Below are 137460 nucleotides of genomic sequence, written 5' to 3'. Positions count from 1 at the left end.
AAAAGTAACAGGTGACACATGACAACAACATTTACTTCAGAAGAGGACAATAATTTACACATTGATAAATACACTAAGGACATTTAATAGTTGTTAAAATGAAAATAAAAACATAGTATAAAGTTAAAGTATTTTCTGTGTGGTAAAATTGCCCAAATAATAATCTGGACATTTCCGATTTTTTGAGAGTTGATAGGGACATTAAAATGCATTGTGGAGGAAGCCTAGACTCTTAGGTAAAAAAAAAAAAAAAAACTGAAATGTTTTTGTTGGTGAGATATAGCAACTACACTGAAAACTACACTTTTTTTTACACTTTTTTTAATTAATGATTTAACAATGTTATTTCTATTTATAGTCAAAACATGTTACTTTTTTTTAATGAACAGTCAAAACATATTATTTCATTTTATAGTTGAAACTTGTTTTCATCAAATTACAGTTTAAACATGTAATTTCAATTTACAGTGTTCACACACACTATTTGAAATTACAGTTTAAACATGTTATTTCAGTTAATAGTTGAAACACCTTTTTCATTTTGCAGTCGAAACACGTTAATTCTCTTCACGGTCTAAAACTGATATTTTAGTTTATGGTAAACGTTTGGTAAACAAATTGCCATGCATTTACCTTTACACTGCATCTTATTCTGCTAATAAAGTCCTGTAGGCCTATCACCTTTGTAACAGCTGTAATAAGCCATTTGAAAGTGAACATTAACACAAAGTTAGGCCTAAATAAAAAAACTTACGGAAAATTGTACTTTGGGGGCAGTGCTGCGAAACTCATGAATATTAATTATGTTTTGCACTGTAAAAGATTCTTTTAAATTACCTGTTTTGATAAACAGCCATTCTTAATGACAGATTCAAGAACTCAAATAAATATTTCACATAATATAATAATTTCTTCTCTACATCTGCCACTATCAGTCTTGGGATTTTGTTAGTTAGTAGATGAATACATAGATCAGCACTTTAATTAAGAACATGACTGATTGGTCTAGTGGTAACTTTTTTGCCTCTAGTTTTTAGAGGTTCCGGGTTCTAACTTTTTATTTCAATAAACCAAGATTGCATCTGTACGTCAGTGGATGGGTGTTACAATTTACAAATAAAATGCAATAAAATATGCAGGGAGATGAGAGTAGTGGAAACACAGACACATTTATTGACAGTTCTGTATATTAAAAAACAGTGAATTCCGAAGTTCAGACAGCAACAACCACAAACTCTCCGCTCCCGCAGAGGGAACCCCGAAAAAGTCATCATGCGCATGAGCACCGTGAACGAGATGGCACAACTCACGAACACCCGTCTTCCATCGCACAACCCACCCATGGAACAGTTTATATGGGAAGGAAACATAGATAGAGAGAAAAAGATAGAGAGAAAAATTACAACACACGGCCGAGAAGGCCATCACAATGGGGGACATATTTTGCTTTGTTTATTCCACCGGAAAAGAGCGTGAGCTGCGGAAAAAACGCTGCAGCTAAACGACACTGATAACAGTCGCAACAAACACTATAACATTCAAAATAACATATTCCAGTTCCGGATCACCAGTCAAAACTCACACAGATGAAATAAAAACTCCTACTCATGAACTGGAGATGTTTCATCTGGATTATACACATACGTACCTGATGAAAGCTATTTCAAAATGTGGTGAGGACATGTCTCACTTGTCTCACTCTCAATCCATAACTGATGGCGATGTATCGAAAAATCATTCAGTGAAGATTTGAAAACAACTGACAAATTCATCTTTTACCTATTTTTTTCCATGTATTTGTCCATGTTGTCATTGTTGCTGTGGTTGTTGAGCAAAGTGCCCAAACACTGCAGTACATGCACTGCAGTAGCAAGTACGCAATTGGCTGCTGCTGTAATTAATCACACGATTGGCTGCTTATATAATCAGTCACATGATTGGCCGCTGCTGTAATCGATCACGCGATTGGCCGCTGCTGTAATCAATCACGTGATCGGTCTGTGTAGTCATTAGTGCGTTCGGTGAGAGTTGAGACAGACTGGCATGAATAAACCCCTACACAATGTCAAAAACTATAACATACTTTATATTTTATACATTTAGATACTTATGCTGGGGTCACAGATGCACTGTAAAAAAACGACGTAACGTAACGGTAAATGCATGGCAGCAAAGGCATAAACTGAAATAACAGTTTTAGACCATGAAGTGAATAAAAATGTTTCGACTACAAAATGAAACATATGTTTCAACCATAAACTCAAATAACATGTTGAAATAGTAATTTCAAATACTGTGTTAACACTCTATGTTGAAATGACATGTTTAAAATGTAATTTAAAAAAACATGTTTCAGCAATAAAATGAAATTATTTGTTTTGACTGTTCATTTAGAAAAATAAACATTCGTAGATCATTAATTAAAAAAATGTTTTGACTTTAAATAAAAATAACATTGTTCGACCATTCTTTAAAAAACGACAACAACATGTTTTCACTGTAATTATTGTGCCTCGCCAACAAACTCATTTCAGTTGTTTAACCCTAAGGGGCCATTTACGCCACAACGTTTTCAACTAAAAACGGAAAACGGCATTTTGGGGCCTGAAAACGCAAACTTTTGAAAATGTGTTTCAAAGTGCAAGTTTTTGAAAACGATGCTGTTATTGTCTCCATGTAAACATACAAAAATCGTGAAAATGATGATTGCAGAGTTTTTAGTCGTTTTCGCGGATCCATGTGAACGGGGATCGTTTTAACAACGTTGTCTTCTGTACGCGAAACTTTTTAAAAACACAAAGGAAAAACTTTTCCGTTTTTAGTACATCATTGTTGTGCAAACGTACCCAAGAAGTAGCTTTACTCCACCATGCATTTAAACTCATTTAGACTTATTATTTTAAGACGTAGAAACTTTTCATTTCAGGACCTTTTAAGCTCAAGCTTGACTCTTCACCACAGTGGTATCCCCCAAAACTCAAACATTACAGAAACTCTTCTAAATCTCAGCATAACATTAAATATTTACAAATCTCCCCCTTATTCATCTTGCACAAAAACACATAAAATTGTTCTTAATTTGAACATTTACTCTCTCCATCAAGTCTCATGCAAAGCAAGCTGGGGAAATCCATGGTAAAATACCGTAAATTTACAGTTCACTACCATTTATATTATTAAATGTTAAAAACATTCAAATATGAGCATTCTGGAACTACAAAAATCTGCTTTTTATTCATTTATTTTTAGTCTGTAATGTTAAACACTGTAACTATAAAAGCCACATGATAACTTAAAGTTCATCATGAGTGACCTTTCCAGGAACAATAATTAAATGAATACACATGTATAGACAGGGCACAGAGTTACTCACACAAACACAAAACACCATCCCGGTAACACATTTGACAATAAAATGATGTAATAAACATTAACTAAACTACATAAAATATAGCATAGAACACCCCATTGTACATAACTGATATAAAAAATAAGAAGAAACATCTATTTCCATAAAATTTAATAAAATGTGTTGGCACACACAGGGAATTCTGGGAATGCCCAATTATTGTTTATCACCATGATTTTAACAAAAGTTTACCGTAAAAGTTCATGTAATCTCTTGTTAGACATAATATACATTTTTACCATTAATTATATGGTAATTTTACATCTAAATCCTTTTTTATTTTTATTTTTTACAATATTTTACTGTAAAATTACATATATTGTCTTATTAAAAATATTATAATTTTTTACTGTATATGTTAAGGTTACTACCTGTTAACCAATTAACGTTTTTTTACAGTAGCATTTTTGCATTCTTTTTCTGTTAAATTACAGACATTTTTTACAGTTATAGAAATCCCAACATAAATGGATTAAGTAAACTTACATAACAAATTTCTACAGTAAGTGTTTTTCACTAAGTGAAATTTTGTTTGCTTTCATTTTAATGAAGTAAACTGAACGAGCAGCAAAAAATAATTTTACTTTGGAGTTTACTAAACTCCAGATTAATTCTGACACTTAAAATATTATGAGTACAGCATAAACAGCATAATATCTTGTCACAAATTATTTTTTTTTCAATGAGCAATATTTTCTGAAAATGTAAATTTGGTGTGAATAAATTTATTTTTATGTAAATGTAACACTTTTATTAAAAAAATTAAATTAATGTTCAGTTAAACTGTATTTTCTCTGTAAAAAATATATATATATATATATATATATATATATATATATATATATATATATATATATATATATATTTTTTACATTGGAAGAAAAAAACTGTATTTGAATTTCATACTGTGTACAAGAGAAAAAATAGAGCATGTCACCAAATGTCTCTAGCAACCAGATGAATGTTTGTATACATTTACAGTATATTGTCCTCTTCGAGATCCCAGGAAGGTGACATTTGAATATAAGATTATCACATTTATTTATTTATTTATTTGCCATTTGGCTTTATTTAATCAAAGCAGCTTTCTTGGTATTGTATTTGGAACAGAGTTTGGTTAAGGTAGTGGGCATAACCTCCTATCTCACCTTCAAAGTGACTGGTTTGAGCTTTTCAAATTATATCCAATGGTATCAAATATAGACATTCAATATAGACATAACCTTCCATGTTCTTTCCTATTATTTTTATGATATGATCCATTTCCACTTTCAGTATTATAAATAAATTATAAACTTATGTGCACCAAACATATTGAAGAGCATTGCATAATGTGTTTGTTTATCATGCAGATCATCTTCAACAGTGGATGGTGCTATTGAGCTACACAAAAGCATTTCAGTGGCTTGAAGTTAATGATTATTGACTAAAAGAAAGTGTTTTCTTTTCTTTTCTTTTTTTTTTTTTTTAATTCAATAAATTATTTTTTTAATTATTTATAATATTTTCAAAAGAATCTACTCCACATATCAGATGGCTAATACAGACATCAGGTACTTGTGGTAGAAAAGGATCTATTTTTCAATCATTTAGTAGTATCAACTGTAAGTAACCTTTTACTGTGGACTCGTTATTGCAAGTATTTGTCACATCATGTATGAAAAACGTATTGGCGTGTATCAGTTGAAGGTTCGGGCATGGAAAGGAGTCGTCGGGAAGCAATGACAGTTCAGGCGAGGCTTTATTTTCTGCCTTCAGCACATTTTATATACTCTTCTTTGTGCTTTTCTCAGCTCAATCAATAAACGCAGACTTCTCAATAACAAAATAATCAATAAACGTAAACTTCTAAATAACAAAACACTCGAAGTCGCTCTCTCTCTCCCTTCTGGCGTGTTTGGGTTAGTTTTTGAGGTCTCCCTCCGCCATCACTGTAACAAGAAACAGCTGTTAGAAATGACGCCAACCAGTTTGATGAACCACACCACTCCCTCTCTCCCGCAAACAGACACATGACCACGCCCCCATCCCCCATTGGCATTTACTGTAACTCCACCTCAGGAAATGACATCGGCAGTGTGTAACTGAACAGTTTATACAAATGGCACTCTTGCAAATATATAAAGAGGAACAGAGTACTACAATTTTTTTTATTTTTTTATTAAGCATACTCTCTAACATAACCAAATGAAAGATGCATATAAACATGTTTGCTGTTGTCATCTTAATGATCCATGGTAAGTACACATCGAATGCTGAGTAATTATACAATAATGTGACTACTTTAATGATTGATGTTCAGTTTATTGAATCACAGGTGTTGAAGGTTTGACATTAAACCAACCTCAGAAGGTCTTGGTGAAGCAAACTGGAAAAACAGTGTCCTTCAAATGTGAGGTAAATGGCTTAGGCAATGATAATTATGTCCACTGGTACCAAAAGAAGGATGGTGAAACATTTAAAAGACTACTCTACATCAGTGCATCTGGCAAAGTCAGTGGTGAAGCAAAAGACTTTGTCGGTGAGAAAAATGGAAATTCATATGACATTAAACTTAAAGGAATAAAAGACGAACATGCTGGCGTGTATTACTGTGCATGCTGGGATGGCAGCCACAGTGAGAGAAAGATTTTACATCTGATACATAAACTCGAGAGAGGCTCTTATTCCACCACAGGAAACTACAAAGTCAAAACCAAAATTAAGCTGTTACAAACTACATTTATTGACTCATCTCACAGCTATTCTCTGATGAGAGCAAGCACCAAATAGTGCAGTTTGGTGCAGTAAATAGGACTGCAGATAGCAAAAGAATAAATGAGCAAGTTTAATGTAGCAACTCACCCAAAACATTTAATTCATGTTTCAAAACCAAGTTATTGTGTCCGTAAATTGGCCAGTGCCACCAAAATGAAAAGATTTTTGTCATCGTGTGAGCCGTACTGGTCAAAATGTTTAGATGTTTTTTCACCATGGCAGTCAACCCTGGATATGTTTGTTATATACAAATTTCATTTTTGTTCTTATTTTTGTTGACACTGACTGCTTACTGTACAATACAAGAATGTCAGTTTTGTGTAGCTGAATGCTATTGTGTATCACACTGAGCTTTTCAGATAACGATTTCAACAGTAGGTAAAAGTTTACTGGGACAAGTCAATACTGTACAATACTGTAGTACACAGAAAAATGATATGCACATTTGTTTGTATACAGTAAATTTATTTTTGTAGCAATGTGTTACATGTAAACAGAAAATTCACATTTGTATGTCCATTTTTACACATTTCTTACATGTAAAGTTATATACAGTGAACAGAACATTTAAAAAAAAAAAAAACTGCAACAATGAAAAAACTTGCAGTAGTTCTGTAAATAAATAAATAAATAAACTGTACCTCCTCACAGTACGTAACACTACAAGTTCCCATCTTCTTGGTGGACATCCTGTCGCTCTTGTTGGTCTGGCCAGAGTTTTAGCAGACATCACAAACATTCCATGTCATAGATATTTATGGACTATACATGCAAGTCTGACAGATTTTGATAATTGAATGGATCATTTTGCATGTGATGGCTCACATAATGAAAGAATGTTTAGTAGTTTCGAAAAGTATGACAGTTTCACTGAGAATCAACTCATCAGTTTTGATCAGAAAGCCATGTGCATTTAGTTATTGCGCGAACAAGAAACTAATTGTTCAGAGATTTGAACAGTGGCGGCTGGTCAATAGGGGGCGCTGGGGTGCCACCCCCTTCAAGTTCTCCAGAGAAGAAGGCTACCTAAACATGTTAAACATAAGTTAATTATATACTGCAAAATAATTATGAAATAAAATTATGTAGTCGTACTATGCGCCTGGTAGTCATGTTAGCATTTATTAAAAAATGTTATAAAAAACTGTATTTGGTTCATTTCTGTGCGAGTACATATGCTATACTTCCTGTGTGCAGGGCACCAGCCAAATGAGTGTGTTTGTTGGTCCTTAAACTTTTGGCAAGCAGGTGACCTGTGACTGCTTCAGATTTTCCACTTGACGCAGCTCTCTGTGCCCCAGACACTCCCACTTTTGTTGGTAGCGTACCCTTTCACAAGGCGTTCACCTGAAGAAAAAAGCTTGGACTGGATCGACCCGATTTACAAATTCAGAAGCAGTCAAGTGATCGAGGACGAGCTTACACCCCGGGTTTCTCCAGCTCTTGTTATGGCAAACTGAGTTGGCTAGCTGGATGCGGTGTAAATAATGCCTTTTATTGTTATCCCTGTTTGCTATTTCAAAGTCCTAGCACCAAAGCGTTGTGGACAACAACAGGGTACGAGACTTAAAACATCTATCTGAAAAATGCTATAGATGTTATAACAGGCCATTAAAATGTCTTAATAGACATTAAATTGATTTAGCAAAAATTAAAGATTTTACATTAAAAAGTCTTAAATTTGATGCACTGCACTGGCATTAAGTATTTTCCTTTGAGTTTTCAAAATATACATTCCAACTGATAATTTGATTGATTTACATTTAATTCAGTTCTTTAAATGTAATTATTTTCCTAAGGTTTCATATATTGTTGGTGCTTTTAAATGGGTTAAATATTGCTTTGAGTGTGTTTGGTGGTGTTCACACTTTATTACTGATAAACCCACATTAAACGCAAATTCACCGATTAGTGGTACCTTATTACATGCTTTAACAGTTGAATTTAATTTTTTTTAGCTAAGCAGTGATGATACATGGTTATATCACCTGTCAAATGGCTATTTAACAAATACATTCAGTCCTGCAATGCTGACGGTATGATTTTCAGTTTGTTTCTTTGCGTCCCCCCCAAAAAAAATGTTTTTAGCACCAGCCACCACTGGATTTCAACTTATGTTTTTGAAAAAAAATTATTCTCCTTTGAGAATTGAGCCAAAGTGATTGAGAAAAACTGTAATAAGAGGATGTGTTTCAGCCTTCTTCCCCTAAGTAAAGACTCTGAGAACCAGGTACCTTGTACTTTTGGAGACTCCAGGTATGTGTAACGTTTGGGCCGGCTGAAGAGATGATGAAGACAAGATGATGAAGTGTAGAACCCCAAGTGCAGTTTATTTACACATGCAATAAATCCAAAAAAACATGAATCCAAAGAAAAACAAAACAGAATATAAACCAGAACATAAACTAGCCTAGATTATGACTTCACTATCATGTTACAAACAACAATACTCAACAAAGAACTATAGCAAACATGAGGGCTTACATACAAGGACATGGGCAAATGCATGACAATGACAACCAATAACAAGACTAAACTAATAACAAGATAACAATACTACTTAACATGAACCAATGAAAAGACAAGAATGATAAGTTAACAAGACAATAAACCAAATAGAACAAGACACATGAGCATGAGGGAAACCATGAGGGACATCACATGACTAGACAAGGAAGTGAACTAATTTCAAAATAAAAGACCTGAAAACATGAATCTAAGCATGAAACAAGATACAACACACAAATATGTTACATATCCCCCCTCTACGGGTGGCTCCCAACGGCCAAATACAAAAAGAAAAAGTTCATGAGGGAGCTAGGTAGGGGAGAACTAGGTGGCGCTGCAGGCCACAAGGGATCTGGCGGACGGCCAGTAAAACATGGCAGACCAGGCATGACTACAAAAGGCCATGGCAGAGCAGATGAAGGGCCCAGAGACCGGTGTGGACCAGGAGACCAGGGCAGAGCCAGTGGTCAGAGAAGTGGCTCCAGGAAGGGAGCAGGGTCCGGCGGTTTGTGTGGCGGCTCCAGGAAGGGTGCAGGGTCCAGTGGAGTCTCAGGAGGTGGAGCCACAGGGTATGGAGCAGTATGCGGTACAGGAAGTGGAGCGGACTGAGCCGCAGGAGGTGGAGGCTCAGGGGGCGGAGCCGCAGGAGGCGGAGGCTCAGGGGGCAAATGCTCAGAGGTTAAGTCAACATGGGACTCAAAGTGTTCAGGGTTCAGAGCAGCTGGGGACTCGAGGAGCAAGGCACTATGGAACTCAGAGGGCTCTGAGGCCAGGGAAGCTAAGGATTCAAGGGGCAGAGCTGTGGGAGGCTCGAGGGGTGGAGCAGTGGAAGACAGAATTTCAGGGCGGAGCCGTGGAAGACAGAATCTCAGGGAGGAGCCGTGGAAGACAGAATCTCAGGGAACTGGACAGGCTCAGGGAAACTGGAAAGGCTTGTCGACAGCCTCAGGGAACTGGACAGGCTCGTCAACGACCATAGTGGTTGAGAGCACATGCAGTGACAAGGAAACAACCTCCTTGGCAGTGGGCACTGGCAGTGACAGGGTAACGACCTCGGAGGTCGTGAGTGCAGGCAGTGACAGGGGAATGGCCTCCGTGGCCGTGAGCGCAGGCAGCAACTGAGGAATGGCTTCAGTGGCCATGGGCGCTGGCAGTGACTGGGGAATGACCTCCGTGGCCGTGAGCACTGGCAAAGACTTGAGAATGACCTCTGTGACCGTGAGTGCTGGCAGCGACTGGGGAGCAGGAGCCCTTCTCCTCCTCCTCTTCTGGACAGCCGGGAGCACTGCTGTGGGAACGGTCTCCGTGACCAAGGATGCTGGCTCTGGGACGGACGAGGCTTCAGGTGCTAGCTCTGGGAAGGACGAGACTTCAGGCGCTGGGATGGCAGAGGCTTCAGGAACTGGCTCGTTGACCAAGGCAGGTGTGGGTGCTGGCTCGGAGATTTCAGCCACTGTAGAAGAGTTGATTTTCTTGTCAGCCACTTCCACAGTAAACAGCGAACCACTGAGGCAAAGGGCATAGTTGATGTATTGTTCCAGAGTCCAAGGAATTTTGCCTCTGGGCATCAGGGAACACAGACTCATTTAAACCACAGCAAAAGAAGTCTTTGAGGGCAATGACATTAAAATTCATACAGTAACAAAGTCCACAAAATTCCAAAACATAATCCTCAAGGGGACAATTCCCCTGACGTAGGTGCACGAGTTTGACTGCTGGGTTCATAACTGTGGGTCAATTATTCTGTAATGTTTGGGCAGGATGAAGACAAGACAATGAAGTGTAGAACCCAAGTGCAGTTTATTTACAAGTGCAATGAATCCAAAGAAAAACAATGACTTGATAAACAGCAATACTCGACAAAGGACTATAGCAAACAAGATGGCTTAAATACAAGGACATGGGCAAACACATGACAATGACCACCCATAATGACTAAACTAATAACAAGATAACAAGACTACTAAAACATAAACCAATGAAAAGACAAGACTAATAACAAGTTAATAAGACAATAAACCAATGAGAACAAGACACATGAACATGAGGGAAACAGGATATCACATGACTAGATAAGGAAGTAAACTAATTTAAAAATAAAAGACCTGAAAACATGAACATGAATCTAAACATGAAACAAATGTTACAGTTTTGCAAATTAGTGGTGTTGGAAACTAAAGGTTTGGTGGTTTTACATTTATATATTTTGTAGTTAATTTGTGCTTTTCCTTCTCAACCCCCTTTTTGTGTCTTTTTGGCCAGTTTTACATGTAGTAAGGAAGTTGCCTAATAATTATGAACATCTGAATACAGGGTGTTAGTGATTTAAGCCACAACCTCCCTCATCAAGAATTTAATGGCACTTGAAAATAATTCTACTTGGTAACTATTCAGGTTAATATGGTAATGAATTGGGGGGAAAATACGCTTGGAAATAATACATGATAAAAGTACTGACTTATGCACACACTGTAGTCTGTTAACTATCCTGAACACCCCACAAGTTCTTTCCAGACTAATAGCAATTGAAAAAGGTGGAGGAAGAATATATCAAGTACAAAGAACAGCTCGGTCTGATAAAATTTGTACTTCATAAATACAGAGATGCCTATAGGCTTCATGGAAGTCAGCAGGATGAAGAATGCTGAAGAATGCTCTGAATTAATTGGTTTGACTCAAATCAGAAATATTGTTTGACATGTCTGAATAACCCTGACTACATTAAGTTACATAACCAAAACTAATTTTAAGGGATAGATAGATCAGATAGAAACAGTTCCTTAATGTAACAATTGCGGAATACCACTTTTTACATTGTAGCATCAGGATTGGAAACTCAGTAATCATGCAACTTCCTGTTAGTTGCTCATTAAAATTAATTCCACCCTTGTTTAAGAGAAAAGCCATAACCTCTCTAGACTCTCTCTGCCACTATGAGTGTTCTTCTGAAGTTATCAGCATTTTTACTGTTTATTCATCTGATATGCAAAGGTAAGTCTTTTAATAGGGTCACATTACTTGTTATTATACTCTTTTTAAACCACACACAAAAAAATTATGATTAATCTAACCTTATATTTAACCATACCATCTCTATGAAATTTGACTTGTCAGTTATTACTTTTTGCAGTGTTTGGAGATGGGGAGCTGCAACAGAAACTCTCAATGACCAAATCAGAGGAAAAGTTGGCCATTATAGACTGTCATTTTCCTTCAGACTGCATGGGTTTCATCCACTGGTATCAACAAAAAGAGGGAGAACCCTTAAAAAGAATTCTGTATACTGGCATATCTCATGGATCCACAAACAGTGATCCTGGTTTTGAGTCCATAAAATCAGAAAAGAAATCATCAAATCACATTGTTTTAAAAATCCCCAAGCTGAAAAAAGAACATTCAGCAATTTATTACTGTGCTTGCTGGGTTGAAGGCAGCACAGTAATAATATATACTGAAGCCTTTCACATGAACTCTGGCTTCCTGTCTTCATCTAAGACCACAACTATTTCTCTGAAGTTTATGTCAAAATGTAGGATGACAATGTCAAAAAATGTGCTGTTGGATCAAGCAGTAAAAAAAAAAAAAAGAAGAAGAAGAAGAACAAGAAGTACAAGAACAAGAAGTGTCAGCATCCTGACACTTCTGTTGGTATTGTTTCTGGTGTTTGTGGCTGGATCCAGTTTTGTCTCATGTTGTGTGTGTTCATGGCTTTGTTGTTGTTGTTTTTTTTCATTGCCATGTGCTCCCGTGTCAGTTTTGTCTTGATTGATAACCCAGCCCCCTCATTTGCCTTGTTATTAACTCATCTGTTCCACTTGCCTTCCCTCATTACCCTCCTTGTTTGCTTCCCTATTTATTCTACCTTTGTGCTCTGTCATGTGCCAGTTTGTTGTGGATGTTTTCTCTCTTATGTTGATGGTTTGCTGTTGTTTCTGTTAGTGTCTCTAGTTGGATTGATCTGTTGGTTCCTGCTCTGGTGCCTGCCCTACCTGTTGGTCTCAATCACCTGACCAGACCTCCTCCCCACTATTATCTCCTGCCAGCCTGCTCTTGTCTGCCTCGATGAGTCCCCCAGCCCCTGGTCGCTGGGAAGGCTGGGGAGTCTTAGCTTCTGGGAATTCGTGGGAAAGTGGGAAACCCACTTCTAGAGGCAGCCTCCTCCCATGTTGACAAACAACCCCACCACCCTTAGCTAGACAAATCCTTAGACCTCCAATGATCCTTAAGCGGAGAAGGAGGAAGAAAATTCTTGCATATATTTTTTAGTATTCCAATTTGTTTATTATTTTGCTTACACTTCTGCCTGGTCCTGCCCCCTGACTGCTTTGATGCATACACTAAATAAAATCTAAGAGCATCATAGAGAATATATTTTCTTCCTTACAAATTACAGTATTTACAGTAATTTACAGTAAATTAGCTTTTCTCTTTTTCTGGAAAACCTGTTTTGCAGAGTAACTAATTAATTTAATGCTATTGACAGACAGACAAATAAATAGATAGATAGAAGCTATAGAATAAATAATAATAATTAAAAAAAACAATATCACATCCGTATCATGAACCACAATACAAACTCATATTAGCATGATGGCAGGAGTCAACAACATTGTAACCTCCCATTTGTTACCCATATAGAAATTAAGTCAACCCATATCCCAAAGAAATCAGATCTCCACACTCTGTGCCACCATGAGTCTTCCACTGCTGTTATTCAGTTTGTTCCTTATTTACCTTATATGCAGAGGACAGTCTTTACATTTGTAGCCATATCACCCATTTATCACCCCATCTATGTTGGACATTACAGTATGTCCTTAAGTTCTATCATACTGGCCTTGATTAGGTAGCTTAACATGCCATTTGTTGATTTTGCAGTGGATGGAGACGTGGAGCTGCAAAAGAAAATCTCACTGACCAAATCAATGGGAAAAATAGCCATCACAGACTGCCATTTCCCAAGAGAGTGTGATTATTACATTCACTGGTATCAGAAAAAATAAGGAGAAACCTTCAGGAGAATTCTGTATTAAAAAATTAATGATGGAATCACACAAAATGAATCTGGGGATGACTCCTTTAAATCAGAAAAGACAACATCTTATAATTTTGCTTTAAAAAACAACCATCTGAACAAGCAACATTCAGCAACATATTACTGTGCTTGCTGGATATTGCTCAACACAGCATGAATATAAACTGACGCCCTACACAAAAACCTTCTCTCCCTCAACCTGACAAACACAACTCTTTTTCTAGAGGCCCCTATGCTCTCTAGGCCAAGAGCAGGAAAAGGGCAAAGAGATGTAGAGATCATTGATCAAGGATCATTGACAATAACAAAACCGCTTTGATCTGATTTCAAAGTACATTAATAATAACACAAAGAAAACAAGTACCTTGGATTCAGAATTGACCCTTCCCAAGTGATTTAGTTGCCTCTGAACTTTAAAAGCAATGAAAAGTACTTTTGAAAAAAATATGTTTATAATCATGTACAGTGTATGCTTACATGAGAACCTGTCATATCAGTAGACTATAAAAGATGTTTTATTTTAACTGGAGCAGGGCACTCAATGGGGTCAGATATATCAAGATTACATACAGTATACCAGCCAAATACTACTTTCTTTTTCTCAGGTACCCCCTGTTATAAATAACTGTCACATAATAAATTAATCATCATGGCTGACTCTCAATGTGCATTTCTACATTGACAACAGAAAGCATTTGCTTTTGCATGATGCTACATCCACGCCACTAATGTCAGTAAAAGTCTAAGACAACTTCCATCTAAATACATCTTTAAGTTTGATAAAAATCAAGAGAACACGGACACAGACATAAATTATTCAGTAGGAATAATTGGAATTCAAACAAAATTGGCTTTAACAGTTCTCATTGATGGCTTTGAAATCTGAAAATCAGAGAAGTTTGATTGTGTTTTAAAACAGACTGATCAACCAGTCCAGAACCAGAAACAACACTCCTTTTGAATATTTTATTGTAAAGAGATTATAGTTTACAACAATACAGTCTAGAATTTGCTTTATTCTCTGTTGTATATAGCCTATTGCTTTACTATCTATTGGCCCCGAGACCTAATGATATTTATGGTAACACTTCACAATAAGGTTGTATTCATTAACATTAGTTAACATGAATTAACAATTAACAAAGCATTTATTCATCTTGCTTAATACTAGAAAATTATGAACTCTCATGTATACATTAGTATAGATGCTATGTGTATACACAAAATAAATAAATTAAAAGTTGTAATGTTAACATTAGAAAAGGCATTATGAACTAACGTAAACTAACAATAAACAATTGGATTTTTTAAAAATCAACATTAACCAAAATTTGCTATGAATTTTATCAACAGGCCTCCATTTAATCCTTTGGAATTGAAACCATGGCCTAGGCATTGCCACCACCACCATGCACTACCAGTTGAGCTACAGGAACTCCTAGCTTTTAAAATCTCATGGCTTTTTGTTGTTGTTGTGGAGTAGCTCTGTACAGAAGCTGAAGGTAATCAACAAAGTTGCCAAAAGTCTCACGAAAGTTGCTTGCAACATTTACACTGTGTTTATTTTGTTTATTTCTGGCTCTGGAGTCCCACAGAAATCCCAAACCTACACCTACCCCTAAACCTAACCTTAACCCTAACCTGAGTAACAGCGAGACTTTGGCTGCTGCAGGGTTATCTTCTAGACACAGCCGAAAACACAGGCACATTTGTTTAGGTTAACATTTTCCTGTGTAATACAAGGACAGAAAACTTAACAGCATTGCAACCTCCCGTTAGTTGTACATAAAAATCAATGCCACTCACATCCCACACAAAAAACAGTTTTTCTGCCACCATGAATGTTCTGCTGAAGTTATCTTTGTCATTGCTAATTAATATTTTGTGTAGAGGTAAGTTTTTTTATTTTTTGCTATTTTTTTTTTCTTCTGTTATCAAAAAAGTTTTTCTTCCTGCACAAATTGATAGCCATCACATTCATATATTGTCAAATTATTAGGCTTTAATGTACCCTCTTTATAAAAAGTTAATTACAAGTGATGCTCTAGTATTTTGCAGTGGACGGAGAGAAATTTAAACAAAAAATCTCAGTGACCAAATCGGTGGAAAAGTTGGCCCTCACTGACTGCTGGAGCTACATCCACTAGTATCAGTAAAAAAAGGGAGAAACTTTAAATTCTGTACTCAAAACTCAGTGATGGAACAATACAGAATGATGCTGGTTCTGAGTCCTTTAAATCAGAAAAGAAAGAATCAAATTATTTTGTTTTGAGAATAACCAGTCTGAAAAAAGAGCATTCAGCAGTATATTTCTATGCATGCTGGGTCTCACTCGGCACAGTAAATATAAATATGTAAGTCTTGCACAAAAACTTATGGGTTTATGCAATGATCAGAAACCACAACTCTTCCTACAAAGCTCATATCAAAATGTATTATAATAATGTCAAGATGCAGTTGGATGATGTTGAAAGAAGCACAAAACAAGTCAAAATGTGTTTTTGATAATGTTTAATTTGGTAGGTAGGAGTCATTAGACTTCTGTCTGCTGCAGTTAAATGTATATAAAGGCTCTGCTGATGAAAAATATTAATCAGTGAACCTCTAAAAAATGTAAAGCTAATAGGGCAATTCTCTCGAAACCTGTGCTGGTCCTATTTTACTCCAAAATCAAAAGAAACAAATAAGAATGTATATTTTGCATATAGAAAATTAAGCCTATTTTAGGGCTTTTGAGATTTAGTTTTAGACAGTTGCACCCATTTTTTTTTTTTTTTTTTATATCATTTTACAACAGCATCTGTGATACTGTAATATATTTATAAAAACAACTGTGTTGTGGGGATGACAAATATCATTGAAAACAATTGGAATAGTAAAAGTAAAATGTCTGGATGTGTTGAGAATTAGGAAGTTAAATGTGCTTAAGTGTCCTGAAAATAATGTCACAAAGCAAAAACATCTTCATAGTCCTAAATGTAGGCTTCAGTTTCTTTATTAAAAATATAATTTCTAATTTATTTATTTTTTATTGATTTTAGGTTAAATATGACCAGGACATTTTCTCGACAGGTTTTCGTGAAAATCACCCAATAACAGCAGAACAAGATACAACATCTCAGCCAAAAAAAAAAAAAAAAAAAAAAAAACAGCCTTAATTAGTTACTTTACTACAATGAGTTTGCAAACCACTGTCCCGTGTTAAAAAAAAAAAAAAAACAACACATTTGAATGTTTAAAAAGTGTTGCTCATTGATAGTGGTGAAAGGCAAAATAGTACTGATTCCAGTTATGAGAAATAGGATTTTTCGAATGTGATTCCATTCTAAGTCTCCAAACTGAGTCTCCAACGCATTGCTGTGCTGGCAGGATTAGGGAGAAAAATGTTAACAAAAATATCAATAGATTGCAGTTGTTCATATATTAACCCCCTCTTCAAAAGGCACAATAATTTACTCAGTGGATAAGATTTACAGTGTCTCTGCAATTCAAGCATTGAAAATAAATCAATGAAGCCCCTAAACTGGTAACAGTGTGATAATATTTTGTACATAAAAAGAAACTGCTAGATCAGTTCATTTGTGAAGAAAATGTCTTGAGTCAGGATCAACTCTGTGGTAAAATACATATTTACCATAAAATGTTTCTTTTACAGGGCAAATACAGCAGTGTTATTCGACCACAGAGTGCACAAGGCAACTGAGTCCAGCAATTCAGTATTGTAGGTTACAGTAGCAAGCCTTCAGTTTGTGATCAAGACTTTTTGTATATTTTATTGCAAGTATATGGCACTTTCATACTGAAGCACTGTACAAAGCTTAACGTCAGTGGTAATTAACATAGCACAGAGAAGACCTGTGTCCCATCTGTATCATGAACCACAATATACAGTATATTTAGATTAGCATGAGGGCCGGAAACTTAATAGCATTGCAACCTCCCATGTGTTACTCTCAGAAATCAGTTTCATTCTTGAATCACAACAGGAGCTCTCCAGACTCTCTCGGCCACTATGGGTCTTTCATGGCAGTTATCCTTTTTATTGCTTATTTCTCTTTTATGCAGAGGTAAGTCTTTAATTTTGAAAACATACAGTTATGTTATGACAAAAATATATATTTTATGGAGATAATATCTCTATGAAAAAGTAGTTAAATGTGCCAATTGTTGCTTTTTTGCAGTGGATGGAGACAAGGAGCTACAACAGAAATTGTCACTGACCAAATCTGTGGACAAATCCGTTGTTATAGAGTGCCACTTTCCTACAGATTGCTTGAATTACATCCACTGGAATCAACAAAAAGAGGGTGAACGCTTAAAGAGAATTCTGTATGCATCAATCAGTGATGGAACACCATTCCCTGATACTGGTTTTGATTCCTTTAAAATACATAAAGTGTAGTAAAATATGGCTTTGAAAATACTCGAACTGAAAAAAGAACAGTCAGCAACCTGTTACTGTGCTTGCTGGGTGACAGGCCGCACAATAATTATAAATACTGAAACACTGTACAAAAGCCTTAATCAGAAACCACAACCCTTCCTGTGAAGCTGATATCAAAATTTCTGACAAGAAATCAACTATTGCAGCCCCTACTGGCAACAGTGTGATAATACAGTGTGCATATCTTAGATGTTGTTAGATCTGTTCACTACAGAGGTAAATTTAAAGCAATTATAACACTTCAGTTATCAAAATCAATGTTGGATTTTTGTTGAATCACATGTTGACATGTTGAATCCTTTATTATGCAATTTTCAAAAAGTCTGCAAGGATATTCTACAACAGTGGACTTAAGGCAACTACAGAATCTTTTCTGCACTATAGGTGCATCTTTTTGTTCAAGAACGAATAACTGTGGGAAACAAGAAAGTCTTCGGCTCGGGCACAAGACTTTACGTGACAAGTAAGTAAAAGCTTGCATTATCAGGGTTAGCCAAGCCATTTTTAAGCATTTTAAACTTTGTGGCATACAAATTATTTCTATAATTCAGCTGACAATAGAGAGAATACATTTGAACCCAGCATTCCAGCCTCTGTAATTACTGTAAACCTGGAGGTCTTAACATAAGACAGATAGGACATTATATTGAAATGGTGTAAAATATCAGTCAAATTGCTCTTTTTAACTGTATATCAGGCTAGTAGGTGTGAAGAAGTATTTGTAATAGACTTAATCTGAGTGTACAACTGGATCAAAAGATTTGGATCTGGAACACGGCTGATAGTAACCGGTAGGAAAGAGTGTCAGTACTATTAAAACTGAAGCAATGACCCTTTATTTGCTCAATTCTAAACAAATGTGTTAATGTAGAATGTAGTTATGTACTTCTTGTTACATGCTTCTAGTTTGTTGAAGTTATGTTCAGCATGTGTTTCTCTCTGTAGAACCAGGCAAAGACAAGGCTGTGGCACCAGAAGTGTCAGTGTACCCATTGTCCGTAGCACAACCAAATGGCAAAAGCACAATGTTATGTCAAGCCACGAAGATGTTTCCTGACTTGGTGAAATTCTCATGGGAAATGAAGGGCAAGACAGGAGGAGACTGGACTGAAGTGGAGAAGGAAAATGTTGTGGAGCAGAGGAATGAACGGCCAACGATTGTCGTGACAAGTATGGTGATCGTAGATAAAAATACAGCCAAAAACAACCATTACCGATGCACTGTTACCCACGAGGGAACCAACAAAATTATTGAACTAAGAAAAGGTAATTTGAATTTCATGTTTCAGGTTCCTTTGATTTGTATTTTTTGTTATAAATTGCTGTACAAGATGCAGAGAGCTGTTGTTTTTAAATTTTTTCTTTCATTTCCTTTCTGTTGCTTCTAAGGCTGTGCTTGATTATGTATTTTGTTAGCAATCTAAAAGTTATTTTATAAAGGAAAATATTAAATGATTTAAATTATCTATCTATCTATCTATCTATCTGTATATATATATATAGAGTAATTTTTGTAACTGTACAATTATATTTTAGAAGAGCCAGCAGTGAATACCAATGTTGACACTGGCATCCCGGCAACATGTCCACCCCCAACAGGTGAATAAAGCAATAATTAAGAAATTAATACATTTTGGATTTATATCTACTTATCAACATTTCAATTAATGTACTGCCATTTTCATTTAAGCTAGTTAGATTTTTTTTTTCTTCTCATTATTGTGAAGTCATATGACACATTTCACTGACAAACTTAATAATTGTATTCACACTTCACCAAAAGAGAAATAAAAAGTTCTTTAATTTAACAGTATATAGGGCTTTTCTGGATTCTTCCACTCAATGTGCTTTATAGCCTGACCTTATATGACAAACATTAATAAATACAAAATGCATGAAAATGATTAACATAAATATACTTTATCAAAGCATTCACATGTGGCTTTTTTTCTATTACAGATACTTTGGATCAAACACCTAGTCTGTACCTGTTTGTTTATGCGTATGGTGTAACGCTCATGAAGAACGGAGTTTATTTTTGTGCTGTCTCTATCATTCTATTGAAGAGAAAAGCTGGAAAGAAGGATGCAAGCTCTTAGCGGCTAAATGCATAAGATCAACATGAAGCAAACATAAGGTTTAAAATGTCCAGTATATTTCTTTGATTTCTTAAAAAAATTAAAAAATAAAAAACAAGATGCTCATGTCATCACTCCATGTCAGGAATTTATTCTCAAATGTATTTCTTCTAAATATATTTGTTTTAGATTTGTTTTATTAATGCTTCTAAAAAAATATGAATTGCTTGATTGTATTTTGATTGTCTTTTTAAAGCTTATAAACAGCAATGCACAACTGTCCTTTTTCTGCGTCTTTAAAATATATGCAATATTTTGATTTAAAAAAAAAAAATGTACTGTGTATTTTTGCTATCAGGTTTTTTTATGTGTTCTCTGAATTTGTTGAATAAAATCTGACAAAATCCTGGAATATTTCATTTTATCCACACAGCATGAAATGTAAAATGTCATTTTAAAATAAAACAGTTGTCAAATTAATCTTATACTTATGTATTTTTATGTTTTGTTGAACAATGAAACTTGTTTTGAAAAGTTGTATATGTTATCTTCAAATCAAAAGTTATAAATTACTTAGACATTAATGTAACACATTAATGCAATAGTTAACATGAATTAACAATGAGCATTACTTTTACAACATTTATTAATAATGGTTAATGGTTTATTTTTTTTAGGTGTATACGTTAATGTATTATGAACTAACATTAATAAACAATAAACAATTGTTTTTTGATACATTTAAAATTAACCAAGATAATTGCTGTAATAAAATGATTGTTCATTGTTAGTTCATGATAACTAATGCATTAATTAATGTTAACAAATTGAACTTTATTGTTAACTGTTACCAACGATAATTTGGAAATAATGTATTACATTATTATAGCACTATATTAAAACATTTTGTAAAACTGATATACTATTAGCCAAATACCGATTAGAATGCATATTATGTGCCAAACATTCATATCAACATTAATATAAAAAAATCTTAGGTAATCCTGTACTAAAATAAAATAATTCAAATGAACAATCAATAAAACAAATAACTACCTAATTACTAAAATATTTGCTAAATTCTTTAAAAACCCTACTTACAAAACATAATGCTTAACATTTACTCATCTTTATTTTTACATTTACATTTATTAGGTACAAACAAGCACTTTTAATTTCCTTTTAAAGAATTAAGTAGGTAGATCAAAACCTAGACATGAATTAAAAGGCATCAAGTTGGTGACTGAAACTGCTGCGGTAGGAAAATGTGGTTGGGTATGTACACAGCAAAGGCAGAGGCGCTTACTGGAACGAACACATGCAGCAGATTAACCACAGCACAACTGGCTGATAATTTATTAGCGGCTGCAGGCTGTTTGTCTTGCTAATCTAAGCTGTTATTTGTGGGTAAGGAGGTTGCAGCAAGCTTTGACTGCAACATCCGTGAGAGCACAAACTCACTCTCAAGCAGGGGTTTCCGTTTGTTTTCTCACCAAAACATACAGTACTGATGCATATTCTGAACAAAAAGACACACATATAATAAAAACAGTAATTGTTTTAATATATAATGAAGAATACAATCTGATACTATTCTGCATACTTCAAGGCTTTCTGATGGGTACATACCATATGGAGATAACCTTTCTTAACTCTAATTATAAAAAAAAGGGGATGGGGAGGTCCCAGGCCTGCACCAGGCACATAAGCCCTTATTAAGTAAGTATGGCACAAGTAAAAACTTAAAGAGATAGTTCACCAAAAATGAAATGTATGTAAACATTTAATGATAATAATAAGTTTTATTTATCAAGTGCCTTTCCCACAGCTCAAGGCCACTTTAAACCCTCATGTTTTCCAAACCTGAATGATGTAAACCATCTTTTTCCATGCAGGCTAACATTCTACCTACATCTCCATTTGTGTTCCACAAGACGTCAAATGGGTTTGGAGCAACAAGGGGGTGATCAAATGATGACATAATTTTCATTTTTGGGTAAACTATCTCTTTAACAGGATGGAGATTTAATTTACTTAAGATGATTCACATGTTTAGGAATGCTTATTGATGAGGAGCCAAAAACATAAAAAACTTATTACAAACCCATGCATCGTTTCATGTCAAATAACTCCTAGTTTAACAACATTTCATGCAAAATTAGGCAAGTCCTATATTTTGCGAGCCAAATCATTTTAGATTAACTAAACATGCCTCTACCACCTTTGTGATCATTCACACGGACTGATAGCAAACTTATTAAAAATAGAAAAAGAGGATGAACAAAGAAAAACTTTAAATCTTCACACACAAATGAGTGGCAATGCAGACCTGACACCATACTGCTATTCACATTTAGGTCCAAAATCAGAGGCATAAAAAGTCTTTAAAGGGATAGTTCACCCAAAAATAAAAACTTATGCTGTACCAAACCCGTATGACTTTCTTCTGTAGAACCCAAAAGGAGATGTTAGGCAGCATGTTAATCTCAGCCACCATTCAGTTTCATTGCATCTTTTGTCCATATAAAGAAAGTGAATGGTGACTGAGGATGTCATTCTGCCTAACATCTTCTTTTATGTTCCACAGATAAAAGTCAGATTTGAAACAACATGAGGGCGAGTACATGATGACAGAATCTTCATTCTTGAGTGAACTATCCATTTAATACACAGTTCTGCAGACATCTGGAGCTTACAGCATGAACTTGGGAAAAAGCAGTCATGCTGTTAAACAAAAGCAGAGTTGAGGAGTGTCAAGTCTCAAAAAAGTTTCTCATGTTCAGCTCTGATATCATCTGTTGATTAAGTTCATAATACACATTGTACAGTTCACATTAAAATCCTTCATTCACCGTTTTCAATCAGTACTGCACAATAAACGGAATAGCTTTTGTTCTGCTGAGAAAAATTAAGATGCAAACAAAGAAAAGAAAAAACAATTGCACCAAGGGCATTGCCAGTGCGGGCAGACAGAGTAACAAACTGCTGATCGTGGCAATGGTGGACGTAAGGCAGAGTGACTGTGTGCTGCACTCACACACACACACACACACACACAAACCCCGGATAACACAGCCTGAGGTCGAGCAATGCTGGACAAGGCTTTTGTAGTCCGAGTCCGAAACTCAGTGTTTTAACCTGAACACCTAAGTAAAAGGTAAAATAAAATTGTACGATTTAGATGTAGGTAATGGCTGGAAGAAAAATCTGCCATTTAAAACAGTTATTTCCCCTAAAAATATCTTATGAATACCTGCTAGACGATAGGCTTTTGAAGATCATGTTTATCATCAAAGTCTTCATCAGAGTCTACAGAAAAAAAAAAGATGATGATATTTAGTGTAGAAAATGTTGAGTGTTAAGGAACAAATGTATCATGCATTTGTTTTTTTGTCTGTACTTTAACAAAAACAAGCAAAAAATGTACCACTAAGAAGATTGCTATAAAGAAGACCTGTAATTAATACTTTAAACATGCTGGGAAAATGTTATACCATGCCTGCACAAATTGCATTCAGACCTTTTACCTATTCTAGTGCTGAATAACATACCCTGCACAAAATGTTGTTGTGCAAATTTAGTCGTTTAAGCACTAATACTTAAAATCAAGAAGTGACAAATAAAAAAATAAAAAAACATTTTAGCCAATTTTTAAGATTCACGCGTTTCAACTTCATAACAAAATTCTATCAAATTGAATTGTGTAATTTTTAACAAAATGAAATTAATAAAAACAAACAAACAAACAAACAAAAAAAAAAGTAGCTCTTTTTTTTCCCTTTTGTTAAAGATTACTCAATTCAATTTGATGAAATTTTATTATGAAATTGAAATGAATAAATCTTAAAAGAATTATTTTGAGTGTACAAAAAATTCTTAAAAGATAAAAAAATAAAACAATACAATGGGGCTAAATGCCCCCCAGGGTAAAAGTCAAAAGTCAACAAAACTCCCACAATATTTCCTAAACACCCATTTGTCACTATTCACTGCATGATATTTCTGTTCCATGAGATCATTACACATGCAATGTCTAAAGTTTGATTCTAGGCAGTTTGATCTAATGTTTAATCTTTTTTTTTTAAATATTGCAAATTTATGTAGCTATTGAATATCCTGGAAATTATCACATTTATTTTGAGACAAATTACTAATTTGTCACTTTAAATTTTGTTTAAGGTGATTATATATAACAAAATTCAATAACTGTCCAATAAGTGGAAGGAATGTGTTTGGGGTAAAAAGCACATTGACTGATCCAATCACAATGGAGATTCATTTGTTTATATAATACTTGTAATGAAATGTCAAATGTGACTGAAATGAACAAGAAATAATGCAACTTATTCTGAAGTGGTTATTTTGAATAAGCATTATCATAATTTGTTACTCAAAAAGGCATCTTGGTGTCTTAAAAGTGTTTGCATAAGTTGACAAATTGTGCCCTATAACTATTGCCCGATATCAACTGTATATCAATATAACCAAACACACAAATTATGTTGCTCCATCAATATTCAAAAAAAATAATTGCATTTCTTGAATCTTGATACTTTGACACTTTGTGACCAGAAAAAAAGCTAACCGTCCATTAGCCCCGTTGTACCCTACTTTTATAGAAGCTCTACAGCAAAAAAAGACTATGATTAAGAACCCCAAAGATGTTTGTGGCACTGTAAATATGAAATATGAAATATGAAAAGGGGACACAAAACAATATAAGAGTTTAGATACTTCAGGGGCTGTTCAAACCGAATGCGTTTTTGTGTCCTTCTGGGCTATTTTTCAATTGTTTTTCTATGTAAACGTGCTAAATGAATGATTTGACTGTTGCTGCATTTCTGCTGTTTTTCAGCATACTGCAATGGAGTGCCATGTTTTTAGATGCCATGTCAAGTTAGGGGCCTTTCACATCGAACTTGTACTTGCTCTAAAAAAAAAAAAGATAGAAGAAGCACCACGAACATGCAGTAGGTGTCTCGAGACATTTTTAAAAGTTGATGTTCTTTTTAACCTGACACGGAATCAAAAAATGCAGCGCTCCAGCAAAAACAGTGAACCTCTGTGCAATGGTCAAAGACACAATTCTACAGTATGTTTGCAACTGAAAAACAGAGTGTACGCCACAATAACGCGTTCGGTGTGAACGGCTCCTTAAAAGAACTTCACATTTTAAAAACGTGTCTCGAGACACCTGCATACTGTTCCATTCGTCGCACTGCATCTAGCTTTTTTAATGCAAGAAAGAACATGTTCAGTGAATGGCCCCTTAGCTGACAGGACTGATTTAACTGCCAGGAAGTGGAAACTACACCAATCTGCCCAGAGATTGCATAGAAAAAATGTCTCTCAAACCTCTCTGCATAAACTAGAAAGACATTTATGAGAAAAGCAACCATAGACCCATCATCAATGTGAAGAATAAACAGAGTTCAGTAGTGGAGAACAGAGTGACAGGACACCAGTCCACAAGGCTAAATCAAGAGCACTGAATAACATTTGCTTGTACTGTAAGGAAGGGAAGAACAAATTAAGCCATTACTCCAAAAGAACCATGTGAATGCATGTATTGAACTTGCAAGAATAACAATTCCTGATGAGGGAAAAGAGTTTGTAAAAAGAATTTGTGATTAGACCAAGAACAGACGTCAGCTAAAAACTAAAGATTGGGGGAAAAGTAATCTTTTAGCATTGCATTGCTAAGTAAGGTAATAAATCCATGAGTAATATAACTAACCTGAATAGGCCTGTCACTTTTATTAAATGATTGTCTGATCGCAGTTATTTGATCTATCAACCGCAATTATAGTACACTTCAAATTCCAACCACATTTTACTGTCCTTATATAATAGCTATTAAAGTTGGCTGGGTTAAAAAAAAAACCAGTGCAAATGTAAAATGGACCAAAACTCAAGTTGACCAAAAAGAGAGACATATTTTAAATATTTAAAAATATTTTATGTTTAAAATATATTCTTTTTTATGCCATTCATATGTTTTTAAAGCCTTTAAGAAATCTTGTATCCCCATGATGGTATGATTGCATGCTACATAAGAATAAATGATTTCTTAAGGTATAGGAAGCACACATACATCGTGAAAGCCCTAAAACAGATAAGTAATCATTTTAATCGTGAAAGTTCTAACAGACAATTAATCGTTATAAATACAATTATTTGTTTGACAATTAATTATCAGCCAACCTGAAGCAAATCTGCTCAAAAACTAAATAAATAAATAATGCTAAAAAGTGCCAACATCACACCTGCCAAAGCCTAGTACAAGCAAAGTCCAAAATATTGAAGTCACTGTTGCAAAATGGGAACTCTAGAAAATATTATCCAAACCACATATTGCTTTTTAAGAAGAATATTTTCCAACATAAAACTATCACATTAAAATAATTAATTTTGTGTTTCAGTGCTCTGAAATAAAAAGATCACTGTGGACATAATGTCAAAGTATGATTTGTAATTTAGTGAAAGGAGAGAATTGGTTGTGGGTCTGCATATTTTTGCAAAGCTTTGTGTGCACTGTAATCCTGCTGCAACATTTCAAAATATACTATTCCTTTAATATCGCTACCGCGGACCGCACTGCACCTGAACTCTGACAGTGGCATTTCCTGGAAAATGCATGTCTGTTACTGTTGCATAAATGAGGTGAGAACATTATGTCTTACATGTTTTTAACTGTAATCCGATGAAATGTCAATCACATAAACATGCAAAATGTAACATTAATTCAACAATCTTTGTAGCAATAAGTGAACTGCATGCTAGATCTTCAACCCTAAGAGACCTAAGCATTGATATTGAAGATTTATTTTCTTTTTTCTCCTTGAAAGTGTTTTAGGAAGCCACTGATATGAAAAAAAAAATCTTGATTTTTAAGCATATTTTGTTTGGGAGTGAATTTTGTGTGGCTTTTGCAAGCTCTTACATTTAATAAGCAAATAAACTTTTACTTCTACCAGTTCAGAGTTTCAACTACTGTTTTAGTTTTTACCCATTTTAATAAAAGAAATAGGCAATATTTAATTGCTTTAAACAAACAACAATTCTGCTACACAAGGTTTTAGGATTAAGTGTAGAAAACAGTTGCATTTGAAACTTGTAATAGATGTGATTTTCCAAATTTTCGGTTGAGGTCGAGTTAGTACCTGCCATGGACTCAGGAGGAGAGTAGAACTGGCCTTCTGAAACTGGTCCTGGGTATAAAAGTGGTTCTCTCTCTATTGCACTTTGCACTGATAGATGCCCTATCACACAGGACACACAAGTTAGCTCAATACTATTAACTTCACATGAGAGCAAATAAAAAGCCACAATGCAGAGTTAAATTGTCATCTATTGCCCATTCCATAAGTGATTACTGATGGTTTGTCTCACTGTATCTTAATTAGAAATCTGACTCTTACTGATTTCATCACCAGCCTCCTGAGGCAGGACTTTGAAGTCAAGGAGCCATGTCTCTATCCATGCTAGGACGAAGGAGATGATGGGTAACAAGTATCCAAAAGCGCCCTGAGACAGGAGCTGGAGAGCAGAGGGAAAATGCTAGGTCAAGGTGAACTTTGAACGTTTATAAATCTCAGTAAAAAGGAGGATGAAAAGCAGCTCCTACCTTTGATACAACTACTTTTACTATCAAGAAACCAGTGGTGAAGGCTGTAGTTATCTGTAATAAAGAAATGTAGATGGCTATCACAATAATGTAAAGTGGGGTTCAAAAGTCTTCTGCTGAAAATGCCTCTATTTAGCATTTTTATAATTCTTCATTACAATCTGAGATAAAAAATTAGTTGAACATTAATTTCAGAGTTTCTTCCAATTTGTCCCCTTTTGCTTTGACAGCATACACTTGAGCTGGCATGGACTTCACAAGTTTGTGCAAAACCTGATGTTCCATGTTAAAACAGCATGATTTGATAATGTTCCAAAGAGCATCTTGCGTGAAATGGAAGCACGGGCATTTTGTTCAAAGATGTTAACATGGTAAATGTCACTAATTTAATTAGTGACAGCACCTAGAAATAATGCAGAATCTTAAATCTGTCTTGTTCAATTTACTTCACAATGTGTCTTTTTTGTGTGTGTAATCTTTCAAGATTATAAACCCTTTTTTAATTTGATTTTTAATATGGATTTTTGAACCCCAACGTGTATACTTTTGAACATCAATCCAGACTACAAAGCTATGTGTTTGAGTGCAGGTCAGTCCAATACTTAGACAAAGTAGCTCATTTCTGTGCTTTTAACAAACATTTAGACTAAAAGCGAAGAAACTCCACTGAGTTCACTATGCAACACTTCCCTCTAGTGGATAGTGGCGGAGGGTAAAGTAAAAAGGCTGCTTACCGCAATGGCCCACCAATGGCGCAGTTTACACACTGCATATGCCAGAATCAAGGCTGCAAAGCGGAACACTGCCAAGAGCTGAGGAGAAAGCAACAAATATTATAAACCGAAAAAATATGTCATTTAACACCAGCACATGTGCTGATAGGCAAGATATGTCTGCTCTTATAGACCAGTTTATCAACATTTAATAATTCATTGCAACTGAGAATACAGTCAGGTAGCAGTTTCAAAATGATTTACATCAAGGGATCACACGGTATTAGCATAAATCTAGGCCAAACAGCCTAATGGCAACTTACAGGGTAAAGTCTAGAGATCGGCTTACTTCCTGAACTCCAAGTTCTTAATATAAAACATCTTATTGCTTATCAACAAATATAACATTGTCTTATTTTTAAACCCTGTCACACTAAGGCAGAAACTTGTACACAAAGGATAATTTTATCCATATAGTTATATAGAATATACACTCTGTATGTGCAACAAAGAACACCCAAACTTGTACATAAAGGAAATAAAACAACCACTTTATAGGCATGTGACACAAAAAATAATTGATGAATTCAAGGGCAAAGTTAATCGTTTAATCACAGTAATCAAAGAGATACTGGACAGAGACCATGTAGTTTACCAGAGGTGTAAATGAGGTCATCTATGTAGAGTTAGAAAAGTCTTGAAAAGGGAAGTGTGGGAGGTATGTGTCCTGACATTTTACCTCCAGCAGTTTCATCTTAATTCACACCTTCATGGTTGAAATGCTGGTGATTTCCGTTCTAAACTGAACTCCATTGAAAACAGATTATGTGTGTACATGTGTCTTTGTTTTGGCAATACATTGTAGTGTATAGTACTTACAAATATGTCAAAAAAAGATTTGTGGTAATCATATTGTAACACCTCTTTCATCAGCTGATCTTGTATACCACCATTGACCTAAAGGAGGATAAACAAAAAAGAATGAACTTCACTAAGCATTTAACTAGAATGTAGTGTAACTGTCACAACTGAACTAGTGGGAATATGCTTAAAGGCATAGTTCACCCAAAAATGAAAATGTTCTCATCATTTACATACCCTCATGCCATTGCAGATGTGTATGACTTTCTCTCTTCTGCAGAACACAAATGGAGATTTGTAGGAGAACATTTCAGCTCTGTAGGTCCATACAATACAAGTGAATAGTGACAGAAGCTTTGAAGCTACAAAAAGCACATGAAGTCAGCATAAAAGTAATCCATACGACTCAAGTGGTTTAATCCATGTCTTCAGAAGTGATCCACTTGGCTTTGGGTGAGAACAGACCAAAACTCCTTTTTCACTGTACATCTTGCCATTACAGTCTCAAGGCATGATCATGATTTCAAGCTCGATTATACAGTTTAAGTCAGAAGTTCACATACACTTAGGTTGAAATCATTACAACTCATTTTTTAACCATTCCACAGATTTAATATTAGCAAACTATAGTTTTGGCAAGTCGTTCAGGACATCTACTTTGTGCAGGACACAAGTCATTTTTCCAACAATTGTTTACAGACAGATTGTTTCACTTTTAATTGACTATATCACAATTCCAGTGGGTAAGAAGTTTAAATACAAGTTAACTGTGCCTTTAAGCTGCTTGGAAAATTCCAGAAAATGATGTCAAGCCTTTAGACAATTAGCTTCTGATAGGAGGTGTACTGAATTGTGGATGTATTTTAAGGCCTACCTTCAAACTCAGTGCCTCTATGCTTGACATCATGGGAAAATCAAAAGAAATCAAAGAAAAAAAATAAAAATAAAAAACTTGTGGACCTCCACAAGTCTGGTTCATCCTTGGGAGCAATTTCCAAACACCTGACGGTACCACGTTCATCTGTACAAACAACAGTAAGCAAGTATAAACACCATGGGACCACTCAGCCATCATACCGCTAATGAAGGAGACGCATTCTGTCTCCTATAGATGAACGTAGTTTGGTGCGAAAAGTGCAAATCAATCCCAGAACAACAGCAAAGGAAGATGTGAAGATGCTGCAGGAAACAGGTAGACAAGTATCTATATCCACAGTAAAACGAGTCCTATATCAACATCACCTAAAGGCTGCTCAGCAAGGAAGAAACCACTGCTCTAAAACTGCCATAAAAAAGCCAGACTACAGTTTGCAAGTGAACATGGGGACAAAGATCTTACTTTTTTAGAAATGTCCTCTGGTCTAATGAAATAAAAATTGAACTGTTTGTCCATAAAGACCATCGTTATGTTTGGAGGAAAAAGGGTGAGGCTTGCAAGCCGAAGAACACCATCCCAACCATGAAGCACGGGGGAGGCAGCATCATGTTGTGGGAGTGCTTTGCTGCAGGAGGGACTGGTGCACTTCACAAAATAGATGGCATCATGAGGAAGGAAAATTATGTGGATATACTGAAGCAACATCTCAAGACATCAGCCAGGAAGTTAAAGCTCGGTCGCAAATGGATCTTCCAAATGGACAGTGACCCCAAGCATACCCCCAAAGTTGTGGCAAAATGGTTTAAGGACAACAAATTCAAGGTATTTGAGTGGCCAACACAAAGCCCTGACCTCAATCCGACAGCAAATATGTGGGCAAAACTGAAAAAGCATGCGTGAGCAAGGAGGCCTACAAACCTGACTCAGTTACACCAGTTCTGTCTGGAGGAATGGGCCAACATTCCCGCAACTTATTGTGAGAAGCTTGTTGAAGGCTACCGAAAATGTTTGACCCAAGTTTATAATTTATTATTATTATTCTGACATTTCACATTCTTAAAATAAGACTTCTAGATTAAATGTCAGGAATTGTGAAAAACTGAGTTTAAATGTATTTGGCTAAGGTGTATGTAAACTTCTGACTTCAACTGTACTTCCTAGTGCTTGACGCATGCACAGAGCACTAGGGCGCCAAGAAGTACAATCGAACTTGAAGTCATGATTACCAAGGAGATTTTCTGTGAAAAAAATAAAAATAAATCACCCAAAACTGATTGGATAGATTCAGAAGACATAGACTATGTTTACATGGACACCAAAAAGCAGCTTATTGCGAGAAAGTGGCTTTCCTGTTTACATTCAATGTATAAGCAGCGTAGTCTTTACTCCCCTACACATGAGGATCTCTGGGAGAAACCCAGGTGTGTTAAACTGCTTTCTCTTAATGCTGTTAGCAGCGTAAGCAAATCGGCGTTCTGGTTTACATGACGTTTCAGAATGTCACTTTCTGCAAAAACCCTGGAATAATCTGGTTACTTAAGTGCATGTAAACGTGGTCACTGAATAAACCACTAGAGTTGTATGGATTACTTTTATGTTGCCTTTATGTGCTTTTTCCAAAAAAAAAATTGGTACCCATTTACCTGCATTGTGAGGACCTACAGAGCTGAGATATTCATCAAAATCTTAATTTATGTTCTGCAGAATAAAGAAAGTCATACACATCTGGGATGGCATGAGGGTGAATAAATGATGAGAGCATTTTCACTTTTGGGTGAACTATCCTTTTAAAAAGACGAAAATTAAAAATCTGTAATCATTTAGTTACCCTCATGCAGTTGAAAACCCATATGCATTTCTTTCTTCTTTGGAACACAAAGGTAGATGTTAGGCAGAATGACAGCCTCAAACAAACATTCACTCTCCTTGTATGGAAAAAAAAGATGCAATGAAAGTGAATGTTGACTAAGTCCTAACATTCTGCCTTACATTTCCTATGGGTTTGGAACATAATGATGGCGAGTAAACAATGACATAATTTTTGTTTTTGGGTGAACTATTCCTTTAATGTTGCATCTAAAAAATAATAATAATAAAAAAAATCCACATACTGTACTACATTTTAAAAAGATGGTGATTTGTACTTTACTTGCAACACTTGTAATGGTAAAGAGGTGAAATGTCAGTGATACCAAAAACATACATTAAGCTCAATGATCCACAGCAAGGTGATGAACAAAAGGTCAAAGGTCACAAACAGGCAGAAGGTTCTTCGGACATCAGAGATGCACTTCTTTTCTCCTGCTTCATACGACTCGACATAGGCAGAAATGGGGGTGGAGTTAATGGAAACCACACCTCCTAGCGCTGCCCGTGAATCCACACTGCTGCTGCATTGGCTGTCCATGACTTGTCACTCCATTCACACTTACAGTTCTGGAGAGTCAGACTCTGTAGTCATGCCTAATTCTGAAAGGACACAGACATTTCACACAGTGGCAAGAGGTGAAATTTTTATATTTATTGTGGGCATATTATCAGGCCTTTATGACTTCCTTATATCAACAAAACCAGAAAATGTCCTGTATATAGTTAGCAAATGGATATGGTCAAAAGATACAAAAGAGAGAAAGGAGAAAACATTAACATGCTAAAGCACTGAACAGTTGAGTCACAGGTCTGTTCTAATAGGGTTGCAGACAGTTGGGAAAACAATACAAATGCAACTAACAATTGAATCATGGATAGCTAGGATAGCAAAATAAATAGGCTTTTCTACTTTTGAAAGGGAGGACAAAACGCTTATAAACATATCCTTTGTTGTTGATTTCAAAGTCAATGCATCCAATCAAATTCAACAGTGTTTTGATGCAAATACATCTTGTCACTTGACAGAAGTACTTATGTACAATAAACAATTTTGGTACAGTTATGGGTTGCCACTTGATGTCCGCCATAAAATCTGAGTCCTGAAGCTAAAAGAGTTAAAGGGTTAGTTCACCCAAATATTCTCTCATGATTTACTTACCTTTAAGCCATCCCAGATGTGTATGACTTTCCTTCTTCAGCAGAACAAAAGTAAAGATTTTTATAAGCATATTTCAGCTCAGTTTGTCCATACAGTGCATGTAAATGGGTGCCATCAGGCTGCTGGCTGTTTGATGGTCCAAAAGGCATATTTAGGCAGCATAAAAGTAATCCACACGACTACAGTCGATCAATTAATGTCTTCTGAAGCAAACGAATAGGTTTGTGTAAGAAACAAATTAATAATTATAACATTTTTAACTTTAAATCATTGCTTCTGCCCAGTGCTGTATTTCTGTTTAAAATGAACTAACGCTTCCGACTTCTCACGTGAACGCGCCATTGCGCTTACATCACTGATGCGTCAACTGCTGGCAGGAAGCGATTTTTTAAAGTTAATAAAGTTTTAATTATCGATTTATTTATTTTTTACACAAACCTATCCATTTGCTTCAGAAGACATAAATTGATTGACTGGAATTGTGTAGATTAGGGTACAATGGGGCTAAAGGCTCTGCGGAGTAAAAGGCTCCATTGATTTGATTTTCTCCCAAAACACTAAATAGCAACAGAAACTCCCACAATACTTTCCTAAACACCTCTTTGTCACTATTCACTGCAAAATATTCCTGATCCATGAGATCTTTGCGTGTGGTGTCTATAGTTTGATTTTGATTGTTTAATAGGGGAGAAAAGGCCCCTATTAAACACATTGTTTTTCTAAAGTGGGGGGAATAGATTTGTTATGAGAAATGTTCAAAGTGGGCTCACATTGATTCATCCAATCATAATAGAGATTAGTTTGTTTATAGAGTACTTGAGATGTAATATAATGCCAATTGTGTTTGAATTAACAGGAAATGAAGTAGTTATTTTGAGTAAGTATCATCTTAATTTGTTGCTCAAACAAGCATCTTGCTGTCTCAAAATTATTTGCATTAATTGACAAATTGTGCCCTATAACTATTGCCCTGGAATCTACATGATATCACTTTAGACCCCCTAGGGGCCTTTTACCCCAAGTGTGGGGTAAAAGGCTCCCTCCCTCACCACCTTTTTTTTAAACTGAATTTTAATCTGAACAACCTTCCTTTATTATTTCCTTTCACAAAAATGATGTTGCTCCATCAATTTCCAATAAATATATTATACACTATATGGACAAAAGTATTGGGACACCCACACATTACACCTACATGAGCTTTTATGACATCCCATTCTAAGTCCATAGGCTTTAATATCGAGTTGATCCCCGCTTTGCAGCAATCTCCATTCTAGTTCATCCCAAAGGTGTTCGATAGGGTTGAGGTCAGGGTTCCAACACCTTTGGGATGAACTAGAACGGAGATTGCGAGCCAGGCCCTCTCATCCAACATCAGTGTCTGACCTCACAAATGCTCTTCTGGAAGAATGGGGAAAAAATTCCAACAGACACACTCCAAAATCTTGTAGAAAGCCTCCCCAGAAGAGTGGAAGCTGTTATAGCTGCAAAGGGGTGATCAACTTGATATTAATGCCTATGGATTTAGAATGGGATGTCATAAAAGCTCCTGTAGGTGTAATGTGAAGGTGTCCCAATACTTTTGCCCATACAGTGTGTGTGTGTGTGTGTGTGTGTGTGTGTGTGTGTGTGTGTATATATATATATATATATATATATATCTCCACCAACAGTAAGGGGCTGTTCACACTGAACGCTTTTGCATCCATCCATTTGTTTTTCTATGTAAACTGCACTAGACGAACGTCTTTGTTTCGCTTTATTTTTGTTTATTCAGCGTCTTGTGCAGGAGCACTGTTTGGATGCTGTCTAATTAAAAAGAACTTTAAAAAGCATCTTGATACACCTGCTTTTTGGTAAACTGTATTTGTTGCGCTGTGTCGAACTTTTTTAAGCGCAAGAATGCAATCGGTTTTAAGTCTTCGTCAGTTCTTGGCACGCATCCAAAATTCGAATGCTCAGTTTTAGCATTCAAATGTGCATTTTCTTCTTAAATTCGATGAATATTTGAAACTCGAATTTTAATTTGACAGCCCTATACCCAACTTGTTTGCTGCCTAAATATGTCTTTTGGACCGTCAAAGAGCCAGCAGCCTGATGGCACCTATTCACATGCACTGTATGGACAAACTGAGCTGAAATCTGATTATAAAAATCTTCACTTCAGTTCTGCTGAAGAAGGAAAGTCATACACATCTGGGATGGCTTATAGCTAAGTAAATCATGAGAGGATTTTCATTTTTGTGTGAACTAACCCTTTAAGAACCACAGATCTAGATATCAACCTGAAAAGAAACGTCATTAATACACACACACACAAACATAAAATCTCCTTTCTTTTACCTTAATTAGAATTCCTTCACTTTAAACACTTAACAAATCCAAAGCTTTCAGTTAATTATACTGAAGTGGCCTGATCAGTAACCCATCAAATTAAATTAATTGTTTAGGCTATAAAGTAATTTTAGTGTCAAATAAGATTGCTGACTTTAAGACATTCCAGACATCACTGCTTCTTTTTCTGTTGGAGCGTGATTTTCTGTAAAGCTGCCTTGAAACAATGCGTGTTGTGAAAAGTGCTGTCAATGAAAAGTAAGCACCAACCTTAGTGTTATAAAAGTGCTGTCATTTACTGAAAAACAATGAGCACAGGATTTTTCATGACTTTTCATGACTTCCTAGGTAACCCAGTCAGGCTTTTCCCTGTAGGGGTTCCCCTCCAAAAAAAGACAATTATTAATGCTTTATGGAATTAAAATAATTATTAACATATTCAATATATTGTCAATTTATTTAATTTTTTTCTAATGTTCCATTCATAAATATAATTTTAAGGCACTCTTTTTGGTTGATTTAAATTCTTATCTTAATCTTCATTGTGCATTCACAACCAAAAAAAATCTCAGAAATGTAAGAGGTTTCCCCTCTGGCTGGTGTGTTTTTCTTTTGTTTCTTTTTTGTTGCCATGTTCTCTTTTACAGTAGGAGTTTGTAACTTCTGTAAGTATGCATACTGTGCCTGGCATAGTAACATAAAAGTGAATGGACTTCCTCATGCTGTGACGTACATAATCATAATAGACTACCTAACTGACAAAATGGTTAACAATTTGTAAGTGAAGACCTGGTTCTTTTCATAATCTAAGAAAAATAAAGTACTCGAAACAATTAAGTTGTATGTGCTGTGAAGTGGCCATCTCTGCCCAGCCAACCCAATGTACATGCTAGGAGCTAGCATGATAGTACAATTGTATAAAAGAAAAAGCAGAGTTAATTCTTAAAATGTGCAACACAGTGCCATAATTACACATAACAAATGACTAACTTGCAAACTAAAACGACAACAAGCCAGGCAAACCAGTCGCTAACCGTCCAGACAACAATCTCTCCAGCTGTATCGAGTCACTATTTGTCTTCACTGTTCAGTTACTGTTGTCACATCAGCTTTGAATTCAAAACATAATGTTAAAGCGATTATGCTCCTTACCTTAATTTATAATGATATGAATGCAAACGTTATATTACATCCTCCCAAGAGATCACCAAACGATCATCTGGCTATAGGTAAAAACATCGCACCATCTGATGATTTCAGTTTCAGACGGACAGGAAACTGTCATTGTTGTTTTGCAAAGAGGGAATTCTGGGATATGTAGTAGAATGTGTCTACATAGAATATGCGTGTGTGGGAATTGCACTTGATATGTGTTTTTTAACAACTTAGATCAAGACAAAAAATGAGCATTACATCTTTGCTGTACAAAGTTGTTATTTTCTCATATGTTTTCAAAATGTAATGTAAGCAAATATTACTTCATTACATTACTTTGTTACATTTTCTTTTGTGATGTTAATTATTAAGATAGCTAGTAAAAGTTGGATGTTCCTCTACAGACAGCAACTGGAGAACAAGGCTGAGTTTTGAATGGCATATTCTACCCATAATACTCTTACTACTTCTGCCATATGTGTCTATGACAAAAATAGTATAAGTGGTATGGTAGTATGCAATTCCAAACTCAGCCCAACACTTTCACAAAACACAGAATCTGATGTTCTCAGTTACAGCTACTACAGTAGGGTAAAACGGGGCTAAAGACCTTGTGGGGTAAAAGGCTCCATTGATTTTATTTTCTTCCAAAACACTAAATAGCAACAAAAACTGCCACAGCACTTTCCTAAACACCTGTTTGTCACTATACACTGCAAAATATTCCTGATCCATGAGATCTTTGCGTGTAATATCTAAAGGTTGATTTTGAGCCAATTTGATCTCATTTTTATTATTTTTTTAAATGTTGCAAATTTATGTAGCTAATGAAAATCCTGGAAATTATCACATTTCTTTTGAGACAAAATACTTATTTATCATTTTCAGTTTTGTTTAAGGTCATTTAATCAAAAAATGTTCAAAAAGTGAAAGCATAGTATTTGGTGTAAAAAGCTCCCCTTTTGCAGGGGCTAAAGGCCCCTATTAAACACTTTTTTTTCTAAAATTGTTGTGAAAAATGTTCAAAGTGGGCTCACATTGATTCATCCAATCATAACAGAGATTAGTTTGTTTATAGAATACATAAGATGTAATAAAATGCCAATTGTGTTTGAATTAACAGGAAATGGTTGACTTTTTCTGAAGTAGGTATTTTGAGTAAGCATCATCTTAATTTGTTGCTCAAACAAGCATCTTGCTGTCTCAATTTTTCCATGAATTGACCAATTATGCCCTATAACTATTGCCCCGGAATCTACACAATATCACTTTAAACCCCCTAGGGGCCTTTTACCCCAAGTGTGGGGTAAAAGGCTCCCTCACCACCTTTTTATTTATTTATTTATAACTGAATTTTAATTAAAAAAACAAACAAACAAAAAAAAAAAAACCTTTTTCTCACTTCTATTATTATATATTTTCACACAAATTATGTTATTCCTTTCAATAAAAATAAATATATATTTTTTTAATTTGATACATTTTGTGACCAGAAAAAAAAGCATTGTACCCTATGTCAAAATATTTTTAAGGCAAAACTTCCTTGATTAATGTCAATGTATAAGTGTGATCAATTAAAATAAATTTACTCAACAACACTGATAGTGAGTTAAACACTATTTTATTGAAATCAACATCAAAGTCTAGAGATTACTTTAAGAAATGTAAACAAAAATGTAAAAAATTATGAGCATCCACACTGTGAATCAGCTTCAAGGAAAGTAAAAATTAAATAAAAATTATAAAAGGTAGATTAACTGTAAAAAATAAAAGAAAATAAAAAAAATAAAAAAAATTCCTACATTAGCTTACTATGGTTCAGCAGAACACATGTTCTGAAACAAGCTCTATATATTGACTTTCTTGGTTAATTTCAAAGTTATGTTTATCACTGCACTAATTTCACGTCATTTTAGTTCAGTGTAATATCAATTCATTGAAAATCTCTCATTTTATGCCTACTGTATTTTGGTAAATCTATATTGAGCATGTAATGCAGAGCCCTGGTGCATTAATGAGGACCAGAGACCAATGATCTATTCAGCAGTCAGTCGTCATCTTCTCAGACAGAGCTGATTGGCAGGTGCTGGGTGGGTTGAAAACACCAGGGTCACTGATGCCCAGCTGAAGGTCAAAGAAGCGAATGGAAGTGGTCACACTACTGTTCTTGGTGTATGTCTCCTGCACGGGATAGCAGTCATTCAAAGTGTACACACACACCCAAGCTTCATCTGAGAACACAAAACACATCTTGCCAAGTTTGCCCTCAACTGTGTTTGTAGAGGCAGGTAGACTCAGGCACGGTACCATCGTCGACCTGCAGAATGCAAGCACAAAGACATAAAAACCTGACATGTCTATTGGTGCACGGAAATGATCAAATTAAAATAAAAATATTTATAAAAAAAAAAAAACTATAAATGAATATCCGATGCGTGGAGTATAGGTCTCGTCCATGGTTTGCACTGGTGCCTTATCTCAACTGACCAAATACACAGAGCCCAGCCAGCATCTATGTCACAAACACGTCAGACACAGCAACTGGTCAAATCTCCAAACCCAAATGCCATGAAAAGCCAAGACGATTATGTATCTGCAATATTGTTCCAATATATTAAAAATACTAAAAATATAAAAACATCCACTATATTTGAATAAGTAACCTAACAATTTTATTTTATTTATCTTCTGTAAATTGAAAGGCACAATATCATTCAGAGAGTTATGAATGACCAATATTATAATTATAAATAATATTTATCATAAAATAAAACTATTTAATAAATATAACATAAAATAAATAATTAAATTGTTTATACATAGAATATGATTATAATGACCAATATTGTAATTAAAAATAATACAAATCAAAAATAAAATCATTTATTAAATATTATTTTACATAAAATAATTTCATTATTTAATAAATATATGACAATAATTATAATATATATATATATATATATATATATATATATATATATATATATATATATATATATATAGTATACTATAATCTAAACTATTGTACCATGTATCAATGTTATAAATAATATATTATATTTATATCAATGCACTGATTTAATGTTTTACATTGACAGTCTCTATACAATATAATTAAGAGCATTCTGAATGACCAATATTATATTTGCAAAAGAAACAATTATTTCATATAATAAATATAATGTAATATAAATAATTTCATTATATTTTTACATATTACATGATTGATACACACACACACACACACACACACACACACACACACACACACACACACCTACATGTTGGTGCAGCTATCATTATGAGGACTCTCCATAGACATAATGATTTTTATACTGTACAAACTATAGATTCTATCCCCTAACCCTAACCCTACCCCTAAACCTAACCCTCACAAAAAACTTTCTGCATTTTTACATTTTAAATAAAACATCATTTAATATGTTTTTTTAAGCGATTTGAATTATGGGGACACTAGAAATGTCCTCATAAACCACATTTATAGCATAATACCTTTGTAATTACCAGTTTGTAACCTAAAAAAAAGTCCTTGTAACTTTTATTACATTATAAATATTATAAAAAATATATTATATATTATAATTATATCTGTGCACTGATTTTATTGTTTTACATGATTTGACTGAGCAAAATGCTGCTTTGTATTATCAGTCTCTGGGGTCAGGGTGCGTGTGCTAGAATTATAAACTCATCCATTTGCATCGGTTTGTTTTTACGACCACATATTAAAACACCCTAACCACCAGATGGCAGAATTTATTTCTACCTATACTTTTCAATTCAGTTCGCCTGTCTTTCATGTTTGTTCAATGTTGTTGGCTTTTAATATGGCGATACTTGTCCAACGTGGGTGCTGAAATGATTTTTAATGTTTAAAAACAGTGATAAAATGTCAGAACTGACCCAGACTCCGTATGAGTCCAGTGACGATGAACTCCCCGAGGAGGTCGCTTTTGATGAGTCCAAAACTGCTGCGTTGAAGAGTGTAAAAGACGCGCTAGAGTCAGCCAGAAGGTGAGTGTCTGTGATTCCACACGAGTTTCGGTACAACGTTAAAATTGTCACTAAAATTAAAATTACGTTATAGCCTTGAATGCTGTGCTCTCACGAAAGTAAAAAAAAAAAACAAATGCATTTCTGTCTCATTTGAGTCTTGCATATAGCATTAAAAGAAATTACGTTTCATAAACATTACGTTTACGTTCTTTATCATTTTGTTTTCAGAGAAAAGAACATATTGAAGGAGAAGCGAAGGAAAAGACAGCTGCTTTTTCAAGAGCAAAAGGTACAGAGTGGTGAATAGTATCCTTCCTCAGTGTATCTACTCTATTACCTTGAGTAAATGTTTATTCACTTTTCAATGAACTGTATACTTGTCTTATCTGTGAGCATATTTGTGAAGGCACAGGTTGTTCATGATAATACATGCAGTGGCATGATTTACTAATAACATTGTCGATTTGCAAATATAAAGACAAAATTATTGAAATCTTACACAACTTCTGTTGCTTTCAAGAAGAGAAAGTGTCTTCCTGAAGACCTTTTGGAGGAATTTGATGCCTTGCCTCAAAAGTAAGTACTTAAGTTGAACAAAATCTGGTTTATGTAATTAATTTTGGAAACCTTTAAAATCATCTCCTTTCATTTTAGACGGCCCAAGACAAAGGACAACAAAGGTAACCATTTTTAAAACTACTTGATAGTAAGTTTAACCATTAACTAACTATAATTGTCTTTATAATAATTTATAATTATTCATATAATGATCATTTTGAAATCCAATGACTGTATTTGAAACAACTCTTGGTCTTTTAGATGAGGAAGAGACAGAGGAGGTTAAAAAGTCCAAGACGGTCCCCAAAAGGTAATCTAATAATATGCTAATTGACAATAATGTTTACTGTCACTTTACTGAAAAAGTGCAGCATATAAGGAAAGAAAACATATGGCCTGATTTTAGTTTGCAGGACAGCTACAGTGTAGTGAGGCTGAAGGATGAGTCAGCTGCCAAAACAATGCAACAAAGCGCCATGGATTTCATTCATTCCCGGCTTTACGGACCAGGAACCAAAAGAACCACCAGTACGATATCACATCACCTCTTAGCCCACACACCAATGGCTTGCGCTGTTTAGACACTTCTTTTTGCCAGATTTATTACTCATACAACCAATGTTATCTTCAGATGCAGAGCATCTATCTCTCCAAAAGAAAAGGGGTCTCAATCAAGGTGCAGCTGTAGAGTTTGAGAATAAAAAATGGGGTGAGTATTAAGATTTTCATGTGTATAAGGTATAAATGGTCTGTGTGTGTACAACAGGCTGAGCTGTCTATGTTTACTTACAGGCGCTTATCATAAAGTGAAGGCTGAAAAGTCCAACAAGAGATTTATACAAAAACAGAAACTGGTTCCTTCCTGAGTCCTAAAACATGAGAAAGAACTGGTGGATTATGAGTGCAACATCCTGGAACCGCTTCACCTTCTGGTGTTCTCTGATTCACTTGAGGATCATGTCTGGAGACAGCCTCACATGTACAGCTGCTGCATTACCGGGGATCATATATTTAACAAGGACACCTTTTGTTATTTCAAACCTTCATTAAGCCTCATCTATAGTTAATATTCAGACATATGAGTAATTTGTTTGTTTGTTGTGCATCAAATAAGATTCAAGCGATGAGTCTTTGCTCAATAAAATGACCAATTTCTTGACCCTTGCGCACAAATTGAAATTTGAAAAACTGAGCATCAATGCAAATTTTATCCATATTTGGATAATTACTGTACACTTTAATACATGTAAGCCAGTGTAAGGAATGACAATTCTGTATTTTTGTATCTTTCAAATCAATGTACAGTCTCCTAAACCAGGGGTTTTCAAACGTTTCGATGCCAATGACCCCCAGATATGATAACTTTGGGAGGGACCCCCCTGCCTAAAATATAGCTTTATATTTTCATGTATAAAGACCCAGTTTGACTGCGTGAGAAAAATAGTAAGCGTGATATTATAAAGATGAAATGTTCACGAAATTACATAATTGCCTTTTAAATTGTCATTGGACTAAAGCCAAAGAAATTTTATATATATATATATATATGAGCTTAGCTGGGATATGTGAAAAAAAAAAAGAATTTCACTGTATATGTGCAACTGTATAATGTGTGATAAAATTAATATATATATATATATATACACACACACACACACACACACACACACACACACTGATGAGCTGAAACATTATGCCCACTCACAAGTGAAGCGAATAACATTATCTCCTACCAAGGGCATGTAAAGGTCTGGGTAGATTAGATGGTAAGTGAACAATCAGCACTCTTAGTCAATGTGTTGAATGCAGGAGCACAGACCTGAGCGACTTTGACAAGGGACAAATTGTTATGGTCAGACGACTGGGTCAGAGCATCTTTGACATGGCAAGGCTTGTAGGGCGTTTCCGGCCAGCAGTGGTGAGTACCTAACGACAGTGGTCTGAGGAGGGACAAACCACAAACCGGTGACAGGGTGTTGGGCACCCAAGGCTCATTGATGCGTGATGGCAACGAAGGCTATCCAGTCTGGTCAGAACTGACAGAAGATCTACTGTGACAAATATTTTAATGATGGTCACGGGAGGAATGTGTCGCAACACTCAGTGCATCACACCCTGCTGCGTATGGGGCTGCGTAGCCAGAGACCGGTCAGAGTGCCAATGATGACCCTGTCCACCATCAAAAGCGCCTACAATGGGTACGCGAGCGTCGGAACTGGACCTTGGAGCAGTGAAAGGTTGCCTGGTCCATTGAGTCCCATTTTCCTTTACATCACGTGGATGTCAGTGTACGAGAGCACCATTTACCTGGGGAAGTGATGGCACCAGGATACACTGTGGGAAGACGACAAGCCAGTGGAGGGAGTGTGATGCTCTGGGCAATGTTCTGCTGGGAAACCCTGGGTCCGGCCATTCGTGTGGACATAATTTGACACGTGCTGCCTACCTACACATCGTTGCAGGCCAGGTACACCCCTTCATTGCAGTGGTATTCCCTGATGGGAGTGGCCTCTTCTAGCAGGATAATGCGCCCTGCCACACGCGCACATTTTTTGGGAATGATTTGAGGAACATGATGAAGAGTTCAAGGTGTTACCCTGGCCTCCAAATTCCCCAGATCTCAATCCGACTGAGCGTCTGTGGGATGTGCTGGACCAACAAGTCTGATCCATGGTGGCTTCACCTTGCAACTTGCAGGACTTGAAGGATCTGCTGCTAATGTCTTGGTGCCAGATACCACAGCACACCTTCAGGGGTCTTGTAGAGTCCATGCCTCTGCAGGTCGGCACTGTTTTGGCATCATGCGAAGGACCAACAGCATATTAGGCAGGTGGTCATAATGTTTTGGCTCATCAGTGTATACACAGTGCATTCAGAAAGTATTCAGACCCCTTCATTTTTTCACATTTTGTTATGTTGCAGCCTTATGCTAAAATGCTTTATTTTTTTCACATCAATCTACACTCCATACCCCATAATGACAAAGCAAAAATCAGATTTGATAACTTTACAAATTTATTAAAAATAATAAACTGAAATATCACATTGATGTAAGTATTCAGACCCTTAACTCAGTACTTAGTTGAAGCACCTTTGGCAGCGATTACAGCCTCATACATTTTTGGGTATGAAGCGACAAGCTTTGCACACCTGGATTTGGGGATTTTCTGCCATTCTTCTCTATAGATCCTCTCAAGCTCTGTCAGGTTGCATGGGGACCGTCGGTGGACAGCCATTTTCAAGTCTCTCCAGAGATGTTCAATTGGGTTCAAGTCCGGGTTCTGGCTGGGCCACTCAAGGACATTCACAGAGCTGTCCTTAAGCCACACTTGCGTTGTCTTGACTGTGTGCTTAAGGTCATTGTCCTGTTGGCAGGTGAACCTTCAGCCCAGTCTGAAATCCTGAGAGCTCTGGACCAGGTTTTCATTAAGGATACCTCTGTATTTTGCTGCATTCAGCTTTCCTTCAACCCTGACCAGTCCCCCAGTCCCTGCCGCTGAAAAACACCCCCACAGCATGATGCTACCACCATGTTTCACCGCTGGGATAGTATTGCACAGGTGATGAGCAGTGCCTGTTTTCCCCCAGACTTGACGCTTGGAATTGAGGCCAAACAGTTCAATCTTTATTTTATCAGACCAGAGAACCTTGTTTCTCAGTCTGAGAGTCCTTTAGGTGCTTTTTTGCACTGAGGAGAGGCTTCCATCTGGCCACTCTCCACACATGATCTCTGGAGCTCAACCAGAGTGACCATCGGGTTCTTGGTCACCTCTCTTACCAAGGCCCTTTTCCCTCGATTGCTCAGTTTTGCTGGGCTGCCAGCTATAGGAAGAGTCCTGGTTGTTCCAAACTTCTTCCAATTAAGAATTAAGGAGGCCAAAGTGCTCTTGGGAACCTTCAATGCAGCTGACATTTTTTTGTAGCCTTCCCCAGATCTGTGCCTTGACACAATCCTGTCTCTGAGCACTGCAGGAAGTTCCTTTGACCTCATGGCTTGGTTTTTGCTCTGATATGCATTTTCAGCTGTGAGACCTTATATAGACATGTGCATGACTTTCCAAATCATGCCCTATCAATTTAATTTGCCACAGGTGGACTCCAATCAAAGTGTAGAAACATCTCAAAGATGATCCAGAGAAATGGGATGCACCTAAGCTAAATTTCAAGTGTCATAGCAAAGGGTTTGAATACTTATGTCAATGTGATATTTCAGTTTTTTCTTTTTAGTAAATTTGCAAAGTTATCAAAAATCTCGTTTTTGCTGTCATTATGGGGTATGGAGTGTAGATTGAAGTGAAGAAAATCAATAATTTAAAGCACTTTAGCATAAAGCTGTAACATAACAAAATGTGAAAAAAAGGGGTCTGAATACTTTCTGAATGCACTGTATATATAAAATGATAAAAAAAATATTTTTGTATTACGTTTACAGTGCATATTTTTTCTAATCTACTTTTTACCTTTAATGTTTGTATATAAATGAAGAGAAACATTTTTTATTAAATTCAAGTGTATTTGTATAGCACGTTCACAGTTAATATTGTTCCAAAGCAGCTTTCCAAAGAATACGGCCTTGCATTCCCCAGTGAGCAAGCTAAAGGTTCAAAACATTTTTCATCACAAACTTAAAATAATATCTTGTGATTTAAAAAAATAATAATAATAATAATAATATATATGTCTGTCAGTAGAATAGTTACGATTAATCTGATGATTTTCAACCAGTCTTTGGAAAGCAGAATGAAATGTTAATTATGCCCCCCATGGACCCCCCTAGCCAGGGACTAAAAACTAAATGTTTTTCATTTCAGTTCGTTCTGGTTTGGGCATCAAATCTGTATTAATGCATCATATCAAACAATAATTCAGTGAAGACTTGGAAACAACTGAGAAATGTACTTTTTACCTCTAATAATGTTTTCCTTGTATCTGGATTAGCTGTGCATACACAGTATATGTAGTAATTATATATAGTTGTTAAAAAGGTCTTCATTCACAGAATGTGACATCCACAATGGGCAATTAGGCAAAATAATGTGTGATGCAGCAGTTTCCTTCAGGATCAAAGTAAGTTTCATTTTTTTGGGCAACACAAAGTGGTGTACTTCCAAAAACTTACAGTGATAAACCCTTTTGCCTTAGGTTTCATGAAAAACGTATCGGAACAAAAATAAACCTGTTATAACCGGTTACCACCATTTAAAAATAACGTTTTCACTCCGGAACAATTTAAAATAACTTTGTTCATGGTTTTGGTTACGTAATGCAAAAACGTATGTTCTTTTTCAGTTTTCGTTCCTTGCACTGTTTGTAGTCTCTGCCCCAAGCACCCCCTTGTGGACCCCAGTTTTACAAACCACTATACTAAACAACATAACTTTGTTCTAAATAATACATTTGATGTGACACATTTGGCTATGATTCACAATTGCATTGTTCATTAGTTATTATGTATCTATAGTGTAATTACATATTTAGTAACAAACTGGTATTATCACCACCAATAAGGTTGTGCAACATCCAAATACACACTGGAGTGTGTGAAAACAGACCTGGTATATCTTCAACTGGGTATTTGTTTTATTACTGAAAATGATAAGACAGTGTTGATGACAATACTGTACTATTCTCCTTGTTTTAAAAGTACTGATGGTCTGAGGGCTTGACTGGTAAACAGGAGAATAAACAATGGAGATGGCTTGCCTCTCCGGGACTGGGTATGACCTTATTTTACCACATTCCTGTCACACATCCAAACTGCACAAAAATACAGTGCAGGCAATGAGTGATGAGAGAACACCAGAATACGGACTTTAAAAAGAAGGAGTAAGGGATTGAGGTGGCTGAAAAGACCATAGACATCAATACATTTACAAATCAAAGTGTCCGAACATTGCATCAGTCCTGATGTGCAGTTGGCAGAGAGAGGGTGCGCTTGCACAAAGAAGGGCATAACTCAAACAGCTCACGTTAACACTCTATACTAAGTTCCACCACTAAGGATGAGTCCAGCAGTGTTAGGTCTTGTGGATTTTAAATGTTTTTTTTTACCGTAATGTAACTAAATCTTCCACTCCTTATGTTTATATTATTTCAATATTTTTTTCTCTTTTCTTTTTTTTTTTTAAAATGGTAAAAGTACACAAGCTGAGACCAGAAAATAGCAGGGTTTTACTGCAGTGGGACCTTAGTTATTTGGTCTAGCTCACTCTGCCTGCTTTCAACCAAGAACAAATATATCTTATATGCAAGTTTACTGATAATAACATTAATTATGTCATAATAATTTTCCTCATGCCTTGTAAATTAGGAAACAAACAATCAGCCTGCTGCGCCCCACCCCCACCCAGCCTCCCACCCAACACCTCCTCCCCTCCCCCAAAATAAAAAAGACAAAAGGAAAAAAAAAAAAGACCATAATGATTTGGGATTTTATCTGACTGTGAAGGATCCCTCTCCTAATGCGTCTTTAGGCCATTTTGGGCCTGGGTGAAGATGATCCAGTCTATCAGAGAGCCAGGATGGGTCTGGCCAAGTGGAGGCTCAGTTCATCAGGCCATGGTTTCAAAACTGGGCCCCAGTTTCGGGACTCTGGGATGGACTAGGGTGATGTGGGCCTTCTTCACATGGTTATTTGTGGGATGATTCTCCAGGGGTTAGTGCAGGTAATCATCCACTGATGCAAAGGCGCAGGATCCACTGCCAGCGCGAGCCATGAGGGACAGACACTGAGCTGCCTGGCCAACGGCAAGTGCCAAGGGAGGCTGCTTTGGCAGGTTATGAGTCTCTGAATGACAAAAACACATGTGTAAGATTCTACTTATCGCATCAGCGGGAGCCATGTTTTTTTTACCAAAGCCAAAACTATCTGACTTTAGATAGTTAATGAAAATTCTGTCATTTACTTACTCCCATGTTGTTCTAAATACTTACTTTCTTCTGTGGAACACAAGAGATCTTAGGCAGAATACTGCATCTTTTTACTATACCATAAAATTTAATGGTGACTGAGGATAACATTCTGCCTAACATTTCCTCTTATGTTCCACTGAAGAAAGTCAGATGGGATTACGAGGGTCTGTAAATGATGCGAACAGTGATTGAGAGCCTGCGAGTCCGTCTCCATCACAGGATTTTAATGTGTCTAATGGACTTGTTTCTTGTTTTACTCACCCATTTTCAATATTTATTGGGGTTTTATTGTGCAAATGTTTTATCCGTCCTATTTATTGATGTTTTTAACTCTCATTTATTTCTTGTTCTTATTCAAAGATATTGTATTTAAGAATGGGAAGATGAGAGTTAATTTTATGTAAAATAATGGTATGTTCCAATTGGCAAAGGTAGGAAAATTTTCCTATTTAACCCAGCCGCCACTAGGTGCAAGAGAAGATGGATGACGAGTGTTTGAGCACATGTACAAGGTTATGCTAGCACTGTTTGAGTGCAAAGAAACTCTGGCCTCCATAATTGAGGGAGGGGAGTTGGTACTGTTTTAGTACCTAAAACAGGTCTAGTTTTTAGACTGTTTTTTTTTCTTCAAATTTTTTTAGTTTTTATGATTGCTTTTAAACACCATTTATTTGCACATTTTGCAGCTCCAACAAAATAAACATCTTTTTGGAACACCATTCATTCTCTACGGTGTGATTCTCCTTGTGACTGCTTGGTCCCCATCACAGTGAAATATCCCTTTATCTTCTAATATCTAAAATACAGGAAGACTGAAGCTGTACCTAATATTGCACTGTTAAGTGTAGAGCAGACAGGCTCTCTCTGGATGGAGTCCAGCTGGTAGCCCACAGGGCTGTTCCATGGATCTGAATATGCCAGCATACTGAACGCATCCTGTGAAAATGGAAGGGGGAGAAAGAGACAAAGAACCCTTATGATATTAAAAAAAAAGAAAAAAAAAAAAAGAAATATAGAATTGACCTAATCTCCTCAAGTCTCAATCATTACCAAAAACATATTATACTTGGGTTTTCCCCACCTTAAAGGACTATTTTAATCTCAGACATGGTTCGAGGAGTGACATCATCTCATACGACAACACATATTATTACAAGTCAAGCTGCACTTATATTCTCCACCTTTCACACGAGTATTGATAAAAGTACCTTGAGCATCTTCTTATTGGCTGAGTTTTTGCCCCGTTCACGGCGAAGGAGTTCACTCATGCTCTGCAATTCTCGTCCAAACTGGATCATTCTCTCGATGGCTGCCTGGCTCCCCCCGCACAGCTGTCTCTTAGATTGAGAGCTGTCTACGTCTGTGTACAGAATATGTAATCCATGCAAGTACAGCACTGCATTCATTTTGCATGACTGTCATGTCATTGATCAAATGGTTGGGAGTCACATGCACAGGCTCAGATTTTCTATGCAAATTTTTGCCTTCTTACAACAGATCTCATTGGTGAAAATTTGTGCCAATTCACAGGTATTATAGAGAAGTTTCCCGTAAAGGAATTTTAATTGTCATTAGTCTGACTTCATGTAATTTCAAGCCTGTATAATTTTGTTTTCTATATGTGGAACTCAAATGAAGATGTTTAATTAAAGCCCCTGTCTTTCTGACACAATGGCAGTGGATAGTGCCCCACTTTAAACCTTAAAAAGGACCCAAAAGTATCATAAAAGTGGTCCATTCACTCATAAACGCACAATAGACGTCAAGGTTTTCAGGTTGATTCTCACCAAAATGTACAGGTGCATCTCAATAAATTAGAATGTCGTGGAAAAGTTCATTTATTTCAGTAATTCAACTCAAATTGTGAAACTCGTGTATTAAATAAATACAATGCACACTGACTGAAGTAGTTCAAGTCTTTGGTTCTTTTAATTGTGATGATTTTGGCTCACATTTAACAAAAACCCACCAATTCACTATCTCAAAAAATTAGAATACATCATAAGACCAATAAAAAAAACATTTTTAGTGAATTGTTGGCCTTCTGGAAAGTATGTTCATTTACTGTATATGTACTCAATACTTGGTAGGGGCTCCTTTTGCTTTAATTACTGCCTCAATTCGGTGTGGCATGGAGGTGATCAGTTTGTGGCACTGCTGAGGTGGTATGGAAGCCCAGGTTTCTTTGACAGTGGCCTTCAGCTCATCTGCATTTTTTGGTCTCTTGTTTCTCATTTTCCTCTTGACAATACCCCATAGATTCTCTATGGGGTTCAGGTCTGGTGAGTTTGCTGGCCAGTCAAGCACACCAACACCATGGTCATTTAACCAACTTTTGGTGCTTTTGGCAGTGTGGGCAGGTGCCAAATCCTGCTGGAAAATGAAATCAGCATCTTTAAAAAGCTGGTCAGCAGAAGGAAGCATGAAGTGCTCCAAAATTTCTTGGTAAACAGGTGCAGTGACTTTGGTTTTCAAAAAACACAATGGACCAACACCAGCAGATGACATTGCACCCCAAATCATCACAGACTGTGGAAACTTAACACTGGACTTCAAGAAACTTGGGCTATGAGCTTCTCCACCCTTCCTCCAGACTCTAGGACCTTGGTTTCCAAATGAAATACAAAACTTGCTCTCATCTGAAAAGAGGACTTTGGACCACTGGGCAACAGTCCAGTTCTTCTTCTCCTTAGCCCAGGTAAGACGCCTCTGAAGTTGTCTGTGGTTCAGGAGTGGCTTAACAAGAGGAATACGACAACTGTAGCCAAATTCCTTGACACGTCTGTGTGTGGTGGCTCTTGATGCCTTGACCCCAGCCTCAGTCCATTCCTTGTGAAGTTCACCCAAATTCTTGAATTGATTTTGCTTGACAATCCTCATAAGGCTGCGGTTCTCTCGGTTGGTTGTGCATCTTTTTCTTCCACACTTTTTCCTTCCACTCAACTTTCTGTTAACATGCTTGGATACAACACTCTGTGAACAGCCAGCTTCTTTGGCAATGGATGTTTGTGGCTTACCCTCCTTGTGAAGGGTGTCAATGATTGTCTTCTGGACAACTGTCAGATCAGCAGTCTTCCCCATGATTGTGTAGCCTAGTGAACCAAACTGAGAGACCATTTTGAAGGCTCAGGAAACCTTTGCAGGTGTTTTGAGTTGATTAGCTGATTGGCATGTCACCATATTCTAATTTTTTGAGATAGTGAATTGGTGGGTTTTTGTTAAATGTGAGCCAAAATCATCACAATTAAAAGAACCAAAGACTTGAACTACTTCAGTCTGTGTGCATTGAATTTATTTAATACACGAGTTTCACAATTTGAGTTGAATTACTGAAATAAATGAACTTTTCCACGACATTCTAATTTATTGAGATGCACCTGTATGCCTTCAGAAGACTCGTAATATGTCACATGGACTACTTTTATACTTTTGTGTTCTTTTTTTAATTGGATAATTCACTCAAAAATGAAAATTCTTTCATCATTTACTCATGCCATCTCAGATGTGTATGACTTTCTTCTGCTGAACACAAACAAAGATTTCTAGAAGAATAACTCAGCTCTGTTGGTCCATTCAATGCAAGTGAATGGTGGCCAGAACTTTGAAGCTCCAAAAAGGATATAAAGGAAGCATAAAAATAATGCATCCCATTCCAGTGATTTAATCCATGTCTTCTGAAGCCATATGATAGGTGTGGGTGAGAAACAGATTAATATTTAAGTCCTTTTTAACTGTAAATTCTCCTCCCTGCCCAGTAGTTGGCGATATGCACGAAGTATGTGAATCGCCAAAAAACAAAAGAAGAATGTGGAAGTGGAAGTGAAGACAGAGATTTATAGTTAAAAAGGACTTAAATATTGATCTGTTCTCACCAACACCTATTACATTGCTTCTGAAGACACAGATTTAACCACTGGAGTCTTATGGATTACTTTTATGCTGCCTTTAAGTGCTTTTTGGAGCTTCAAATGTCTGGCCACCATTCACTTGCATTGAATGGACCTACAGAGCTGAGATATTCTTCAAAAGATTTTTGTGTTCTGTAGAAGAAAGAAAGTCACACATCTGGGATGGCATGAGGGTGAGTTAATGATGAGAGAATCTTCATTTTTGGGTGAACTATTCCTTCAAGCTTTAAAAAGAGACCCTTTCCAATGCCATTGTGCTGAAAGAAGCTGGAGGATCTTCATTAAAATGTCTCCTTTTGTGTTCCGCATAAGAAAGAGAGTCATATGGGTTCGGAACAACATGAGTATGGGTAAATTATGACAGCATATTCATTTTTGGGTGAACTATCCCTTTAACAGTGAACCTAATTAATCTACACACCCATATCTGCATCACAGTCCTCCAGCTCTGTCCCATGTGTAGAGCTGCCATTCAGAAAACCATTTGAAGAGGACTCGGACACTCCGTTTGAGAAGTGATCAACCTCCATCTCCATCTCAGTGCTGTGGGTGACAGAGTCAACATTTACACAACAACACCAAAAGGAACTATGACTTACAGTATGTAGCTACATAATATAGTTTCCCTGCTAAATCATCACAAAGCAGTTGTGGAGCTAATTTTGTGGTGTGCAGTTATTATATTCTTTATTGCCTTGAAGTATTGCAGTTTTACTTCTGATAAACTGTCATAAATGAAACAATGTAAAAATATGTTCTCTGTGCTGTTACAACCTAGAGTTGGTCTGCTGGCCCCGACTCCCATTCAGGACACTGAGATCGGTGCTTGGCAGGGTAGGGGGACATGACTTGTGACTATGGGTAGAGGTGTGGCCTTTACTTGATGAAACTCCATTACAGTAATTACTATCAAAACCTAGAGATAGAGAGAAGTACAAATGATCACAAAGAACCAATGACAACATCTGTTATTCTTGGTCGTTTAATCAAACAGATAAACAAAAAATGAAAATGATTTAACTGACCATTGACATTTAGATGAGAAGAAAATACATAAAAATTGTCCTTCTTTGGTAAGATAATGTCCACTCATGGTGAATGAACACAAGAAATGGAAATATGACAAGATTTGCATGGTGGCCTGCCATTGCAACATCCTTTAGTAGGGTGCGTGTAGTGTGTGTACCTGTCTGGTAGGCCTGGGAGCTGCTGGGTTTGTGGGCTGGACTGTTGAAGAGGCGGGGGGAGCCTGGGTAACTATCCTGTGATTTAGGGCTCCTTCCACCCAGACACCTGACCTCACTGTCAGTCCCATTCACCATCTCAATGAACTGCCTGACTCTGGACAAACAGACAGAGATAGTACCACTTCATGAATATATATTATCCTCAATGAAGATGTCCATTTTTTGAAGGATTTAATCCATTAAACTCACTTCAACATAAATAGGAGGTCTGGGTTTCTCTCTAACAGGTTAGGGTAAAGTTGCTGAGTGGTCTCTATAGCCTCTCCCATTCTGCCAGACAGGACCAGCTTCTGGATCTCTACAATTAAAAATGTTGAAATCATTACTGAAGGGTCCAGTGGGACAGTACCTGCAGCCTTTGTGTTAGCAACCCTGATCCTTAAAGGAATATTAGTTCACCTAAAACAATGAAACTTCAGTCATCCTTTACTTACCCTCATGTTGTTCCAAAATGACTTACTTTCTTCCTTGGTATGCAAAAGGAGATGTTAGGTGGAATGACAGTCTCAGTCACCATTGACTTGCATCTTTTTTCAGTACTTTAAAAGAATGGTGACTGAAGCTGACAATCTCTTACATTCCACCTAACATTTCATTTTGCGTTCCATGGAAGAAAAAAGACAAATGGGTTTGTAAGAACATGAGGGTGAGCAAATGATGACAATTGTCATTTTTGGGTAAACCATCACCTTAAATGTGTTGACACAGAAGAAACTCACTCTGTCTGTTTTTGATAGAAGCGAGTTCCTCATGCACAGCCTGGTCAGTTGATTTGGCAAAGGCTTCAGCAGTGGCACAGTAGCTGTGGTGAACCAGATAAGACGCCACCATCCTACGAAAAAAGTGTGACAGAAGAGAATGAATAATTCCAAATGAGTCAACGTCAACCTTATTCAAATATGCAAAATCAAAAGTACTCACTTCTGAATCATGGCCTGCCATTCTCCCTCTCTCTCGCCAATGGGGAAGCGGTCAATCTGGGCCTGAATCTTGGTTCTCCATTCACGCATGTAATCCTCAATATCAAAGACAAAGGGGTGCTGCCCAAAGTTGGCATCCACGACTTCCCCTGGGGTTTGTAGACCCACTGTAGGGTACAGGTTAGGCTAAAAGGAAAACAAGCAAATATTACTAGATGTGGATTGCATTCATTAGTTAACTTAAAGGGTTATTTCACCTAAACATTTTAATTCACTCATCCATATGTCATTACAAACCCATAGGGCTTCCTTTCTTACATGGAACATAAGAGGAGAAATTTTGAAGTATATTGATGCTGCCCTTTTTTCTATGCAATGAAAGTCAATTCGGACTGAGGCTGTCAGTAGAGCTGGGTATTGATACAGATTCCCGATTCAGTTCGATTCCGATTCACAAGCTCTCGATTCGATTCGGATTTTGATTCGATTAGATTCAATATCGATTCATATGGGTTTATTTCAGTTATAATGTCCCTTTTGCTTACAAATAAAAGAAATTGTCTCCCAGCTAATGCTGTTAATTATACAGGGGACCTTTTAACTTGGTACATTAGGAATATATTAATTTTACTAATTATATTTTATTACTTTATCATTTGTCACATTTTAGCTTTTTAAAAATGAACAAATAAATGTATTCAATATATAAATAAGATATTGTATTTAATATATATATATATATATATATATATATATACACACACACACACACACACACACACACACATATACAGGTGCATCTCAATAAATTAGAATGTCGTGGAAAAGTTCATTTATTTCAGTAATTCAACTCAAATTGTGAAACTCGTGTATTAAATAAATTCAGTGCACACAGACTGAAGTAGTTTAAGTCTTTGGTTCTTTTAATTGTGATGATTTTGGCTCAAATTTAACAAAAACCCACCAATTCACTATCTCAACAAATTAGAATATGGTGACATGCCAATCAGCTAATCAACTCAAAACACCTGCAAAGGTTTCCTGAGCCTTCAAAATGGTCTCTCAGTTTGGTTCACTAGGCTACACAATCACGGGGAAGACTGCTGATCTGACAGTTGTCCAGAAGACAATCATTGACACCCTTCACAAGGAGGGTAAGCCACAAACACTCATTGCCAAAGAAGCTGGCTGTTCACAGAGTGCTGTATCCAAGCATGTTAACAGAAAGTTGAGTGGAAGGAAAAAGTGTGGAAGAAAAAGATGCACAACCAACCGAGAGAACCACAGCCTTATGATTGTCAAGCAAAATCGATTCAAGAATTTGGGTGAACTTCATGAGGAATGGACTGAGGCTGGGGTCAAGGCATCAAGAGCCACCACACACAGACGTGTCAAGGAATTTGGCTACAGTTGTCGTATTCCTCTTGATAAGCCACTCCTGAACCACAGACAACGTCAGAGGCGTCTTACCTGGGCTAAGGAGAAGAAGAACTGGACTGTTGCCCAGTGTTCCAAAGTCCTCTTTTCAGATGAGAGCAAGTTTTGAATTTCATTTGGAAACCAAGGTCCTAGAGTCTGGAGGTAGGGTGGAGAAGCTCATAGCCCAAGTTGCTTGAAGTCCAGTGTTAAGTTTCCACAGTCTGTGATGATTTGGGGTGCAATGTCATCTGCTGGTGTTGGTCCATTGTGTTTTTTGAAAACCAAAGTCACTGCACCTGTTTACCAAGAAATTTTGGAGCACTTCATGCTTCCTTCTGCTGACCAGCTTTTTAAAGATGCTGATTTCATTTTCCAGCAGGATTTGGCACCTGCCCACACTGCCAAAAGCACCAAAAGTTGGTTAAATGACCATGGTGTTGGTGTGCTTGACTGGCCAGCAAACTCACCAGACCTGAACCCCATAGAGAATCTATGGGGTATTGTCAAGAGGAAAATGAGAAACAAGAGACCAAAAAATGCAGATGAGCTGAAGGCCACTGTCAAAGAAACCTGGGCTTCCATACCACCTCAGCAGTGCCACAAACTGATCACCTCCATGCCACGCTGAATTGAGGCAGTAATTAAAGCCAAAAGGAGCCCCTACCAAGTATTGAGTACATATACAGTAAATGAACATACTTTCCAGAAGGCCAACAATTCACTAAAAATGTTTTTTTTTTTATTGGTCTTATGATGTATTCTAATTTGTTGAGATAGTGAATTGGTGGGTTTTTGTTAAATGTGAGCCAAAATCATCACAATTAAAAGAACCAAAGACTTAAACTACTTCAGTCTGTGTGCATTGAATTTATTTAATACACGAGTTTCACAATTTGAGTTGAATTACTGAAATAAATGAACTTTTCCACAACATTCTAATTTATTGAGATGCACCTGTATATATTACATATTTATTGTTAAATTGCATAATTTGAACTATTTACAAGCAATTACACTGATTTGTTGAACACGTTCTAAACCCGGTACTGTCTCTTTAACAAAAAAAACGCATTTCTGTAAACAGCACCTTTAAATGAGCGCATCTTAACTAGAGAGGACTCAAATGGCTTTACCTCATCTGTGCGATGCATGATTAGAATTAAAAAAAAAAAATTTGTAGTTATTTTTGATCAACAACTGACCGTAAAGAACAGAAAGGGTATTTAAAAAATAGTATTCAATGACAAATGGGTTGCGTGGATCTCGTCCTTGAACACACATTACACAGAAAATCTTTTACGCTCAACACGCTGTGAAAGGATCTCGCTGCTGAACACTTCACGAATAAACTACACAATTACTGGTGAGTAAAATGTAAACATTTACCAGCCAGTTGCCAAATATATTCACTTTATTCGCATAGCGCGAAATTTGGCAAATGCGAGTGATTTCCTCTCAGTGTAGTGGAGGGTTGCGCATTGAGTGTAAGATTGATCTTGGGATTTAAGAATCAATATTGAGATTGCTCAAATGAATATCACGATTAATCAGAAAAACTATATTTTTACCCACCCCTAGCTGTCAGTTACAAAAAAATTCTGCATAACATCTTTTTTGTTTCTTGGAGAAAACGGGTTTGGAAAAGCATGAGGTTGACGAAATAATGATAGAACTTACATTTTTGGTTGAACTACAGTCAAAAAAAGACTTTTTTTAAGATTTACACATTTCAATTATTACCAAAATTCCATCAAATTGAATAGTGCAATGTTTTACTAAATTAAATGTATAAAACGTAAAATTTAAAAGGATTTTTTTCTTTTATTTTGTTAAATATAACTCACTTAAATTTGATGGAATATAATTATAAAATTAAAATATCTTAAAAAATGTTTTGCCATATTTTAAGAAATTGTCAAATCTTCCTTTCTTGCCATGAGTTATGATGGGGTTTTTAAGTGACCATATTCTTGTCAGCCACCTTCTCACACTAAAAACAGTGTGTTGGTAATTGTCAAGGTTCATTTTCATTAATAGTTCATCTGCAGGATAGAACTATATAATTAAAATGCTGGTTTATTGGTCAGGTCAGGGGGGCAGGGACATATTAGCTGTTTTGTGATGCTTTCAGGAGAATAACCGAAGAGAGCTGGAGCTCATGGTCCAATAGAGAGAAAGGTCAGGGCTGCTAAACTGACATACTTCACAGAAGTACTCAGAGTAACATGAATGCTGGTCACTAGCCAACTGTGTTTTCTGCTCAATGTATTATTGTTTTAGCCCCAAACAGGCCTCTGTTCATTCAGCAAGAGAAATGTTTAGGGGCTATCAGTCCAACAACTTGAACAATGGAGGAGGAAAGGACAAGACAGTACCAAAATGTTTCCCCTGCAAAGTTAATTAACCCTATTACATTTAGGCAAACATTGAAACGTGAACACAAATATGGCAAACTGTAAAAGCTACAAATGATATACCTAAATGTGACCAATCATATATGCACATAAACAGAATGTAAACAGATTTGATATGATCTGAGAAAGCCTTCTGGTGAAATATTACAAAAACCAACAATATTATTATTGCAATCTTAGATGTGATTATGATTTTTTTTTAAAAGACTTACCGGTAAATCTGTAAAGGCTATGCCTGAAAAACATAAACACACAATTACAATATTATCAATGCCAATTCAAACTTTTTAACTGTGCTATGACGCAATTAATGACACCATATTTGATTTGAGAGCTTCAGCAGAGGCTGAGATTTTCAGTCAATAACAACTTCAATTCCAGGCTGTTCCTCAGAATTAGAACATACTGTACAAGTCATACAGAATATACCACTTTCATGATACTTTGTCATTTCACTCATCCACTCATTTAGTTTCTTTAAATGGAAAAAAGTGACCCAGAACAACTTGAGGGTGAGTAAATAATGACATACTTTTCTTGTTTGGGTAAACTATCCCTAAACAGTTAACTAACAGTCAATGCCATTTTAAAGGAACATTCCAGGTTCAATACAAATTAAGCTGAATCAACGGCATTTATGGCACAAAAATTAGTTTCATGTTGTCACTCCTCCTCTCTCTCTCTCTCTCTCTCTAAAAAAAAAAAATCTAGGTTACAGTGATCAGGCACTTGTGAAGTGAATGTGAACGGAAGTGAATGTGGCCATTTTTTGGAGGGTATAAAGGCAGAAATGTGTAGCTTATAATTTTATAAAAGCACTTCAATTAATTATTCTGTTACAACTAGTGTATTATTTGAGCTGTAAAGTTGTTTACATCATCACTTTTAGTCATTTTAGGGTTTGCTGACATTACATCGTCACGGAAACGAAGTTGTAAAATTGCTTATAACTTTACACAGAAAAGGCTATGCCTGAAAAACATAAACACACAATTACAATATTATCAATGCCAATTCAAACTTAAGTAAGTGTTTTTATCACACTACATTTTTTTACATGCATATCCTTTATGTCTTGATGCTATACTTTTGCAACTGTTTGTATTTTAACGTTTAAAAATTGACCCTAATTCACTTCCATTGTAAGTTCCTCGCTGTGAACTCAATTTTTGCTTTTTTTATAGAAAAGGAGGGGCAAAGTTAATTTTTGTCATAATTAATATTATGCCACAAATGCTGTCAATTGAGCTGAACTTGTATTGAACCCAAAATATTCCTTTAACAGTTCCAGTGTAATATGAATGGTTACTACCTAGACTGTGGCCATTTTTTGTGTAGAAACAGGTATTGTTGATGAGGTTCACACAGCAGCCAATCACATTGCCTGTTGTAAACGTTGGACCATAGGGCTGTCCAGTGCCGGAGGAGCAGAAGGAGTGGCCATCATCACCATGGTAACCATACGAGTGTTTGTCCCAACCTAAAGGCAGAACACTGTGCAGTTACTTTTGCATTTTGGGAACAATGATCTGCAAAATAACTAAGGACAGAGCATTGCACCCTCTCTAAACTCTTATCTCCCAAGCAAGCTGCAGACTCACTGAGGAACCACCCAGTGTATGTGAAAGTCAAAAAGCTGGAGGGAGCAATCAAGTTTAACATGCCCGCTAGCTTCATATAAACTTCTTCTCCATGCTTTTAGAAATAGAATGCATGTCAAAGACAAAACTGATCTGACAATACTGACATACCTAATGTGTCAGATAAAATAAATCAGACAAAGACTAGTGACTCACACCTGAAAGCATTGCTTTACCTGGGAGTCTGTTCATGTTGACACCTTGAGCTGACAGGCCAATCCCCATGTACCTGATCACAAGAGACAAAATGTTATATTACAGTTGAAATTATGCTAAATAAAATTTTACAGGCTGTTATTCTTGTTTTCCAATCATAAATTAAATCCCTGGAATGTAATTCCAAGTTCTTGCAATCAAAATACCAAATTCCTTCTCTTTGAAGGCCCCTTACCCATCTCGTCCTTTACTGATGATTTTCACCTCAAAGTAATAGACCCCGCAGGCAGCTGGAATAGGGTGAGTCGCACGAACAGATGCTGCATCTTTAGGTGTCTTTCCGTGACCTGGATAACATAAACAGAATATTTTCATATTGATTTAATGTAAAACACAGCTGTGTGGGTGCTGTCAATTTACAAAAAAATATCTAGAACATTTGTTACATTTCAACACCCCCAGCATTTCATGAACAGCAAAAGGCTGCAATGAGAAAAACACACACACACACACACACACATATATATATATATATATATATATATATATATATTTCTTTTTTTTTTTTTTTTTTTTTTTTTTGGCTGTGAGTGCAGTATGCTTTGGTATGATGATATTTTGCCTGGAAACAAAGCATATTTGTTTTGCAATTCAAAAGCAGTTTGTTTTATGTTAAAATGTAACGCCCAAAAATTGGGCAATTTTATTCATATACAAACAACATAGCCAACTTAAAGGAATGTTCGGGGTTCACTACAAGTTAAGCTCAATCAACAGCATTTGTGGCATATGTTGATTACCACAGCAAATAATTTTGAACCGCCCTTGGTTTATGAAATTTTTTATTTATTTTTTGTTCACGGTTACAGCGAGTTACTTCCAGTGGAAGTGAATGAGTCCAGTCCAAAAATGTTAAAATACACAGTTTCAAATACAGGGTTTCTCCTACATTGAAAATTTTTCAGTGGCCGTCCAAGCTAAATTTCGGGCCGCCAAAACAAAAAGAATGATTTTCATCTCAGCTTCAGTGCTTTATACGCGCCAAATATGCTTCTCATCTGAGACGCGCATTTATGCAGCATGTCTGAAGCATGCGAGTGTGCTCAGTGGGGTGCAAGTTGTGCGAGCCACAACACAACCACTCGTGCAAGGGATCCGCTCTGAGGGATTTTGACAAAGGATTTTCAAATACACATCATCATTCTTACTAAAATGTATCTCGATTTTACAGCAGTAAATGTGGTATTTGACCAAATTGTTGTAGTTAATATGCAAATCATGTGGATAAATGTGGAATATATTAAACTTTTTTTATTACAACTGTGGCAGTTGTAATGTGTTTAGGCCACTATTTTTCCATAATTTTCGGCAAAATAAATATTTTCATAAATAAATTCATCAAGACTGGTTATAATATTCGATGTGTTCCCATGAGTAGAACACTTTACTGAGTTTACTTGGACTGTGCCAGTGAAAATGTTTGTTTCCTACTCCATAACAGACATTGTTTTCCATTCCAAAGGCTCTTAATAATTTAAGTAATCTTTAGGAATATCTGAAGGCAAACAAGGCCAGTTTATTTCCTAAGATCAAGTCAATATGACTCAAACAAGCCACTCAGGTATTATCAGAGAGTCATTTAGAGATAAAGCTTAGTCTGCAAATTTTCATGCACATTCTGCACTGATGATTATGTAATCTTTAGTGAAAGGGAAATAGAAAAATATAGCATTATATAAAAGAAATGTTAAAAAGAAAATATTGTTTAAATTAAGTATGTTCTTAACACTACTTATAATGTCTTTGACAGTATGGGGGGCCCCTGGCGGATCAGGGGCCCTAAGCAACTTGCTTAGTTTGCCTATAGGGAGGAACAGCACTGCCTGTTTATATTCAACAAAGCTGTCTTCATCGCAAGCATGCAACGTTGGAGCGATCTAATTTTGTCTCCCTCATAGCTAATACAGCAAGAAAGGCAAAAACACTTTGTGTAATATTACTATCTGTAGTGAAGAGAAAAGCTTAAAACAGACTTATGCATCATCCTGAAGACCGGTTACACCTCTCATCTCTCTAGAGCTCCATCTGATGTATGTATCCGAGGTATTTTCTCTGCCATGTGAATCAGTCAATTTTAAGAAATATGCAACAATATACATTGTAATAATATTAATACTATAACATTAATAAATTACACAAAATGGAAACTATCTATCTTTAATATATATATCTGTTTCAAATATACATCATAACTGATTTAGCAAGGTTCTCAGGATTTTATCTGTTAATATTTTCAATGCATTTTGTCAATATTAAACAGCAGTTATTAATGCAACTAGTGACAACTGAATTGTACTCTCAAAGCAATAATTTACCCAAAAATTAACATTTGGTAACACTTTACAAAAAGGTTACATTTGTTTACGATAGTTAACTACATTAGTTAACATGAACTAACAACAAACACCACTTTTATACTGTATAATTTATTTATCTTGGTTAATGTTAATTCCAACATACAGTATATTAATACATTTTCATACACTAAAATAAAAAATTGTATATGTTAACATTAGTTCATGCACTATGAACTAACAATGAACAATTTTTTATTTTTATTTTTTTTAGTAACTAACATTAACTAAGACTGATAAATGCTGAAAAATATTGTTCATTTTTAGTTCATGATAGCGAATGCTTAATCTAACGTTAATTAATGGAAACTTATTGTAAAGTGTTACCAAAAATTCTGTCATTACTCGCCTTCATGTTGTTCAAAACCTGTCTGACTTTCTATCTTCCGTGGAACTCAAAGAAGATGTTAGAGAGAATGTTAGTTTCAGTCTCTATTCACTTTTATTTGATGGAAGAAAAAAAAAGATGTTGTGACAGTGACTAACACTCTGCCAAAAATCTAATTTTGTGTTCCTCAAAAGAGAGAAATCATACAGGCTTGAGGGTGAGTAATGATTTATCATCTTTCTGCACTGTGCTCTTAATCCATATTAGGTGTAAATGATGATGATGATGGAGGCTTTTCTTTTTTTTCCTTTCTTACATCCTTTTTTCTTGTCAAGTAACTTTTTTTCTCGGACAAGAGAATGACCAATTTGCTTGTCTGAAGGACAAGCTCATGACAATGCTTAATGTCGAGCCCTGCCATGGATGGCTCCTCATTTCTGTGGTTAGGTCAATGTAGCTAGTCTTTCTAGAAACTAAATTATAGAAATAAGGAGTTTATTAAATTAGGTTTAGTCTGATTTCACATAGCACCTTAAAGTAAAAAATATACTTCCACATACTTAGATCTTGTGAAAAATAACTCATATCCATTGTTAATATGAAATGCAATTAATTATTTTAAATATTAATTAAATGTAATTATGTAATAACCAACTTCAAGCACGTGGATGACCGTATAAGTCGTCAATCACCACCGAAGACCATTTCTGACCCATGAAAAGGCCTTAAGTGTATAGCCATTATACATGTAAGTGCATGATTTTAGTGATAAAATCTCTTCCTAACCATATCTGTGTAAAGTTATATCCAATATAACAACTTTGTTGTCATGATAACGTAGCCCCAGTAAACCGTGTAAGCAATTTTATCACACTAAAATCATCTTTACACAAATGTTTACATCTTGTGGCTATATTTCTGAAACAATGTTTATTTTAATGTTAACAGACTGTCTAGCTACATTAACTCCCATTGTAAGTGCCTTTCTGTAATGGTCATTTTTATTTTTGAATAAACAAGGCATAATACATTTAAATAGTTTGTTGTGGTAATCATTTTGTCACAAATGATGTCGAGCTTGCTGAGCTTAACTTGTATGAAGACTTGCGACATTACTTTAAGGGCATGTAATTCAGAGTTAGCCAGTGCTAGATACATAAGATGATACAGTATGTACCTTATAGATTTACAAAACATTTCAAGACATGTTGACCTGAAACATTACCTGTCGTCGGTACTGACTGGCCCAGTTCATTCTGTGGCCTACCTTTATGACTCAGCTAAGGGAAATGGTAGACACCTCACTAACTTCCATCAGGCCAATTACTAGATTTTGGAATCATGTTTAACAACTAAATGTATTAATAAAAATATTTACAGCTTTTCTTTACCTGATATTTATTCCCAATAAAGCCCTTGCATATTCGCGATAGCAGATCATACACAGGCCTTGCTGAAGCTTATCCGCCAGGCTTGATCACTGCCTACCAGCTCTTACAGTCTTGTTTGAGTACATCAGCTGTATCTATTATGGCCTTTGTACACGGATCATGTAGTCAAAGGTGATGACAATGACTGAATTTCAGCAGTGAAACGCCATAGGTGCTTCCGGAAATGTCTGAAGCATCTTCACAGCTCGCTGAAACTCGCCACCATCTCCTTGCAACATTATACTAACTTTATGTATGCAACTGCAAACTAAAGCCATTGTCGTTAAATCCAATTCTATTTGTCGTTCATATATACACATTACTCTATATATCCATAAACACGCAGTTAGCCCATTTGAAACTTTTAGCAGTTGCTAAATAAACAGACCATGCTGCTCAGGAATGATGCTAAATAATGCTAACAGGAGATTATTTTTATCCAAAGTATCGTCGAACTTCTAAGTTGCTTGCTGGTTACTGTTAGTTTGCTTAGATCTGCTAGTGTGTTCGATGATGATCACTCAAGAACATCCCTATTTCATAACGATCGCTTGTAAGAACAAAAAGGAAGCTATTTGAGTCTGATTCAAAGACAACACAAGCACACTGAAGCTAAGAGTGTCTAGAGCCAAGTGTCTTTATATGTCACTATTCAGAGGTGAAACTGGACACGAGCTAACCTGGCTAATGACCGGTGGAACATTTAGCTTGTAAACAACTTGCTATTCTGCTGTTTGTGTTCAACTGCTGTTAGCCTTCCATTACCTTTATAATGCACCCGGAGGTTGTTCTGAGACAGGCCGATGTAGCTGAATTTGTCTTTGGGGCTCCAGGATCTGGGCAGCGGGGTCTCCTGCTCGTTGACGGCCGGATAGAGGCGTCTGAGCCGCTGATTGAGCTCTTTTTCCTGCTCGTTGAGAGCCAAGTCTCCGTGGACGACAACCGACATCAGAAACCCACAGCCCGATGACGGTCCTGACATCGCGATCCGATTCCTGCCCTCGATACCAACAGCTTGCCAGCTATCTTTAGCTGGACAGCTTTCTAGCAGTGTCCAGTGGCAAAAGCGACCACTGTCAGACACCGCAGGAGGAGAGCCGCAGAGATTTCTGGCTTGTTTTATTCGGATCGGAAGGCTTAGCCAGCCAGCTAACTGCGATTAGCCACAAACAGCCTCTCTGACAGAGTTAGCAAGACCATCGAGAGAATTAATCGCGTAAAAACAGAAAAACGGCAGCTCACAAAGACAGAAAAGACATCCAGAAAGTTGATCCTTGATTTTTAGGACGACATGCAGCCGATGGGACAGACGCAATTAGGTAAAAGCAATGCAAAGACAGCAGCAGAGGGAACCCCGATCTTTTGTTTGTTGTTAGTGTGGAATCCAGCGATCTGATTGGCTCTCTGAAGGTCCAGTCACACTTCCTCGAGGACTTGGTACAAGACTAGACACAAGCTACCAATAACATGTCCTGCTTTTCACTTGAGTTGTTATCCATAGTTGAGATCGATTTGGAAATGAGAATGTGCCTATTCCAGTGTTTCATTCATTCAGTTATTTAGTTAGTATTTTGCGTATATTCGTGCAGATTACGACCACAGACACTCACAACCACACAACAAACGCCATAATCAGTTTTTCAATAAAGAATAATTGGAATACATTTCCTTTCATATTTTACATAATCAAACACCATAGAGTATGAATTCATGTATTTTTGATGGTGTTTTGTTCAGCCCTTAGATTTGTGTTTTAAATTAGCATATCTCAGCTCTGTAGGTCCATAAAATGTAAGTGAATGGTGACCAACACTTTGAAGCTCCAAAAAACACATAAAGGCACCAAAAAAGTAATCCTTACAATTTACACAATGACTCTAAGGCTTTATAGATATTACAGTTTCATTTTAATGCATGATTTTCTGTAAAGCTGCTTTGAAACTATGTGTGTTGTGAAAAGCGCTATACAAATAAAAATGACTTGACTCCAGTGGTTTACTCCATGTCTTAAGTGGTCTAATAAATTTTGGCTGAGAATGGAACAAAATATGACTCCTTTTTCACTGTATATCTTTCTATTGCAGTCTCTTGGCACCATCATGATTTCAAGCTCGATTACACTTGAAATATTATCGACCTTTGCGCAGTGCTAGATAGTGCAAGGAAATGGATTACTGTTATGCTGACTTCATGTGCTTTTTGGAGCTTCAAAGTTTTGTTCACCATTCACTTGCATTGTATGGACCTACAGAGCTGACATATTCTTCTAAAAATCTTTGTGTTCTGCAGAAGAAAGAAAGTCATACAGTTCTGGGATGGCATGAGGGTGAGTAAATGATGAGAGAATTTTCATTTTTGGGTGTACTATTCCTTTAAAAACTAGGGCAGGGCCAGTGCAGTTGATCTAGATCGGGCAGGACCGAAACAATTTAAGAAACAGAATATAAAATATTGCTTTTAAAATGTTCATAATGGTATTTTCTCGACATACCTTCACATTGATCTGCGTAAAATAGAATGTAATCATTAGTTTTGATTTTGCAGGTTTCGCAGCTATTGTGAATGTTTCTTTATGTGTTCAAGGTACAACAAGGGACTTCTTGGACCTGTAATGAGAGCTTGGACTGATGTCTTGATGTCTTCTAGATGTCATTTGTCCTGGGATGTAAAATAATATTTTTGTAAACTGTGTCATGTGGATTCTTGTGGAGTAAATTAATGGTTCATGAAGTGCAAGAAGAAAAGGTGTGCATGCTAGTTTATTTTGATGAGCAAAAACATTTCTCTGACAAAGCCATGCTTCACATACACTGTGTTCCAAGTGAATCATGGCAAAGTCACACTATGACAGAATTACGTTATATATTCAAATATTTTATTTACCCTGCAACATATTCAGTATCTAATATGTTGAAGGTTAAGGGCTTCATACCTTCTGCAAACACCCAATGACTAGCATTTGACATATCTAACAAAATTATTTTAAGTTAATGTTTTAGACAGAGAAAAATTACATCAGTTAACCTACAGCAGACATTGTTATTGAATTGTTAATTTCACCCTTCCAAGGTAAAGGCAGGCACACGAAACAGTTATATACAGATTTTTTTTTTAATATAGGTTATATATATATATATAAATACTGGGATCATTCTGTCAAAGTGGATAAGACTTATTTTTTTTATATTCTAAAGCTTAACTTTAAGCGTTTAATGTTATTGCAACATGACATTAATTTGCGTTACTAAATTAAATCTATGAACTTTGTATGACATTTATGTTTGTTTGTTTTTTTTCAGTTAAGTGCACATTGTTTAACTCTGGAATGAATGGGAGAATTCATTATCTGCATTCATGAGTTTCTACAAACCTTCAGGACTATCTGCACATCCAATCACAATTTATCCACTCAACAGTTACATATATTCCTTTGCTTTGGTCTTTAAGGTGGTACACAGTCCCACAGCTCACGGCACAGGCACTGGCAAAGGCCATACACCATGATACTAAAAAGACTGACGGGTACCAGACTGACCAGCAAAACCCCCATTGTGGTATGCTGCATGATTAGCAAGTAGACACCCAGAGGCAGTGAGCTGAAGTACAGCAGCCCCAGCAGCCAGACCAGAGCCCTGGCTGAGGTTTGGCATAGCAGGGCTGCACAGTTCCACACCGTCCATCTCTGTGTAATGGAGGCCATGGAGTCCAGGCTGGAAGAGCGGTAATCCCTTCCTGGAGCTGGGCCATGCAAAGGAATTACAGACTCCTGTTGAGGCTCCATAATTGTGATGACCACGTAATTGGAACGAATCGAAGTAGGTGAAGCTGAGGCAGAGTGACCCACAAGGGAGGTGAGATGTCTGGGGCTGAGGAGAATCTCGCTTTGGGGCTCCTTCAGGTTCTGAAGCTTCCGTGTCTGGATGGACAGTGCTGTCACCAGGTTGCACTCATCTGGTAGACTTTCCACAGCCTCTCCAGGAAGGTCCGTGATGTAGCGGCAGAACGGACAGACCACGGCATTGGGTGAAAATTCACCTAAATCAAGGATTTTTGCAAGGCACTTGGCACACAGATAATGACAGCACTCAAGTACCTTGGGACGTCGGCTCGAAAGGCTGTAAGCACAGTAGCAGATCTTGCATTCCAGTTCCTCAGTGGTGCAGCCACCCACCACATCTTCTGGGAGTTGTCCCATCATGTCTCCTTCCTCTCAACGTTTTCTCATCGGCTGGTTGTAGTCAAAGCTGTGTGGGAACATGGTTGCGAGGCAGCTGCTATGCCACTCCTGGTGTCTGGATGGTGTCCTGTGCAGGCTGTGGCAGAAGGGATCATTGCCTGCACTGTGCCACAGGACTCTGGACAGGTTTGTGTTGAGGAACCTTTCATGCACTATGTGGAAGGGTGGGGAGAGGCCACCATCGAAAAGATAACTGTTAACACAGCAGTAGAGAACAAACACCAAAGCAACAAAGCAAGCCCTGTAAAACCAGGGCTGGAATTTTCTAGCCAGGGCTTTTGTTGCCACTGTAATTCAGTCCAATTAGTGGCTCCACACTTCTTTCTGGTACACAGTACTTTTTTATTTTTTTTATTTTTGCTTGCTTGCTCAATGCAAGGTTATAAAATATTTGAAATCAGACAAATTATGTTAAATTCTGAACAATATACAAAATACAAGAAAACAATTTAAAGTTTTTTTTTTCACATAGTGAAATGTGTGATTGTTTGAAGCTGTAATCTTGAATAGCAGCCAGTTCGGCAGTACACAGTTCGCTGTGCAACATCATAAATTAGGTCACTGCATTCAACTGAGCCTGTCTCTTGAGATAGGTATTACTGAGGTTTTACCATATCATATGAGAATCTGTTGGCATAGGATTAAAATTTGTTCCTAACATTATGTGCAGTTTGAATATAATAATCAAAGACATTTCAAACGCACTTATTGTCTTCCATATTCAAATTCTTCAGATTTCTATATAGCACAAGCCCATAAATGTGGCAGAGGAGGACAAATATGTAATTTCTTATAAAGACTGGTGAGGTCTGTTTTACCTAAACATCAAAACAAGGTCTAGGTCTATATAACTAAGATCATAAGATCATGACAAAATTATTGCTTTGGAGTTTCATAACGCTGACATTTATTTATAGAATTATAAGTCAGATAGACCAAGAATAAGACCCAGCATGGGGCACAAAATTATTTTGAATGTTTTCCAGTCCTGGTCTTTTGCATGCATGCTTTCTCATGATTTCATAAATTTGTCCTACTGCTGTGGGTTAAGATAAATTTAGGAATTATACACAGCTATAATCAGTATGTTTTTTTTTTTTTTAAATTTATTTATTTTTTTTTTAACATTGACAATTACATAAATAAATAAAAAATTAAAATTACATTGTTTTGCCTTATGTAAGAGCGTGGAGGCTGTTTCTACTAGGATTTTAAAGTGATGTAGCCTACACTGCGCCCTAGTGGTTAAAGAAGTTACACCTTCTGTTCCAGATAATATATATATATATATATATATATATATATATATATATATATATATATATATATATATATATATATATATATATACACACACACTGACAGCCAAAAGTTTGGAATAATGTACAGATTTTGTTGTTTCAGAAGGAAATTGGTTAATTCACCAAAGTGGCATTCAGCTGGTCACAAAGTATAGTCAGGACATTACTGATGTAAAAAACAGCACCATCACTATTTGGAAAAAAGTAATTTTTGAACAAATCTAGACAGGCCCCATTTCCAGCAGCCATCACTCCAACACCTTATCCTTGAGTAATCATGCTAAATTGCTAATTTAGTACTAGAAAATGACTTGCCTTTATATCAAACACAGATGAAAGCTATTTGGTTCCTTAAGCTTAACATTGTCTCTGTGTTTGTTTTTGAGTTGTCACAGTATGCAATAGACTGGCATGTCTTAAGGTCAATATCAGGTCAAAAATGGCAAAAAAAGATAAAAGCTTTCTCTAAAAACTCATCAGTCAATCATTGTTTTGAGGAATGAAGGCTATACAATGCTTGAAGTTGCCAAAAAACTGAAGATTTCATACAAAGGTGTACACTACAGTCTTCAAAGACAAAGAAAGACTGGCTCTAACAAGGACAGAAAGAGATGTGGAAGGCCAGATGTACAACTAAACAAGAGGATAAGTACTTCAGAGTCTCTAGTTTGAGAAACAGACACATCACATGTCCTCAGCTGACAGCTTCATTGAATTCTACCCGCTCAACACCAGTTTCATGTACAACAGTAAAGAGAAGACTCAGGGGTGCAGGGCTTATGGGAAGAATTGCAAAGAAAAAGCCACTTTTGAAACAGAACAACAAAAAGAAAAGGTTAGATTGGGCAAAGAAACACAGACATTGGACAATAGATAATTGGCAAAGAGTGTTATGGATCTTAACCCCATTGAGCTTTTGTGGGATCAGCTCGACTGTAAGGTGCATGAGAAGTGCCCGACAAGACAGGCACATCTATGGCAAGTGCTACAGGAGGCTTGGGGTGAAATGTCACCTGAGTGTCTGGACAAACTGACAGCTAGCATGCCAAGGATCTGCAAAGCTGTCATTGCTAGTGAGTTTAAGAAGTTCTGAACATTTTTTCAAACTGTAATAGTAAATTTTCACGTTTTTAATGTCCTGACTATACTTTGTGATCAGTTGAATGCCACTTTGGTGAATAAAAGTACCAATTTCTTTCCATAAGAGCAAAATCTGTACATTATTCCAAACTTTTGGCTGCCAGTGTATGTATATATATATATATATATATATATATATATATATATATATATGTGTGTGTGTGTGTGTGTGTGTGTGTGTGTGTGTGTGTGTGTGTGTGTAAAATAAATAAACGTTAAAATTTTTAAAGACTAAGCAAAAATGTAGTCCATTTCAAACCAGGGAGCAAATAAAGAAGAATGTATTCAAAAGAACTAAGCTTTAATCTGATCAAGAATAGAAGAACATTACCCGTTATTTTCCCTGTATGATGCATTAAGTGAATATAAGTCAATGTTTGTTTTGTCTTTAATTTCCAGCAATATGTTGCAAGCACATGTAATTTAGAGCAGGTGGAAGCCAGACAGCTGACTGTGCGATGACGTAAGAGTTCCCATCAGCAACCCTGGGCTGCCTATGAATGACGTCAGTGACAAAACAACAACAAAATAAACAGCAGCTGGTCGTGCGCGTGAGGAGCGGGGAGCGGGCTCGCGTTCGATTGCTATGGCTTATCAGGGTGGATGTGGAAGCCTGGATGCTTCAGGGGTGGAGCCGGTGGGTCAGAGCGCAGGCGAGAGTTCCTCCCGAGCTCCAAACTCTGGTGGAGTGATGGCGGAGAAAGAGGAAGAGCAGCTTGCGGGAGACAGACACCCTGCAGGCACTTATCCACTACAGTGTCGTATATCAAAGCTAATTAACTGGAAAAGACCATTATGGACTTCTGCTTTATTCGGAACAACAAATATTGTCTTTTGGTGAGACACGATACAGCGCATTTTCCTTATGCACAAATTTCTATGACATCAATTATTGTTGAATGCAGAATGAGATACCTGAAAAAAAATATTGCATTAATAAATATTTGTCATACTTTATCGCTTTCCAATGCACTATATTTCTCTGCGAAAATAAATCGGTAGGCCTAACTGTTTTTTGCATACTAGAGGCCCCTAAGGCATTTTCCCTTGAAAATGTGCTGTGGATCAGACTGTGACTATACTGGACTTGAATGCAGTTTCCGTTTCATTGCTATACGCACAGTCTTGTATATTTTGTGAAAGTGACAACTGTTTTTTTTTTTTTTTTTTTTTCCCTGAAAGACATTATTATTATTATTATTATTATTATTATTATTATTATTTTTAAAGCAAAACTAAAAAAATGCATATGCATTTTCCTGCATGCTCAAAAGTTCTCATTGTATCCGTGGCCAACATTAGTATTATATGAAAGCTTGATTGTTATGTGGTTACTGTAAACACTGTAATTAGTTTAACAGGACTGTTTAAAAAGTAACATGGTGTTCCTTTCTGGAATTAGGTAATACTTTCATTTTACTTTGGCCCTAAATGCAACACCTAGGATTTAAATGCCAAAGATTATGCATAAGAGGTAACTTGCGAACAGAATTTGTAAAAACAAATATTGGTTGTGTAATGTTGTTACAAGCTCTGGGCCTGGTAGCAACAAAGCATTTTAGTTAAAAGCAAGGCTGTAGTCAGGAATATATTTTTGGGTGGGCCTCAATAAAAATGGAAGTTTTCGGCAATTTTTTTTTGACCAAATTTACCTTAACAACAGAGAAGTGGTGCATTCAGAAAGTGTTTTTCACACTTTCAGAAATCAGAATGTATGCATTTTAAAACAATTTGATAAATATATAAGTCAAAGAATAATATCTAACATTCTGGGTGGGCCTGAGTCTAATTAGGGTGGGCCCATGCCCACCCCGGCCCACCCTTGGCTATGCCACTGGTTAAGAGAACCAGTTATATATGTAAGGGAATTTGGTGCAACTGGCATCTGATTACAGATGGCAATTGTAGATTTGGTAACTAAGTAATCATCTCAGCCAAGTATAAAAATGTTTGTTTTCCATGCAGGTTTGTGTCTCTCAGTCCCTGTCGAGTATTCAGCCTCGTCTCCATGTGTCTGGCTGTTTTAGTTGTGACACAGCTGGTGAGAGATGTGGCTCTTTCCAGATCAAGAGGTGTGGATTTGTGTCGTCCTGTTATCTAACACAACATCCTTACGCATCATGTGATGTCATTTATCAAAAACTGTGGTTACTCAAAAATGGAAGCAAGTATAAAGTAGATATGGTGACCACCAGTCCAATTTAGACTGATCTGGCCTTACAGACCTGTTATCAGGCTCTCATATTACTAAACAATGACCTTTCAATATGTCAGAGTGTTTGGTCATTTCTCTTTAAATATGCTTCAATTTACACTCGCTATCACTGTGCAATTTAGCACCACATACTAAGTAAGCATTTATGTGTACTTTTCAAGACAATTAGGTATTTATTATGTCTTTAAGTCACATATGCATCCATTTTTGAAAGCACATGTTTACTGCTGCCCTTTAGATAATAGCTCAAAGTATTTTTATTTGGATATGGATATAAAACAATGGCAATCTGATGGCAAGATTCTACTGATTTTTATTTTCCTCTTCATAGGAGCCGCTTTATGGAGGAGAATGACAAGCAGGTAAGTTTAGAGCATTCACACCTATTAAACAATTCATGCAGCACGTTTATTTTTATAGTGCAGTGGTTCTCCACTAATTATTCTTCAGCACCCAGAATTTACATTAAACATCATGTGGGGACACAACACAGTACCGAAATTGTTTACTGGACAAAGGTTTATTAAACAAAAATATTCTTAATATATTAATATAAATTCCCATGCAATATACAAATTTAACAGTATAAGCTAACATTATAGCCTGTAAAAATCTATGGGACAATTTTAAAGGTTCTTTCTTGTCTCAAGCATTTTCCATTCAGTTACAGAGCAGCCTGTCACCACTAGAGGGTACTCTATGACTCTTCTTGACCTTATTGATAACACACAGCAATCCATGAAGCTTGTCATGTGAGCTTAGAAATGTTTGGCAGTGAGATTCAAAGTTGCTGTTGAGGAGCTGTTGCAAGACCAAGGCTAAATGCAGAGAAATCCAACAAAGCACTCATGACCTTCTGAACTGATTAAAACGTATAAACGTACAATATGAATGACTTTTTCCTAGATGAGTAATTAGTTTGGGGAGCATGTTTTAGTGAACATACATTAAAATAGTCAATATTTAAGTCAAATCTTTGTGTATAAACACATCCAAAAGCCAGCCTAAGTTAATTAAGGTATTGGATTAGGTTGAGGCTTGATGAATTTATCCAATAATGCTGATCATTGGCCTTAGGCTTTCCATTATATTAATCCGGTTGCACTGGGCTGTACTCTGATCGGAGTTGCCCTGTCATTTTATACGTGCTTATGGTAAAAACAAATGCAATGGCACCATTGTGCTCCAGTGGGTGAGATGCCAGTGCAGTATTCCACAGTATGGTGTTTATGTGGGGCGGGCCTCATTAAAACCCTGGTTACTTGACTAAGTACCTCAATGTGAGCCATTTTCCAACAGTTGTCTTCACCCGGTTCTTCACTCTGACCCCTTTGCCTCTGTCCTCACAAAGCTATTGGATCAAAGCTCTACTGTGCCCTAAACTCTAATCCCATAAATGGGATTCACTTTACATTGAAAGTATGATGATCTTAGTTTTGCAATAGGGGCTAGTTTTGGAAATAAAAAAACCTTTATTTAACCAGATAATAAAGAGAGAGAGAAAAAAATGTGATTGGTTGAAATCACTTGACTTGTGACTTGGCCAAGAGGACACAATGGACAAAAATCAATGTTACTGTACATAGAGAAAATATATCAATTTAAAGATGTTTACCATCAAAGAAAATATAATACTTAAGATAGCAATAACTAATTAATGATTACTACATAGAAATAAACACAAAAGAAAAGAACAAGAAAACAGTTGGATACAATAAATAAAAATGTCAAGGGCCACAATTGCCAAAAGAATTGTAATCATGGTCTTATATAAGTGTAAATGTATAAAATTATGACTGTTGTAATTTGCAATGTTATTCTTTGCCTTTTTTTTTAGGAAACTACCTACGTAAGTTTAGTAATACACATTTAGTTACTATTTTTAAAGTTTAAGTTACGTTTTACGTGGAGTGGTTGCTTTAAATGTTTTTGCAATGAGCTTTTTGCAATAAATTAATTGTAAAACACTATATCATCTTTCGAGTTGAAACGCTTTGTTTATCAGTAAATTGTGACATATGTACCCCTGTGGGTTGTTTTGTCCTGTGGTGCCATATGTTGTCTTCAGTGTTGTGAAACTTGAGTGTATGTTTCAGACTGTTGACTGTCTGAGAGTGGCATGTTGAGTCTTCAGAATGACACAGCCATTTGTGCTCTGAGGAGTGATCGTAATCCTTCCTTATGTTTCCTCACCATTATTATTGTTTTTTTTTTTTTTTTTTTTTTTTTTTAGTGTCTCAACCAAGAAGCCTATCACATCTAAGGATACTAAGTAACAAAGGGTGTGTCTAGATACTCAGCGGCTCATTGGAGGAAGTGAGGCTTAGATGATTGGCATTAGTTGTTTGCTGGCCACAGACCAATCAAGGCTCTTTCGTCACAGTCAAATGACCATCTTATGACAGTTGTATTAAAATAATACAGAAGGATTTACTATATACTTATGATATATCACATAATAAAGATGGCTTTTACTATTCAAGTGGCCAATGCACAAGCAAAGAATGCTAACTTCACTTTTCTGAGCCATTTTTAATTTTTTTAATTTTTTTATTTTTAACCAGATGGTCCCAAGATCATTTTTAGTGAATGTGTGTAATCAATTACCATGAAGTTCTAACAGGTGTCCTTACAGAGTTACCACATTAACTATGGACATATTTCACACATTTTGACAAAAAGAAAGTGTCTACTTACCATTTTAATTTTGGACAATATATTTATTGTTTTATAATTTGTAACCTAGCAAGCCTTTTTTTTTTTTTTTTTTTTTGCTAAGTGTAACCATAAATGCCAATTGGTGTGATATTTTTTATAATGCAAAGCCTTTTATACATTTTAAGTTTGGCTTAAGTGTCCAAATACTTTTTGGACCACTGGATAAATTATTCAAAGATTATTACATAATTATAACATGATTAGTTATATATATATATATATATATATATATATATATATTAATACTTGATTACTGTACCATTGAAGCTATATTTAAGGCTGATATAGATCTTGTCAGAGAATTAGCATTGGTGTTAAAATATAAATTTAATATTAAAATGTTAAAATATAAAGTCTCATGAGGTATTATTAAATTTACCGTGAACACCAAATGGTCTTGAATCAATGAGATGATTATAGAAAAGGATTATTCACAAAGTACTGTTCAAGTAAAATTCAATGACTACAAAAATCATTTTTTAGTTGGTACCCATGTGCCTCTATGGAGATAATTTTTCAGTAAGAAAAATGATTATCATTCAAAATACTTTTCCCAGAGGGTCTCATTCTGTGAAAAGGGGGTATTAAGGGGGTATTATAGAGTGTTTGTATGTGTGTGTGTGTGTGTTCATGTCCCCACCATCCTGCCCTCACTGTCTCTCTTATGCCTGCTAGTGGAATGCTATGTGACTCTGGTATTTTTAGACTTGACTGTTTGAAATAGTGAAGCTCAGGCCTTGCTCAACATAAACACTAGCTGTGTGGCTTCATGCAACACTTCATTTGTGACTCTGTCTGAACTCTAGAACTTACTACTGACACACTCACCTTCTGACACAAGTACCGTCTAAAAGTTTTTCATGTTGAATCCTAGAGCTTTTGAGATGATTGCGGAAGACCGTGGATCAACATTGAGGTAAGAAATACTGTATTGAGGAAATTGGTGCAAAGATGGAGTGACTGTTAATTGTTTTGATGCCTAGTTGAGCAACCACTCTTTACTGTATGAATTATCAGAAATGACCCTCCTCCAAATAGGTAGTTTATTAGTATATCTAGAGATTTGAGAACTTTATTTAGTGTGTTGCTTGTTTGAAAACATGATTTCATAATCAAGTGACACTTTGAAAATCTTGAAAAATCCTTGTCTTATGTAAGTTATTTGTAGCATATTAGAAAGATGGTAATACAAGTACATTGCCATTAGATGTGTCAAGTTTCAGATATGAGGATGTTCTGAATTATTGTAAAAGTCAGTCATGCATCAGATGCATCAGGGGTCGAGCCGTCTCCATGGCAGCCCTTGTTGTGGAGCACTTGCTAGAGGGAATTTCATGTTGATTGTCACACGGACTTTAAAGGAATTGGTACGTGCATGGAAGACACACAGCAATGGAACCTGTCAGTCTGTTAGTCTTGTCATGTGTTGTGTGTGTGCTAGAACCACAGACAAGATGAAAACTTTGTTGAAGTACTGCAAGTGGCAATGCTGATGTTTCTTCTGATCTTATTTTACAAATTAAAAGAGGTGGTGGGTTTTTCACAGCCATTCCTCAGCTGTTTGTTTTGGGCTATATTAGTGCCCTGTTACTAGGCTTATTTGAGTATCAGACATGAGCTTTTTGTGTTGTTTCAACGATTAGCATGGGAGTCTGCTTGGAGCCATTTGGTGTTTAGAGTCACCTGTTGTTGGGATTTACAGAGACATTTGAGGGTTTTTTACATTTAAGACTTGTTTTAGGGAGTTTAAAAGCAAATTTAAAGCTCGCAAATTTGTCATTTTTTGGTAAATGCTAAATTTACTGTATTTCCTATTTACTTCAGGCTACCAGTGGCAAACATCCCAAGCAGTTTGATTTCAAGTAGTGTTGACCCCATGACACCAATCAACAACCAGCTTTCCCAAACTGCCGTAGTGATTCCCAAATAGCTTTATGCGTAACTCAGGGGGTACCTCAGAGGTTCCAGGGGGTACTTTGGAAAGATTTAGCTTTTACCTTTTAATATATAAAACAGAAATAATTACTTAAAATATATAAACAAAATATTATGACCTAAAATATATAAAACAGAAAGGATGACTAAAAATATTATTTCTGTCAATAAATTAAAGTGAATAAAACTGCCAATAGATTAAAATGACAATTTATTATGATTTATTTTAGTTCATTTAAAAAAAAAAAAAAAAAAAAAAACTCCAAAATGATGTGTGCAATAATTTGTGTTCTTGCAAGTTTTATAAATTTGTGTGGATGACACTCGGATATGCATATACTTGGTGAGTCTGTTTTTCACCCACATTATTGATTGTTTTTAGTTCAAAACTGACTTATTATTCATAATTCTAAATTATATTAAAGGAACACATTTATTTTCTGGTGTTGATAAAGGTCTTCTGAAGCCTTACAGTGCTTTGGTGATTTATAAGACATGAAGGCCCTAATTTAAGAGCACTATTCCTTAATATGCAATACGTTATACTCGCAAAGTCAGGGCATGGCCATTAAGTTTTTATATTTTCGTGCAAGTATGTGCTAAGTCTAGGTGCAAGTGGGTTGGTGAAACCCGCGTGCAATGCACTAATGACCTGGGTCAAGTGGAATTTAACTCAGAGATTTTTCTCCGGTTATTGCACCGTCTGCGTCTTATTATGTATTTAATTTCCTGTCAAGCAACATAGATTTCTGTACAGCATCCTTGAGGTTCGGAAAGGCGCTATTCATACAGTACACACACACACACACACAAAAAAAATTATTATTATTATTATTATTAATTGTATTGATCTACCGACACACAAATCATGGCTAGTATTAAAAGTGATCAGTAGCTCTTTAATATCATCTGCTGGTGGAATCTTCAAACTGCAAATGCAGGAACTGATGATTAGACATGCTTCTCAAACGTCTTAGCGCAATGACCTATTTCCCAGGAAAATAGCAAATTGCGCTGTGCTCCTCTCCATTAATATACAATACACCCACAGTTTGCGCGCATACGCTAACAATAGCGCAAACACTCCCACACATGCCCAATTGTGCTTTGTGATGGCACGAAAATTGTGCTTAGAATTAGTGACCTCACAAAAAATAGATAAGAAATAGCGCACTGTTGTTACTCTTAGCCCTGCGCCTAGCGTGGTTATGAAAAAAGCCCTAATGTTGGGAAACACTGACCTACCTTGCAACAACATATGATATCTTATGAAATCTCTTCATACTTTTACAGGCCCAACAGCATCATGAGTATCACCTCAGTGATCTCCTTTCATCTGCTCTGGGCTGTGTTGGGCACTGTCACTTGTCTAGAACTGTACCAGCCACATGCTAGATAGTGAAATGCTAACGTGAGCTCTGTTGCCTCATAGTCACATGCGCCCCATGCGCTCTGTTTAATAGGAAACCTCCGGTGGGGGAGACATGTTTCTACAATTTTGAGTTGAGTGATTTATGACTTATAGGAGGAAACACAGCTCAACATGATCAGCAGGAGAGGGCCTAATTGCTTGGCTTATGCATAGCAGGTTTTTTGTTTAAGTTTGGGGGTTGATCTGTTTGGGCTGTGAATTTTAAGAGCATTTAGCTACTCTAGGTGGCATTGTTTGGTGCATTTTGGCAGGGGGAAATATAGGGCAACAGCTGTGAGGGTGTAGGGGTGCATAACAAGAGATAAAGGGCATTAACTGGCTGCCCTTTTTATTATTATTATTATTATTACTATTTTTACTTCAAATATAATATAAACTTATTAAAAATCTAACTTTGATGGCTACAAACTCAAACAATAGTGATTTGTGGAAGTAAAGGTATGTTTGTTAAGCTCAGTACAGGCCCTTACACATGGTGTTGTGTAAAACATCAATTTCTTATTGTCTGCGTTTTTATATCATAATGGCAGTCCTGCATCTAAGAAATGAAGGAATGTGAGATTTTAATTAAGCTAAGCTAAGTATTTCATTATACACAATTTCCCCCATTTATAAATCAGGTATGCCCAGGTCGACTCCATTTCAGTTACTTTTCCTCAATTCGAGCACTGATTGACATCTATAATGCCTGGTTTATGTGCGAAATGGACTGTGCTCCAATCAATGTTTGTAAAAAAGTGCCTAAATTGTCTTAGGTCTAAAAATTATTTTGTCAACTTTTTGGAGTACGCTAATGTACAGTATAGTATATGACTGCGAAGATAATATACATGGACTTAAAGCCACAAAACTACAATTTTTATTTCATGAGGGCTTCACGCTGTAAAACCTAAAACGATTGTAAAACCATTTAAACAAAGTTACAGCTCAATAAACACAAAATTTGGGAGAAGAATTAATGTAAGTGCTTTAATAAAATTTTAACCATCACATTTCTGTATTTTAACCCTCCACAAATAGGGTCAATTCACTTCCAATGTATTGTTAATTTTTTTAAGAAAAGGAGGGACGAGTCGAAATTATTTTTTGTGGTAATCAACGTAATGCCACAAATCCTTTTGACTGAGCTTAATTTGTATTGACCTTAGAATATTCCTTTAATGATCTTTGATGTGATTGGTCATTGTAGTTGGGAGGTCATTGACTCAGTTCAGGAGGGCAAGTCTGGATCAGTATCTCCATTCACAGACTTCTGGACGAGCTTCAAGCTGTTCATTGAAGAGACTTCCTCTTTTAAGCAGCAGAATCCAGGCAAGGTATGAATGTATTTGCAGTTGACTGAGCTCTTTGTGCAATATACAGTAGAGAGACGGGGGTGGAATTTTAAAACCTACATCTCTCTTATTGCAGTTCTGTCTGCTGGTATGCAGTATGTGTTCCTTTTTGGCAATACTTGGACGCTACATTCCAGGGGTTGTTATTTCATACATATTTGGTAAGTTACAAATTAGTTCCTTTACAAAAAGATGGTGATCAATAATATTTGTCCTATATATTGTACATAGTTTGTCTCAGTAATTTACTACCACATGTAAAAATAAGATTTATACTCGTTATCTCTTCATTTGAAGGTAGTTCACCCAAAAATGAAAGTTTTATCATCATTTACTAACCTTCATATCATTTCTATACTCATACGACCTTCTTTCTTCCGAGGAACACTAGATGTTAGGCAGGAAAAAATGCACTGAAAGTGAATGTTGACATTCTGGCTAACATTCTGCCATACATCTCCTTTTGTGTTCCTTAGCATAAAGAAAGTCATACAGGTTTGGAACAGCATGAGAGTGAGTAAATGACAGATTTTTCACAAAATAACAAAAATAAATTAAATAATTTGGGTGAACTATCCCTTTAAGTTTATCTTTGAAGTATTGTATCCATGCTACTATTGGCTAAGAGAGTACCCTTTTCTGGATTTACCTCCAGAACACCCAAGAATACCAAGCAGTTTCATTGGCATGTGATAGTGGATTCCTAGTAATGGAACCATGACGACATTCACACTCAGTTTCTGGTTTCTCTGGTTCCAACCAGTCAGCAGGTTCATAAACACACTGGCAAGCGTGTCTTGCACATTAATAGTTTTTACATCTGTGTACTCCAGTGCTAGGTATTTTTCTTTGGCCTTTGGTGTCGTCACATGAGTTTGGGATGTGGTTGGAGCCAGTTCTGCAGAAACTGGACTTTGGAGTGGGCGAGTTTCTTCAGAGAATCAAGGAGAATCATGGTATATCTGAAATACACACAAAATTAAAAAGAGTGCTTTTTGAAGTCTTGACATATCCGAATTTTAGAAAATGTCTCTGTTGATAAGACCAGCATGGCTGTTTACTAGCATATGTTGTGTTTTGGAAGCTGGCCCCTTGCATGGATTGTGCTGGTGTCAACTTCCCTGGTCAACAGCTTTATTTGAAAGACTAAGATGATCAATCATTTAGGTTAATATACAGGTCCACAAGTGAAACCAGCACCAAATCAGCACTAATCTGCATAAACCAACATCTAACAGCACACACTGTTCATTTTTATTTGCACTGCTCCTTACCATTTTTTTTCTTCATTCATGCTTGCCTAAGATGGTCTTTTCAAAAGGGTTACTATGCAGATTAGGCTTTATTTTCAGACTTTTAAATGAATGTCTCTCTTGCATTCTCCATATTCCATACCTGCTCCAGAGAAGAGGATACTCCAGTCACAAGCCGAGAGAGCGAGCATTGAATCAGATCTGTCTGCACTTTTCCCCAAGGTCAGTCAAAAAACAACTGGCCAGCTACAGCTATTCCTACATAAAATGTCAATTTCTTGTCCATGTGAGGGTGAACTGATATTGAATGACTATTACAGCTGGACTCCACTGTGTGCAAAGAGCTGTCTGTATCAGACACAGAGGTCTCAGAAGTGACATGGACAGACAATGGCACCTTTAACCTTTCAGAGGGAAACACACCTCAGACAGAGAACTCTGAGGGTAAGCTCCCTTGCCTTATTGAAATGTATGAATGTGGAGTATGCAGTGATTTTCCAGATCTATTTGTAGAGGTGCAGCCATCCCCTGGGAGCAACCATTCATTATTGTTTTTGAACGTGAATGTTTTCACATTTTATATAAGGGATAATCCTTCCAGGTCTTGTTTTTGTTTTCTTGCTTAAACTGAAAACTCTTGAGCTTCTAGCCATCTATGAAAGTTTTTATGCTCACCATATTTATTAAAATTAATACTGAAGTCCCCCAAGGCCATGCTGCAAGATGGTACTAATTAGCCATTCTAACTTCCTGCGGTATGAAAAGAGAATGGTTGGAGATCAAATATACAGTTTAGCGGTCATTATTGAAAAATACTGTATTTGACAATATTTGATGGTTGATCAATCATAATCAAGCATTCAATTAAGAGTGTATTTAATTATTGTAACTTTTTTCAATGCAGACTCAGACCGGCGAAGTGATGAGGAAGTCTTCACAGGTGGACTACCAGAGTTTCCCTCCCTGGACAATGGCCTGGGAACAAATGGTGAGGATGATGAGGATCTGAGCATCGGATTGCCCACCCCTCTGGCCCATCCCAGCAGGATTGGGTCCAAACAGTTAGAAGAGGAACCCGTAGTCCAGGCCCTGGAGGTTGTGGAGAGGCTGGCTGGAGAAGTGATCATGGCAGCAGTCACAGCGGCCATGCAGGAACGCCTGGAGGCAACAGTAGCACCGGCGCTGGTCCAGGCATTGGCTGAGGAGTCAGAAAGCGAGGCAGAGGACTTTGAGCTGTTGGACCAATCAGAGCTGGAACAGCTGGAGGGGGAGCTGGGGCTGGACAAGGCGAACCGTGCAGATCCGTCAAAACCCAGTAAACCTTCAGGCTTTCTTTCCAAACTACTGGGGCGCCACTGATTTTATTCAGAGGGCTTCCGCTTCCCTCTGTGATGGGATGTGGGTGGTAGGATAAATGTTGGGTTTACAGGGAAAGGTTCAGTGTAATGAAGGTATTCCATTGCTTTACTTTGCTGGTGTGATTCAGTTATTTTTCTATAAAACTGAAGTCATCTGTAGATGGAGGCTAATTGTGTATTACTGGGGGAGGGTGGAATAGTGGCTGATATTGGCATAAACTCCATCTTAATTCAATGAATGAATTGAAATTTGCATTGAATTAGTCACACCCAACAAGAAGGTTGATTTTGAATTTTATTTGGAATGACAGAAAGAGGAATTTACTGAATTGATATTCAAAGAAATTCAACACTGTCACACAACAGAGGAACACAAGTTTTTTGACAAAGCCTTGATCTTGTAAAGTGTTCTTCCACCATGGCCCATAATTTATTAAAATTTATTAAAGGGATAGTTCACCCAAAAATGATAATTCTCTCATGATTTACTCACCATTATGCCGTTTTAAACTCGTATGACTTTCCGTTTTCTGTGGAACAAATTAATATATATTTTCATTGATGTACAGTATGATGTCTTTATATCCATGCAATGCGTGTACAGCTCTCTGCACATGCATCAAAAGCAAGGAGGGGTAATTGAGTTTCTCTCATGAACGTGCCAAGGAGACTCCTGAAGAAAGTCATACGAGTTAAAGATGACATAAGGGTGAGTAAATTATGAGAGAATTATCGAATACATACATACATACATATATATATATATATATATATATATATATATATATACATATATACACACTGGCGGCCAAAAGTTTGGAATAATGTACAGATTTCGCTTTTATTCACCAAAGTGGCATTCAACTGATCACAATGTATAGTCAGGACATTAATAACATGATAAATTACTATTATAATTTGATTTTTTTTTTTTTTCAGAACTTCTTAAGCTACTTCAAAGAGTTCTCATCAAAAAATCCTCAATGTGCAGCTTTGCAAATCCTTGGCATTCTAGCTGTCAGTTTGTCCAAAAAAGATGCGGCTGTCTTGTCAGGCACTTCTCACGCACCTTACAGTCTAGCTGATCCCACAAAAGCTCAGTGGGGTTAAGATCCATAACACTCTTTTCCAATTATCTGTTGTCCAATGTCTGTGTTTCTTTGCCCACTCTAAACTTTTATTTTTATTTTTCTGTTTCAAAAGTGGCTTTTTCTTTGCAATTCTTCCCATAAGCCCTGCACCCCTGAGTCTTCTCTTTACTGTTGTACATGAAACTGGTGTTGAACGGGTAGAATTCAATGAAGCTGTCAGCTGAGGACATGTGATGTGTCTATTTCTCAAACTAGAGACTCTGATGTACTTATCTTCTTGTTTAATTGAACATATGGTCTTCCACATCTCTTTCTGTCCTTGTTTAGAGCCAGTTTTCCTTTGTCTTTGAAGACTGTAGTGTACACTTTTGTATGAAATCTTCAGTTTTTTGGCAATTTCAAGCATTGTATAGCCTTCATTCCTCAAAACAATGATTGACTGACGAGTTTCTAGAGAAAGCTGTTTCTTTGTTGCCATTTTTTACCTAATATTGACCTTAAGACTTGCCAGTCTATTGCATACTGTGGCAACTCAAAAACAAACACAAAGACAATGTTAAGCTTCATTTAATGAACCAAATAGCTTTCAGCAGTGTTTGATATAATGGCAAGTGATTTTCTAGTACTAAATTAGCAATTTAGCATGATTACTCAAGGATAAGGTGTTGGAGTGATGGCTGATAGATATGGGGTCTGTCTAGATTTGATCAAAAATGACTTTTTTCAAACAGTGATGGTGCAGTTTTTTTACATCATTAATGTCCTGACTATAATTTGTGATCAGTTAAATGCCACTTTGGTGAATTAAAGTACCAATTTCCTTCCTAAACAGCAAAATCTATACATTATTCCAAACATTTGGCCGCCAGTGTATATCAAAACACATTTGCAGCAGTTAAATTAACTTCTTTTAATTTCATTTCAATTCTACTTCCTTAAATTCAAATTATAATTACAATTTTGCATCTTGTTTGCTACCTCAGTTCAAATTCAATTCAAATTCAGGAATTTAATTGGAAATTAAAAGGCATTCTCAATTCAGTTCTGAATGGCGCACAGCCCTTTTGGAAGAAATGATTTTCACAATGTTTTCCCTCATCTTTACATAGGATACCAACCTGCCAATCGCCAGAGGGTTATGGACCAGAGTAATGTCATTAGTTTAACTATTAGAGCTGGTAAATGCAGGATACTCCAGATTTTGCTGCCACATGATTTTCTCTTTTCAGCTTGATCATCTCTCCTTTAAAAAGCTTAATGGCCAAAGACACAGGGCCTCCCACTAATTGACAATCAGCAGGACTTGGTAAATTGGTAGCATTTATTCAGCGAACAGAGACACCATATTTAATGTGTAATGCACATGTGGAGAATAATCTTTTTTATTTTAAATACTTTGTTTTCTAAGTTTTTTTGTAATTCTTCATGAAGGATTTTTGCAAAGCTGGTGGTCTTAGTGTAATCCTTTGCATGAATAGTCATGTTTTAGGCTGTTTTGTTACTGTTTACACTTTCTTTTAAAGTGATACAGCTTGGCACTGGAGCGCATAGGGCCCAAAGTTGAACAGATTCTATTTCATTTTGACGTTAATCAAATAGTGCTAAATGAACACAGCTGACCCTAAAGGGAAAGTTCTGCAATTATTTACTCACCCTCTTGTTGTTCCAAACCAGAAAGACTTTATTTCTTCTGTGAAACATAAGATGTTTGGCAGAATGTTAGCGACTGACAAACTCAGTCACCATTCTCTTTCATTTTATGGGAAAGAGCGGTGTCAACAATGTCTCCTCTTGTATTTTACGGAAGAAAACGTGTTTGAAATGACATGAATGTGATTAAATGATGACACAATTTTCATTTTGTGGTAAACTAACCCTTCAAGATTCTTTTTTTTTTTTTTTTCAGTCAAATGTGAAACAGAAAAAGTATTTAATCCTTAAAAACAATGTAGAGGGAAGACACTTATTCTTTTAGTCAGTCATATAAATCAAAATCTCTTTGAGTAATATTTTCTGCTATCTGTGAGAAAGACACCAGACTCTTATAAATTCACCCATTATCATAATCACCTCTTTCAGCAGTGTAAGTACTAGGCACATATAACCAACACTGGTTCTGTTTACAGTGAGGTGCCTGGTGTGGATCTAGATTTAGTATTTCTAATAAACTTATATGTGTAACAGTGGACATTATGAATTTTTGTTTTGAGATGTGTGTAACACAGTGGCTTAATATGGATATCTGGAATCTGAAAGTCTGTTTTTTGCCACTCATAATAATGAATGCTTTCCAAAAATTATTCTAATCTGTGTTAGTTTGATACATTTTTATTTAAAAATGTAATTTATTCCTAATATATTTCTCGAATTAGATTGCTGCCACGCACATATGATTGCCTTATATGCCTGTGCTAGTTGTCTGTCAGAGCAGAAAAGAACAAGCAAAATATAGTTGTATATAAATAATCTCAAGAATGTGATTAAAAACTGTATGATTCAGTATTACTGCCTTCTGCCTATTTCTTGAACAAGGTTTACAATGCAAGATATTTGAAGTGACTTCAAAATATAGAGTGAATACAGGTAAAGTGGGACATCTGGTAAAGTGGGACACTTAAGTCTTTGTTCTTTATAGTTCTTCCTTTTTCCTCTGTTATGGAGATATTCCAACCTAATCTCCTAGAATGAACGTTACTATAACTACATTTTTTACAAACTGACTTTTACGTGCCACATTCTACGTTTTGCCACAGTTTCCTTGTGAAATTAACACGAGGCTTTACAACAACTGCGTTTTATTCACCTTCACACAAATCATGACTACAACGACTGATTATGACTTTATAAAAACTTGCAATATTACTCACACACTTCTGTGTTATGATAGCGAAACACTTTTGCTATAATGCATCATTTGAAAAACAATACATTTTAATGCTTGTATTACAGACTCACCTACATTTACACATTTTTTCCAATGTGATTAACTTCCATGGTAGCTCACTCAGAGTGTGGGACTTTAGATTCTGAAGTCGGGTTTGAGCCCATCCAAACATGTAAGCTGACATGTGAGACGAAAGTGTCATAGAGGTGACACAAAATGACGTGGTTGTTTCAGAAAATGTGCTTTTCATTTTGCATTTTGTTTTTAGACATTATCGGTTAGGTTTAGGTGTTGGTTTAGGGTAAGGATGCCTGTTTTGTTTACCTCTCATTTAATTTCAGAACATTACTGGTTAGGTTTAGGTTAAAGATTTAGGTTAGGTTGATAGATTTACAAAACTGCAGCGAAACGTAATAAGGCACGTAATTTAGTTTTGCAAAAATTTTGCCACGGTCATGTAATGTTCATGAGATCAGGCTGAAAACTTAAGCTATTTACAATGGTATTGTCTCAGGGGCTAAGCCATTAGGCATTATATTTTAATACAATGCCAATTACCATTTTTTCTATATTCCCCTATAGCTAATAACAACAGTGGAGGTGCACGTCTAGGGCATATGTGTGAGGAGATCAAGAGATACCTACATTTGTATAACTTGAGCCTGTAGGACCAAAAAACATACAGTCTATGTCTCATAGCAATCATAGCGAGCATGCGCCAACAGCCTTTGTATGGGCGTACAGTAAAATTAATAGGCTACTTTGAAATGTGAGCGTTCGACTGTATGGAGACGCTAAGTGTTTGCGTCAAAACCAAAGTATACTTTGGGCTTAACACTGTCAGTACTGGGATTTTGTTAGTCAGTGGATAAATACATGAATAAGTAAACTTTAGCCAGAATGTTTTCGCCTCTAGTACAAGGAGTTCAGGGTTCTAACCTGCCCTAATTTAGCTTTTTATTTAAAAAAATGAAGATTGCATCCTCACGTCAGTGGGTGTATATCATGAGCAGGGACACATCTGTTTTCATTTTACTTTACAATTTAACTGGGAAGAGCCTGAGCCGTGGAAGAGACAACATTGCTGCACGCTGTTACTCATAACAGCCTCAATGAGCACTCAACGTAGCATTAAAAATAACAAACTCCAGCGCTGGATCGCCTCTTATTATAATGCACACGAGCAAAACAGATACTCCTGCTCAAGAACTGGAAATGTTTCTTCTGTATTAGTAACTTACTAAAAAAGTGGTGGGTACAAAATTGGCAAAGGCAAAAAGAGGTAGGGACATGTACCACCCTTCCCACCCATGAAAGACGCCTCTGACTTAAGGTATTCATTATGTTTTGATTCAGGTACCAGTTAAATAAGGGTTACTTTCCTGTTTGATGGTTAACCAGGTAAGGGGATTCACAGGCTTCCTCATAAATCGGACAGTTTTAAGCAGCAGCAACTGGTGATTTACTCACAAGGCACCTCTAAACAACAGCACCCATACATCACAATTTTTCCTTAAGTCGGCAAAACAGCAACAAACTCCTGGTTTAGTGTGTATGATTTCTGCTCAGCATATACAGTAACTAACTTGAATTTAATTAGATTATTTATACTACACTGCAGTACAAGCCCACTGGACACAGAACAATGAACCTTGAAATTGTTCATTTTGAAGTATTCAAGCACAAAAAGTTATAGAACACCTCTTGATATGATTAAAGTAGATCTAAAAGATATTTACATTATTCCACGATTTAGAGTGAAAAATTGTACAGTTCTTGTTTGATTTTAAAGGTGAACAAAACATACTAAAGCAATTAAAAAGAAACTCTTCCATAATTCTGCGTCTGGTAGTCCTTTAAATGTTCAACCACAGCATGAGATTTTTACTACCATTCCATCTCTTTCTGAAGTCAGTTGTTTAATGTGGTGTGATATGATTCTTAGGGCCAAAATAAAAATCAGACAAGCCAAAATCAAAAATAATTAGCTACATTTTTATTTTATCTGAATTGGCTTAGTATTTAATAGAAAGACAAATAGACAAAAGCTTAACTGCACTCCTGTTGTTTTATTTGTTAAATCAAAGGCATTTCAAACAATCTCAAAGCACAGCTAAATAGATAAGGTTTAATGTAATGTTATGAACACAGTGCATGAAACAGGGTTTTTAATAGTGAAGTGTTTTGACAATGTTATGGCTCCATAATATGAGCTTTTCACATATATAGAAGAGACATTTTCAGCTTCATGTTTTTAATGGGCACCTCCAAAAAGTGATCAATATGTTGGAAAACAACATGTAAAATTAAATTACATGTCCCTTTTGGCATGACAAGCTTGTAAATTACATGGTGTCATACACATTGCATCTGTTTAACCAAAAAATGTTAAGCATAAAAACAAGCATGAATTGTTTTGACAGTGGTCTTTAGTTTTCAATGAGATGCTGTTGTTTGCAAACCATGTGCTGTTGGTTTGGAGACACAATGCAGAAATATAGTTATTTTACAAAAGTGTTGGTTTTCTGAGCCAATGTTTAAAGAAAACCATTTGTGGATATGTGTAAATGGAGCCAAGCTCTTCCCCTTTAAGTCTGGGAAGATGTTAAAACTAACTTGTCTCAAATCTCGTAAACCCTACAGAGACATGCAGGTGACCTTGCGAAAAAGGAAGTTAAAAAAAGCAGAACTTCTCTGAGTTTTATCACATTGACCTTCCTGCCACACTGGTCCTGCCACAAGCGTTCAAACAAAAAAACTTGCACTTGTAAAGTTCATGACATATTGCAACATTACTCGCATTTGCTATTTGTGCAAACCGCAAGTGGAAACATATATGGACATTTGCTGTAGATTTGGTTAACAGATGGGTAAAGTGAAAAAATGTAGCTATGGTGTATACTCCAATCTTCTTTCTTCATACAATGGAAAAAGATCGAATGTGCTGCAAACTTGCAATGGTTTCATTCAAATGAAATAACATCAGCGAAGGGAAAAATGTTAATACGTGATTTTTAAAAGCTTTCTCTGGCGCCAGGTGTTCCAAAACTCACATTCTTCTACATGTGGTATGTTGAAATTAGGAGGCCATATCATGTTTGTGTGCTCAGCTGCTTCCAGGCTGGATTGCAGGCTTATGTGCTATGTAAAACAAGTTTAATTATATATGTCAAAGTGGACGTGCTGATCCAGCCGTCCTATCTTCATGACATATAGAATAATGGATATGGATCTTAGTGTGCTCTATAAAGTAAATTATCTCAGATACACTGATCAGCCACAACATTAAAACCACCTGCCTAATATTGTGTAGGTTCCTCTCGTGCCACCAAAACAGCACCAACCTGCATCCTGAGATGCTATACTTCTCACCACAAATATACAGAGCAGTTATCTGAGTTACCATAGACTTTGTCAGTTCGAACCAGTCTGGCCATTCTCTGTTGACCTCTCTATTCAACATGTCATTTCCATGTGCAGAACTGCTGCTCACTGGATGTTTTTTGTTTTTGGCACCATTCTGAGTAAATTCTAGAGACTGTTGTGTGTAAAAATCCCAGGAGATCAGCAGTTACAGAAATACTTAAACCAGCCTAATTCTTACAAGGATGTTGCCCCATGTGACTCTAACCTCCCTAGCAACCAGGCCAATTTGGTTGCTTAGGAGACCTGGCCAGAGTCACTCAGCACACCCTGGATTTGAACCTGTGACTCCAGGGGTGGTAGTCTCTGTCAGTACTCACTGAGCTACCCAGGCCCCCACTTTTATGTTACTTTCTAAAACACTTCACAGAAAAGCTTTTGTTTTTCTGCTCAATGAATTCAAAATAATGTTTTTATTTCCTCCTTGTTCATTTACTCATTAAGGAGTGCACATCCTTCAGCTGTCACAAAACGTAAAGAGATGTACTTATTAACATAATTTATGTTTACAATTTTTCCAAAATCTAAAATATTGTTTAAATCAGTTCAATTAATTAAACCAGTAACTCTAATCTGATTACAAGAATTTGAAATATAATGGTCTACACTACTTTTTGTACTAAAAAGTAAATACATTACAGTAATTCATTCCTTTGTAATTAGATTACACCCAAGACTGATTGTAATGCCCTAGATGTGGAAAAAGAACAAACTCAAACAAACCCAAGATATCTTTATATAAGCCTAGTTGCAGCGAGAGGACATGTTTTTAGAGTAATGTATTAAATATATTAATGATAAAAAGAAAATTTTTAAGCTATGTGTGAATAGAAACAGATAGAACTTCATCTTACTTGCTGCTAAATCTTTATAAAATTGAGCAAAGCATGCCTGCAATGGTAGCAGTATCGTAAAGAGTGATCTCAGCACTTGAGCTGATAAATCCATTATTTGTGAGCCAGAATGGGAAAAGTACCCAATTTTAAGTTCAGTTCTGGAGGTTTTATGACATGTTTGCAGCTCAGGGGTAGATGTGGCACCCCATTCATCAAACAGTAAAAAAGGTATTTCTTTCATTTTCTCTTCATCCCTCCGGCTCCCTCAACCAAGCTGGATCTTGCTGCTTTTCCTCCTAATTACAGGACTCTCATTGGTCGATGAGCTAATTTTGCGAGAGCCAATCCCAGTAAGGGTAACAGCAAGCCCCTGACATATGACATGCCTTTTTGTTCTTAATGATCATGAGCTCTTTAAAAATGTTGCCCACCGCAGCAGCACCTCAGAGGGGTCTGCAGTGGAATGCAGATGTTGTGAAAGGAGTTAACTACACCCCTTCAGAGCCCACCAGCAACTTGGTCTCTTCAAAACTTTCTGCTGAAACAAGTAAGTGATTATGACATGATTCCTTTTGTCATCCAGTTACTTGGGGTTGAAAGCTTATATACTGCACATACTCTCAATATATGAATGAATTGAGGTATGCTCACTGAGATAGCAAATATGGCAGTTATACATTGACAACTATATAAAACACATAAAATTAAATTGGTTAAGGAAAGTTCTGCTTATCATGTCAGTTGTATTGTTCATTGCATGCCTTATGGACAACATGCCGATGGACAACAAGTCAAAAAGTTATCTACACCTACTGTATAAAAAGGAACTGGAAAAAAGGGAAAAGTGAGCAAAAGAAGTAATAATTCTAAACTGAAAGCAATTGTTCACAGTTAGAAGACAAAAAAATAATTACATATTGCATTTGAACAAGTGTATATTTCAAAAGTGTTTTTTATTTTTATTTTTCAGGAGTCGATTAAAGAAGAAAAATGGCCAAACTTACACTTATTATCTGTGGAATTGCTCTTGCAACTGTCTTTATGCCAGGTAAGAATCAAGAACTGTTCACTTGAATATTTTGTAGATGATGATCACAATTCAAACTTTGCTCATAAATGTCATAAATAATGTGAATCATTGCAGCATTGGAAAGCATGTCACAAATGACTCTACAAGCTCTGAGACAAAAACCCCTTTGATTATGTAATTGCAGGGTCTTCAACTTTGTCTCTCTCTCTAAAAATCCAAATACAACTAATGAACATTGTGCATTATTCTTATGAGATCTTTTTGTGAACCATTTTGTGAAGTGATTTCTTTCAGACAGTGCACCTTTTTTGCAAAGAGAAAGGCACAACCCTTGCAATTATAAGTTGACTGTACTTTTTTCCATGAGCCATAAACATCTAAAGAGACCAACGGGAGGTGCAGAAATATGCCATAAAGAATGTGACATGTTCAAAAATTTTACATCCTTCATTTTATTATACAGCAGTGTGGTATTTACAGCAGCAGTAGCCTCTAGGCTAGTCGCCCAATATCTTTGTAGTTTAACAGGTAGACTTGCAGGGGGTCCTGGTAGTCCCATTTTACGAAGCACTTTTACAGTGCTCAGAGAGGAGAGATGGAATGGTAATGAGCAGAATTAGGTACAGGCTCCAATGATGAGAGAAGTGCCTGCTGTGCACTTAAGGGGCATATTAGTTGGCTGGCATTTTCCTTCATTTGAGCAGTGTGATATTTGGTTCGTAACAATTATGTTTCTTTTTTGTTAATGTCTGACACAGACTTTCTGAGTGCTAGTCCTCTAGGGCACCATGGAGAAGAGGATGGTGAGTTGGACTCTTTGTGTGTGTGTGTGTGTGTGTGTGTGTGTGTATGTGTGTGCACCCTCATGTGAGATAATGGCCATTAAATGTAAATCATTGTGCTGCAAATTTAACAAATGGTCTCAAAAACAGGCTCAACTAAGGTAATCTGTGGTCTGTATATTTTATCTATCAGTATTCGTATAGCCTGAATAACTGTATTATTTATGTAGAATGTCAAGGGTGTCAGCAGGCATTTCTTTCACAATGGTTTTTGGGTTTAGTTGGGGATGGGCCTGAGCTCGTATTATACAGTTCTTAGGCCTAGATAACAGCTCTGCACAGTCTTTTATATTTTTCTTAAAAAACTACTTTTAATTTAAGCACAAACTTCAAGATTCCTTCAAAACCTTCACCTTTACAAGTACTATCTAGAGGCGTTCAACAGCTACAGCATATCATCAGATAAAGATACACTGTATAAAACAAACTCTGAAACTTTATAGTGATATTCATATATTGATGGCACACTTTTTTCATGTATTGATTCAGTTACTGAGGCTGCTCCTGAGGAAAAGTCAGACAGCAAATCAGCACTGAGGAGGCTGGTGCGCAACAGGAGGAACATTGCCTACTACAGACGTCTCCCTGATTTCTGGGGCTGGTATAAATACTTTATGGAGACCAACAATCAGGAAGGAGTGAGTGGCCTTAATAGCAAAAATGGAAGATAGAGAAGGGAGCCATGGTCACAGTCTTTCTTTGTACTTTGTGCACTGCAGTTTTGTGTCATGTGGTAAGACTTATTATTCAGTGTTGGGTAAGTCGAATAATAAAAAAAAGTAATTCAATACATATGAATAATTATTACTCTAAAATTGTAATCAGATTACTGACTTTACTGATTACTTCATCGAAAAATTTATCACATTACTAATTACTTTTAAGTTACTTTCTGAAACACTTTTCACAGAAAAGCTTGTTTTTCTGCTCAATAAATTCAAAATTATGTTGCTCGGGGGCGCATGCCCTTTAGTTGTCACGAAACACAAACAGATTGGATATGAATTTTACATTTATAATATTAGTTTAGAAATGTGATAAACCCAAGTAAAGTAATTAAAAGTAATTAACTTAATTGAAAGTCAGTCACTGTAATTTGATTACAAAAATTTATTTAGTAAATTAAGTCTTTTTTTGTACTTAAAGGTAATTAGATTACAGTAATTAATTACTTTGTAATTAGATTACACCCAACAGCGCTTACAACATTGCTTTACTTACCTTAAAGGGACAGTTCACAACAAAATGAAAATTCTGTCATTATTTACTCAACCTCTTGTTGTTCCACCTTATATGATTCTCTTTCTTCTTTGGATTTTAAAAGGATATGTAAAGCAGAATGTTAGCCTCAGTCCCCATTCACTTTTATTGTACAAAAACAAATACGACAAAACTGAATGGTTCTGACTAACATTTCTCTTTGTTTTCCATGAAAGAAAGAAAGTCATATGGGTTTGAACAACATGAGGGTCAGTAAATGATGAAAGAATTTATCATTTTTGTAGGAACTATCCCTTTAAAGTTGCCAAGACCTGTTCTACAGATACTGTATGTTAAGCTCTCAGAAGTTGCGTTGAACAGAGTTCAAGTAAATCACAAATCGGGCTGTTCATTTTCTCTGTGATTATTTCACAGGTTGAAGACATGGATCGCATTTACCTTGCTTACCTGCAGAATAAGCACAGAGCAGAAGAGGGCCGCTCTTTTAACCATTACCTCACTCACCTGAGCGAAATTTACAAAGCTTGTGCCAACTCAGATGATCCAGACTGCATTGCAGAATCCACCAGCAAACCCAAAGCTAAGCTTGTCATGCCTTTACCTGTGAAACAAGCTATCGTGACAGTGTGCAACCCATACCTCGACCCCTACTGCATCTATGCTGTTCGACCAAAAGCTGCAGAAGAGGAGCCTTCACTTGCCCCAGCACCAGCCCCTGCAAAAGTCCCTGCTCCAATCCTGACCCCTCTGCTCCCTCTGCCTCTGAAAACCCCACCAGGCCCCCTCTACTACTACGTTCCAGTCCTGGAGCCTTTCCTGTCAGCTGAGCAGAGGGCGGAGCTGTTGCGGATCTGCAACCCATCAGACACTGAGTGCCTGCAGTACCACTTGCGTGCTGCTTATGGCTACAAGCCTTTTCTTGGCGCTCTACCCTCTTATGCTCATCTTAGCTGTGATCCTGCCAAAGATCCTTACTGCCAGCCCAAGCTGGTTGCAAGAGCACCTTCAGGTCTGCATCACCTGTACCCTACTTGTAACCCTGCCACTGACGTGCTCTGTGTGACCAATGTAATCGCACCTGCAGCCCAAACTGCTGAGAGCACAGAGGCCCCTAAAGAGATATATTGCAACCCATTGTTTGATGAGGACTGCAACCCTCTTACAGCCACCAAGCTATCTGGTCTCACTAAGCCTGTCTTGGAGTACACTCCAAAAGATGACCCAGCACCACTTAACCTGGCTTGCGATCCTCGCTATGATCCTTATTGTCTAATGGGTGGAGCCGCTGCTCTCAAGAAACCCCCTCTACTCCTCCCAGAGTTTCAGACCCGTCACCGACTGGGTGTTCATGGGAAGACCAAAGAAGGCTATGACTGTTACATGTTCTACGATAAGGACTGCACCCCAGTGGAGAATCAAGACTTGAAGGCCAGTGCTGCCAGTTCTAAATGAGACTGCCACCCTTATGACCCCAACTGTGGTAAGTTTGCCATTCAGCTGTCCACTGCAGCAGAGGAAGCTAAGATGGTGAAAGATGGCATCATTGAGCCCCACCCCAACTGTGACCCAGAAATTGATTACAACTGCCACCTGCACAGAGCAGAATCTACAGCTGAGGAACAAAAACATGAGCCAGCCCAGCAGGAACAACATCATGTCAACCCTGTAACTGAACATGTGGCTCCTGTATATCTAGTTCCCCAGTTTGAGGACTTCCTGAGAGGATATATGGGTGGCTACAAGAAAAGAGAAAAGTAACCCTCTCCTGTAGAAACTGGATGAGAACAAATACAAACATGTAGATACAAATAGCTGACAGGAGAACCACTTGGTCACAAAGACTGAACTCAAAGCTGTGCAAGAGAAGCAACTCAGGATCACAAAAGAGAAGAATCATTTCTGTGCTGAAGAGGATTAAATACTCTTGAGATATGTGTAATTCTGCCTGCGATATGTCATGTTGGGAAATTTGTAGGATTCATGAGATTTAGGGGTATTATTGATGGTGATGTGAAGCAATCTATGTATTTATGGATTATATAGAGTAGGGTTAGGGTACTTGAACATGTCTAATACTACTTCTATGTAAACAATTTTCCTGTGTTGTATGCTACTTTTTCCTTTTGATTTGTTATATGATCCTTTTATAGATGTTTAATGTAGTTTCTAACACTTTCTACCACTGATATAAACAATGCCTCTCCCCTCTCTGTTTTCCTCTACATTTTATACTTAATGTTTTCAAATTTTAAAAGAAATAAATGACTTGAAATTGAAATGTTGGTGTTTTTAGAATCTGCTTGAGTGTATGCACTAGCTTGCATTTCACAAATTTAAATGCATATTAATGCATATGCATTCAACACATTTTTCTAAACTGCTTACATAAGAACTTTATAACATGTGTATGATTGCATATTTCAGCACAGCAAAACTCTTTCATGACATGTATGTTACTGGCTATACAGTGCTCTTGATTATACATTTTAAAAGTTATACCTTTAGATCATAGGTAGTAAGATTAGGCAGTATTTAATATGAATGTACAATGCAACAGCAGAAAGATCAGAATCACAGGCAGTTGAAAAGTGAATGCACGTGATGAATGTTTTAAAAGAACAAGGTATGCCAACACAGTAACACTAATGACTACTCAGAACGACAGTGAACATGATTAAATATGCATAGTGGGTCCTTCAGCGGACAAATCTGAATTCACTTGTAAAAAGAGAACTGATGAAGCACTTAAAATTTAATGCTTGGATTATCCACCACACCCTCCCAGGAACACATTACAGATTTTATTGACACATTTCATTCCGACAGGTAACCTGTGTAAGAAATTAGTAGGGATAAGTTACCCATGTGCACTTTGTGCAGACTAAGCAACTTCACTTCTCTCTTAATACTATTGGCATGTCTGCTGTGGCTCATGTCTTATTTTCTCACTAGCCCTAGTCTGGCTTAGAGAACGGATAGAGAAAAGGCTATGAGACTTTAAACTGTGGCTTAATGCCTCTTTGTCAGCATGAGTCTGGTTTGTGCTGACTGCACCTCTCTATGGCCTGCATACCTGGGGACCAGCTGAATGTCATTAAGTGGATGGGAAAAGGCCCTGAATGGTAATAAGGGTAAATATGTCCTCTGCATAAGAAAACATAAATTAGTGGTATAGTTATGTGTGCTGTACTCAGCAGTGCTGCAGAGTCTCTCATTTTAATGCAGTCACTGTCAGTGAGTTTGTTTGAAAAAAAAAAAAAAAAAAAAAATGTTTTTATATATATATATATATATATATATATATATATATATATATATATATATATATATATATATATATATATATATATATATATATATATTCTGTTATGACTGTTATGATTAAATGTACAGTAATGCCCAGAAGTCCAATTTATGACATGGCAGAAGGCATCTGAGCCTTGACCAAAGATTTCGATTTATTAGATGATGCTTCTTGACAGTGATGTACAATGTAAGTGAAACATGGCTGTTGAGAAATTAATATGAATATGAATGTATATGCATAAAGGTGCACACATAGTCATATAATATAGTACAGTATATGCATTTTAGTAGTGTTGCAAGTTCAATAAAACAGACCACAATAAAATAATTGGTAATCATTTATTATGTTTAGTAGTCTTTAACTACTATGTACTATATGCTGTTCTGAAAAATTCTGACAAGATTCACATTTGCTGCTACTAAGGTTGAGGTATGGGTAGGTTTAGGAGTAGGGGTACGGTTAGGGGTGAGGTTAATAGTGTTACTACAAATGTAATTACAATGCAACAACATGTATTTACATAATTAGTACATTGTATCAAATGCGCAAGTGTCACCGGTCCTGATCGACCCGCTCCGAACGGGACTCGAATCGGCGTCTCAGGCATGGGAGGCTAAAGGCTATAGCGTCAGTTGCTAGTGTGGCTCTTGAGCACTATATACTGCATAGCTACCTACCAGCTGGCTCCCGTTACACTCACCCCCCTAAACCTCACTTCCATCCGGGTCACAGCACTACTGTCACTGGTCCTGCTCGACACTAACGAGGAGACTAAAGGCTACAGCGTCTAGCGTTAGTCACTAGTGCGCCTCTTGAGGCCAGGGTCATGAGGTTTACATACTGCACAGCTACCTACCAGCTGGCTCCTGTTACATAAGTACATAGTAGTTAAAGACATCTAATATAAAGTGGGACCAGATCAGTAAAGGACATTTCTGATGCAGTTTGAGCACATGCTGCTATTACTTGTGGGTTGTGACCAGTGTTGGGTGTAATCTGATTACAAGCAATTAGTTACTGTAATCAAATGTTTAGTCAGAAAGTAAAAAAAATACATTTTTACATTCAGTTAAGTAAATTATTATTACAGTAAGTACATTACTTTGGTTACACATTTCCAAAATTTTATTATTTATGTAGAATTTAAAACATTTTTTATTTTTATTTTGACTCCAACACCTTATCCTTGAGTAATCATGCTAAATTGCTAATTTGGTACTAGAAAATCACTTGCCATTATATTAAACACAGTTGAAAGCTATTTGGTTTGTTAAATGAAGCTTAACATTGTCTTTGTGTTTGTTTTTGTGTTGCCACAGAATGCAATAGACTGGCATGTCTTAAAGTCAATATTAGGTCAAAAATGGCAAAAAAGAAACAGCTTTCTCTAGAAACTTGTCAGACAGTCATTGTTTTGAGGAATGAAGGCTATACAATGCTTGAAATTGCCAAAAAACTGAAGATTTCATACAAAGGTGTACACTACAGTCTTCAAAGACAAAGGAAAACTGGCTCTAAACAAGGACAGAAAGAGATGTGGAAGGTCAGATGTACAACTAAACAAGAGGATAAGTACTTCAGAGTCTCTAGTTTGAGAAATAGACGCCTCACATGTCCTCAGCTGACAGCTTCATTGAATTCTACCCGCTCAACACCAGTTTCATGTACAACAGTAAAGAGAAGACTCAGGGGTGCAGGCCTTATGGCAAGAATAAGCAAAGAAAAAGCCACTTTTGAAACAGAAAAACAAAAAGAAAAGGTTAGAGTGGGCAAAGAAACACAGACATTGGACAACAGATAATTGGCAAAGAGTGTTATGGATCTTAACCCCATTGAGCTTTTGTGGGATCAGCTAGACTGTAAGGTGCATGAGGAGTGCCCGACGAGACAGCCACATCTATGGCAAGTGCTACAGGAAGCGTGGGGTGAAATGTCACCTGAGTATCTGGACAAACTGACAGCTAGAATACCAAGGATCTGCAAAACTGTCATTGCTGCACATGGAGGATTTTTTTATGACAACTCTTTGTTGTCAATTTTTCAAATTGTAATAGTAATTTTTCACGATATTAATGTCCTGACTTTACATTGTGATCAGCTGAATGCCACCAATTTCTTTCCATAAATTCTGTACATTATTCCAAACTTTTGGCCACCAGTGCATATACAATATATATATGTATAATGTAAAATATAATCAATAAAATATAATCAATAATAATCACTATAATCAAAATGGCACAACCTACATTTTAGTTTTGTCTGTTATTAAGCATTTTTATTATAGATAAATTCCCAAAGCTGTGTTTCTACTGTTGTGCATATACAGGAGGGAGAAGGAAAGGAGATTGTCAGTGCTGTGGTGCATAAGAAGATCCACACAAGTTCCTCATGCAGGCTCTGAAGCATGTGATTGCACAGTCAGTGCAACATTCAAGATTTAAAAGGGCAAGCTTGACAACCCATGAGGAACATTTTGAACTGTTGGTTCAGATGGAGTTGTCTGGTACGCTTCAGGTTATTCTCCAAGATTCAATTTAAGATAAGGTTGTAGCCTTGTTGCTCTTCTTGAATCTATAAAAAGCTAGACAGTCTGAATCACTACAAGACATGTAGTCTTTATTGACTCAGAGACTTGTTTTTGATTTGGAAAAATTACATCTTGATTTTCTGAAGTCCTGAATTCCATTACTTAGTGGAACTTAGTGGAACAGTGTTTGATCAGGATAATAAGAAAACATCGGAATGTTTAGGTGTTAAATAGGAATGCTTGTGAACATTGGGAACTTTAATGTGTAGAGAGGATGTTACACATTTCACCAGAAAGTTTAAAGCTAGGTCAGTGAAACAAAAGAGCCTTAATTATTCAGGTAGGAGGCTGAATCCTGCATTTTACTGTAACAGCAGCCACGGGCCATGCATTTTAAATCTAGGCCTTCAGTGCAATTCATGCCATTAAGAAAACACAGTTTCACAATGAATAAGACGCTATGCCTACCATATGCCCTATCATACATAACGTGGCAGTCAAATAATAATACCAACTGACATTTTAAAAACACGTCCATGCATGAAAGCCAGAACTTGAAATGACACTTAATGATCAAGCAAGCCTAATTTTAACTGCAGCATGACTGCTTTGTGAAATGAATGTCAAAAATCATAATTTTTCATATGAATCTACCAAAGAGGTATATAATACCTGGAAAAATATATCCAATAATATTTGCGATTTAAATGTTGCTTGCAATAAATTTTGTTTCATCAGGGTACACGGTTATTCTGCGTTCCATTCAAGCTGGATGTGGGATATTCCTACTTGATATCACCGACCATAAATGCATTCCATTTCCCGATATTTGGAACTGCAACGCTCCCATTAGTTAGCAGGGGTTTGACTCTCATTAGAGATGTCTCCTATCAACCCAACTGTTAAACAAGGCTGCAGTGCTAGCATTTGTGCTTCAGGTGTACGATTATCAAAAGAGATTATAATGTTTTATACACCTGTTTCTACAGGCGTTTATTAAACAAGATTTAACATCATATAATGTGGAAACGAACTCATTTATCGATATTACTTAATAAAGTGAATGTTTATCACTTACTTTGTATATCTCCCTGAGTGTCCACATGTTTGTGTGACATCATGCCCCTGCATCTCGGCGAAATCGGAGTTGAAAATTTCTGCACGAGCCTACAAGTTGTAATTCTGACTTCAATATGCATTCCATTGCACTTTTCCTAGTAGGAAGTTATCAAATCCGACTTTCCGAGTTGAATGGAATGCAGCACTACTTTTCAAAACTTGATCTGACACTGAATGCTCAAGCAGCCTAATTTACACTTAGAAAACTCCTGATGTTGCTATAACAATGCAAAAAGCACTTACCAATTTACTTGAAGTGAACATCAGTCCTCCTTTCCTGTTTAATAAATTAACCAATCAAACGGTCATGCAGAACATCTCATGTTTTTAAATCCATAAGGATCTCTTTCTCAATGGCGATAGCAGCAGCGATGACGATCTCGCGTTCTTCGCTTTCAAATTACGTATATCACTTAAAGTGTGATTGCATCACTCAAAGCCAGCTAGAAGGCCTCGACCGGGACATATCCTAAAGATCACACCCACCAAGAACAAATAAATCAATCTGATTGATCAATCTGATTGATGAATCTGACAATCTGTCTTTAGTTGCTCATTCATTTGCACTGTTGAGGGATTCTGTGGAAATTCTGAAGGCCTGAGGGGGTGGAGCTCAGACTCACATGCTGCTTCTGCTAATGAGCTCGGGATTGCGATTTGTAAAACAGCTGTCACACTTCGCTTGTAAGCATCAAGGAATAAATTCTCTGTTTGTTTGTAGATTAATTAAGAGTGGAAAGTGATTAAAAATACATAGGCAAAAAGGTGATTGAGAATGAAAGGATGAAAAATATTTATTTATTTGGCATGTTAGGCCAGCAGAGAAGGCTTTGCTGGCCCTGAGAATTCACCACTGCATAACAGCCATGTTGAGATTGATAACCCACAGCTTTTCATCCACATCTCAGACAGAGAGTTGCAGGGCACTGTCATGGGATGATTCAGCCCCGGTTTGTTTTGTGTATCTTCGCTCGTGTTGTTGCGGGTGTGGCATTAATCACTACTAGCCGCTGCCCGATTAACGCGACACCTGCATACTATCTCCTTTCTCCCTTATAAGCAGCCCTTTGTGTGAGTTGTGTTTGTCGGATCGTTCTTGTGTGCTGTGAGTCTTTTTTATCTCTCTCCTGCAGTGCCAGATTTAGGCATGGGCGATATAGGCAGTTGCCCAGGGTAGCATCTTGCGGGGGGGGGGGGGGCGGCACGAGGCACCCACACAGACCCCCCCTGGTCAACAACTTTGGGGGTGTGTTGAAGCAGGTTTTGCCCAGGACACCATACAAGCTAGAACCACTACTGCTCTCATGCTCATGTTTATTTCTTGTTTTTTAGTTGGATTTACTCTTTAACTGTTTTCCTGTGCTCCAATCTAATATCTCTCTCAGTACTCTCTGCATTTGGTCTTCTCTGCCTTCATCATCCCACCTCACTGCAGTCATTGCCTGACAAGCTTCATCGTCATCATCATCATCTTCGCCATTGGACTTCTCTTGCTGTTTTTCACCTGCTGTGTTTACCACCCAATTATTCATAAAATATCATATGAACTGTTACCTGCATCTGGGTCCTCTATTTATCCTAACCTAACGATCCGACCATTATCATGGACCCAGCAGGACTCGCCGAAATCCAGCAGTTCCTCACTTGTCAGGATTCCTGTCTCGCTCAACAAGAGGAGGTCGCAAGATCCACCGGGCGAGCAATCAAAGTTTTGGCAGCACAATTCACTGAGCTCTCCTCCCTTGTCCAGCGACTGTCATCTCAAGATAAGTCCCCTGTGCCCACACCGCCACTGCCGCCACCACCGGTGTCAGCAGCACCCACTGCTTCACGATCTGAACCTCAGATCAACCCTCCAGCATCCTATTCGAGTGAGCCTAACTTTTGCAGAGATTTTTTTATCTCAGTGCTCTCTGGCTTTTTCCTTGCAGCCATCTATATTTCACACCGAGCAATCCAAGATGGCTTATGTTATTTCGCTGCTGACTGGTCGGGCATGTCTGTGGGGAACGGCAGTGTGGGAACAGAAACATCCATGTTGCACCTCGTTCCAGTCCTTCGCTGATGAACTCCGGAAGGTCTTCGACCGTGCAGCGCATGGCAGAGAGGCAGCACGTGCTTTAGCCAAACTTCACCAAGGAACGCTATCAGTATCAGAGTTTTCCATCGAGTTTTGGACACTTGCTGCTAGTTGCAACTAGAACGAGGAGGCGCAGTGGGACTTATTCCTGCATGGGTTGGCTGACCGCATCAAGGACGAGATCTATGCTCTGGATCTACCCAAGACTTTAGATGGACTGGCTGATCCTGCTATTCGAGTGGATGCACATCTTCAGCGTCGCTCGCGTCTAGGATCCACAGCAACTCATGAGCATCTTCCGTATGCTACGTCACCTCCCAGGGGAGTTTTAAATCAGGTTGTGGTCAGCCAGTCATCAGAGGGAGAACCCATGCCGGTGGGCAGAGCTCAGTTGTCCCGGGAGGAGAAGAATCGCCGATGCACACAAGGTCTGTGTCTCTACTGTGGATCTCCAGATCATCAAGCATGTTCCTGTCCTGTAAAAGAGAGCGCCCACCAGTAGTTCAGAGGTTACTGGTGGGTAGTTCATTTAAACGGAAATCCTCATCTTCCACTCTCCTCCCGGTACGACTGCAGTGGGGTTCTCTGCATCACTCCTGTCAAGCCCTAGTCAACTCTGGTGCTGAAGCCAACCTCATTGATGCTTCTCTGGTCAAGGCTCTCAAGATCCCCACATCTACTCTCAATGTCAAGATTCCGGTCAATACTCTACGCAGCACTCAATTTACGGAAATAACTCACTGCACCACCGCCTTAAACCTCATTGTCTCCGGTAATCATTCTGAACTCACCTCATTTTACGTCATTGACTCTCCACTCACCCCAGTCGTCCTAGGACATTCATGGTTATCCACACAATCCTCACATATGCTGGTCTGGCAACATGATTTTGGCTTGGAGTACTTTCTGTCATGCTTCTTGTCTTTTATCTGTGCCAATCCCGTTTCTTGTTCTGTGTTGCAGGAAGAACCGGTGGATGTTTCCAGAGTTCCCATGGAGTACCATGACCTGAGACCCCTAGGGGGCACTTTGAGCATCTGGTGATGCCTTTCGGCTTAACCAATGCCGCCGTAGTCTTCCAGGCATTAGTCAATGATGTGCTGAGAGATATTATTGATCAGTTCATTTTTGCCTACCTGGATGCTATTCTGATTTGTTCTCATTCTCTCAAGGAACATGTTCGGCACATCAGATGAGTGCTCCAACGGCTGCTAGAGAACGGGCTTTTTGTCAGTGCCGAGAAGTGTGAGTTCCACGCATGATCGGTAACCTTTCTGGGATTCATCTTGTCACCGGAGGGGATTCAGGTTGACCCAGCTAAGATTAAGGCTGTGGTAGATTGGCCAACCCCGGATTCTCGCAAGGCCCTGCAGAGATTCTTGGGTTTTGCCAATTTTTACCGCCGTTTTATTCACAATTACAGCCAACTAGCCGTGCCACTGATGGACCTGAACTCCACCAAGACTGAGTTTCGCTGGCCCAAGGAAGCTGACCTGCCAATTCTGCCAAACATCCTCAGAGCAATGGGCAGGCTGAGCGAGCGAATCAGGACCTGGAGAGAACTTGATGGTGTTTGGCTTCCCACAATCCCTCTTCTTGGAGTCAGCAATTTGCGTGGGTGGAGTACGTACACAACTCTTTGCCAGTTTCATCCATGGGCCTACCTCCGTTTCAGACTAGTTTAAGTTACCAGACACCTCTATTTCCAGCACTGGAACCCGAAGTCACGGTCCCCTCTGCCCATGCGTTCATCCAGAGGTGCCGTCGCACCTGGAAGAGAGCCATACAGACTCTCATCCAGGTGGGACGCCGCTCTAAGGCCCAAGCCGATCACAACCAGTCTAAGCATTCCATCTACGTAGTAGGTCAAAAAGTGTGGCTTTCTTCTAAGGATATTCCTTTGCATTCCATCTCCAATAATCTTGCTCCCAAATTGATTGGCCCATTCCCTGTTACCAAGATCCTTAGCCCGGTAACAGTCCATCTAAAATTGCCTCCAGCATACAGGAGGGTCCACCCCACTTTCCACATCTCTAAAATTAAGCCTGTTTTTCACTCTCTGATAAATCCGCCCATTCCTGTTCCTCCACCGCTGCATCTCGTAGATGGGGAACCCGCTTATTTGGTCAAGCGTATTCTGGATTCCACGTGGAGGGGGCGCGGGTTCCAGTATTTGGTGGACTGGGAAGGTTACGGTCCGGAGGAGAGATGTTGGGTCCCTGCACAGGACATACTTGATCATTCCCTCATTGACAGGTTCCACCAATGGCAAGTCACCAGCCCTGAGTGTGGCAGGGGGCGCATGTAGGGAGGGGGTACTGTCATGGGAAGATTCAGCCCCAGTTTGTTTTGTGTGTCTTCGCTCGTGTTGTTGCGGGTGTTGCTTAGCAACGCTTATTACCAGCCGCTGCCTAATTAACACAACACCTGCACGCTATATATATTTTTTATTTTAGACCATAATATCAGAGTTACTTTTTAATGCATTGCTTTTGTACACCTCTGCTGTCCCTGAATTGCGAGAAATCAGGAGTAAAAATGTGCAAACTTCGGGGAGGTGATGTGCATGATTGGCATTGTATTTCTATAGAGTGTGAGGCCAGAGACTGTTTAGCACAAGGTGAGGAGTCACTTCTATTTAAATGAATGGGAGAAATTGGAACACCCAGTCAAGAAGCTCTAGCACCCAACAGTCAATGGATGTAGAAAGGAAGTCCCACCTTGCAGGTAAAAGAGCCAATCACCTTTTAGATACAGACATCGCCTGTCAATCAACTCGCTAACGCACATGCGCATTTCGTGTTTTTAGTGTGATGTGAGGTGAACAACATTAGGTTGAGTGAAATGCGATTGATACATGTGTTTATACACACTGCATTAAAAAAATAATTAAACGCATTTAGGCAGAGGGATTATAAGACTAGTCTTCCACTGGACACTACATGATAAACAGAGTGAAATACTCGCTCAATTCACGGACTTATGCAGCTGAACTGCTCTGTGTTAGAGTTCCCTGTAACTGGGAAAATGGGATGAGAAAAGCTGAATCTGGATCAGTGACTCCAAGCAGCGTTCTACATGGTTTGTGTACGCACACTGTTAAAGATTTTCCCGTTAAAAAACAGTAAAGAACTGGCAGCAGTGTTGCCAGCAAGTTACTGTAAAATTAACGGTGTCTTGCTGTTGTTGAAATGAACAGCTAGATACTGTTTTTACAGCTACAGTATACAACTGTAAGTTAGCAGCATATAGCCGTCAAATTACATACTATCTACTGTTGTTGAAATTAACAGCTAAGTTCCCAGCATGCACTGCGATGTGAAGAAAAAACTTTGATTTTTTTTTACTATTTACTGGTTTATTTTGATTTGTTTTCATTAAGTTACTTGTATTTTAATGTTCAGTTTTTACTTTTTTACGTAAAAGTATGTTTGTTAATTGTCACCATTGTTGTGTTTTGTATGCCAAGAGTTGATATCTGTGTGTGTCTTGTTAACAACATGTGTTATGCTGTAAATTCATCAACAACATCAAACACTAAATTTGCTGATATAATTTTGTTGAAATATTCTTTACTGTTTTTGCTTTTATGTTTTTATGTGTAATGCATCACTATTGCCACATATAGTGACATTTGCAAGGTAGAATCAGATATTCAGTGTGACCTTAGGTTTTGTCTTCCAAGTAGCACAGTGCAATAACTTGTGTTTTACAACACAAATTGACTGGCTGGAATAACATGATATAATAATAAAAAAAGTCCAAGGTGCCAGCTCAAGTGAACACGAATCACCATAATGGTGACTTCAAACAAAACACCACTATTGATAACAAAACAATAACATTAAATAAAACCAAGACTTCTATTAAGTCTGAATAAAGACTTTGTACATGTTTTTTCTTTTCTTTTCTTTACTTTTCTTTTCTTTTCTTTTCTTTTTTAGTAGCCCCAGTGCATTGCTAAAGCATACATACTTATTTAAGCGCAAAGGCTTATGGGTATTTCACCATTATAACCCACAATGCAGTGCCATACTCTTATTTTACTGCATACAGGTTGTTGTTGTTTTTTTTCATTAAAAAATATACTGTTCAATCCTGGCAACATTTTACATTTAATATGTACATTGCTTTGAATGTTAATTTATATTTTTTGTAATTTGACTTCTCATTAGACGGGGTTTCAAAATGTCACTAGCTTTCCCCAAGATGATATCTTTATTTTGAATGTTCATTTTCCCCTAATGCCTTGCAAACAAAGGCACTCAAACAGCTATTTATCATAAAACTAGTCACTTCACTGTGAGCCTGCTCTTGATCTCCCAGAATGCAAATTTTTTTAACAGCAAACTGTTGTATTTAAGAATCACAGTAGATTGCTGCAGGAATTTGGCCGTAAATTTACAGCAACTTTTTACAGTGCAGAGAAAATGTCTTAGTTTCTAAAAATATTCTACATTTTTGTTTTATAATAAACAAGTAGTTTGATTTATGAAACAAATGGTTTTATGATATTTTGGTAGCATTAAAAACGTTGTATCAATGTGTGCCTTTGAAGTTGTGGTGCCTGTACTCGCCATGGATCAAATCAAACAAGCATGCACTGAGATGACATGTGAGAAATATTAATTTATTCAGTAGACTTATCCCTTGAAGTTGTTAGGCTGGCATTCCCCACTGAATTTTATTCTGACTTTTGAAAAAGTTGACTCTGGCATTGTTGATGGACACAGCACATGATGACATATATGATGCAGGTTCAAGTGTTGGACTTGTTGCTGCTTTAGGTAAGACTTATTCTTCATTGGCATATTATTGACATATTGGCTGCCATGTTGATGGAAAAACAAATCATGCATATTCATGTAACTGATTCTTTATTATAGATATGACCTACTTTCTAAATATCTGTTTGTTTACTGTTGTTTTGACATAAGTGTTGTACAGTAGCTAGCATGACCTGTAATGTCTCTTGTATGCAATGCATGGCTTATTTGTATGGAATGCATAGCAGAAGAGAAAGTGGCTGTGAGGGAAAAAGTAACGCAAAAGTAAAGTAACGCTTTACTTTCCATAAAAATTTCCATAACTTTTTTATTAAGTTACTTTTTTTTAAAGAGTAACGCAATATTCTAACGAGTTACTTTTAAAAGTAAGGTTACCCAACACTGATCATAGTCTCATTTGATCTTACAAAATGTATGTCAGCAGTTTCTTGCTGGCATGGTGTACAGTACACTACTAAAACTTGATATTGAATATCTCTTTAAATTAATAGGTTTGATTAACTGTTCTTTTAAATAACAGTTAAATGGGTAACACTTTATAATTTAATTAATAAAGTAATACATACATAATCTTATGCATAATAAACTGTTAAGCATTATAGGTAATGACTAATGTAGTAATGTTCAATTAACACGTTATCTTATATTACGATATACAGTACATAAGAATGAATGGTTAGGCTATTTGTTTTATTTGTATACATAAATGTTCTTTTCTGTGTATGTAGTGAAATAGCTTTTCTATTAAGAAATATAAATTAAGATGATTTGATATCACGAGGAAAAAGGCACAACTGACAAGCAGTAAAAACAGAAAAAATGACATTTGATACAATTAGTGGACAACTTGTCATAGAAAAAATAAGTGCATAAAAAAAATAGCATGGGTGCAGTGACACTCAGTATTTTCCCAAAGTTGAATAACATAAGTTTTTATTTAAATGCATTAATGTTACAGTAATAATAAAATATACACCGCAAATTGTGACGACCCCAGCGCTGCTGGCGCATCAGCATTTCATTGTAGACGCTAGAAATGTCCCGCCCCTTATTGAAACGGAAAATATTATTGGTTAGCAAATATCCAATTGCGTCTAAAACGAACGTTCTGATTGGTTGTTCAACTGAGTCGGACTCTATCTGTTTGTATTTTCAGTTGAGTTCCCGCCTCCCACTGCTCCGTGCTCGTTTAGAGAGAATCTGTCCACTCTTTTATATATATATATATATATATATATATATATATAAATAATAATAGTTTACTCAAAGGTGCTGGCATCACCTCAGTATCAGTATAATTACAGTAAAGGTTATGGGTCAAAATCCTCCTCGCTGTACTGGCGGCCATTCGTATCATCACTCATTTTAGATGGGCATACGCAAAATCCATAGAATGATAGATGGGCATACGGTGTATAACTGCGTATGCCCGAGACTACACTACTGATTTAATGTAATATATGTATTATACTTATATAAAATATTGACAAATCCTTCTGATAATGTATATGTGAGATTTTTACAGATTCCTGTAATTCGGGGTTTGTGTTCAAACAACTTTGTGATAGGTCTAATTTTCATATGGTGCTTTATAATTTGTCATAGTTCAAAACAGACGGACAGACAGACAGACAGATAGACAGACAGATAGATAGATAGATCATCTATGACCATTGTGAAAGTCAAAGGCACACATAGCCTAAATAGAGACAGATAAATGACAGCATGTGGATAATAAAACGGGCAGCAGTCTCCTGTCACATGATCCAGTTGGAGGGGAGATTTGAGCGATCGAGAAGCACAGGAGGCATTCTGCACTTGCTCACCATCTCATTTGATGCTCAACGACTCTTTGATTGGTGAGTAGCTCCTGTGTCTTTCTCGTTTCTTTTTTTAACTTTGTCATAATGTTGAAATGCATTCTCTTGAGCTTTTCCCTCTTACGCTGTCATCAAAATGTCGATTTTGGATAACAGTGTGAATAAAAAAATTAGTAAAAAAAATAAAAAATAAATAAAAAATAAAAAAAAGACGTGCACGCTACTTTTTAATCTGTTTGATGTTTTTATATATCGTTGACGATTTTAATTTCGTGCTGGTAATTATTTCTTTATGAGTAGGCCTATTCAACAAGCAAATGCTGAAACTTCGGAATCGATTGCAGTGAAAATAAATGTAAAAAAATATAAAAATACAATTATATATATATATATATATATATATATATATATATATATATATATATATATATACATATATACACATTTACATTTATTTTCACTGCATTCGATTCCGAAGTTTCAGCACTTGCTTGTTTAAGCACTTTCTAGACTAAATTCCTTTGTATTTAATTATGTATGCCTGCAGATATTAACATATGTAAATATTTTAGAAAAAAAGTCCTCTTTTGGTTAAATACGTCTTAGTTTTGACCAAATATACCGCTATAAATATATAATATTGAACGCGTCGGAGACTTTGGATTTTTCTTGTTCACTGCATCTACACTAATGTCTTGAATGGACTTGCCAGACCTTATTCAGAGAATAAACCAAATTCGAAGGCATGTGAGGGAGTCTCTTCAGTGGCATGCACTGTATAAAGTTGTTTTCTGGATTTATTTTTTTTTTTATTATTATTATTTTTTTCAATATTTCGTCAGTTAAACGTTTAACACCAATATAAACAACAATACAAACCATATAATATAAAACACTGTAAGTACCTCTCAGCCTCATTTTTATTCCCGTCAAAAATAAAACATGGCGCTGAATAATGTCTCTTATACGCTGTTTAAAATCATGTAAATAGTTGTGTATAAGGGGATGCAGAGAATGAGACTGACAGCCTTTTTTTCTGCAAGTTGCTTTGTCCCAGTGAAGCTTTTTCCTTTAGCCCATCATCACTTGACTTTAAGTGATAAGAGTTATCCATGTTAGACATAATAAGTCTGTTGAAATGTTTCTAGACATCATTCTTCATTTCCTTTTGTGCAAGAAATGGCACAGGGCCCGACGCAAAATTATCAGCCTATGTGCTCAGCTAGACAAGATGCCCACAGTCTTCTCGCAAAAGATTTTTTTTTTTTTTTTAAATCAGTGTTGTTTTGGTTAGGTTTGAGAATGATAGTGAGGAAGATGTATGTTGTTCTGAAAAAGAAAGATTTACTATTCAGACTGTGTCAGTCAATGGACAGGTTGAGGAAGCCAGCCGTGAAATATCCTATCTCCAAGTAAGGCTTATCTCTCAATAGGAATTCTAGGAAGGACTTAAGTATATTCCATAATATACCTGGACAAAATTCCTGAGTCTTCTTTTGAGCTGAAACTTCTGCTTACACCATTGGATACAGATATTGACAAAAAAATGTATGGTTCTTTGCATTATGAAACCCATTACCAATTAACAATGACATAATTTGTTGCCCCATGCCATATAATATTCCAAAATCGGGAGAAATTCCAAAAGTTGGAACCTTCACTCCCCTGGCCTCAAGAGGCACACTAGCGACTGACGCTAAGGTCTGTAGCCTTTAGGGCCTAAACATACTTCACACAAGTACGCAAACGCAGATGCGAGCGCTTCGCCAACGCATGGCCATTGCCTGGTCCCTTTGTACATACATTACGTGCGTTCTTGCAATGCACTGGCGGTTACAAACCTTAGACCACAAGGTGGCGAAAGAGTTTTTTAGGTGCCATGAAACCGGATGTGTTGGAGGCAACATGTCCACAGTTGAGGAGTGTGCTTTTGTATTTGCTGAAAAGACAACAGAAAAATGTTTGTATAATCTAACTTTATCAGCAAGACTCTCCTCAGATTGCTGCTCTGCAATGACAGTTGTTGATTGGAAAAAGAAAATCCGGTGTAGCGCCCCTTGCGGCAATGCTGAGAATAGCCTCTCAGGTCCTTACAGGACGAGCACAAGTATAAATAAATGATGTCAAAGCCTTATTTTTCCTTTAAAAGAGAAGTGTCTTTGATCCACAATGTTCATGAAAGTGAAACAATCTTTTAAATATTAGAGCTTTTAGAAATAGATTAAACAAATACACTCCTTTGTATTTTTATTTCTTCATTTTTGTAATTTCTTTCAAAATAACAATGTATGTATTAAAATCTACCATGAAAATGCACAATAGTGTCTTTAATACAGCAATGTTTCTGATTACTACCATTAATACCAGCTGCCAGTGCCCAAATTCGTGTTCACGATATACTGATTTACAACATAGGGAGCTAGGGAGCTGATTGAGACATACCCTCATATCTATTTCAGCACCATGGATGGCACCATTCTTACTCTTCATGCAATAGTGAATGGAGTTAAGCCTTTATTTGACCCTATACAGCCTTGTAAAAGCAGAGGTGGGTAGAGTAGCCAAAAACTGTACTCAAGTAAAAGTAAAATTTCTTTAAAAAAAATTACTCAAGTAGAAGTGCTAACATAAATAATTACTTGAGTAAGAGTAAGAAAGTATCCAATTAAAAGAGTACTCAAGTAGTGAGTAACTCATTACTTTCACAAATGACATAAAGGACGTTAACCTACATTCCATTACATATTACGTATTTAACATGTATTACAGAATTATTATTATTATTATTATCAATGGAAATTCTGTCATCATGTTGTTCCAAACCCGTATGACTTTCTTTCTTCTATGCAACACAATAAGGAGATTTTAGACAGAATGATAGCCTTGGCAACCATTTCATTTCAGTGAATGCTTTTTTTTTTTTTTTTAAATATATATTTTGAAAGTGAATGGTGACCCAGACTGTCAGTCCCTAGCATTCTGTCTAACATATTTTGTGTTCCACAGAATACAAAGGGTCACACGGGTTTGGAACAACATGAGGGTAGGGAAATGATAACGGAATATTAAATTATGGCTGAGCTATCACTTTAAAGGAATAGTTCATCCAAAAATGAAAATTCTCTCATCATTTACTCACCTTCATGAAATCTCAGATGTGTATGACTTCCTTTCTTCTGCAGAACATAAATTATGATTTTTAGAAGAATATTTCAGCTCTGTAGGTCAGTACAATGCAAGTAAAGGGGTGCCAAAAATGTGATGCTCCAAATAGCACATAAAGGCAGCATAAAAATAATCCACACAACTAAGTTATATGATAGGTTTGGGTGAGAAACAGATCAATATTCAAGTCATTTTTTGCTAGGAGTTCTTCTATGGAGATAGAATTGTTGCATATTAACATACAAACGGAAAGAGATTCACAGAAAGAAAGTTGGTTCACAAATAAAAAGAATGAGATCCACAAATATATGTTAGGAGTTTCACAAAAATGAAATTAATTCACAAATAAAAAGAATGAGATTTGCAAACAAAAAATTATTTACAAATATATATTTTTAATTCACAATTCTGTCCAGCATTCATTTGTGAATCACGCTTTTATTTGCCAATTGCTACACGCATTTGTCGATTTTGAAACAAATCTAGCATCAAGACGTGCACACAAATCTACAAATAGGTGGACTCCACCCATTGTCTACTCAAGCCAATCAGGTAACAGTCACATTACTCGGACCAATCGTAGCACACTCTATCTTCAACCAATCACGCTTCATTTTACTATCAGGGCAGGACCAGAGTCACAGTGCTCTCATGAGCATGGAATCAGGCACATACAGATAAGCTTCAAGGCCGCAAACTCAAAGAAATGGACATCAGAGCCATCAGAAGAATACTGTGATTTAAGGTACGTATAATTTTCTCTCGGTTATAAACACGTGTAGTGTCTTGTTAAATGTCGACAGCTGAAAATTGCCCATTTGAGTGTCCTGATCATTAGCTTTATAGCTAACCTGGCTGACTGTATGAGTCTGCTAATTTAATTTTTAGTTTCTTGACTGAAATGTGTCATCAAAAACTTTACTCTTAATGTTACATGGCAGATCCAAACAGACACACTACTAGACACTACAATAGATCAGCAGTACAGATAGTGTCTTTATAAAGCATGAATCATATTAGATGATCTTAGGAGCACAAACCATAAATTAATACCCTGTATTACAGAGTACAAGATCTGCTATGCCAATAATTTGGTTTCACATTATGTTAATGTATTAATAAAAGCAGTTGTAAGGTAATATTTATTAGAATTTTGCATTTTAGCACTTTTGTGTGAATGTTTTAGGAGGTACTATTACGGGGTCCCTTTCTAAAATACAGTTTGATGTTCTGACAGTGATATTTGACTCATTAGTTATTGCCATCTTTTTCAGATGTTTCCCCTGTGTACTGCCCATCAACTCTGAGCACTTTACTCACCTGCTCCAAAACTCAGAGGTTCCAGCTCCAGTGTGTAATATAAGATTCCTTTATTTTTCTGTCATGTGTGATGCTCTTGTTCTACCCGCTCAGTACGGCGTCTCCGGCGTGGGAGGTGGGTGCGTCTCCGGCATGGGAGGTGGGTGCGCTAACAAGGAGGCTAAAGGCTACAGCCCCTAGCGTCAGTCGCTAGTGCACCTCTTGAGGTTAGGAGAGTGAAGTTTATACACATTGCACAACTATCTATCAGCTGGCCACCGTTACCCTCACCCCTCTAAACCACACTCCCATCCGGATCACAGCACCATTGTGACACTCCTGTTCTACCCGCTCCGTATGGGACTTGAACCGGCATCTCCGGCATGGGAGGTGGGTTCACTAACAAGAAGACTAAAGGCTACAGCCCCTAGTATCAGTCGCTAGTGCACCTCTTGAGGTCAGGAGAGTGAGGTTTATACACATTGCACAGGTATCTATCAGCTGGCCACCGTTACATATGTCAGATTTATTTTTAAGTTACAATGTCATGTCTTGAAATTAAAGTGCAATACAAAATTTAAATAAACCGTTACATTGTCTTTGGATTGACTTACTTAAAATGTACTCACCCTCATGTTTGTTTTTTTTGTTTTTTAAACCTGTACTATTTAGTTTCTTCTGTGGAATATGAGAATACATTGTAAAATGTAGATGCTGCTAATAAGGCTGAAATGAAAGCGAGGCTGTCAGTCCCTAACATAATTCCTGACATCTCCTTTTGAGTTCCTCCCACAGAAGTCAGTCATTTGGGTTTGGAACTACGTGAATGAGTATAAATGTTGACTCATTTAATTGAAAAATCTTTTATTGAGTTCTATCAAGGCATTTTGAGGTAAATGGATTTTAAAGAGTGTCTGTTGTAGTGGTGGTAGCCCCCAGAATAAATTTAAATAAATAAATAATTAAATAAAATAATAATAACTGAACAAATAAATTCGGGTGCCGGTTAGGAGAGTTCACATGTACCTTGGTGTGGTTTGAGGCTTCAAGGACGCAGAGAGAGTCACAAAAGTGCATATGGTGCCTAAAAACACTTGTCTCACACTTCTGTCTCACACACCTGGTGCACTCAAATGAGCAGCCATTTTGTTCTCTCAGGTTTGGGATTGGTAGCGGATCCTTAAAGTGACAGGGCACATTTTCTCTCTGCCACACAGTTTTCTTTTTTTTTTTTTTTTTTTTTTAACACTTTAAAGCAAGTCTGTTGGCTAAAAGGTATGATTTTTAGGTTACAAATGACAGGTTTTCAAAAGAAAAATATATAACTGCACACTCTCTTACAAGTTTATTTTATTACCAACATTTCGGCATCAAGCCTTTATCAAGGTACTACAGGTTGACATGCATGTAACTGCAAAACTGTATTTACACACAAACACTGGAATTGAACATTACAACTGGAGTGCTTGCATTTTGCTCGAGTTTGTTGTACATGAACATCCTCATTGCCACATCATGGTGTTGTATCTGTTGCCTGGGACAGATACTCCTAGTCAGGGTAAGAGCATTCTGCACAAATGATTGGAAAAAATAACAGATACACATTAAAATCAAGTCAATTACTGTATAGAAAATAACATGTTACACAAACAAGATTGGAGCTTCATGATGTCTTACTACCAGTAGCACAAAAGTTCCACAACTGTTTCCATCTTTTTTTGATATGGAGCAGAGAGCACAATGCTAAAGCTCTGCAATGCATAACTTGAAAGAATGCAGGGAGGTTTTTGTTAACACAGGCAAGGAGAAAGTTTTCATGCATCAGTGATTCTGAAGAAATGATGGAGTGTATTGAGAGCAGGATACTGGTGTTGCTGAGGATCAGTGATGAAATGGATGAAATGGATTCTGTCTGATCATCTCCATTCCAGAAAGGAACGTTTTTGTTTCTAGTGTGTTGTTGAATGCTACATATGATATAAAGGTTTCTGAATAAATGTCTCAGTGTTAAGAAAATGTGTTTTTCCTGCGGCACTATTGATTGCACCTTGCTTCAGCAGCCTCAGAGGCATGGGTTCTGGTCCCATTGAAACCATAATCGCATTCGCATTATCAATGATAAGCGCAATTCGCAGTTGCATTGTCGTTGATTCAATTTTTACTCCACTGATGGTTAGGTTTAGGGTTGGGGTTAGGGCATAGGGTTGTAAAATATTAATTCCTGTTGACTGTATTATATGATTTACAACTAAAAAACAACTCGCTTAACAAGTTGCTTTTGGCCCTACTCTGTGGACATTTCACCCGGAAACTGGAGCTCACACATGCCCATACGTTCAATAACACTTCCAGCTTCGGCCACTGGGGGCAATGCTTAAACTTTTGACCTACTGTCACCATTTTAAATTTTACAGTGAGATCAGTCTGAAATGCAAATGGATGCACCACTTTTGAAAATTGTCCCACCATGGTTAAGCTCGGGGTTATAGTTTGGGTCAATGGTACAGAGTAAAGAGGCTAATGATTAAAAAGCTTTTAGGCTGTCGACAATGTCCCTGGCTTTCTTTTGCTTGAGCTAAACAACTAGATTTTTCTGCTGTTGTTTTATGCCAAATGTTAGATTAGCCTTTGAGAGCCTCATACATTTTCTCAAATTGTTGGTTATACTATATTTACATACATCTTATTCATACCAGAGAATGCAGATGGGAATCCTGAAGAAACACATTGTTATCATTTGCAGGAAAAGATAGGAAAAGCCTTATATTCAAAACTTTGTTTGAGTGTGAACTTCACACCACTCAGCATCCTCACAGCTCGTCCTGGCTTGTGTCTTCTTTGGTGTCAACCTTATAGCTGCTACATCCAGCTTGATGTATAGTCTATATTTTTCTGTATATATGAAGGGGGTGTAAAAAAAAAGTGTGTTTTTTTATTTATTTCTGACTAGACCACAGGATAATCCTTGAAAAGATGTAAAAATAGAACTCAACAATCTCTTATATTTTTGGCCCATTTTTAACAACTAAAGAATAAAAGCAACAGAAGGGAAGATGTGAAAATGTACACTAAGCAAAGGTATTTTTTTTATATATATACTGTATATTTTGACAGGATTCAATAGACAGACTTTTCTGTATCTTTTCTGTCTGGCCATTCAGCTGTGGATGTATTAGTGTTTGTGTGTGGTAACTTTTAGAGATGAGAGTGTGTATGTGGAATACTGTATGTGGAGCAGGTATCAGAAAATAATTTTCTTTCTGTCTTTCCTGGTCATAAACTTTTATGATCCCCTTGTCTGATATCACGTAGATAAATCAGGAAACAGGTAGGTAATGAGTGATTTAGTATCTGTTTAAACCTTTTTGAATAACCAATTATTTCACTTTGACTTAAAATCTATCAGCCTAGTCCTTGTTTTAAATTAAAATATGAGGGGGAAATGAGGGTTACATTACATGGTAGTATGTCTCTGGTTGCCTTTGTCTTTCCTTTGACAATTCTTTGAGTTACACTTGTGATCTTGTGAAATCGAGTGTAACCCGACTTCTAGACTCATTGAATAGGATCTATAAAATCAATAATATTGCAGAATCTTAAAAAAAAAAATGAAAGGGACAGTTCATTCAAAAAGAAAAGTTTGTCATTATATACTCGCCCTTATGTCGTTTTAAACCCATATGCTATATAGGTTTTTCCCCAAACACAAAAGGACAATTTTAAAAGAATAATGACTTAAATTTAGGTCTATTCATCACAAGCTGCACTACATTTTTTTTTTTAAATAAAAAACAAAAAATTAAGATTTAAACATTCATAACAAAATTACATTAAACTGAATTAAGTAATATTTAACAAACTACAATGAAAAAATATTTTAAGTTTGAATAATTTTATATTTTTAAAAATTACATTATATTACAGTACATTTGATGGAATTACATTTGATGGAATTTAGTTTTGAAATGTATATGCATAAATCATAAAAATAGGCTAAAAAAAATATATTTTTGAGTGCATGTCTAATGGCTTCAGAAGACTTTGAATACAGCGCATGAGTCATATGGACTACTTTTATACCGATTTTATTTATTTATTTATTTTTGCCTTCTTTGGAGCTTCACAGATGGGAAAAGCTGGGTAAATATTTTTCAGATATATTCCTTTTGTGTTCCACAGAAACAAAAAACAGATTTCATACTGTAAGTGTAAGTAAATAATGACAGATTTTTCATTTTTTTAATGTGCTATTTCTTTAATATGTGTATTTATGTGTGTATTTCAGGACATCCTGAGAAGGATGACTGGGAAAACTCAAACCAGCAATATAACAAACAAGAGAGATCCTCGCTCTCTCAATTCCAGAGTGTTTATTGGTAACCTCAACACCACTGTGGTCAAGAAAACTGACATTGAGCTCATTTTTGCGAAGTATGGCAAAATCACTGGCTGCTCTGTGCATAAGGGTTATGCTTTCGTCCAGTATGCCAGCGAGAGGAACGCTCACTCAGCTGTGGTTGGCGAGAATGCCAAGGTGCTTGCTGGACAGACCTTGGGTAAGTGAAAGTTATTTCTTAATTTGTCACTTATTGCACTGAAACAAGTGATGATGATTTTGATGACATTGAGAAGGAGGGTAAAAGAAGAAAAGCATGAAAAAACAAGGAAAGGCAGGAGGTGAGATCTGCAGGCACAAAGATCTTACAGTACATATCTTACAGTAGGTCACAGCAGTTCCCATGGCTACCTGGTAACTATTCATCATCTTTTATTAAAAATTAAACTCCTGCTGTCAGTGTTGTGGCTTTGGCTTGAATTCAGCATCAGTGGTTACTTTTGCTGGACTGAGTTTTGGCGGCTTAAAGGGATGGTTCACCCAAAAATACCCTCATGTCTTTCAAATGAAAGTTTCTTTCTTCCATGGGATGCAAAAGACGATATTTATAACAGAATGTCTAATCTGCTCTTTTCTGTACAATGAAAGTAAACAGCGATCATGTCTGTCAAACTAAATATTCAAGATTTTAAGTGAATACAAAATTAAATTTCATTCTGTTCCTCACGCAAAGCTATCATATGTCTTCAGAAGACTTGGAATATAATACACAAATTGGTAAGGACTACTTTAATGGTGCTTTTTTGTCCTTTTTGGAGCTTGAAACCCACTGGACCCCTTGTCCTTTTGTGTACCACAGAAGAAAATCGTGTGGGTTTAATGGCATGAGGGTAAACAGATGATAATTTTCCTTTTTGGCTGAATTATCCCTTTAAAGTTAACTCAACTTTGTTTTTTTTGTTTTTCAATTTCATGAAAGTTTATTGTGATTAAAGAATCAAATGGCTTTGAATTGCTCAGCAAGTTTTTTTTTTTTTTTAAGCGTCTTCGGTCAGTGATGTCTGCGTATGTTATATTTAAAACTATATTGCCCCCTATGTTGGTAAGAGGAAGTACAGGTGGCTGAAATAAACTTTAAACCAGCTGAATATACAGTACTGTATAGTGCAGTGAAAAAGATGTCTTTATACATAAGTGCATTTATATTATGGTTTATTATTTGCGCAGTGCTTTAAATGCAGTGTTTAAACGATTTAACGACCGATCTCTCAATATATATATTAATAGTATATATACTGAATGCTGTATATATGCAATTTCAGCCACTAGATGGCGATAAAAATATACCATAGCTGTCCATGGCAATGCAGTGGCAATTTTTAATGGCAAGAAAAGACAAAACTTCTACTTCTTAGAAACTAAAAGTACTCCAGACAATTTCTAAAATCTCATTTTATTATGGACAGAACCTTCTGATATTTGTCAGAACATTTGAAGTTAAAAACGATGTTCAATAAATCTTTTTTAAAGATTTATGTAAGCATCAAAATAAGTATGGTTCAGAAATTGGACCTTAAGTTTCTCTAACATTTTAGAAAACGCCTGACCTCAATTAAATACTTTTCCTCATTCAAAATTGCCTCAATTATTTTCTTTCAGCTTGTCTTGAATAAAAGCTTTAACAAGAATACTGTATGTCAGCACAGCAAAAGTGAGTGTGTGCATAGCCATGTCACTGTAATTAGTCTTTCTACGTCTTGGCGGGCTAAATTCTCTGACAGATGTGAACACATCACATTGTGTTCCTTTTCAAAGCCTGTCTTTTTTTAAAAGGAAATAGCGTATACCTGCATGAAGAGCCTCCAGGCTTATAATGTCAAAAACAATCATGGGTATGAAGCATTTTCAAATAAATGACAGCAATTGTGGGATGCTTTTTTTCATGTACAATATGATCCAAGACCGGAAGAACAATATAAGACAAAAGCATACACTGTATCAAACATTGATGTAATTTATACTTGGTGTACATATAGTAGTTGAGTATAACATTTTTTATTTTTTATATATCAACATTTTTATCAGATGTTTATATCGGATTTATGGTTAAAATTTTAATTGAAATAATTTAAGTGCTCTCGATTTGTGTGTGTGTGTGTGTGTATGTATATATATATATATATATATATATATATATATATATATATATATATATATATATATATACAAAAAAATACTAAAAGTACTTTTTTTTCATGCAAAAGAGGATGATTTGTGCTCCATATTTTTTGGGTCCTGAATGGCAATTAAGAATTGACTATTTTAAAAGGTAAATGTATTGTTGCATATTTGTCAACACCCCCATTACTGTGCCAGTGGTACAGTCTAGAATGGTGCATGCCAATATGCTTAACTCTATCCAGTCAGTTTCTCACCGTGACACTACGTGGAAGTGAGTTCAAGAGACAGGAATCATTTATTGCAAAATATAGTACACGCAACCTAATGGACATGTACAGAAAAACACTGCATAAAGGCAAGCGCCACACTCAAAGATGTGAGTACTTAATAGTATTTAAAAAAATTAAGATGCACCATATTTCTGAATTGATAATTGATTTAATTAATTTATTTAAATTTGGAAAAAGCATTAATAAAACAATAAATGTAAAATGTTACATACTTTTTTGCAGGCATACGTTAAAATGTTTTTTTTATTATTGTTATGATTAAACTCCTTCACATTAACAATAATATTATAGTTCTGCATTTGTTGTTCAATATAAAAAATGTTTTTAAACCAATACCTTTCATTAATGCAGTTCATGTAGAATGTTTGTAATGAAACCCAGGAGAACTCTTGGGGGGCTGTTCCTGCAGTTTGAGTTGCTCTATAAAATGTCTGTTAAATAACATTAACTGAATGAATGTTCTTTCATACAGGAACTTTTTGTTCAGCCATGCTGAATGCTTTTAAAGGAGGAAAATACACAAGTAAACTTTGTTGCCTCTTTGTTAAAACAAATCTTTGATTCTTTTAGAATAAGTACACGACAGCTGAGCACATTAATGTTTGTTTCTTTTTTTCCTTTACTTTCCCTCACTGCTTTAACTTGTTTATGCTCTTGGACCATCACCTCCAACCTTGAAAGATTTTATATGCACACTTGGCCAGGCTGGGTAGTCAAAAAAAAAAAAAATTTATTGTGGAACTGATGTTCATTGAGAGATGCTGTTGAAAATCCTCAAAGCTTATATTTGTATGCACTTTTTGTCAGTTCATGAATAGTGTCCATATTTTGAATATGTCTAATCAAATAAGGTACATCAAAATTACCAAGCAAAGTTCTGTGGCTGTGCACACAAAAGACACTGTGGATAATGAGATGATACTTGTCCTCAAGAGAACCGAACTGTTCTAGACGGTTACGCACATCAGTCACTGAATTACATCACGACACAAAGGAATGAATAAAAGAGGTGAAAGAAATTTTTGATAAGTAGGTCATGTATGGAAGAGACTCAGTAGTGAAAGAGATACAACCTATGGCACAATATATGCCAAAATTATCTGAGTAATATTCAGAGAGCAGTAACAGAAACTTAACTTGTATGTGTTATAAAGTAAGTGCTTTAGTTATCAGAAAGAGACTGAGTATTAAAGGAAAAGTTCACCCAAAAATGTAAAATCTGTCATCATTTTCTAATCCATATGCTCAAAACCGGAATGACTTTCTTCTGTGGAACAAAACATTATATGTTAGGCAGAATGACAGCCTCAGTCATTCTGCTGGAAAAAGTTGCAATGAAAGTGAAGACTGAATGAGTGACTGAGGGACCAATATACTGCCTAACATCTCATTGTGTGTTTCTTGGAAGAAGGAAGTTATATGGGTTTGGAACAACATAAAGGTAAGTAGATCATGACAGAATTTTTATGTTTGGGTTAACTATCCCTTTAAAGGAATAGCTCACACAAAAATGAAAATTCTCTCATCATTTACTCACCCTCATGCCATCCCAGAACACAAACGAAGATTTTTAGAAGAATATCTCAGCTCTGTGTGTCCATACAATGCAAGTATATGGTGATCAAAACTTTGAAGCTCCAAAAAGCACATAAATGCAGCATAAAAGTAATACATGTGACTCCAGTGGTTTAATTCATGCCTTTAGAGTCGATCCAATCTTTTTTGGGTGAGAGCAGACCAAAATATAAGTTTTACCATTGCAGTCTCTTGGCACAATCATAATTTCAAGCTTGGTTACACTTTCTAGTGCTTGACGCATGCGCAGAGAGCTAGATGGTGCTGGGAAGTGTAATCGGGCTTGAAATCTTGATCGCCAAGGAGACTGCTGATGTCAAGATTTACAGTAAAGGAGGAGTTATATTTTGGTCAAATCTCATCCAGTGGATCACTTAAGAAGACATGACTTAAACCACCGGAGTCATTTTGATTATGTTTTTGCTGCCTTTATGTGCTTTTTAGAGCTTCAAAGTTTTGGTCACCATTCACTTGTATTGCATGGACCAACAGTGCTGAGATATTTATCTAAACATCTTCATTTGTGTTCTGCAGAAGAAAGTCATTCACATCTGGGATGGCATGAGGATGAGTAAATAATGAGAGAAATTTACGTTTTTTGTAAACTATTCCTTCAAGTCCTTGAAGTTATTGCTTGCTTATTTCCAGTCACAATGCTTACTAAGGTTTATCTAAAAATATTTCATTCAAAGTTTGAATTTTGAGCACAAGTTATTTTCCACAGCTGCAGGCTTGTCTCAGCCAGTTATGTCTTGTCAAATGAATCTCTTCAAAAACACAACTCTGCTTCCTCCTGTCACTTAAGCTGACAGGCTGATGCATTGACATTAAGCAGTTCATGGCCCTTAGCCTGACAGACCTTTGGATGAGAGAACATACTGAGTAGAGGAGGCCCACTGTAAACAGAGATTGAAGTATTGATATACTGTGGGGTCCATGTCTGAACTACATGTAAAGTAGTAATTTAGATGGTCGGCACATATCGAGTGTAATTTCTTATGTGTCATGGGACCATCCAATTGTATGTTTCGAATCATATCGTCTTCCAAGAAACCATTATCTTGATCACAATAAATCATTATAAAGAATTTCAAGAGGTGAACATCTTAGACTCAAATTCAATTCAATAGAGATGAAAAGTAGCCACCTGAGTGATTTGTATTTTTAAAGCAAAGTTCATTTTCGTCAAACTTATGATGACTACCTTTTGGAACTCCTGACCTTATTCAATTCATGAACTTTGATGCATATTACGTGTGTTTAAAAGTATACCAGAACCTAAGGCCATGTCCAAACTAATACTTCATTTGAAAATGCATTGATTTTGCTATAGGTTTATGCCTCTCATCCACACTGGAAAGGAATTTTTCTCCACCGAAAATGGAGAATTTTGAAATCGCTCTCTATAACTGGATACATCAGAAAATGATGACGGTAGGAAATTGAATCGTAATATAGTATTGTAAAAGTACTATAGAGTATTTCTAAAATCTTACCTTTGCCTTCTTCTATTTGTCTGAATGTTTGAACTTAAAAACTATGAATAATTAAGTAATATCACATGAGCAAGAGTGCTGTTTTACTGAATTCGGCCATAAGAACAAGGCCACAGGTAATCACAGCTATGTTGATGTTCAGTACAACAGCTTGATTGTAAACTGTGCTTGCCATCAAACGCGTGATGACATTTGAACCTTTGTTGAAACACTTTTTATCACTGTCATGACATTAAATTAATTTGAAAACTATTTATTTGTATAAAAAGCTTTTCTTTTGTGTTAGTGTCAAACTAATTATCATGTTTTCACCTCTCAAAGAGGATGACACAAACCTGAACTTCCTGTTCAACTGTTATAAAGTGCATTTTTATTTTACTTTTTCCCCTTTGCTCATCAAGATATCTGAGGCCAGTGTGCTTTTCCAATGCATTACCCTTGACGACCTTCTCATTTACCAAATGTTTTGAGGCTTCAGTCTTATAAATACAGTATATTCTAAACATGAATGTATCCATTTGAAAGGTCTCTATGCCTCCATAATGAGTTTGGCTCAGTCAGGCAAAGACTAATCTAAACTTTGAAAGTGCACTACTTTCCCTTGCAGATTTAGAGCTTTGTTTTGTACTTCATCGGAGTGAAGCTGAAATTGCTTGTAAATGTCTTAAAGGCCTGAATTGTGATGTAGTCAGGCACTCACACAGCCTGTCCTTAAGGATAATGTGCCAGGTGACCTTGAAAGTCACTCAGGAGTGATTGTGCATCTGTGTGTGTTGAGTGAGTGAGGCAAGCTTTTGCACTGACAGCATCTCTCTTTCTGAAGAGACAGATGAGAGCCATCAGTCATACATTCTGTGGCATAATGCCTATGCACTTTCAGAGTCCATTATATTCACCAACAGCCTCTTACACTGTTGGCCATGTATTTGAAGGAGACTATGATTCAAAAAGAAAACCTATAGTTTTTATTTTTATTTTGTATTGCTCTTCCCACAGACATTAATATGGCTGGAGAGCCTCGTCCTTACAGGCCAATAATGGGATCCAAGCATCCCTTCTCCTTATACAGGTGAGAGATATCAGACCCTCCCCTTTTTTAACAGCCCAATTAAAAAATATCTGCATTTTTTTCCACTGTAAACGACAGACATGGAAGGATTAGAATAACAGCTTCTTTTACATCTCTTTTTACAGTGGCTATGAATTTGATTATGATTTCTACAGGGATGATTTCTATAGCAGGTATTACACACAAAATCACTTAATAGTTCACCCAAAAATGTGAATTCTGTCATCATACTCACACTCATGTCTTTTGAAACCAGTATTACCTTCTTTCTTCCATGGAACACAAAAGGAGTCATTTACAGCAGAATGTCCAAGCTGTCAAGCTAGATTTTAGTACATGGTGACTAAAACAGTTTGTTCCTGACACAAAGCCGAAAAACATGACTTTTAATTTATAAGCTGGTTTGGCTTAAGAAGACTTGGAATATAGTGCATAAGTCAAAATGGACTACTTTTATGGTTACATTTATAGTTTTGCCCCTGGTCTCCATTCACTTTCATTGTATGGAAGAAAGCAGTGTGAACATTCTAATAAACATCTCCTTTTGTGTTCTACGAATGAAAGAAAATCATACAGATTTGGAATGACATGAGGTTAAATAAATGATATGAGAATTTTCATTTCAACTATTCCTTTAAGCAAATGCATTAGTAGCAAAGACACAGATCATTTTTAGAGAATTATTAGTATTTCAGTAGTTATGATATAAAAATTGGTATGATTTTTATTTTTTTAAATTTTTTTTTGCAAGAGCGTTTTGAGACATTTTTGTTCAATACATTTTTAGAAAAGATCCACAATCTGAGTGACTCCAGCCAGGTCTCCTAGGCAACGAAATTGGCCCGGTTGCTAGGGAGGGTAGAGTCACATGGGGTAACCTCCTCGTGGTCATGATTAGTGGTTCTCGCACTCAGTGGGGTGCATGGTAAGTTGTGCATGGATCGCGGAGAGTAGCATGAGCCTCCACATGCTGGGAGTCTCCACGGTGTCATGCACAGCGAGCCACGTGATAAAATGCACAGATTGATGGTCTCAGAAGCGGAGGCAACTGAGACTTGTCTTCCGCCACCTGGATTGAGGTGAGTAACCGCACCACCACGAGGACCTACTAAGTAGTTGGGATTGGGCATTCCAAATTGGGGAGAAAAGGGGATAAAGAAAGAAATAAAGAAAAGATCCACAGTGTCTCTTATTACCTTTTCTGTGTTATGAAATAGTGGAGGAAGAAATACCCTTAATCACCAAAATTAATGTTATTGTATTGGTCTGACTTCAATCCTTTGCTCAGCCTAATGATGAGCTCTCCTCTCCTGTGAGACATTAAGTGAATGTCAGAAAGCTGCTGGGTTGTTAATTGCGCAGCACACACACATGGCGGTAATCCTTTCTCTGACATTTTCATGTATTGCTTTCAATCCTCATTTGGCAGAGCTGTGTTTTGCACATCTCTATGGAAAATTAAATGTATGTGTGCTAGTAAGCAAAATCCCTTCAGTTCAGTTATTTTAAAATATTCAAGAAACAATTGTAACTATGCACTCTTAATTTTTTTTTTTAATCTTAGGTCAAATTTTCACAAGTGGTCAGAGACTTTTAGACCAAACTATATAGTATACTGTAGGCCTTTCACAAACACCTAAAATATATTATAACGTCCTTATTTTTTCAAATCTGTTTTTCTCTTCAGGATTATTAATATTCATGGGCGATTAGCACCATCCCCTCCGGCTATGATACCTATCAAGCATTCCCGTTTGGTCACTCTCGCAACACGCAGAAAGAAAAACTCTTTCCAGCCAAAGATGCCCACCTGTTCTTCTTATCTAAGAACTATTTCGCCAGGTTCCTTATGCTCTATGGGTTTGTCCATCATTCCAATTACATTATTTGACTCATTATTTATCATCCTTCAAACCCTTATAACATGTCCTCTTTTGTTTGCAGATACAGTATTTGTTTCTGTTTTGTAGCCTTAGCCTCTGAGCAGCTCAAGAACTCTTCAAAGCATCGATGTACTCTCAATGACCTTTTCAGCCACTTGCTGAAGTTAAGAAACCCCAGTTATAAAGCCAATACAATTATTGCTTAGGGTTTCCTTAACTTAAAGGAATAGTTCACCCAAAAATGAAAATTCTCTCATCATCTACTCAACCTTATGCCTTCCCAGATGTGTGACTTTCTTACATCTGCTGAACTCAAATGAAGATTTTTAGAAGAATTTCTCAGCTCTGTTGGTCCATACAATGCAAGTGAATGGATGCCAAAATTTTTAAGCTCAAAATATCACTTAAGTCAGGATAAAAGTAATCCATAAGACTCCAGTGGTTAAATCCATATATTCAGACGCGATATGATAGGTGTGGGTGAGAAATAGATCACTTTCACATTGTTTTTCTTGTGTTTTTGGTGATTTGCATTCTTCATGCATACCGCCCCCTACTGGGCAGGGAGATGAATTTGAATCAAAAAAGGACTTAAATATTGATCTGTTTCTCACCCACACCTATCATATCACTTCTGAAGATATGGATTAAAGCACTGGAGTTGTATGGATTACTATTATGATGCCTTTATGTGCTTTTTGGAGCATAACATTTTTTGGCACCCATTTACTTGAATTGCATGCATCTACAGAGCTGAAATATTCTTCTAAAAATCATAATTTGTGTTCTCCAGAAGAAAGACAGTCATACACATCTGAGATGGCATGAGGGTGAGTAAATGATGAGAGAATTTTATTTTTGGGTGAACTATCTGTTAAAGGGGTTTGTTGCTTTGACATTGAATGTCCATGTCCATCTCCTGCAGTCTTTGATAACCATTTTAAAACTAAGAATTGTACTATAAAATAAGATGATAAAATTAATATTCTTCCTCATCATTTTTGTGTGTTTTTATTTTTTTTATCTAAGTGAAATCTGATCAGCTCATGACAATCAAGCAAGAACTGTCTCAGATCCAGATTAAGATTGACTCCTTACTGGGAAGGCTAGAGAGGATTGAACAGAAGCAGGTAGCAGAGGCAGGTAAGACAAATAAATGAACATTGCTGTCAAGGTAGAGGCCATGTTGGCAAGAGGTAGATTAAAAACACTTGTCTTCATCACTTTCAGTGACAGTGCAGGAAATTGAATACATCAGTATTCTGTCTCCGCACACACAAATAAAAATCGGGGAAAGGGGACATCTACAACACTTACCTGTGTTTTACTTAGGTAACTTGAAATTGTTCTACCTTTTAACCCTTTTAAAGATCCCATGAAATCAGAAGTGATGTTTTGTGGCTTTTAGTCCATCTCATTTAGCACTGAGTCTATCTGCTGACAAAATTATAAATGTACAGTATTTTTCTTGTGGGAAAACAGACCAAACATATTGATGAGTCATCGTATACTATACAGATTTTTGTCAGATCAAATGCTCTCTAGATTGAGCAAGTAATACCTAATACCTAATACCACTTGCAACTGCAATTGGCAATTAATGGTTCATGGCTGTGATGTAAACAAACCCTATAGGCTATTTTACAAAAGGTGGCGAGCCCTCCGATAAACTTCCTGTTTCAAGAGGAAATACGTCAACACAGAAAAGAAATCACAGGGTTGCGTGGGCCTTTAAAATTCAGTATAGATACTCTACGTTTCTCATTTCTCTTTCACCTTTATCTGTACCCTTCTGTCTGCCTGGCATTTGTAGAGGCCCACAGGAAGCATGAGAAGGCCTATCAATCTCTCTATAGTGAGAGAGCAAAAAACTGGTATGTGGAGGAAGTGGATCAGGAGCATCAGGAAGGTGGGTCTTGGGAAATTACTGATGAAGGTGATGATGGCTATGATGACAATGTTAACAATGATGAACTGGTGAGCAATCATTAAACTCATCTGAATGTGAAATTCCATTGTTCATATTTGATAAATGACAAAGATGAGTTTGTATTAAGATCTTATTGTGTGCATTTGTTTTCAAACCTCAGATAGAAAACCACATATCTGATGTAGACAACTAAACAAGGTTTGTACCTCAAATTTGTTTGAAATACTTTTTCTTCCCTCTTTCTACTTTATATGATCCAAGATAGTCTCTATCTTTCAGGAGTTTGTGGAATGTACTGATGCATACTGAAAATAAGATACCATCTCTCCATAACAAGAACATTATACTGTGAAATTTACTGCAGTTATAATTTTTCAAGTAGGCATCAGCATTTACAAGCATTTTGAAAAACTATTTTGAAATGTCTTATCATTTGACCTTCTGTATCAGGCAAACAAAAAGTCATTTTTGCTTGATTTAGTTTATATCAATATATATATATATATATATATATATATATATATATATATATATATATATATATATATATATATATATATATATATGTTGTGTAAAGGTTTTAACTGGGTTTTGTTTTTGCTTTGTTATTTTTTTTTAGGACCAGGAGACCAGCACAACTATCAAATGTACTATTTTTGAAGACAAGTCAGAACTGTTGACCTTTCTGTGTTTTAATTTTTAAATTAAACCATTTTGTATTTTATTTTATTTATTTATTTATTTTAAGAAAACTGACAGTCAGGGACATGAAGTTGTTGAGACAGATATTCATATATGAAATATGTTTAAATGCCACTACATAAGTCAAGCAAGTGGGGGACAACATAACTTTGGATTTCAGCATCTTAACCTAATACATAAAATAAGTAATATATTTGATAAAGAAAAAGGATTGATGAACTTCGATGTCATTGTCATAGAGGTTTATAAATAAATAGAAAACATTTTAGGCCTGCATAAAGCTACTGTATTTGCGTTTTATTTTGCTGGACGCCAAATAACATGTTTAAATAATGCTCATTTATTGCACATTTATGTATAATTCAACTAACATAAAATTCATAGCTATTCTACATTTCTATTTTCTCTTCTATTTTTTTTCTCTCTCTCTTTTTAATACAGTTTATAGCTCATCTGAATAGTCTGGTAATTTTATTAATGTGTCAGAGGAAAAAATGCAAATAAAACTGGACAGAAATGTTAACAGAACAGCTTTTGATAGTGGATGTTCTTCAAAATCAAGCAAGCTGCCTGCTTGATTAATTGAACAACACACAGTTATGCTCACTAGGTAGGCAGCTCTCTAAGTTTTGAAAGAAACACAGCCACTTTCTTTTTTGCATGCTCTAAATCAAGAGCTCTACTAAATTTTTAACATTTCCAAGATTCAAGTTCAAGTTCAATAAAAGTTATGCTCAATCAACAGCATTTGTGGCATAATACTGATTATCACAAAAATGTATTTAGACTCGTCCCACCTTTTCTTTAAAAAAAAAAAAAAAAATCTGGGTGATGGTTAGGCACTTACATTGGAACACTGTAAATAATTTGTGTTGTTTTGACAGTATTATTGCTGTATTTCCAATTGCAATTTACTGTAGACACTGTTTACAGTATGTTGCTGTCAATTTGGTTGTTTTTACAGTATTATTGCTGTATTTCCACCATGCCTGTAGAAACTGTTTGCAGTATGTAAATGTCAAACAGAGCAGTATTCTTTAGGAAAGAATGAGCGGGAAAATAATGACTAATTTACTGTTAAATTGCATGAGAACAGCCCAATCTAAAACCTGCACATACACAATTTAGAGGGAAAATTTGTGGTATTATTCAGTGATCTACTATCAAAAAGACGAAACCCAGGACATTTCTTCTCTGCATTGGAACTCGACTCACTTCAGCCTTGAGAGGAGCAGAAGCAGTGATGTATTTTCGACTGAAACAGGTGAACTCTAAAAATTGCACAAAACATCTTTTAGCAGTTTCTAATCATTTGATAAAAATTCATCATTTGACAATGAAGATCCGCACGTAATTTTCGACAACTGGCTAAATAACGATAAATGTTACTTTCTTAGATAGATACTAGCATTAGTTATAAACAGCTATTCTGTTTAGTATTGAAGTAAGCACTTACAAGTTTCGAAGTACTATATAAGTAACCAAATTGCCTGTGAATAAATGTTGTATTTACACCAGCTGAATGTGTGCAACTCGTTGGACGGCCCGTTTTATTTTGATTCGCTGAGTTATACCAGCCAATTTATTTGACTCATCCATCTAAAATAAAGTTATATTATGTACAAATATAACATGTAAATGTTTTGCTCTGAATTTTATTCCATTTATACGTAAGTAACCTAGTACCTAGCCTTTTGGGGGGCCCTAAGCAAAAATTTGTGTGGGGTATGTTCATAACACTACTTATCATGTCTTTGACAGTGTTGGGGCCCCCTGGCCGATTGGGGGCCCTAAGCAACTTGCTTAGTTTGCCTAAAGGGAGGACTGGCACTGAAGTAACTTCTATCTCAGTCCTTTCTGAATGATGCTCAACCTTGGTTGTTGAAAGTGTATTTTCTACCATGTAGCTTAAGTGCCATTGTGACGAGGAGGAGGGCGTGACCGGGCCGTGAGGGTGCACGGCCGGCACTGAGTCAGCTGATCAGCGGGAAAGTGAGATAAAGGGGATCCAGAGATGCCAGTTCGAGAGAGAGAGAGAGAGAGAGAGAGAGAGAGACGCACGTCACCGCTGTGTGAATGTGTCTTATGTTTTATGTTGTTTTAAATTGATTTTGGCATTAAAGTTTACATTGACTGTTCAGCCGGTTCCCGCCGCCTCCTTGCCCACCTTTACCCTGTTACATTGGCGCTGAAACCCGGGAAAGAGGTGGGATGCTTTGTCGAGGAGATCTCGCCGCTGCCGTCTGCCAGAGGTTCGGAGGAACCATTCCGTCCACCAGGGGAGGAGTATGCTGTCGTCCGCCATAGGGCGGAGAAGTGGTTGAGGACCAGGTGTGGTCCCAGGAGGTGGGGTGGACCACCGGCTGGCGGAATGGTCAGAGGGGCAGCGTCTCCCCTCCAGAGATTGGGGGGGGAGTAGGTCAGTCCGGATGGTGCCGCCTGAATCAGGCGGGGGAGGAGTGTGATGAGAAGGAGGGCATGGCCGGGCCGTGAGGGTGCACAGCCGGCGCTGAGTCAGCTGATCAGCGGGAGAGCGAGATAAAGGGGAGCCGGAGACGCCAGTTCGAGAGAGAGAGAGAGAGAGAGAGAGAGACACACGTGGCTGCTGTGTGAATGTGTCTCATGTTTTATGTTGTTTTAAGTTGAGTTTGGCATTAAAGTTTACATTGACTATTCAGCCGGTTCCCGTCTCCTCCTTGCCTACCGTTACCCTGTTACAGCCATGTTGATATAAAAACAAGACTGAGGTTACATGATATGAATTGATTTTTGTATTTTGTTCTCTAGGTCTGGACAGGCAAAAAATTGGAGAGAGTTCTTTCAGTCATTTGGACATCTGGTGAACTTAATATTGAAGTTTTTGAATGGACTTTTATATGTGCAGTCATAATGTACCTTTATGAGTAACAATTATGTGATATTTGAGATGTCATTGTGTAATAAATGCTCTGTTTGCAAAAAGGCCTCAATTGTTTTATTATTTTATTTTAACTTGTAATAGATAGAAGTTAGTTACTCTTATCTGTAAGCTAAAACTGTGCTTACTGTGGTTAGTTCTACGGTATGAGCACTGCAGTTTAATATACAGCATACAAACAATTACCATAATTAATTTTACTTTAGAGTTAATATAATGTATTTTAATACACGTCATAAAAACAACTACCGTGATTAATTTTACAGTACAGCGCATCCTGTAAATCATTATACAGTATGCTGTAAACTTCTGTAGATTTTTACAGTAATTTGACTGTGGTATGGAATACAGCAACTTGCTGTCTATTTGTTGCTACGGCTATTTATTACATCAAATTTTTTACAGTGAAATGAATGGGGCCAATACGTAAAAGTTAAAATAATCACTGTTTTAAAAGTATAGCCACAGGATATAAACAGGGCTCGACATTAAACATTGTTATGTGCTTGTCCTTCGGACAAGTAAATTGGTCATTCACTTGTCTGAGTAAAAATGAGAGAAAAAAGGACAGGTATTGGTTATTTGCTTAAGTAACGTCACAACAAGATTCTGTTGTGTTTTCTAAAATTACGAGAGATGCCCAACCTAATAGTATTATACCTATGCAATCAACTCGATTCTCTGGGACAGAAATGTAACTTGGGCTGGGTAGGGGAGGTAATTTTATGTTACAGGTTTGCACGGTAGTCAAATAAAGGAAAGCATCCATCACCATCATTTACAGCAGGGGTGCTCACATTTTTGTGGAATGAGATCTACTTTTTCCACCATGTTATTGAAGCAAGCTCTACCACCATACACAATATATACATTGTCACAATTCCAAACTTTCAGTAGTCTGTAGTGAAAAGTGATGATACCATCTTCAGTATCACAACAAATAATAGCCTAACTAATTTGTTAATAATAAAATAATTAAAGGGTTAGTTTACCCAAAAATGAAAATTATTTAATCATTTACTCACCCTCATGCCATCCCAGATGTGTATGACTTTCTCTCTTTTGCTGAACACAATCAAAGATTTTTAGGTTCATACAATGTCAATAGGTGCCACAAATTTGAAGCTCCAAAATCCACAAGGGCAAAATAATAGTACTCCAGATGACTCTGGTGGTTAAATCCATATATTCTGAAGTGATTTGATAGGTGTGGGTGAGAAACAGATAAACATTTTTTTTTCTTTTTTGTTTTTAATATCAATTCTCCTCCCTGCTCAGTCAATTTCCACTTTACTTTCTCATTCTCCTTCTTGTGTTTTGGTGATTCACATCCTTCTTGCATATCGCCCCCTAATGGGCAAGGAGGAGAATTTGTGACAAAAAATGACTTAAATATTGAGCCGTTTCTCACCCACACCTATCATATCATGTCTGAACACATGGATTTAACCACTGGAGTCATTTATGCTCCCTTTATGTGGATTGTAAAGTTTCAGAATGTTGCCACCCATTCACTTATTGTATTGTATGGACCTACAGAGCAGAAATATTCTTCTAAATATCTTAATTTGTGTTCTGCAGAAGAAAGAAAGTCCTACACATCTGGGATGGCATGAGGGTGAGTAAATCATGAGAGAATTAAAATTTTTGGGTGAACTATCCCTTTAAGTTCTCAAGTAATTATTCAAGAGTAGTAAACAGTCAGTAATAAAATAATGATTAAAAGCAATGAAAAGATAAAAAAAAACATACTATAGAAAACAATAATACAAATTACGAAAACAGCGCTTTTTAACAGCTTTAAAAAAAAAATAACAGTATCAATTAAACAAATAAATTAAAAGTATTCAATTAAACATTTAGAATAAATTTGACATAAAACTACTAGTGGTCTTCCCTGTATGAATAATATATTAAAGGTGCAGTATGTAAGATTCAGAAACCCTTGTTATTAATGACAACTGTGGCCGTTAAGTGAACTGCAGCCAGCTACCTGTTGCTCATGTTTGTGCACACACTCCATAGGGACGTGAGCGAACGTGCATCGACCAAAACAATGACGTAACGTACAAAGAGACTGAACGTGATTCACCGGCATCATGCTGATAGATGAGGTAGCATAATTAAAATGACACAGTTATGATTGTTTTACTACAAACTTTGAGACTGTACATTATATTTGACTCTCCAGTGCTGGAACAGGGCTAAAACAAAGTGTTGATATAGGTCTGACTATGCGAGACTGTAGTTTGAAGTAATCACTTTTCTTTGCACGATACATTGACTGCATTTGTACGATAGCCTATGTCAGCATTAGTTAGCTAGCCAGCTTTGTCAATAGCTGTTAGATTAAATTTGGTGGATGATGACAGTAGCTGTTTATAAAATACACTGTACATTATAAATATGTTGACACAATTCAGTATTGATGTGATATCCATCACAACTGTCATTTTGATATATCGATGCGCTATAGTTTTATAGTAATATAATGTATATATTTTCTGTATAACCAAGTTACATTACACTAATTAATGGGTCTTTTTGAACATTATCTTGAACATTGTGTAGCATTCAGGAATCAAATGCCCTGCCGATGTTCACGCTAGTTTTCATATGACCGTGATCACATTTCCGCTTAGCCAGACGGGATTCAGTAGATAAATGTTTTTTGTTTTGTTTTTTGGCTTACTCTGAGTTTGTGTAGGAGTTGATTTTGTGCTGGGAGCCAGGCGTTTGCTGGATTCCATCTCTAAGATAAGGTTACCTAGTGTTGCAGACTGTTTGTTGACGTGGAAGAGAAGCTATTACTGAGGTAAGGCTTTCGGGGGTGCGCATAAACGTCACATCCTTTGGATTTTCCCGGCAAAAGCAACCCGCTCCCTTTGCATGAAAAATAGTCTACAGGCTTTAACAGGCAGCCTAGTAAGTCCGGGAGGGGCTCATTTTTTAAGTTGCGTTACAAGCCGTTCACACATTGGCAAAAAAAAAAAAAGAAAAAAAGGCGAATATCACATTAACATTTTTACATATTGCACCTTTAATAATTTTATACTAGAGTTATACTAGTGAAGTTATCCAGCCAAGTGCAGTAAGTGGTTTTGTCATTTTCTTGTTATTGTTATTTGATTAATATTAAGGATACACTAGATAGTTGCAGGACTATTACTGTATGTTACATTTAAACTTACAAGTCCTACATTTCGATACAAATCAGCTTCCCCACCGTTTAGATGTGTGCATTCTCGGAGCACACGTGCATAAAGCGCGCCACACACACAAAAGTCAAAAGTCAAACCAAGTCATTGTGTCAGCAAATTGGCCAGCAAAATGAAAAGGTTATTTTGTGTCATTGTGTGAGCCGTACTAGTCAGAATGTTTAGGTGTTTTTTCACCATGACAGTCAACCCTGGATATGTTTGTTATATACAAATTTAATTTTTGTTCTACTTTTTTGTTGACACTGACTGCTTACTGTACAATACAAGAATGTCAGTTTTGTGTAGCTGAATGCTATTGTGTATCACACTGAGCTTTTTAGATAACGATTTCAACAGCAGGTAAAAGCTTACTGGGACAAGTCAATACTGTACAATACTGTAGTACACAGAAAAATGATATTCACATTTGTTTGTATACAGTAAGTTTATTTTTGTAGCAATGTGTTACATGTAAACAGAACATTCACATTTGCATGTCCATTTTTACACATTTCTTACATGTAAAGTCATATATAGTGAACAGAAAATTGCCACAAAATGACTTCCATGAAAAAAAAAAAAAACCTGCAACAATAAAAAAATCTGCGGTAGTTCTGTAAAAAAACAATACATTGTACCTCCTCACAGTACGTAACACTACAAGTTCCCATCTTCTTGGTGGACATCCTGTCGCTCTTGTTGGTCTGGCCAGAGTTTTAGCAGACATCACAAACATTAACATGTCATAGATATTTATGGAATATACATTTATGTCTGACAGATTTTGATAATTGAATGGATCTTTTTGCATGTGATGGCACACATGATAAAATAATGTTTAGAAGTTGTGAAGAGTATGACAATTTCACTGAGAATCAACTCATCAGTTTTAAACAGCAAGCCATGTGCATTTAGTTATTGTGCAAATTGTAGACAATTGTAATTACTCTTTTGCACAAGTGCCAAAACACATGCAATTTTCTTAAATGAATAAGAAATTCAAATCTGGTGTGAAGAAGAAACTAACTGTTCAGAGATTTGAACAATGTTTTGAAAAAAATTATTCTCATTCGAGAACTGAGACAAAGCGATTGAGACAAACTGTAAATTGACTATTTAAACAACTTCACAGCTCAAATAATATATGAGTTTTAACAGAACAATTAATGGAAGTGCTTTCATAAAAACTATAAGCTTCACATTTCTGCCTTTAAACGCTCAAAAAATTGTCCCCATTCACTTCCACTGTAAGTGCCTCACTGTAACCTCAATTTTTGCTTTTTTAAAGAAAAGGAGGGACAGGTTGAAATACATTTTTTATGGTAATCAACA

The 137460-nt window shown here is 36.6% G+C and overlaps 7 protein-coding genes and 1 pseudogene across 16 annotated transcripts; 5 read left to right on the top strand and 3 right to left on the bottom strand.

Annotated features, from left to right (window-relative positions):
• Window positions 1-5459: 5459 nt before the first annotated feature.
• Window positions 5460-20827, top strand: LOC127440615 (immunoglobulin lambda-1 light chain-like). 2 transcript variants are annotated; one of them, XM_051697300.1, is made up of 6 exons: window positions 5460-5646; window positions 5727-6022; window positions 18574-18616; window positions 19099-19419; window positions 19693-19752; window positions 20113-20827. In XM_051697300.1, exons 1-6 carry the CDS (start codon window positions 5604-5606, stop codon window positions 20250-20252), a joined length of 903 nt encoding a protein of 300 aa, XP_051553260.1. In that variant the 5' UTR covers window positions 5460-5603; the 3' UTR covers window positions 20253-20827. The 2 variants fall into 2 exon arrangements, with proteins under 2 accessions (XP_051553260.1, XP_051553259.1); XM_051697299.1 differs by having other exon boundaries at window positions 5470-5646; window positions 19690-19752; window positions 20113-20807.
• Window positions 20828-21771: 944 nt separating this feature from the next.
• Window positions 21772-36951, bottom strand: LOC127440616 (STARD3 N-terminal-like protein). The gene is made up of 9 exons (XM_051697301.1): window positions 36824-36951; window positions 32513-32778; window positions 29451-29528; window positions 28593-28670; window positions 27859-27912; window positions 27653-27770; window positions 27395-27493; window positions 23485-23540; window positions 21772-23377 (listed from the first exon to the last, which is right to left on the bottom strand). The coding sequence occupies exons 2-8, from the start codon at window positions 32714-32716 to the stop codon at window positions 23488-23490; spliced, it is 684 nt and encodes a 227-aa protein (XP_051553261.1). The 5' UTR covers window positions 32717-32778; window positions 36824-36951; the 3' UTR covers window positions 21772-23377; window positions 23485-23487.
• A 3684-nt stretch (window positions 36952-40635) lies between these two features.
• Window positions 40636-42563, top strand: LOC127441000 (nucleolar protein 7-like). The gene is made up of 8 exons (XM_051698108.1): window positions 40636-40864; window positions 41075-41135; window positions 41367-41422; window positions 41501-41526; window positions 41666-41714; window positions 41811-41932; window positions 42036-42113; window positions 42197-42563. Exons 1-8 carry the CDS (start codon window positions 40719-40721, stop codon window positions 42268-42270), a joined length of 612 nt encoding a protein of 203 aa, XP_051554068.1. The 5' UTR covers window positions 40636-40718; the 3' UTR covers window positions 42271-42563.
• A 3193-nt stretch (window positions 42564-45756) lies between these two features.
• Window positions 45757-65601, bottom strand: LOC127440999 (ran-binding protein 9). The gene is made up of 14 exons (XM_051698107.1): window positions 64958-65601; window positions 60256-60367; window positions 60041-60093; window positions 59537-59704; window positions 58437-58459; window positions 54393-54577; window positions 54191-54303; window positions 53661-53769; window positions 53411-53565; window positions 52999-53140; window positions 52646-52767; window positions 49525-49676; window positions 49141-49252; window positions 45757-48191 (listed from the first exon to the last, which is right to left on the bottom strand). Exons 1-14 carry the CDS (start codon window positions 65172-65174, stop codon window positions 48061-48063), a joined length of 1794 nt encoding a protein of 597 aa, XP_051554067.1. The 5' UTR covers window positions 65175-65601; the 3' UTR covers window positions 45757-48060.
• A 1344-nt stretch (window positions 65602-66945) lies between these two features.
• On the bottom strand, window positions 66946-68715 carry LOC127441073 (E3 ubiquitin-protein ligase RNF182-like). Its single transcript, XM_051698240.1, has one exon. The coding sequence runs from the start codon at window positions 68388-68390 to the stop codon at window positions 67635-67637; it is 756 nt and encodes a 251-aa protein (XP_051554200.1). The 5' UTR covers window positions 68391-68715; the 3' UTR covers window positions 66946-67634.
• A 2687-nt stretch (window positions 68716-71402) lies between these two features.
• LOC127441500 (reticulophagy regulator 1-like) lies at window positions 71403-86708 on the top strand. 4 transcript variants are annotated; one of them, XM_051699009.1, is made up of 11 exons: window positions 71403-71707; window positions 72836-72942; window positions 73417-73447; window positions 76678-76719; window positions 80360-80486; window positions 80581-80665; window positions 81338-81460; window positions 81909-81979; window positions 82078-82201; window positions 82662-83072; window positions 84055-86708. In XM_051699009.1, the coding sequence occupies exons 1-11, from the start codon at window positions 71457-71459 to the stop codon at window positions 84198-84200; spliced, it is 1518 nt and encodes a 505-aa protein (XP_051554969.1). In that variant the 5' UTR covers window positions 71403-71456; the 3' UTR covers window positions 84201-86708. The 4 variants fall into 4 exon arrangements, with proteins under 4 accessions (XP_051554969.1, XP_051554970.1, XP_051554971.1 ...); XM_051699010.1 differs by lacking the exon at window positions 76678-76719; XM_051699011.1 differs by having other exon boundaries at window positions 82662-84191.
• Window positions 86709-91807: 5099 nt separating this feature from the next.
• LOC127441096 (uncharacterized) lies at window positions 91808-96536 on the top strand (annotated as a pseudogene).
• A 13495-nt stretch (window positions 96537-110031) lies between these two features.
• LOC127440403 (RNA-binding Raly-like protein) lies at window positions 110032-130667 on the top strand. Of its 6 annotated transcripts, XM_051696948.1 has the most exons (12): window positions 110032-110124; window positions 113876-113995; window positions 114525-114600; window positions 118835-119105; window positions 125424-125496; window positions 125622-125669; window positions 127184-127356; window positions 128409-128522; window positions 128610-128711; window positions 129193-129356; window positions 129470-129507; window positions 129929-130562. In XM_051696948.1, exons 4-11 carry the CDS (start codon window positions 118850-118852, stop codon window positions 129500-129502), a joined length of 963 nt encoding a protein of 320 aa, XP_051552908.1. In that variant the 5' UTR covers window positions 110032-110124; window positions 113876-113995; window positions 114525-114600; window positions 118835-118849; the 3' UTR covers window positions 129503-129507; window positions 129929-130562. The 6 variants fall into 6 exon arrangements, with proteins under 6 accessions (XP_051552908.1, XP_051552905.1, XP_051552903.1 ...); XM_051696943.1 differs by lacking the exon at window positions 110032-110124 and having other exon boundaries at window positions 113928-113995; window positions 114525-114939; window positions 129929-130667; XM_051696944.1 differs by lacking the exon at window positions 110032-110124 and having other exon boundaries at window positions 113928-113995; window positions 114525-115039.
• The last annotated feature ends 6793 nt before the right edge of the window (window positions 130668-137460 follow it).

The sequence above is a fragment of the Myxocyprinus asiaticus genome, chromosome 5, assembly GCF_019703515.2.
Source record: "Myxocyprinus asiaticus isolate MX2 ecotype Aquarium Trade chromosome 5, UBuf_Myxa_2, whole genome shotgun sequence".
NCBI lineage: Eukaryota > Metazoa > Chordata > Actinopteri > Cypriniformes > Catostomidae > Myxocyprinus > Myxocyprinus asiaticus.
This window is presented reverse-complemented; position numbering and strand designations above follow the sequence as displayed.

What these genes read in the sequence shown, in the direction of transcription:
- LOC127441000 (XM_051698108.1), top strand. Translation starts at nt 40,719, where the DNA reads ATGTTTAAAAACAGTGATAAAATGTCAGAACTGACCCAGACTCCGTAT. An exon ending in CAAGACAAAGGACAACAAAG is followed by an intron (nt 41,527 to 41,665) that starts GTAACCATTTTT and finishes TTGGTCTTTTAG; the next exon opens with ATGAGGAAGAGACAGAGGAG. An exon ending in AGGAACCAAAAGAACCACCA is followed by an intron (nt 41,933 to 42,035) that starts GTACGATATCAC and finishes TGTTATCTTCAG; the next exon opens with ATGCAGAGCATCTATCTCTC.
- LOC127440999 (XM_051698107.1), bottom strand. Translation starts at nt 65,174, where the DNA reads ATGTCAGGACCGTCATCGGGCTGTGGGTTTCTGATGTCGGTTGTCGTC. An exon ending in ATCAGTAAAGGACGAGATGG is followed by an intron (nt 60,094 to 60,255) that starts GTAAGGGGCCTT and finishes TCTTGTGATCAG; the next exon opens with GTACATGGGGATTGGCCTGT. An exon ending in GACCTCCTATTTATGTTGAA is followed by an intron (nt 53,566 to 53,660) that starts GTGAGTTTAATG and finishes CTGTTTGTCCAG; the next exon opens with AGTCAGGCAGTTCATTGAGA.
- LOC127440615 (XM_051697299.1), top strand. Translation starts at nt 5,604, where the DNA reads ATGCATATAAACATGTTTGCTGTTGTCATCTTAATGATCCATG. An exon ending in CACAAGACTTTACGTGACAA is followed by an intron (nt 18,617 to 19,098) that starts GTAAGTAAAAGC and finishes TTCTCTCTGTAG; the next exon opens with AACCAGGCAAAGACAAGGCT. An exon ending in AATTATTGAACTAAGAAAAG is followed by an intron (nt 19,420 to 19,689) that starts GTAATTTGAATT and finishes ATTATATTTTAG; the next exon opens with AAGAGCCAGCAGTGAATACC.
- LOC127440403 (XM_051696943.1), top strand. Translation starts at nt 114,907, where the DNA reads ATGGGACTTGAACCGGCATCTCCGGCATGGGAG. An exon ending in GCTTGCTGGACAGACCTTGG is followed by an intron (nt 119,106 to 125,423) that starts GTAAGTGAAAGT and finishes CTCTTCCCACAG; the next exon opens with ACATTAATATGGCTGGAGAG. An exon ending in GAAGCAGGTAGCAGAGGCAG is followed by an intron (nt 128,523 to 128,609) that starts GTAAGACAAATA and finishes CATCACTTTCAG; the next exon opens with TGACAGTGCAGGAAATTGAA.
- LOC127441073 (XM_051698240.1), bottom strand. Translation starts at nt 68,390, where the DNA reads ATGATGGGACAACTCCCAGAAGATGTGGTGGGTGGCTGCACCACTGAG.
- LOC127441500 (XM_051699009.1), top strand. Translation starts at nt 71,457, where the DNA reads ATGGCTTATCAGGGTGGATGTGGAAGCCTGGATGCTTCAGGGGTGGAG. An exon ending in GACCGTGGATCAACATTGAG is followed by an intron (nt 76,720 to 80,359) that starts GTAAGAAATACT and finishes TGGTCATTGTAG; the next exon opens with TTGGGAGGTCATTGACTCAG. An exon ending in TGCAGATCCGTCAAAACCCA is followed by an intron (nt 83,073 to 84,054) that starts GTAAACCTTCAG and finishes TTTTTTTTTCAG; the next exon opens with AACTTCTTAAGCTACTTCAA.
- LOC127440616 (XM_051697301.1), bottom strand. Translation starts at nt 32,716, where the DNA reads ATGGACAGCCAATGCAGCAGCAGTGTGGATTCACGGGCAGCGCTAGGA. An exon ending in AATCTTTTTTTGACATATTT is followed by an intron (nt 28,671 to 29,450) that starts GTAAGTACTATA and finishes CTTTCTCCTCAG; the next exon opens with CTCTTGGCAGTGTTCCGCTT. An exon ending in GGAGGCTGGTGATGAAATCA is followed by an intron (nt 27,494 to 27,652) that starts GTAAGAGTCAGA and finishes CCTGTGTGATAG; the next exon opens with GGCATCTATCAGTGCAAAGT.